Here is a 144,179-nt window from a genome sequence, read left to right on the forward strand (position 1 = left end):
GTTGATTTGTGTTGGGCTACAATTTGCTATTACACTTGCTAATTACTGTAGTTAACCTAACATTTAGTAAATTATCTAAAAAAGATATAGTAAACATAACAGTATCTACTAGCCTAGTAATTTTTAAGTATTAGTAGTATCTGTAACCTTCATTACTTACAAGTGATGCATTTCGAAAAAGGTTATCAATTCAACCACTGTTTGCTATTAGTAAATCAGTTATTAAGAAGTACATTTTCAAGATGGAGATTTAGGTCTGCTCCTCTTCATTCTCACAACACAGCATCTAAAAGACAATGTTACACAAAGTCCTCTGCAAATCCCAAGTCCATCCACAAGCAGTCTGTATGTCATTGATGTTCAAAAGGGACTACATCCAGCATATTTAGATGTTTATCTTGCTCTTTGAAAAAGTTGTCAAATGTGTCTGTTTTTGATTTTAGAAGAAGGGATGGATCAACTTTAAATTCTTGATGATGTGTTTGCATTTGTTACTTTCTCCATAAACAGTCTGCCAAAGATCTGCCATGATAAATGAGCCATCTGCAAACACACTGTACATGGACAATGATACTTTAGGTCCCTTACTCATCTGTTGGAGTGACGTTTCCTTGTCGAGTTTAGGCCCATACTCTTCATGAGTTTCACTTTTGCAGTTCCTAGATTTTTATATGAGGGCGAACCATTTCTAGGACCATGGTATTTGAGAGTTTTGTGGTATTTGTGGTATAATTAGTATTTTTTTCCTCATGCATTTTAGCTTCCGTCTGTTCTGAACTTGACTTGGAATCACCAGCTTGCCTAATCTTCCCATTGAAATGTCTGTCTCCATCTCGTATTCCATTTCATTTCTTGTTGGAGTTTCTGAAAACTTAATGTCCTCTTTGGAGATGGGGCTCACACGTCTACTAGATATTGCACTGACTATTTCAGTTGTCATATAGTTCTGGTTGTCATCCTTATTTTCTTTCATTTCAGTTGCCTTTAATATCAGAATACTCATCATGCTTTCATTCCAGTCAGTCACCATTGGTTTTGTTGTCTTCTCCCTCTCAAAATGTTCTGTGGCTCCTTCTAGAACTGGGGCATGAGATTCAACAGAAGCGGAGAGAGCTTCACTGACAGTTGTTGTCTTCTTCCTCAACCTCCTCAATAGTCTCTAATGATGTTTAACCTGTTTCTCCTATTTCACTGTCCTCTGACACAGGTATAGTTTGAGCCTGTTTGTTGGTTTTGGCAATAATTTGATATCCCTCTTTTTCTTCTTCATCATGTTTGTCTATCGCTGTAAATGTGGAATATCCAGTACATTGTTTCTCTCCACATCCATTTCTGGTTAGAAAATGACTTGTTGACTTGTCTGCGGGTGTTGTAAAACTTGCATTTTTGTCCTCTGTCTCTATTTACTCCTCAGTTTTTTGTGTGGATAGAGTTTCTGGAACGTTGATTTCCACATCAGTTTGTGGGCTCTCAGATTTACTAGACATCCCACTGATCATTCCAATAGTTGTCATGTCATTTGTATTTTCCTCATCCTGTTCTTTTATCATTTCAGTTGACTGCTATTGGTGTACTTGTTTCATCCCAGTCAGTGGCCAGTGGCATTTTCTGTACTCTCCATCTGAAAATGTCCAGTTGTTTCTCTAAGAATTTGGGCATCAGATTCAACAGAAACGGTTTGAGCTTCACTGTCTGTTGCTTTACCAAATACATGGTCTACATTGTCCTCTTCAAAAATGTCTAGGTCTGTATGGTCTTCTGTTTCTTCTACATCCTCAGTTGATCCTTCGAACATTGGCTCAACAGAAACAGTGTCATGCTCTATGAAGATTGTAACTCTACCTCTATGGTCCTCTTTCTCCTCTTCTCCTTCTTTATTAAGAGGCCAGCAAATATTATGGTTAAACTCAAATATACTAAATGATAAAAATATATATATATATTTTTGGAAAAATTGTTTAAAAAGGTATAGTCTTTGTAAATTCTATCATAAATAGGACTGGTGGAGTTACAGTATGTCACAGTTAACAAAAACAGCAGCTAACAAAAACATATGGAAATGTCTGCTCTACTCAAAATTATAACCAACTAATTGCAGCATTACAGCAAAAATTGAAGAAGCAAGAGGTCTGATGAGTACAAATGTAAGGAACTCTCAGCCCTGCATTAAAGACCAAAATTGACTATAGAAAATTGTAATAAATAAAAAGTATACCATTTTAACTTAAAGACCAAGAAATTGACAGCTGTCCCATATAGATTTCTCAGAATAAGAATAGACTGACGAGTTTCAAAAGGTCTTTGTTTCTGGCCATTTGAGCCTGTAATCGAACCCACAAATGCTGATGCTCCAGATACTCAACTACTCTAAAGAAGGCCAGTTTTATTGCTTCTTTAATCATAACAATAGTTTTAAGCTCTGCTAACATAATTGCAAATGATCAATTAGCCTTTTAAAATGATAAACTTGGATTAGCTAACACAACGTGCCATTGGAACACAGGAGGGATGGTTGCTGATAATGGGCCTCTGTACGCCTATGTAGATAGTCCATAAAAAATCTGCTGTTTCCAGTTACAATAGTCATTTACAACATTAACAATGTCTACACTGTATTTCTGATCAATTTCATGTTATTTTAATAGACAAAAAATGTGCTCTTCTTTCAAAAACAAGGACATTCCTAAGTGACCCCAATCTTTTGAACGGTAGTGTATATTTAAATATATATTTACAACAAAAATATATGGGGATTGGAAATGATGCAGACAATTAGAATTACATACACCCCCGCAAAAAAAAAAGTGGCCAAGATGTATCACCATCTTTAGAAAGTCCCTGTTCTGTCCAGCATAAAGAGTTGTGGGTTCTCCATAGGTTTTCTCCTCTTTCTCAGCGTTTTCTTCAACACACTTGTCGGACAGAGGTTCAGACCCCTCCAGTCCTTCTTTTTCTGTGTCGTCCTAAATTTCACTAAAAGCGGTAGTTTCATTTGTCATGTGAATTATTTTGTCTTGATCCTATGTGTTATCTCCAATTGCCTCTGATGTTGGTGGAAACTCTGTCAAACTAAAAGGATCAGTTGTCACAGGTTCCACATAATTTTCTAAGATTTGTGTTGCAGTCTCTTCCCATAAGTCCTAATGGTTCTGTCAAGTCCTCCAAAATCATCATCAGGTACTTCGCTTTCCACAGAAAACTTATGATTTTAATTTTGTTTTGTCATCCAATTGGATTCATTCCTCTCCTCCTCAATTGTTTGTGTTTCTGATTTTTCAGTTCTCCATACACGTTTATCCATTTTACAGGAGTATATCACTTATTTTCTCATGGTGTGCTTTCTGAAATATTTGGTAGGCTACGTCGTTTAATCTGATTTTATTCTCATAAATTGTGCAGATGTACAGTACCAGTCAAAAGTTTGGACACATCTACTCATTCAATTTTTTTACTTTTTTCTACATTGTAGAATAATAGTGAAGACAACAAAACTATGAAATAACACACGGAATCATGTAGTAACCAAAAAAGTGTTAAACAAATCACAATATATTTTATATGTGACCCGATTTAGGAAACTAGGCGTATGTTGCAAGCTGTTTGAACGTAAAAAAATATTTTTTTAACAAAATGCGTTTTTTTGGCAGAAATGCCTTCTCGAACATGTGAACTTTCATGTGCCTTAATATCAAACTTGTATGCCATCTGTAAATACGAATAAAATTGTTTAATTACTAGCCTAGTTGATTTAGCCACAGAAAAAGGGAGCAACCTTCCCGCTAGCCATGATTGGCTGAGATAATGAGTGGGCTGGACATGCCGAGAGATGAGTTTGGATTGGTCTACCATATAGCCCGCATCTGTCTATTGGAGCTGGTCAGTATGTTTAGGTAATCGTGTCGAACGCAGCTTTAACAAAAAAAAATGTATCGCGTAGTAAAGCTGCATAAACCTAATGGCAAGTTAAAGTGTACTGTTCGCTAGTTAATGTTAGCTGGCTGGCTCGCTAGCTAACGTTATGTGTATGCTCCCCACTTTTTGGAGGACCGAGTTTTGAAATCAGTGGAATTCAAGTACGATAGCTAAGGATATGGAGAAAACACCACCAGTCTGAATTACATTGTCGAACTAAGGCAACCGTGCATGGCATCAGACAGGAAACGCGTCCAACCATGATGCATACTGGCAAGATTTTCAGATATTACACATTTCTAATTTTGACAAAGTGGTTTAATTTCAAGTGTATTGTTAGCTAGCTAACGTTATGTGTATGATCTTATTCTTCATATCTCAGACACATTTGCTTGACTAGTTGTACCCATATATCTTGGTTGGTTAGCTACCTGCAGATTCATGCAGGGTAGTAACGTCATGAGTTGTGATTATGGTCCATTGTTTAGCTAGCTAGCTAGCTATATTTCTTAACAAAAGACTCACTCTAATTTTGACAAAGTATTTTCATTTCAAGTTAAAGTGTGCTGTTAGCTAATATTTCGTGACCACTCTACAATAAAGGCCTGATTGGTGGAGTGCTGCAGAGATGGTTGTCCTTCTGGAAGGTTCTCCCATCTCCATAGAGGAACTCTGTCAGAGTGACCATCGGATTCTTGGTCACCTCCCTGACCAAGGCCCTTCTCCCCCGATTGCTCAGTTTGGCTAGGCGGCCAGCTCTAGGAAGAGTATTGGTGGTTCCAAACTTCTTCCATTTAAGAATGATGGAGGCCACTGTGTTCTTGGGGACCTTCAATGCTTCAGAAATTATTTGTTACCCTTCCTCAGATCTGTGCCTCGAAACAATCCTGTCTCGGAGCTCTACGTACAATTCCTTTGACCTCATGGCTTGGTTTTTGCTCTGACATGTACTGTCAACTGTAGAACCTTATTTATATAGTCAGGGGGGTGCCTTTCCAAATGATGTCCAATCAATTACATTTACCACAGATGGACCCCAATCAAGTTGTAGAAACATATCAAGTATGATCAATGGAAACAGGATGCAGCTGAGCTCAATTTTCGAGTCTCATAACTAAGGGTCTGAATACTTATGTAAGTAAGGTATTTCTGTTTTTTCTTTTTTATAAATTGGCCAAAAAAAGAAAAGTACCTGTTTTTGCTTTGTCATTATGGAGTATTGTGTGTAGATTGATTAATTATTTATTTATTTAATCAATTTTAGAATTCGGCTGTAAGGTAACAAAATGTGGAAAAAGCGAAGGGAGCTGAATACTTTCCGAATGCACCATAGGTGTTTCTGCACATAGAAAGCTAAGTTAAGCTACCCAAACTTCCTTCACTGCTTCCTCCACATCTTTGCCTTGCACCCTAGACATGTCAAGAACTTAAACGGTTTGGCAGAATACTATATCAATACCCTATTCTGTACCTGTCTAGGTGCAAGCCAAAACGTATGTCAGTGTGTGGTGTATTAAGACATGTTGCCATGAGATAGAGAAAATTAAGACAACGCTTAAACTGCAATTTATATCGAGGTCAAGTGAGTTTTTTCCATTTTCGTTCTGTAGCTATAGGCGCGGTGCTGTACCGCTTTCCCCTCACCTGGGGGCAGAATAAGCTGCCCTGGATGCTGCGTCATGCTGGTGTCATGCTACTGGCTCTGGTCTGCTCCGTCCTGGGGCTCTGTGCTGTGTTTGACTTCCACAACTCCAAAGACATTCCCAACCTCTACTCCTTGGATTGTTATTTGCACTAAAGCACTCTTCACCATTCAGGTTTAGTATATGTGCCACTGCCAAAGCACAAATTAAAATGGCATTATCATAAAACAACTGTGAACTCATATTTGGCCATATTATGGCCTACTTGTGTTATGCCTTACTTGGCATGCATGGTGATTGTTAGAATTGTCATGCCATTTTCTATGGTTGTGAGAGGCTGAAATAATGTTTGTTTTGTTTTCAGTGGGTGGTGGCCCTTGTTGGTTTCCTCCTGCCCTGCTCACCCATGTCATTCCACAAGCTGCTGAAACGTGCCCATGTGTGGATGGGAGACAGCATACTGATACTCAGAATCGTGTCCTGCATCTCAGGGATCAACCAGAAACTCTTCTAGCATTGTAAGAGACATTGTTCACTATGTGAGCCCATATTCTTATAGCGTCTCAGATTCTAATTTTGACAGAAAGGGCCAGATTCTCAGAATCTCTCCACTGATCTAGGATCAGGTCCCCCTGTCCCATGCAATATTATAAATTGTGATGTAAAAGGCTAAACTGATCCTACTCTGAGACTATGAATATGAGCCTGATTAGGTTTATTTAATATTTTGTGTTAAGGACTTGGAGGAAACAATGTACTGTATACAAATATTTCCATAATGTACAGACAAAAAATTATATCTAGCTGTGTTGACAATATTACAAAAATATTCAAAGTGTAATTCTTCAGAATAACTTTATTTCTTCAGAAAATGAACTACAAATGGGAGATAGCCATATGCCAACCTGCCACCTGAGGCATTGGTCGCCAACTCGTTAGGAGTCTTGATTGTAGCCTTTGGATTGGTCATTCTGAAGATTCTCTCCAATCAGAAATGGAAGCGACCAGAGCCTACAAGTGAGGACATGAGCTACAGGGTGAGTGCAACAAACCTGATGTAATGTTGCCAAGTCGGATGTCCTGACCAATATATATGATGTGTAATAGACAAATAATATTTTTCCAACACTATGTGGATAAAGCTGTAATATCTGTATTGCTCTTTATATGTACAGTATTATATTGAAAGACATATGAACCAACCCTACTTCATCTCAAACAGATTCATTATTTGAATTACATTTTAGAAGCTATGTTATATTCCTATTCTATATACATACTGGGTGAACATTTATTCACTGATGTATTCAACTCCTTTATGTAATTTAAAAAAAATAATCAATGTTTCCACATGCAGTCACTACTTCAAGACAACAGCTAATAGAAAAAGAGAGGAGGCTTCAAACCTGCTCTCAGCTGCTAATCGTACTCCGCAAGCTATCCATCACTGTTATCTGCCCTTGCTGGATCCAAAATCCCCTTAATCAAATGATGAGATGCTGAATGTACTAGCCACTGCCAGGACAGTATTGTAAGCAATAATATATGTCCCAACCAGATTTGCATATTTACGAAAGAGTGGATTTGACATTGCTGCCTTGTTTTTACATGAATAAAACAAATGCATGAATATGATGTACCCAAAGCAATGACTGTTTCCGCATTTCTTTGTGACTGCCATTGCTGTTGGGCATGGCATTTAGGCTAGTCTCATCATTAAAGCTAGTCTGGGATTTGAGAATCTGTTCAGTCTGTTCAATTATTTATATTGACCATTCAATATGTGGCCATCCAAACGATCAATATGTTGTGTTCTTTTGTGGTAGAGAAAACTACAGCTGCTGTGGGCCTATTCAAGAAATACCCATTTAACATGATGGATATATCATTTGCACATGGTGGCAGCAGTTTATCAAGGATCAGTACAAAGAGTAGCTATCAGACGCTGTCGCGGACTAAATGGCATGCATGGGTGGGTACAGTAGGGCACAATGGACAAAATATGTGGGTCTTTGTTTTCTGTCAAGCATTCGAGTCATGATAATGGTGTGCTTTTTTGGTTCTGGGTGCCAATTTGTACCAATGTGTCACAAAATCATGGTTGTTGAGCTGCATTTTGCTGTCCTTCTGCGATGCTGTCGTGTCCCAGTGTCGCTCCAAATATCCAGGAATTAAGGCTATTCCACTTCCAGCGCTCACTGCTCAGGCCATCGGTGAGGTCATTTCAGCAGTGGGCGTAACTGGGCAGTCCACAAGGCATAACTTTGTCGGAAGCGGCATTGAAATTGCAAGGGGGAGTGAAAGTTTAGCCGGGGAAACCATCCGAAAGTCACGTAGCAATCCTAATCCTCGGGGAGTAAAAATATAAATTCGTGATTTGTGCATCATATCAGGCAGCCATATATAGTCTTCAACGGGATCAAGATAATTTTTTGAAAATCGTCTGTGGTGAGAGCTTCTTTTGGAAATAACTTAAAAATTGGGTTAATGCAACAGTTACTAAAGGATATTACTGGAAAAATGTGCTTGATAGGCTATTTGGTCTTTGTGCTTCTTATTAAATTAAAGCAACTTTGGCTACTTGTTCTTATATGCCACGTATAACCAAATGCACTCTGATTTCATGTTGATAATGAACTTTGGTTGTTAACGGTTTCTCTGTCTAGACTTTTGTATTTGTAAAATTGATTGTAGACGATAATGAGAATACATCGCAGTCTGTTTCACAATGTTCACAAATAAGGATGCCAGCATATTGTGGGAACGCTGATATTATTTATGCCAGGAATGGATAGTTGTGGGATTTGTGATATGAAAGGTGCACAGTATTCAACTACAGTTTAGTTGCAGTTACTTGGGGTGAGAGAAACAAAATGCCTCTGCTTTTGTGGACACTGATCTTACTGATTTCTCACATGATGCTTTGTGATTGCAGTCTCTATAGCCCATAGTAGTTGTGTAATTAGGTTGCAGAGAATGTTAGTTAAATGGCATACCTATGTATTATTGGTTCTGTGCTGTTCTGTGCTATAAATCAATGGCATGTGCCAGGAGTTCTCTGGCTTGATTCTAGTTTACTGTATTGTCCTTGAAGGAACAGTGAATAACTATTCAAGTTGATGATTTGGTTAACTTTGGTGCACTTTCTATGAGCTGCCTGTATGTAATGCATTTATAGAGTCTTCTCTCACCATCCCGTAGTGCACGATGAGACTCCTTTCAGTGCTTCTATAATTATCCAGTTAGTTCTACACATTATAATGGTCTGAGCAAGGTATTGGGAAGGCTCCAACTCTTTCTGACCTGACATATTGAACCTGGATGCCCTACGGCGACGAGTCAGTGGAAATTATGTGTCTAGCATTCTCGAGGGGAAACATGACAAGTAAAAACTAGTGACCATTTTTTTTGATGTCTCAGCATAGAATTAATGTTGTCTTTCTTGTGAAAGAAGCGTTCTAGGTGGATGCTGCTGTGTTTAGTTTATCTGCCTGCACATATTTGTTTCCACTGAAGACCAAATGGAGGCAGAGCTTCCTGGATACCTTGCTTTGTTTGGCGGAAGCTAAATTACTTCTGTTTGATCCAAGAGGTCACCATTTCATAGGGTGGGCCATCTTATACTTTTGAATCTTTACCTTACATTTGCGCTAGGAATGTTTTTTGTGATACTGTACAGCACTCCACTTTGAGCCCTTAAATCTTTGAGTGCTGAAGCAGGATGGAATTTAAATTTAAGATATGGTCATATATCTTAGATCCTAGATCACATTTGTCATAAAGTACTGTATATTCTGTGTGTATCTTATCCATGTGGTTTAATTAAAACATTAGGATGGTTATTAGGCTGTGAGGAGATGCAGACACTACGGGCTTGATTCCAGCTGTCGGGCTTGATTTTGTAACATCTATGTTTTTTAACTTGTGTAACCAACTGCCCACGTTACATTGAAGAAAATAGAAAGATGCTGGAAAATGGAAAGATCCAACCCCCACTGCCAGACATACATAGCCTTTAGTTTACATCACTTGAAAGCCACTATATTGTTGAATTGCTTAATGCCTTGTGTGAAATGTTGCTGTAGTCTTAAGGAGTTATGCTTTTTTAAAATCAGGAATCAAGGTAAGACGCAAGTACAGAGTGTGTGAAGTAACAATGTTTATTGCAACCACAGGGGCAGGCAAACGACAGGTCAAGGCAGGCAGTGGTCGAATAACAAGTAACAGTGAAGAGGTGACTCCGGGATGCTGGCTTTCTAGGCAGAGTTGCAAATAAAAAGCAATATCTCAGATTAGCCAATAAAAAGAAAAGATTAAGATGGGCAAAAGAACACAGACACTGGACAGAGGAACTCTGCCTAGAAGGCCAGCATCCCGGAGTCAGTCGCCTTTTCACTGTTGACGTTGAGACTGGTGTTTTGCGGGTACTATTTAATGAAGCTGCCAGTTTAGGACTTGTGAGGGGTCTGTTTCTCAATCTAGACACTCTAATGTACTTGTCCTCTTGCTCAGTTGTGCACCAGGGCCTCCCACTCCTCTTTATATTCTGGTTAGAGCCAGTTTGCGCTGTTCTGTGAAAGGAGTAGTACAGAGCGTTGTACGAGATCTTCAGTTTCTTGGCAATTTCTCGCATGGAATAGCCTTCATTTCTCAGAACAAGAATAGACTGACGAGTTTCAGAAGAAAGTCCTTTGTTTATAGATATACAGTATATTTGGAAAAATTGTTTAAAAAGGTATAGTCTTTGGAAATTCTATCATAAATAGGACTGGTGAAGTTACAGTATGTCACACATGCAGCTAACAAAAACATATGGAAATGTCTGCTCTACTCAAAATTATAACCAACTAATTGCAGCATTACAGCAAAAATTGAAGAGGCAAGAGGTCTAATGAGTACAAATGTAAGGAACTTGTCTGTCAGCCCTGCATTAAAGACCAAAATTGACTATAGAAAATTGTAATAAAAAAGTATACCATTTTAACTTAAGGACCAAGAAATTGACAGCTGTCCCATATAGATTTCTCAGAATAAGAATAGACTGACGAGTTTCAGAAGAAGGTCTTTGTTTCTGGCCATTTTGAGCCTGTAATCGAACCCACAAATGCTAATGCTCCAGATACTCAACTACTCTAAAGAAGGCCAGTTTTATTGCTTCTTTAATCAGAACAACAGTTTTCAGCTGTGCTAACATAATTGCAAAAGGTTTTTCTAATGATCAATTAGCCTTTTAAAATGATAAACTTGGATTAACTAACACAGCGTGCCATTGGAACACAGGAGGGATGGTTGCTGATAATGGGCCTCTGTACACCTATGTAGATGACAAATCTGCCGTTTCCAGCTACAATAGTAATTTACAACATTAACAATGTCTACACTGTATTTCTGATCAATTTGATGTTATTTTAATGGATAAAAAAAATTGCTTTTCTTTCAAAAACAATTACATTTCTAAGTGACCCCAAACTTTTGAACGGTAGTGTTTTTCTCTGTGACTTCATGCCACATGACATCCTGCCATGATTGACCAGAGCGGAGTGATAGTTTGTTGTTAAGCCCCCCCAAGCTTTGACTTCCAGGCCTCATTCATGTTGTTCTCTAGAGCCCGGGGAAGTTCATATTAGGAAAGTAGGTATGAGTGGAGCGCTCATTGCCAGCGGCTGCTGGTTGATTGGCTGTGAGTAGACATAGATTTTTTTTAAACAACCACCCCTTCCATATCCCACTTTAGAAGTGCAAATTATCAAGAGTAAGCTTATTTATGGTGCTAGAATACTATCCTGTATTTTTTTTAATGTATATTTCGGTTTTTATTTTTTATATAATTTGGTTAAAAATTCAAAAGGCACTTGCACATCTGAGCTATCTTTTTGCAGGTGCATGGTGCAACAGATTAATAAAATTAGAAAAAAGAAGAAACCCGCACACTGCTCTTGATAGTATCACTGCTCTTTAATAAGCTTGATATAATTTGGTTGAAATGACTCTACCCCATGAGGGAAACCAGTGAAAATGATTGGCTTTCGGTTTCAACTCTCCACCTCTGTTTGAATGTGCCTATTCACATTTTTGGGAGTACTTTCACAGGCTTTCATAATTCATACTGAAAGGTAGAGGCTGATAGATGCTACCCCAAGCCCAACTCTGTTTCACCCCACCTAGAAAAACTGTACCTCAATTGACCCTTCACCAAGCCCCACCACAGAATTTTGGGTAACCAATCACAGCGCAATGGATAGCAGCTTTCGTCAGTCCGACACCTCGTACATACTCATGTTTGAAATCATGAAAGCCAGTGGTGGGCAATAGCAAAAACAAATATTTATTTAAAAAATGTATTGGTTAAATGGCTCAATAATATAACAGTGCACCAGGGGTACTTGCTACTGTGATTCCTGAAATGCAGAGCCTGTATGGAGTATTTTCTAATCCAAAATTATATTTTTGTTACATTGTTTGCTAGCTCAGCTGGTTAGCTAGCTCTCAGTCTCATTGATTACCAAACGTTGATAACGCTTGCTAGATAGCCTCTTAAAGTACCACAAGAGCAGAAATTCAATTTTTTTTACTGAAAGACGATGCCCAGGGCTTACCTATGATGTTGCACAACGATGGAAGTCAATAAGTCAAGGTTTTAGTCAAAGTATGATATATTTGGGCTTGAAGTGGGAAATCTGAAGGGGGGACTTTTTTTCTCGAGTCAATGCCGTGTGTTTCCCCTATGATATGACATGCTAATACTTTTAGTCTACATTTATTTTCAGCCAAACAGCTTTTCTCCAAAACCTACACTTGGCCGCCTGTACTATGGAGCAAATTAAAATAGGGGTGCAAACCTATGCTTTTGTATCTCCACTTTTTTTTTTCTCCAGAAAGTACATAAACCATTGGAAAATTGGTAAATGTTCACTTATTTTTTAGCTAGTCTGTATTAAATATACGATATTTACAGTGCATTCGCAAAGTATTCAGACCCCTTGACTTTTTCCACATTTTGTTCAGTTACATCAATCTACACACAAAGTAATTTTTTTAATTTAAAAATAAATAAATAATGATTTACCTAAGTATTCAAATCCTTTCCTATGAGACTCGGAATTGAGCTCAGGTGCAACCTGTTTCCATTGATCATCCTTGAGATGTTTCTACAACTTAATTGGAGTCCACCTGTGGTAAATTCAATTGATTGGACATGATTTGGAAAGGCACCTGTCTATATAAGGTCTCACAGTTGGCAGTGCATGTCAGAGCAAAAACCATTTGAAGGAATTGTCCGTAGAGCGCCGAGAAAGGATTGTGTCTAGGCACAGATCGGGTGAAGGGTACCAAAACATTTCTGCAGCATTGAAGGTCCCCAAGAACACAGTGGCCTCCTTCATTCTTATATGGAAGAACTTTGTAACCACCTAGACTCTTCCTAGAGCTGGCCGCCCGGCCAAACTGAGCAATCGGGGGAGGAGGGCCTTGATCAGGGAGGTGTCCAAGAACCCGATGATCACTCTAACAGAGCTCCAGAGTTCCACTGTGGAGATGGGAGAACCTTCCAGAAGGACAACCATCTCTGCAGCACTCCACCAATCGGGCCTTTATGGTAGAGTGGCCAGACGGAAGCCACTCCTCAGTAAAAGGCACATGACAGCCTGCTTGGAGTTTGCAAAAAGGCACCTACGACCTACGACTCTCAGACCATGAGAAACAAGATTCTCTGGTCTGATGAAACCAAGACTGAACTCTTTGGCCTGAATTTCAAGCGTCACGTCTGGAGAAAACATGGCACCATCCCTACAGTGAAGCATGGTGGTGGCAGCATCATGCCGGGGAGATGTTTTTCAGCTGCAGGGACTGGGAGACTAGTCAGGATCGAGGGAAAGATGAACGGAGCAAAGTGCAGAGAGATCATTGATGAAAACCTGCTCCAGAGCACTCAGGACCTCAGACTGGGGCAAAGGTTCACCTTCTAACAGGACAATGACCCTAAGCACACAGCCAAGATAACGCAGGAGTGGCTTTGGGACAAGTCTCTGAATGTCCTAGAGTGGCCCAGCCAGAGCCCGGACTTGAACCCAATCAAACATCTCTGGAGAGACCTGAAAATAGCTGTGCAGCGCACTCCCCATCCATCCTGACAGAGAGGATCTGCAGAGAAGAATGGGAGAATCTCCACAAATACAGGTCTGCCATGCTTGTAGCGTCATGCCCAAGAAGAGTCGAGGCTGTAATCACTGCCAAAGGTGCTTCAACAAAGTAAAGGGTCTGAATACTTATGTAAATGTGATATTTTCGGGTTTTATTTTTAATACATTTGCCAAAATATATATTTTTTTATGGGTTATTGTGTGTAGATTGATGAGGGGAAAAAAACTATTTAATACATTTTAGAATAAGGCTGAAATGTAACAAAATGTTGAAATAGTCAAGGGGTCTCAATACTTTCCGAATGCACTGTTTAATCATATAAATCTATGTAACACATAGGTGTTCCTTTTGTTCAGGTTGGAAAGAGCAGTGTGGAGTGCAATAGAGATTGCATCATCTGTGGATCTGTTTGGGCGGTATGCAAATTGGAGTGGGTCTAGGGTTTCTGGGATAATGGTGTTGATGTGAGCCATGACCAGCCTTTCAAAGCACCTCATGGCTAGAGATGTGAGTGCTATGGGTCGGTAGTCATTTAGGCAGGTTACCTTAGTGTTCTTGGGCACAGGCACTATGGTGGTCTGCTTAAAAGATGTTGGCATTACAGACACGGACAGGGAGAGGTTGAAAATGTCAGTGAAGACACTTGCCGGTTGGTCAGCGCATGCTCGCAGTACACGTCCTGGTCATCCATCTGGCCCTGCGGCCTTGTGAATGTTTACCTGTTTAAAGGTCTTACTCACATCGGCTGCGGAGAGTGTGATCACACAGTCTTCTGGTACAGATGGTGCTCTCATGCATGTTTCAGTGTTATTTGCCTCGAAGCGAGCATAGAAGTTGTTTAGCTCGTCTGGTAGGCTCGTGTCACTGGGCAGCTCTCGGCTGTGCTTCCCTTTGTTGTCTGTAATGGTTTGCAAGCCCTGCCACATCTGACGAGCGTCAGAGCTGGTGCAGTACGATTCAATCTTAGTCCTGTTTGATGGTTCGTCGGAGGCCATTGCAGGATTTCTTATAAGCTTCCGGGTTAGAGTCCCACTCCTTGAAAGCGGCGCTCTGGCCTTTAGCTCAGTGCGGATGTTGCCTTTAATCCATGGCTTCTGGTTGGGGTATGTACGTACAGTCACTGTGGGGGGGACGTCATCGATGCACTTATTGATGAAGCCAATGACTGATGTGGTGTACTCCTCAATGCCATCGGAGGAATCCCAGAACATATTCCTGTCTGTGCTAGCAAAACAGTCCTGAAGTAGATGCTAAGCTACATCTGACCACTTTGTTATTGATCTAGTCACTGGTGCTTCCTGCTTTAATTTTTGCTTGTAAGCAGGAGTTAGGAGGATAGAATTATGGTCAGATTTGCCAAATGGAGGGCGAGGGAGAGCTTTGTTTGCGTCTCTTTGTGTGGAGTAAAGGTGGTCCAAACACATAGTGTGGAAATATATATAAAACACAGCACAATCAAGTTTTTTGATCGCAATGAGCCTTTAAGTACATGTAATGTGTTACTTGTAGGGTGTCACTACCCACCTCCACTTGTTAGCTCCAAAAGTGGTTAGTAGCTGTGACTGCTTGCTGACAGTGAATGCCGAGCTATTCAGTGGCTAAATACACTGCAAGAATAATTTACCTGGTTCCGGTGAAGCAATTGTAATGACAGTCCACCACAACATACCCGATTGTCTCCTGATTAGCAAGGGGTAGTCTGTGTTTAATTTCATTGTGTTTTTAAAACACAGTTTGAGATCATTGAGTGGATTTTGCCTGTGGTTTGAGTGGTGAATTGGACTTCCTGGGAAAATGTTGTCCGATGTTGCAACAGTAACCAAGAGGGGCTTAGCGAAGGGTCAATTGGCGTTACTGTAATTCTTAGAATGTAGGTGAAGCACTTGCTGCCCTTATTAATCTCCTTTGCTGCAATCCTGAATTCCAAACCCCCAGGCATTCTCCCTGTGAAAAACCATATGACAAGTAGCCAAAGGAATTTTAAATGGGTAATGTTATTTTCCTAATCTCTGCCTACTCTCCCATAGATAACCTATACTGTCTGACTTGACAGACACCACCATGCTGGCCGCCTGGTCGCTCCCCTGCTGCTTCACCATCCTGTTGGGCCTGTTAGAACTGTGCCGGGCCCAGTACGAACACCTAGGCTACCCACACGGCTATCCACAGGGCTACCCAGAGCCCGAGCAGGAGCAGTACAGTGCCCCGGAGCTGCCACCCGACACACCCAGGATACAGCTGCGTTTGGCAGGGGACAAGCGCAAGCACAACGAGGGGCGCGTGGAGGTTTTCTATGATGGCGAGTGGGGCACAGTCTGTGATGATGACTTCTCCATCCATTCTGCCCAGGTGGTGTGCAGGGAGTTGGGCTACCTGGAGGCTGTCTCCTGGTCTCCATCCTCTAAATATGGGAAAGGAGAGGGTAAGATGTCCGTTATTGCACTTCAAACCTTTATATGTGTAATGATAAGGGGAAGGGGAAATAATTGACTATTTTAAGGGATGTTTTTTTATTGGCCAGGTTTAACCAATTTTCCCAGTGAAACTTTTCAATAGGCCATTTGGATTTATGTTTATTCTGACATATTTCACTGACAGACCGGCTTTACCATGAATAAATGCTGGATGTTTTGGATTACCGGTAGTGCTCTTTGTCTACGTTCTGACTCAACTTTTACCAAAATGAATAAGGCACATCTGTAGCGTAGATATGTTAGGGATAAGGTAGTCAGTGTACGTACAATCTCAGCAGCATAATTGCTGTCAGTGTCCAGTCCACTTTTCCAAAGTCGCTTGGCTGTTTGACCAAGCTGGCGACAACTGGTCAGGTGAAAGAAAGATTTATCCCTACAGAGTTCTTTATGATGTATCCACAATGTGTTCAGAATCCTGATGTTTTTCAGGACGCATCTGGTTTGACAATGTCCAGTGCACTGGGAAAGAGAAGAGCCTGGCACTGTGCACCTCCAACGGGATCGGTGTGTCCGACTGCAAGCACACCGAGGACGTGGGCGTGGTGTGCAGCGACAAGAGGATCCCAGGATTTAAATTCATCAACACCATGGCCAATAATGTGCAGGTAAACGATCTACCTTCTATAAAGCCCGCCTTAGTTAGGTTTCCTAGACACAGATTAAAGCTAATCCTGGACAGAAAAAGGACTAGGCTTAATCTGTGTTCAGGAAACGGCCCCAAAGACACTTGATTTTGGTTGACGTTGTTGACTGAAATGTTTACACTGGGCCAGAACATTTGGTTCCTGACTGCTCGTCAGAGAAAGCCCTCACAGCTGGTTTTATTGAGCTGTTCTGTGCAGTGAGTGAAGACACTCCTTTTGACAGCATTTAAGTATTACGTGCTTTCAAAAGAAGTGAATAGTCAGGCCAAAACTAAATTGTGAACCCAATGATGACTTTACAGTCATGTGCACGAGCCCACGTGAAGTTTTTCAAAGAAAGTGAGGCTACTGGTAACTAACTAAATAAGTAGTCATAGGTGTTGCACTCACAACTGTCAGTGTAATCCTGCTGGGCTCTTAAAGGCTTCATTTGCGCACCTCATGGAAGTATGTCCTACAAGCCTACAGCTAATTGCAGAGTGTTATCTTGCTGTTCTGCTCACTCTGCAGGCCCTCGAGTTCACATACCAATCTTATGAGGGGAGTGCAGACCAGAGCTCTCTGAGTTTCAGCTCAAACCATAAGTTTCCATTTTTAAAATGTCTCTGAAATCAAGTGATGACGGACAGCACAGTAGAGTAACAGCTGGATGCCTCAGGGTGATTCTGTTTTTTTTTGTGCATTGAAAAATATGCACATCCAACATCCAAATATTCACATCAGGTGCAGGACAGAAGAACATATCAAAGATAAAAGAAATGTCCTCAACTCGGGTATGCTCCCATGGTGATTTAATCAGAAGCATTTTTTTTCTTTTGGGGGGGGGGGGGGGGGCAGGTAGGCTAGTGGTTAGAGCGTTGGGACAGTAACCGAAAGGTTGCTAGATCGAATCCCCGAGCTGACAAGGTAAACATCTGTTGTTCTGCCCCTGAACAAGGCAGTGATCCTAGGGCGTCATTGTAATTAAGAATTTGTTCTTAACTGACTTGCCTACTTAGAGGTTAAATAATCAAATAAAAAAACAGCAGCTGCATAGTCTTAGTCTAGCCTACTATGCGCCCTGTCCCTCTGGCCAGCGTAAACGAAGCGGTAACATAGTGTATTTATAGTCCATTTGTTTGTCTGAAAATGTGAATGTGGATCAAATTTGGTTTATTTTCAAACTTGGGTTGAATAGGCTACCTAGACTTTTTCAATCCGAAATGATTAACTGGAATTAGTCAATAAAACCCAATAGCTGACATAGACTGTGAGTTAATTTTGAATTAGGCCTACAGTTGCATAGGGCCGGACTACACGATGCAAACCTACATAAATCAAGCTCAGCCCTGTGAGTTTTATTGTCTAATCATGTTGCTTTCTCTGTTTGTGTAGTAATACAAATAAGTACAAGTTTGCTGCAGTTTGACAGGGTTTTCATCCTCCCCAAGGCCAGGAGATTTTCCAGGAGTTTTTTTTTTAACCATGTGACCTGATTAAAAAAACTGGTTCTATCATAGCCCATATTAAACCTTTTTACAACAGATGAATCACGTCATACCTTATAAGGTTTTACCTGGTGAGGTTACCAGATAAGGAAGAACTACGGGCCCCAGAAGTTTTTGTCCGCCACACCACTCTGGGACCTGTGATGCCACCTCTGATAGAGATGATGATGATCCAGAGAGCAGTGCTGTAGAGGTCTAGACGTATGAACTCAGCCCTTTGTGATCTCTCCAGCTGTGATATTTACTGAGAGAATATCAGAGTCAGCTTTTCCATTCACTAAGACGTGGGGCATGTGTGGCTAGCTCCACACAGAAGCTCTGACATACATAGTCTAATGTTAGCGATGAGGACAGACTAGTGTGGTTCTGTGGTGGGGGATGATGAGAGAGGTATGGGGACTCAAAGTAGGGGCTTTGGCTGAGAACATTTCCGCCCACATTTTAGAGTTTAGAGCAGTGTTCACCAACCTTTTCTGAGTCAAGATCACTTTCCGAGTCAAAATGCAAGCTGAGATCTACCGCTCAGATTTTTTTTTAAATGTGACTTAAAAAACTTACGCCTGTGCCACGTTAACCTATTAAAAACAGTTCTGTAGCAATGAGGTTTTTGCAGTAGGCTATAGGCCCAATACATTATCACTGCATATTGGCTATGGTATAATTGCCCTGCCAATGTTGTTCTTCTCAGACTATTTTGTTATTATATTTTTTTAAATGTAGGTATATGATCACACTGGTAATAGATCATTTGTTGTATTACTTGTGAGGCATAGTTGAGTGAGCATAATCATTTTTAAGGAGGGAGAGAGCAGCGATGAGGCTGCCTCTCACCCAACTCACCGTCCCTCCACTCTCCCTCCCTTCGCTGAGAAAAGTCTTCCAGCTGATGGCGAAACTCAAGTCGCACTGCATTATTCTGCCTCATGCACCAATGCATGTTGTGACCAGAGAAAGTTAAATACTCCTTGTGTTAAAAAAGACACAAGCTGCTAATAATAACATAAGCTTATCGAAACAATTTACTATACTCCAGGCTGCATCACATCCGGCCCGTGATTGGGAGTCCCATAGGGCGGCGCACAATTGGCCCAGCGTCGTCCGGGTTGGGCCGGGGTAAGCCGTCATTGTAAATAACAATTTGTTCTTAAATTTGCCTAGTTAAATAAAGGTTCAAATAAAATCACATTAATTGCAGCTGCAGTGCTGGTTAAAGCGCGAGTGGAAGTAGGGAGAACGCGAATGGCTTATACGTGTTTTAAAAAGTGTTGACAGTGATGAATAACAACATAGACATTAATTACTCTTAAAAACGGCAGCTCTTTGCTCTATTCATTGGGTCTGTCTCTAGTCATGGTTTTAAACATTTTGAAATCTCACAGTATCAACCTGACTGTGTGCTGGAGGAAACTGTGCCGACACGGTGATCTGAGCTATCTGATTGGCCAGCGGTAGGCCTATAGGTGCGCTTGATTTGCTCTCTGGGCCTGCCGGGTACGCAGAGTTCTACCTTCAGACACATCATATGGTTAAAAATGGGAACACTTCGCCTTCCCTGTGCTAGGGCTGCTGAATCAAGGGCACCTACTGCCAACAACGTGAAACAAATATAAAAAAAATTGAAAGGCTTTGTCGTTGGGGGTTTTACAGAAATGTTTGGTGATTGACTAGGAATGCCTTGGCGATCGACCGGTTGGTGACCACTGATTTAGAGACACTGTTGCCCTTTCATCGTGGGGCACATGCAATGACTTAACGACAATAGCTGGCAAGTCAACCACAAAGAAAAAGTTTCAAGGAGTTAGTTAAGAGACAGGTGAAACCTGAATCTTGCACGGAGTGCCTTTTCAAATGTTACGAATCACCAGTTCACTTTTTTATTATTAAATTATTTCTACCTTCGAAAATACCTCATCTTTTGTGACAACTGATGCGTCCTCTCCTTCAGTGTTGAACTAAGCTACAAGTCATTTTGCATGCAGAAGAACCCCAGGCAATATCAGTAGCCTAGTCAAACTATTGCACTGTGCCCGGCTTTGTGCATTGACCAACGTGAGGGAGGCATCCTGTTCCTGATCTGCCGGCACCTTCAGCATTCAAATGCTAAAATGGCTTGATATTAGGTAAGTGTCAACCTATGTAATTTGCTAGGTTATTGTTATCTATGCACTGTTGAAAATTGTGCTTTACTGGAATAAATGTAACCTACCTGGAGACACAACTATAATCTGGCTATACCTGCTGAAGGGGGCTTACAATAGATTGTATTTCAATTGTTCAATTGTTCAGGTTCACCATCAGCAATAGTTTTGATCATTTTGCTTTAAACAATCTACGTATGTGGTCGTTTTTAGATATACTGAGTAAAGTTGATCATTTCATACAAGGACAGAAATCTTTAAAACGGTCAAAACATGTCATGGCTAATTTAGAAACAATAGTGATACATTACTAGCTCAAACACTTAATCTGCAAAAATGACAGGTTAATTAGTGGGTGATGGTGATTTCACAACCAAAGTGGGGTGACAATATATGATAGTGGTAGTCGGGTGGTAGATGCCTAGTCTACCTTATGGCTCAGCTCAGGTGCCTACATAGTACATAGTACATATACCATAGACATACATAATTTACACACACACACAAATGCATCGCATCGAATCGAAGCGCATTGATTCGTTCTCTAAACAAACCGAATCGCACCAAATCGTTTCAAACTAAAATGTATCATTCTGGTATCGTATCGGAGCCTATGTATCTAGATACAGTTGAAGTCAGAAGTTTACATACACCTTAGCCAAATACATTTAAACTCAGTTTTTCGCAATTCCTGACATTTAATCCTCGTAAAAATTCCCTGTTTTAGGTAATTTAAGATCACTTTATTTTAAGAAGGTGAAATGTCAGAATAATAGTAGAGAAAATTATTTATTTCAGCTTGTATTTCTTTCATCACATTCCCAGTTGGTCAGAAGTTTACATACACTCAATTAGTATTTGGTAGCATTGCCTTTAAATTGTTTAACTTGGGTCAAACGTTTCGGGTAGCCTTCCACAAGCTTCCCACAATAAGTTGGGTGAATTTTGGCTCATTCCTCCTGACAGAGCTGGTGTAACTGAGTCAGGTTTGTAGGCCTCCTTGCTCGCACATGCTTTTTCAGTTCTGCCCATTTTCTATGGAAGTGAGGTCAGGGCTTTGTGATGGCCACTCCAATACCTTGACTTTGTTGTCCTTAAGCCATTTTTCCACAACTTTGGAAGTATGCTGGGGGTCATTGTCCATTTGGAAGACCCATTTGCGACCAATCTTTAACTTCCTGACTGATGTCTTGAGATTATGCTTCAATATATCCACATAATTTTCCTTCCTCGTGATACCATCTGTTTTGTGTGCACCAGTCCCTCCTGCAGCAGAGCACCCCCACAACATGATGCTGCCACCCCCGTGCTTCACTGTTGGGATGGTGTTCTTCGGCTAGCAAGCTTCCCCCTTTTTCCTCCAAACATAACAATGGTCATTATGGCCAAACAGTTCTATTTTTGTTTCATCAGACCAGAGGATATTTCTCCAAAAAGTACGATCTTTGTCCCCATGTGCAGTTGCAAACCGTAGTCTGGCTTTTTTATGGCGGTTTTGGAGCAGTGGCTTCTTCTTTGCTGAGCGGCCTTTCAGGTTATGTCGATATAGGATTTTACTGTATATAGATACTTTTGTACCTGTTTCCTCCAGCATCTTCACAAGGTCCTTTGCTGTTGTTCTGGGATTGATTTGCACTTTTCGCACCCAAGTACGTTAATCTCTAGGAAACAGAACGCGTCTCCTTCCTGAGCGGTATGACGGCTGCGTGGTCCCATGGTGTTTATAATAGCGTACTATTGTTTGTACAGATGAACGTGGTACCTTCAGGCGTTTGGAAATTGCTCCCAAGGATGAACTAGACTTGTGGAGGTCTAAAAAAAAAAAAAAAAAAAAATCTGAGGTCTTGGCTGATTTCTTTTTGATTTTCCCATGATGTCAAGCAAAGAGGCACTAAATTTGAAGGTAGGCCTTGAAATACACCCACAGGACCAATTGACTCAAATGATGTCCGCCCCATCAGACCCACAGATGATGCAATCTCTATTGCACTCCACATTTCCCTCTCCCACCTGGACAAGAGGAGCACCTAAGTAAGAATGCTGTTCATTGACCACAGCTCAGCGTTCAACACCAGAGTGCCCTCCAAGCTCATCACTAGGTTCAGGACCCTGGGACTGAACACCTCCCTCTGCAACTGAATCCTGGACTTCCTGATGGGCCGACCCCAGATGCTGAGAGTAGGCAACAACACACCTGCCACGCTGACCCTCAACACGGGGGCCCTTCGGGTGCGTGATTAGTCCCCTTTTGTACTCCCTGATCACCCACGACTACGTGGCCGCGCACGACTCCAACATCATTAAATTTGCTGATGACACGATGGTGGTAGGCCTGATGACTGAGACCTGGCAGTGAGGTGCCAGGACAACACCCTCTCCCTTAACAACTATGCAAGACAAAGAAGTGTGTGACGAAGCATGTGACAAATAACATTTAATTTGATCCAGTGCTCCTCTGAGAAGTTACTGTTTGCTTTCTGTTAAGACTTATTAAATAGGAATTCATTTTCTGTTTATTTTCTGTTTATCACACACCATTTTTTCCCCAGCTATAGTCATAGCTATATACTTTGGGGACAGTATATGAAGATTAGTGCCCAAAAACTCCTGTCCTACTCCATAATCCTTAGGAATGTATCCTCTCACTGCCCTTCAGCTTTTACTGTAGATGATTTAGAGGTGAGGTTTGTGTTTGTGGGGATGTCTGACCTGTGATCAAGCACATGCATTACCTTCTGCTCCAACCAGATTTAACATTGAACATTCCTCTGTGTTTATGAAAGGTCATTCTTGGCTATGTACATTTCCTAACTGGCTTACCATTGAGCTGCATTTATCAATGCAGACGTTATGTACATACCAATGTGTTCTGTTGCAGTAGCAATTTAGGTAACATTTGAGATGCATTCATGCCTGCACTCTGTATCCGACAAGGAACTAATAGGGTACTGTGGGCACCTAGAAGGAATACAGCCTGAAAGAAGTTTATTCTTGGTTGTTCAAATTTGTGGTCTCAATTGAACGTCAGCTATTGAAACGTCCCCCAGAGAGGTGGTTGATTGAGGTTTATTGAAGGAAGTAAGGTGTAATGGTGGTTCATAAAGGAGTATTTTTATTTTATTTTATTGATGTTAGATGATTTATGTGGTAACATGCCTTGAAACAACCTTGTTCTACTTTAATGTATTTACTTCCATTTGTTTTTGCTCCTTTGGTTTGGAGGAATCTCCTACCATGCTGTTACATGAGCTGGGGCTGGGAGGCTAGGTGGAGGCAGGGCTACTGTGGCAGACAGGTAAAATCTGTCCTAATGTTAATTGGGATTGAAATTATTTTATTTGTCTGTCTCTGTCTCACTCACTCACTCACCATTGTACAGCAAACCTTGTTGGGGGACACAATTCAGTCCCATTCAAAAACCTAACCTTGACCCTAAACCTAACCCTAGCTCCTAACCCATACTCTTACCTTAACCTCAACCGAAAACCTAACCTTAACCTAACCATAGCTCCTAACCATAAAACTAACCCTGAACCTAATTTGAATCCTAACACTAATTCTAACCTTAAACCTAAACCCCCTCGAAATAGCATTTGACCTTGTGGGGACTAACAAAATGTCCCCAGTTGGTACATTTTTGTTCATTTACTATTCTTGAGGGGACTTCTGGTCCTCTCTTTTTTTTGAGGGGACTTTTTCCCCTCAGGCTTAAGGTCAAACCAACCACTTTTTCCTCTGTAAACCTCTGGCCTTGTCATCATAGTAGGGTTCTGTAAAGTGCCATGTCAAGCCTAATAGGAATGGCCCAAGAACTTGACTACTGTGGGGTTGAAAAAGTCATTTGACCTTTGAATTTGAACAATTGAATGAACTTCTCACATAACTGATGGATTGCTCTCTGGCCATGTAACAACAATGAAAAGTCTACACCCCAGTGCACTGCATTCCCACAATACAATTCAACTGAATGGGATGTTTAGTTTATCCTCTGAAATACACAGTCTAAAATGTAGCCCTTAGTCTCTTACAACTCATAGCTGTGGAAATCAAGATTAGTTTTCACAGTCAATGTGTGAGTTTGTGCCAGTGTGACACAAACCACGAACTTCTGTGTCTAATTTATAAATGCCACACAGTACTAGTTAAGGACATCGTCTTCCAATTAAAGTCGTTCATCTCAGATTCGACTACAAGTAATAATTGCCTTATTTCTTTCTCCAAATAAGTCAAACTGTAGTTTTTCAGGATTTGTAATAGTTTTGTGGAACATCTGTTTCCACTTTGTCAACAAAGGCTCTTTTTAATGTTTTCTAAGGAGCATGAACAAGTGAAACGGAGACGTGAGGTAAATTGCCTGCACTGCCACATCATAAACACTGTTTCTGGAAAGGACAAATCATCTATTTGTGTTGTGGCTCACAGAATAATCAGCTCCCAACAGTGCTGGTCTAGTCAGCACAGCACATGTGATCTTGAAACAAATGCAGCAAGCCCAGGGAGGGGCAAACTTGATCCCAGGAAGTCACTTTAGCTCAATACTGTTGTGATGTTCTCCAGAAATGATTTGTTCTCTCACTTGGAATGTCTATGTAACCCAGTTTCACAAGGATATTTGGTGATTTCTGTAAGAAGTCAATGGAGTTCAGGGTCTCTATTGGAACCATGTGCTGTAGGCTCCATGGCCATTGTTTTTGCATTAGCACTGTGTTTTGGTGGAGGCTTGAGGTTACAGTCTGGCCTGAGAGGATGAGAAGTAGGTTAATTAAAGATTACACACTAAGTCACACCATTGTCTAATTGCTCCAAACGGACATTCATGTTATAAAGAGTATTGCGCCTCAGTACTGTGAGTGCAAGTGGCGCTTGAATCTGAATGATGCATTTGTTTTTAATCATGTTTCATTGGCATGTCTTGTTGGTGCATTTGAAAGGCATATTTCAGTTAATTTCTCAAGGGCAACAAACATCATTGTGGTTGTAACATGTTAGAACTAATTCCCCAAGTTCACTTTCTAGTGTATGATTCTGGGAATGGACTATTGTAGCCTACATAATAAACCTCACACATACTGCAATTGTCAGTGTTAGCCCTTTCTCACTGGGCACAGACGTCAATTCAATGCCTATTCCACGTTAGTTCATCGTAATTTCATTGAAGTGACGTAGAAACAACGTTGATTCAACCAGTGTGTGCAGAGCTGGTTGGCTGATTCTTCTGTCCTGTGGTCAATGCGTAAGATGGCTCTAAATCATTCTATGACACCAGTAAATGAGTTGAAACACTCAACTCATGGCAGTTACATTCTGTTCAACTCCAAGCCCGGAGGGTTAGGATGACGCAGTCAGTCTGGTCTCATTCCAAGGGACCTCATTTGAAACTTGTTTAGTTGAATGACATATTCTCTTCAACTACCAATGGTAGGCCTACAAATGCACTGCATTGATTTCACGGAGCAGTCAGGAGCAAAAGAGAATCACAGCTCAATGAGTTTCCTGAAAGAGGATATTTGATTGACAAACTTTTAAACATTCTTTTCTCATTTACATTGTAATTAATTGTCATTATGTTGCTACAGTGCCTTGCAAAAGTATTTATCCCCCTTGGCGTTTTTCCTATTTTGTAGCATTACAACCTGTACTTTAAATGGATTTTTATTTGGATTCCATGTTATGGACATACACAAAATAGTCCAAATTGGTGAAGTGAAATGAAAAAAATGTATTATTTTTTTTAAATTCTTTAAAATAAAAAATGAAAAACTGATGTGTGCAAATGTATTCACCCCTTTGCTATGAAGCCCCTAAATAAGATCTGGTGCAACCAATTACCTTCAGAAGTCACATAATTCGTTAAATAAAGTCCACCTGTGTGCAATCTGTGTCACATGATCTCAGTGTATATATATACACCTGTTCTGAAAGGCCCCAGAGTCTGCAACACCACTAAGCAAGGGGCACCACCAAGCAAGCGGCACCATGAAGACCAAGGAGCTCTCAAAACAGGTCAGGGACAAAGTTGTGGAGAAGTACAGATCAGGGTTGGGTTATAAAAAATTATCAGAAACTTTGAACATCCCACAGAGCACCATTATTAAAAAATTTAAAGAATATGGCACCAGAACAAACTTGCCAAGAGAGGGCCGCCCACCAAAACTCACAGACCAGGCAAGGAGAGCATTAGTCAGAGAGGCAACAAAGAGACCAAAGATAACACTGAAGGAGCTGCAAAGCTCCACAGCGGGGAGATTGGAGTATCTGTCCATAGGACCACTAAGCTGTACACTGCACAGAGCTGAAATTTACGGAAGAGAGGCCAGAAAAAAACAATTGCTTAAAGAAAAAAACAAGCAAATACATTTGGTGTTCACCAAAAGGCATGTGGGAGACTCCCCAACCTCAGCAGGCTGAAGAAATTTGGCTTGTCACCAAAAGCACTCACAAACTTCTACAGATGCACAATCAAGAGCATCCTGTCGGGCTGTATCACCGCCCGGTACAGCAACTGCTCCGCCCACAACCGTAAGGCTCTCCAGAGGGTAGTGAGGTCTGCACAACGCATCACTGGGGGCAAACTACCTGCCCTCCAGGACACCTACACCACCCAATGTCACAGGAAGGCCATAAAGATCATCAAGGACAACAACCACCCGAGCCACTGCCTGTTCACCCCGCTATCATCCAGAAGGCGAGGTCAGTACAGGTGCATCAAAGCAGGGACCGAGAGACTGAAAAAGCTTCTATCTCAAGGCCATCGGACTGTTAAACAGCCACCACTAACATTGAGTTGCTGCTGCCAACATACTGACTCAACTCCAGCCCACTTTAATGATGGAAATTGATCAAAAACTTATCACTAGCCACTTTAAACAATGCCACTTAATATAATGTATATGTATATACTGTACTCTATATCATCTACTGCATCTTGCCATCTTTATGTAATACATGTATCAATAGCCACTTTAAACTATGCCACTTTTATGTTTACATACCCTACATTACTCATCTCATATGTATATACTGTACTCGATACCATCTACTGCATCTTGCCTATGCCGTTCTGTACCATCACTCATTCATATATCTTTATGTACATATTCTTTATCCCTTTACACTTGTGTGTGTATAAGATAGTAGTTGTGGAATTGTTAGGTTAGATTAGTCGTTGGTTATTACTGCATTGTCGGAACTAGAAGCACAAGCATTTCGCTACACTCGCATTAACATCTGCTAACCATGTGTATGTGACAAATAAAATTTGATTTGATTTTAAACATATGGAAGAAGGTACTCTGGTCAGATGAGACAAAAATGTAGCTTTTTGGCCATCAAGGGAAACGCTATGTCTGGCGCAAACCCAACACCTCTCATCACCCCGAACAACATTGTGGTGGCAGCATCATGCTGTGGGGATGTTTTTCATCGGCAGGGCCTGGGAAACTGGTCAGAATTGAATGAATGATAGATGGCTACATGCAGGGAAATTTTTGAGGGAAACCTGTTTTCAGTCTTCCAGAGATTTGAGACTGGGATGTAGGTTCACCTTCCAGCAGGACAATGACCCTAAGCATACTGCTAAAGCAACACATTTAAACGTCTTTTAATGGCCTAGTCAAAGCCCAGACCTCAATCCAATTGAGAATCTGTGGTATGACTTAAAGATTGTTGTACACCAGCGGAACTTGAAGGAGCTGGAGCAGTTTTGCCTTGAAGAATGGGCAAAAATACCAGTGGCTAGATGTGCCAAGCTTATAGAGACATATCCCAAGAGACTTGCAGCTGAGATTGCTGCAAAAGGGGGCTCTACAAAGTATTGACTTTGGGGGGCGAATAGTTATGCACGCTCAAGTTTTCTGTTTTTTGTTCTTGTCTTATTTCTTGTTTGTTTCCCAATAAAAAATATTTAGCATCTTCAAAGTGGTAGGCATGTTGTGTAAATGATACAACCCCCCCCCCCCCCCCCCCCCAAAAAAAAATCAATTTTAATTCCAGGTTGTAAGGCAACAACATAGGACAAATGTGAAGGGTGGTGAAGACTTTCGCAAGCCACTGTATATAGACATCATAGATGAACTAATTGATTCCGGATGATAGCAACAATGAGACAGTCAGAGAGAGGGGCCACTAGCTTCCTCTCCTTTGCTCCTCTCTCTACCTCCTCACAAAGACGCATCCCACTAATGGCTTTTCCATCTGCTGCACCTTCCCCCCCCTGCTGCCAATTCCTGGAAACCCCTCCCCCAAAGTGCATAGAAACAAGCCACATATGTTAGAAGTATCTCACCGGCTGCTGTTTTTCTGCTGTGCTATTCTACAACAACACCGCTGCAATCAACAGGCATTTCTTTTCTAGACATTTGAATGAGGCACCGAGGAAAGTGCAGTCCTGAACTCTAAACAGGAAGTCAATCATTAAAGGGGCTGGGTGCCCAATAGCAAGCAGGGAAGGTGGAGGTTGGGTTGCCATGCGAGATTCAGTTAGTGGAACAAGTTCACTCCTTTCTTTAACAGCAAAACAAATTAAAGAGGAGGGTTATTCAGAATAATATTTTGATGACTGGCTTCTATGTAAGACTGTTAGGTTTAAGTACAGCTTGAGAGACTGCTTCATCCGTACAGGTAAATCCTGTATGTTAGAGTTATTAGCCAGTGATAGTGTTTGTCTTGGCCAGTATAAGTCTGTTGGGAGGAAATTGTATTTTTATTCTATCATGCCTGTCAGAGCAGTTGTATCTTCTATCTGTGTATTCATCTCTGTAATACGTTTTGGAGTCGGGTCATTTAATTCATGTTAAGTACTATACCTGTTCACTATTAATGTAAAGTTCTGGAGGAGGTGATAAGTCTGTTATCTGCGAGAATCCTGCTTGACGGTCGCTATGGGCCCTGGTTAAAAGCAACTGCACTACATGGGAAATAGCGGGTTATTTGGGAGGCAACCTTGGTTTTTATTGGGCAGACTTTCTTCAAAGTACAGTATACTACCAGATAATCTAAAACAGACAAGGTCGCTATCACCACAGTTTCCTCAATTATCATGTCGTCATGTCACAGGGTTGGAACCCCCAGATAGTTTTACATCCTCAGCATCCTGCATCTCTTCACTCCACTCACTGGTTAATCCTATCACTGCCGAGATCCAAGCAAAAATCGTCTTTTTCATTTATCTGACTTTCTTTTATATGCATGTCCAGCCCTTTATATTTAACCTCACAATGAAGTGTTTTACCATGTTCTTTTCAGGACAACCATGGCTACAAGTAGAATGTAAAACAAGTTGACATAAAGAGTTGCATTCATTCGTTTTATTGACAAATGTGAATGTAAAAAGAAGGTCCTCCAGAGCAAGAACCTGATAAAAAGGAATTTATATGAATGCTGTAAATACAGAAATAGTTTGCTCAGTGGGAAATGAATCTCCACATGGTCAGTGACAACTTTGTGACAGCAACTATGTGAGCTTATTACAGTATTATAGACACTGCAGTGGCGGTCGGGTGCTGTTTAAGATTAGGGAGGACATTTTTTTTTATCAGCATGGCCTTTTATATTAACATTGATAGGTTTAGATACTCAAATTTCCGCTATACCCATCATGAGGCTGCTACAACCTAGCCTACGAATGAAAGTTTGTGGACACCTTCTCGTCGAACATCTCATTCCAAAATCATGGGTTTTTAATATGGAGTTGGTCCCCCTTTGCTGCTGTAACACCTTCCACTCTTCTGGGAAGGCTTTCCACTAGATGTTGGAACATTTCTGCAGGGACTTGCTTCCATTCAGCCACGTGCATTAGTGAGGTCGGGCACTGATGTTAAGCGATTAGGCCTGGCTCGCAATAGGCATTCCAATTCATCCCAAAGGTGTTTGATGGGGTTGAGGTGAGGGCTCTGTGCAGGCCAGTCAAGTTCTTCTACACCAATTGCAACAAACTATTTCTGTATGGACCTCGCTTTGTGCACGGGGATATTGTCATGCTGAAACATACAAACAAAATCATCACTTTGCTCGTTGTATAATTCTCGCATCTAAGCGCTCTCCTCTCCTCTCCACCTTTTCCCACAATTTGTGGACTTCAGTGCACAAAACAACAGCTGTCTGTGACCAGGAGAAAAAACCTTTCAAAACTAAACCTTCATACCATAAACACTAAATGCTACACAAAGCCTACATTGTCACCGTATTAGCTAACGTCATAGTCAACATAGCTACTAACTAAACCCGCTACTATCATGCAGCACAGTGTACAGCAAGCTGTTTAGCAGTTACACCAGCAGGCCCCAGTGGCAATAAATGTATAAAACCGAAAGCTTACCTTGACTTAGAAGACTTAGCCAGCTAGCTAACATAAATAGCATTCCTCTCTGTTTGAGCTGGGTGTTTTAGTAGGATAAATTAGCTAGCTGCATTCGCTAGCTAAGTGAAAGTGAAAAAAATACAACAAAATATAGCTAGCTCTCTCTCTCTTTCTGCTGCTTCTACCTAAATTTGTAATAAATTAATTTGTTCAAAACTGTTCAACTATTGCCTTTCTCTCTCTTTGAGTCAACTATTCACCACATTTTATGCACTGCATTGCTAGCTAGATGTAGCTTATGCTTTCAGTACTAGATTCATTCTCTGATCCTTTGATTGGGTGGACAACATGTCAGTTCATGCAGCAAGAGCTCTGATAGGTTGGAGAACGTCCTCCGGAAGTCATCATAATTACTGTGTAAGTCTAGGGGGTGAGAACCATGAGCCTCCTAGGTTTTCTATTGAAGTCATCGTACCCAGAAGAGGATGGAAAATAACTGTCCTCCGGCTATACCATGGTGCTACCCCAGAGAGTGCTGTTGAGGCTACTGTAGACCTTCATTTCAAAACAGTGTGTTTTAATACGTTATTTGGTGACGTGAATATATTTAGTTTGATCTAAAAATGATAACTTTTTTAATGTTTCACTATTTTTATTTTTATGAAATTCACTGAGAAGGATGAACCTCCCCTTCCTCCTCTAAGGAGCCTCCACTGAGACACTAAGTGTCTACACCACCACTCTAGTCAGGAGGGCGCAACAGCGGCTGAAGAAATTTGGCATGTCACACCAGGTCCTCTCTAAATGCTACCGCTGCACCACGAGAGTGTTCTGACCGGTTGCATCATGGCCTGGTACGGGAATTGCTCCGTCCACGAACGCAAGGCCCTCCAGCGGCTGGTGAAGACGGCTCAGTAGATCACTGGGAAAGTGAACCCATCCATCCAGGACAGTTACTCAAAACGGTGCCCGAGAAAGGCATGCAGCATCATCAAGAACCCCATACACCCGAGCCATGAGCTGTTCGCACACGTACACGTACACATAAATACATTCGTGCTACACACATATCAAAACTGCCGCAACCAGACTCTTATGATTGCTAAATACTGCACAATTTAAAAATCCCCCCCCCCCATTCCCCTCTTCCACAAAAAACGTGTAAATATTGGACTATAAATTGTGCCTTCCGCTATTATACTTACTGTGCATTCTGAAAGTATTCAGACCACTTCCCTTTGTCCACATTTTGTTATGTTACAGACTTATTCCCAAAACATTTTTTTTTTTAATTCTCAGCAATCTTCACACAATACCCCATAATACAATTTTTAAATGTATACAGATTAAAAAACAGAAATACCTTGCTTACATAAGTATTCAAACCCATTCCTATGAGACTCGAAATTGAGCTCAGGTGCATCCTGTTTCCATTGATCATCCTTGAGATGTTTCTACAACTTGATTGCAGTCCACTAGTGGTTAATTAAATTGATTTGGAAAGGCACACACTTGTCTACTGTATATAAGGTCCCACAGTTGACAGTGCATGTCAGAGCAAAAACCAAGCCAATGAGGTCGGAGGAATTGTCCGTAGACTTCCGAGACAGGATTATGTCGAGGCACAGATCTGGGGAAGGGTACCAAACAATTTCTGCAGCATTGAAGGTACCTAAGAACACAGTGGCCTCCATCATTCTTAATTGGAAGAAGTTTGGAACCACCAAGACTTTTCCTAGAGCTGGCCGCCCAGCCAAACTGAGCAATCGGGCGAGAAGGGCCTTGTCCAGGGAGGTGACCAAGAACCTGATGGTCACTCTGACAGAGCTCCAGAGTTCCTCTGTGGAGATGGGAGGAACTTCCAGAAGGACAAACATCTCTGCAGCACTCCACCAATCAGGCGTTTGATGGTGGAGTGGCCAGACGGAAGCCAGTCCTCAGTAAAAGGCACATGACAGCCTGCTTGGAATTTGACAAAAGGCACCTAAACGACTCTCAGACCATGAGAAACAAGATTCTCTGGTCTGATGAAACCAAGATTGAACTCTTTGGCCTGAATGCCAAGCGTAACATCTAGAGGAAACCTGGCACCATCCCTACGGTGAAGCATGGTGGTGGCAGCATCATGCTGTTGGGATGTTTTTCAGTGGCAGGAACTGGGAGACTAGTCAGGATCGAGGGAAAGATTAACAGAGCCAAGTACAGAGAAATCCTTGATGAAAACTTGCTCCAGATCGCTCAGGACCTCAGGCTTGGGGCAAAGATTCACCTTGCAACAGGACAACGACCCTAAGCCCACAGCCAAGACAACGCAGGAGTAGCTTCGGGACAGGTATCCAGTGGCCCAGATCGAACATCTCTGGAGAGACCTGAAAATAGCTGTGCAGCAACGCTCCCCATCCAACCTGACAGAGCGAGAGGATCTGAGAGGATCTGCAGAGATGAATGGGAGAAACTCCCCAAATACAGTTGTGCCAAGCTTGTAGCGTCATACCCAAGAAGACTCAAGGCTGTAATCGCTGCCAAACGGGCTTCAACAAAGTACTGAGTAAAGGGTCTGAATACTTATGCAAATGTGATATTTCAGTTTTTTATTTTTAATACATTTGCAAACATTTCTAAAAACCTGTTTTTGAGTTGTCATTATGGGGTATTGTGTGTGTAGATTGATGAGGGAAAAAATATATGTAATCAATTTTAGAATAAGGCTGTAACGTAACAAAATGTGGAAAAAGTCAAGGGGTCAGAATACTTTCCGAATGCACTCTACGCTTAAATGTTTATTCGATTCTACTGAGCCATTTACTTTATGTTCCTATTATTATATTTTCTTATTTCTTATTGTTGTAGAATTGCTGAGAAAAAACCTGTAAGTAACCATTTAATTGGACGGTGTATACCATGTGTATCCTGTACATACAACTAATAAAACTTGAAACTCGAAACTCCTGGGATTTCCTATTATTTTCTATGTAGAAGAACCCCTTACCGTTTAGCAATTATTGTGAACCTTGTGAGCATCGTAGAGCAAAACATGTTACCTGTGTGTTCATGAGAGTCTTAGATTTTCATAGATAGTCAAATAGTTTGTAGCTCAAAACATTCTACAGAGGTTTTTGTAAAAAGTCCTGGCCCCGGGCCCCTTCAGGATCCACCCTTGTCTCACAAACACCTCTTTAGCTCAGCCCCCATTAATCACACAGACTAATGGTTGGTACCGTATCAATGGTTGCAGAAGAAATAGAAAAGAGACAAATCCAATGATACAACCCAGAAGTCTGAAGCTTAAACACACAATGTTTTAAAGGGGTTAGAAGTCCAAAACACGCCAGCACTATGGTGGGACTGTTGGAGTTAATGTGGTCATCTTTGGAAAAAAACAGTCGAGGAAAGAGTAGACAGATCTTTTTCAGTTTCTCTGTGGTTCGGTGGCATCTGAACATTTCTGTGGAATGATGACGTTTCAGGAAAACCTTTTCATGGAGATGTAACTGGCCCTATGGGCCCTGGTCAAAAGTAGTACACTACATTGGGAATAGGGTTCCATTTGAGACACAAGCCAGTGGCTTTAGGTCTGAGAGGACAGGACCTGGGTTTGATTTGTTTCTCAGCCAGACCTTTCTCAGCCTATCCGCTAAGAAAAGACAAATATCCATCAGACAGTACTTCTCTCCTCTCCTCTGTTGCCCATGGCCTACACTTTCACGTAGCGCAGGAATGTGGGTTGGGGTTTTGGAAGAGAGGCTGTGTATTCAAACTCCCAACAGGCATCACAGAGGAAGGTCTCCAAGTTACTTTTTGACACAGGCAGACATGTAGACAGATATACGCTGCCTTTAAAATGATACAGTATTGATCTGGTAATGCTTGCAGGAGAAGAGAGAAACACCTCAGGCAAGTCAGCATGTCACTCTCACCACAGATGGTTCAATAAGTGGAACAATATTCAAATCTTATTTCTTGTAATATTACAGTAAATGAAAGATCTTTGGTGGAGAGTTGCCATTGATTTTACAACCAATCATAATGCTTTGTGGGTGTTTTTCTCTATCTAGAACAAAAAGTTAATCTGCACACTGGTAAAATGCTACGAAAGTGTTTAATAGGCCAACATTTTGACCCCAGACTGGGTTTTAGTCACCTACCAGCATCTTTCCAGTGACACCCTTTAAAACGTGACTAGAAAGTGTTGTATGAGTTGCCATGGTCACTCCTTTGATATCCTTGTTCAAAAGCCAAGCAGTTGCAGTACAGCTGGGTCTGAGCTGTCATTAATTAGGTGATGGGATTGTAAAAATGTTTGGGTATTCTGTAGAGGCTTTATGAGGGAATGCAATTAGAGTGCCGGGGGGGGGGGGGGGGGGGGGTCGATGCCTTGCCTCCAGTATACGATTATGTAACAAGGGAAAACGGCCAAATGTACTCACATGTGGAGTGGTTATTTTGAAGATGATAAGGAAAAGACCATAGAGTAAGAGAGGACCATAGAGGACCACAGGGGAAGAGACCATAATTTATAATGAAATATATTTGTACAATACAGATGCCTCTTGGCCTATGAATGTGAAATTAACCCTACCACATATTAACATATATGATATGCTCAATACCTTGCTCATTCAATTACTGAAAGCCATAGCAGAGATATTGTATTAGCTGACACTCATATACTCAAATATGTACGTTTTTGTTCACAGAGTTTAAACATTCAGGTGGAGGACGTGCATATTCGGGCCATTCTGTCGTCATATCGCAAGCGCATCCCAGTGACGGAGGGCTACGTGGAGGTGAAGGACGGGGGGAAGTGGAAGCAGATCTGTGATGTGGAGTGGACCAAGCACAACAGCAGAGTCATCTGTGGCATGTTCGGTTTCCCCGGAGAGAGGAAGTACAACGCCAGAGTCTACAAGTGAGTAAGAGCCGGGACTTAACTGAATCCTCTTTGTCCCCTTTGGGACTTAAGGCCACAATGAGCTCCCTCTGTTTCTTCCTGTCCTTGGCTAAAGGGATGGGAGTGTAGAGATTAATACTATATTCGTCTCTATGGATGGGGCGTGGCAGCAGCAGCAGTGTCCATTATATTGGAGTGTTATGGAGCAGGACAACTGCACGTATAAGTAAGTACGCCTTGTCCGAGCCAGAATGGCCCATATCCTGTTTCTGTAGCGTGAGGCCGCTTGATGTACAAGTACATCCCTTGGACAGGACACTACTGTGCATACTGTATGTTTTTCTTGCAAAATGCTTATTATGTCAACTTGAGAGACCCTGTTTTGATCAAGCACAGGCCTATATTCATCTTCAGACATGTATGTATTAAGGCTGGGGCGGTCATTTACATTTACTTTCCCAGTTACTCTCCTAGGCCCAGTGCAACAAAGCAGTAACAGACCCATACCTCATGTTAGTCAAGATTAATTATTGGTACACGACACAGAAACCTTGACTCTTAAGCTCTCCACTCACTCCACTCCATTATTTAGCACGTGTACGTGCGCATGGGTGGAGTCGGATATTTTGGAGCAACGCGCACCTTTTTGTAACATGATACACTACTACATGACCAAAAGTATATGAACACCTGCTCGTTAACCATCTCATTCCAAAATCATGGGCATTAATATGGAGTTGGTCCCTCCTTTGCTGCTATAACAGCCTCTACTCTTCTGGAAAGGCTTTCCACTAGATTTTGGAACATTTCTGCGGGGACTTGCTTCCATTCAGCCACAAGAGCATTAGTGAGGTCAGACACTTATTTTGGGCGATGAGGCCTGGCTCGCAGTCTGCATTCCAATTCATCCCAAAGGTGTTCGATGGAGTTGAGGTCAGGGCTCTGTGCAGGCCAGTCAAGTTCTTCCACACCGATCTCGACAAACCATTTCTGTATGGACCTCACTTTGTGCACGGGAGCATTGTCATGCTGAAACAGGAAAGGACCTTCCCCAAACTATTGCCACGAAGTTGGAAGCATAGAATCATCTAGAATTCATTGTATGCTGTAGCGTTAAGATTTCCCTTCACTAGAACTAAGGGGCCTAGCCTGAACCATGAAAAACAGTCCCAGACCATTATTCCTCCACCAAACTTTACAGTTGGCACAATGCATTGGGGCAAGTAGCGTTCTCCTGGCATCCGCCAAACCCAGATTCGTCCGTCGGACTGCCAGATGGTGAAGCGTGATTCATCACTACAGAGAACACATTTCCATTGCTCTAGAGTCCAATGGCGGTGAGCGTTACACCACTCCAGCCGACGCTTGGCATTGTGCATGGTAATCTTAGGCTTGTGTTAGGCTTGTGTGAGGCTGCTCGGCCATGGAAACCCATTTCACGAATCTCCCGATGAACAGTTATTGTGCTGACATTGCTTCCCGAGGCAGTTTGTAACTCGGTAGTGAGTGTGAGATGATTTTTTATGATCCTGGACTTCCTGATGGGCCAACCCCAGGTGGTGAGGGTAAGCAACAACACCTCCACCACGCGCTGACCCTCAACACGCAGGCCCCCCAAGGGGTTGTGCTTAGTCCCTTTCTGTACTCCCTGTTCACACACTACTACATGGCCACGCACGACTCCAACACCATCATCAAGTTTGCTGACGACACGACGTTAGTAGGCCTGATCACTGACAGCAATGATACATCCTACAGGGAGGATGTCAGAGAATGGTGCCAGCATCTCCCTCAACTACAGAGGGTGGTGCGGACGGCCCAGTACATCACTAGGGCTAAGCTCCCTGCCATCCAGGACATTTATATCAGGCGGTGTATGAGGAAGACCCAGAAAATTTCCAAAGACCTCAGCCAACTCAGCAATGTACTGTTGTCTCCACTACCATCTGGAAAAAGGTACAGGAGCATCAGGTCTCGGACCAACAAGCTTAGAGACAGCTTCTATCTCCAAGAAATTAGACTGCTGAATAGCTAACCGATGGCTGCTCACCCCCAACCATCGTCTAGCTGCATTTACTCAATCTGCATTGACTTTATGCACACTCTCAGGTCTCTATCCACACACACTGTCACTCTCTTACACACACACGCATGCGCACACACATACACACGCACGCGCACACACATACACACACACACACACACACACATAGCGCACACACAAACACACACTCACACATACAGACACCACACACACTTACACACACCTTAGAGGATGTTGGTGTGAGGAGCTATAGGGGGATGGGCTCATTATAATGGCTGGAATGGAATAAATGGAATGGTATCAAACACATCAAACATATGGAAACCAGATGTTTGGCTCCATTCCATGAATTCCATTCCAGCCATTACATTGATCCCGTCCTCCTATAGCTCCTCCTATAGCTCCTCCTGTAGCGCCTCGATGCTGCTACTATTTATTATTACTTATCCGGCTGCCTAGTCACTTTTTACCCCTGCCTACATGTATGCGTATATTACCTCAACTTACACCATATCCCTGCACATTGGCCTTGTACAGTATATAGCTTACTTTTTTTTAAAAATATATATTTTGTTAATACCTTAAGACCAAAAATATGCTGATTAAGAGATTTCATATGTAAGGCTGCCACTCTCCGTTATGCTGCAACCCCGTAATTATAGTGCAGGTTGGGGGAACCGGGGCGGAAGGGCTGGGGGGGAGGGGGCTGGGGAAGGGGAAGGGGGGGCAGGGAAGGGGGAATGATTTATTGAGAGGTTCTTCTGGGTGGGAAGCGACCAATGAGTGGGTTTCCCTGTGGGTCAAGCTTTTTATTTTACACCCATGGGCTTATCAACACTAAAGATAACAATTACCTTTCAGATAAAAGAATGGTAACACTAGCTATTATCTTCAAAATGAAACTCTGCGTACAAATGAGACACACACACATCAAATGAATCTAACTTAGTGACAACCGATGTGACATATTCAAAACACTACTATCAGAGCCTATTTCAGTGTGAAGACAAAGATGTTGTTGTCATACTGTATATTGTGTGCATGTACTCAAACAAGAAAGGAACACCAATGCAAGTTTTATATTTCAACATGACTCAATACATGACAAACAGCAGACTGTAAGCACACATACAGTAAAAATGAAAACAAAAATAGGCCTATTTGTACTACTGTACTGTACAGTATGTTAGATCAATTGTACGGAATAGATAAAGAAACGGTGAAAATGTAGTAAAATCACAATCAAACCTCAAGAAACAAATACTCCATTGCGAAAACAAAATTAGTCATGTCTGTTGTTTTGGTCCCGCCACAGATTTTCATCAACATCACAGGCGATATTCTCCTTGGCCAGACAGCGGGGGAAATATCTTCTGGCATGACGCATCCACCCATAACAGGACTCTGCTGGAATGTCACCACAGCCCTCCTCCATTGCCTGGAGAAGGGCCATACGTTCATGGGGTTTGCGATCATACACCTTCCACGCCATGCTGAAAACAACTCCTCAATGGGTTTGAGAATTGGCAATATGGTGGGAGATAAAGAATTGTAAACCTGGGATAGTCATGGAAGCTGACCTGACCTGAGTAGCCCGATGGAAACCTATGTTGTCCCAAATTAGAACATACATTTGCTGCTCAGCATCACCTGGCACTCTCTGCTCTGGGTGAAAAAGATTGTCATGTACTGTAAGGTGTTCAGGAAATTAAGGAGATGGGCAGTGTTGAATGGTCCAAGGGTGGCATGGCGGTGGATGACCCCATTTGAGGTTCATAACTGCGCATATGGTGACATTTCCCCCGCGGTGGCCAGGTACAGTGCATTAGGAAACTATTCAGTTCCCTTTTTTCTCATTTTGTTACGTTACAGCCCTCATAAATCTACACACAATACCCCATAGTGACAAAGCGAAAACAGGTTTCAGAAATGCAAATGACAATAAACAGAAATACTAAATGTTTCTCCATGAGCTCAAAAGGGCATTAGGTATCATGAATAAAGGCAAATCACCTGGTTGTGACGGTATTCCTCCTGAGGTCTATTGAGGTCCACTGTTACTTGAAATGATTAATACAGCCGTTCACAAAGGTTCATTGGGAAGGGATGTAAATACAGCACTAATTTTTATTTTATTTAAAAAAGCTAAGGACGCCACCCAGTGCTCTCACTGTCGCCCTCTGTCTTTGATAAACACAGATATTAAACTATTTTCAAAAATTCTGTTGTCCCGTCTTGACACCTACTTACCCAAATTGGTAGATCTGGACCAAAGGGGGTTTGTTAAAAAACGATTATCCTCAGATAAACTCTGTCGTTTATTTCATATCTTACATGCTTCATCAGAAACCAAATCTCCTTGGGCAGTTCTATCTCTCGACGTAGAAAAAGTTTTGATAGACTAGAATGGCCATATCTTTGGTCATTTTTGGAACATATGGGAATTTCTATAGTTCAATGCTTCCCTTGTTACAAAAAGTATATGGCAAGGATAAAAGTAACAAACTTGCAGATAGGAAAAGATATAGAAGGACTATCCATACCAAACTTTAAATGGTATTTTCAGGCACTAGCATTTCATCCCATCCTAAATTGGTTTAGACATGATTCTTCAGTCCCCTGGCTGAGTATAGAAAGATATGGTGTCTCCTATTGCCCTGGAAGAGGTGGTGTTCACTGATATATCCCTTAAACAATGTAAACTATGCTTTTGTCCTACAATTGCGCACACAATTTACATGTTATGCAAATCAAAATGTCATGCCCATACTCCTTTCACAATAACCCCTTGCGATCTGGAGGGCGGCCTTTTGCATCCCCCCCAATGGTCCAAATGTGGAATCCGTACCCTTGCCGATGGTGGTGGGTGACTGACCAGCAACCCTAGTTGCTAGGTTGGTGGAAAGGGTTTGGAAACATGGCTTCAGGGGGTGGGGTTGGGGGAATGGGAAGGGAGGTTGGAGGTCCACTTCTTTTTTGTTTTCTATTTAGTGTGAATTTATTATCACTGTATTTCTTACCGTTTTTTTTCTAGTGGCAGATTGTGAGTACAGTACATGTTTTATAAACATATACTTATACTTACATATACTTATACTTATATATGTTTTATAAACATATACTGTCATTTGAAATGGATAATGTACCTGTAAGCCCCCCAACAAAAAATAACAAAACAAATAACAATTAAATAAGAGTTCCCTCATAGTGGAAATTATGAACCTATGTGGTTACTTTTACTCCCCGATATGCTACTGAAACTTTAGGCCGTTATTCACCAAACGTACAACTCACCAGAACATTAACCTTCTTACCCTCTCGCTGTGGATCTTTTTTTATTTTTTTTTGGTGCTCCACTTATCGGATACAGAACATATTTGCCTTAATCGGTGGTGTAAAGTACTTAAGTAAAAAATACTTTAAAGTACTACTTAAGTAGTTTTGTGAATATCTGTACTTTACTATTTATATTTTTGCCAACTTTACTTTTACTTCACTACATTCCTAAAGAAAAGAATGTACTTTTTACTCCATACATTTTCCCTGACACCCAAAAGTACTTGTTACATTTCGACAGGAAAGTGGTCCAATTCACACACTTATCAAGAGAACATCACAGGTCATCCCTACTAACTCTGACCTGGCGGATTGAGACGTAGTCCATGCAATAAAACATATATCTCTAGCTTAAACAGACGGATTTTGATGGGGATTTACAGAGCAATAATACAAAAACTTCCTGTATTCTGCTTCACATCACACAATCTCTTAGAATTTACAGTTTTTCTCAATACCACAAAAAATGTTTTAAACAATGTTGTCGATTTTCAATACTAAGTCTGCAAGACAGAAATATCTGGCCTTTTGCAAAACAGTAAATGCTTGTTCAAAATGATGTTGCCTTCTCAAAACACAAATACATTCATCAAAACTATATTATACAGTCAAAATTGCACAGAGTGTACATTCATCAAAATAACATGTCTGCCTTTAAAAAGATGAATGCAGCAATACTTATCTCTTGATTCCTAGCAGACAAAACAGTAAGTTAGTCTGTCTTTAAAAAATCCCAGTATATCAATGCATTTTCTTTGCAGTCACTATATCATGATGATCAAAATTGGAAAAACAACTATCCAAAGGTGCTGAATTATGGGCAAGTACTCTCCTTTTATGCATACTTCACCAAACAATTTCATACACATTAAATCAAATATTATTTCTGATTTTTCTGATTAAAAAAAAATAAGCACATTGTGTGCAGGTTTCATTTATCGGTGTCATCACAATAGTAATAAGGAAAGATGAATACAATGGAGGACGTGAGGAACGCAACTAATATGAGTGCATAGGCCTCAATCCACACCAAAGCAAAGCTCCATAATGGAGGGTCACAATGTCGAAGATGATGACTTAGAAGTAACCCAACTTCATTCTCTACATCTCTGCATGTCTGCAATATTGTAAAAAATCATCAACCATTGCCTAGATGACATTTGTATTTAAAGTAATTTTCTTGCCTTAGTACCTGACCTTAGAGCACCTAAGATATGCAAGTCAGGTACTAAAGCAAGATCATTTCTGAAATTCTGTAAATGTATTTGATCATAGGTGTTCTGCTATAGAAAATTGCTTGTACGCGATTGAGAAAAACTGTAAGTAACCTTCCCCCCCTTTGTATATATACTGTGTATACAGGATCAGTGCATTCCTAAAAGTAGTCGTAATGGGGTACTGACTGGGCTGGGGGAAGATCTAACTCTTATATACACGTGGAAACCTGCAGAAGAATAGCCAGCGGTTATTAATCACTCAAACCTTAGCCCTCGCCTCTAGATCTGAAGCAACCTTGAATATACTGTCTCAGTAGGGGTAGAGAAGGAGAGAAGTTTCCTCTGCTTAGGTAAACACAGTACAGCAGCTCCCTACTTTCCATCTCTCCCGGCCTGCACCTGGTTTAAACCCATGAAACATGGAGATTGTTTTTATAGTCTGGCGTTTGGTCTAGGCGGCGGCACACAGCCAATGTCTACAGTTATTTCATAATCCAAACTTTGCCTCTGCTCAAATGTCTCTGTATGCCCTCTAGTTTAATTTAGCATATTCCAAATAATTTGAAGGTCATGGGGTTGAGTACACATCTTCCAAATGCATGTCATCCGTGCTGTGGTATGTTTCATTTAAAAAAATGCATCTTTCAAAATAAATGATAGCGCGTGCAAACTTTCAAGGAGTTACTGTAATCTAAATACAGTATCAAAGCGAGTACTGTGTAATGACATACAGTACAATACAGTAGAATTGACTGTATTGTACTGTAAAAAAGAAAAATGCTTCCATAATCATAATACATTAATGAATGGATGAATTCATGAATTAAATTCATTGGGGGGAGATTTCACAGTATTTTACCTGATTTACATGAGGATTGGTGCAAGCGGTTTGGCTGCTAGGTAATGTGCTTAGGCATGACATAATATCAATTCATATTTGGTGTTTTAGATCATTTGAACTTCTATAAGCCGTAACAAAGGCTTTTTAAATTGGCAGCAACTGCAGGGCAAAAGAGACCAAAAGGACATGACAAAATACTTAAGCAATAAATATTTAAAACTTGCTGCCGTTCCAATCTGGCCCTTATATTTTATATATTGATGGGGCATTATAACCACATATGAGTTAAATTGGTACAGACTCACACTAACAGTTGCAACAAGGCATGCCTCAAAATATAATAATGGTATTGTTGTTTCTGGCTCATTATCATATTTCGAGGTGTGCCTTATAAGAGGCGTGCATTGACTAGTGGTCAAAAAGTTTTTAGCACTCCAAAAATACGGTATAGTACTGGATTCTGTAGGGTGGAAATACAGAACCAAAACATTTCTGCAGCATTGAAGGTCCCCAACAACACAGTGGCCTCCATCATTCTTCAATGGAAGAAGTTTGGAACCACCGAGACTCTTCTTAGAACTGTCCGCCCGGCCAAACTAAGCAATCGGGGGAGAAGGGCTTTCGTCAGGGAGGTGACCAAGAACCCGATGGTCACTCTGACAGAGCTCCAGAGTTCCTCTGTGGAGATAGGAGAACCTTCCAGAAAGACAACCATCTCTGCAGCACTCCACCAATCAGCCCTTTATGGTAGAGTGGCCAGACAGAAGCCACTCCTCAGTAAAAGGCACATGACAGCCCGCTTGGAGCCAAAAAGCACCTAAGGACTCTCAGATCTTGAGAAACAAGATTCTCTGGTCTGATGAAACCAAGATTGAACTCTTTGGCCTGAATGCCAAGCGTCAAGTCTTGAGGAAACCTGGCACTATCCCTACGGTGAAGCATGGTGGTGGCAGCATCATGCTGTGGGGATGTTTTTCAGTGGCAGGGACTGGGAGACTAGTCAGGATCGAGGGAAAGATTAACAGAGCAAAAAACAGAGAGATTCTTGATGAAAATCTGCTCCAGAGTGTTCAGAACTCTGAATGTCCATCAGTGGCCCAGCCAGAGCCCGGACTTGAACCCGATCGAACATCACTGAAGAGACCTGAAAATAGCTGTGCAGCGACGCTCCTCATCTAACCTGACAGAGCTTAAGAGGATCTACAAGAAGTCTCCAGGCAGGAATCGCAAAGGTGCGTCTGAATACTTATGTAGATGTGAAATTTCAGTTATTTTAATTTTATTTTTTGCAAAAAAATCTAAAAAACAGTTTTTGCCTTGTCATTGCAGGGTATTGCCTGTCACAGGAGATTGAGATTTAAAAAAAATCAATTTTGGAATACGGCTGTAACATAACAAAATGTGGAAAAAGTCAAGGGGTCTGAACACTTTCCAAATGCACTGTATATCTCTCTTTTATTTGTGGGAATACTTTGGAACAGATTTCCTAAATTAAAATCACTTGGAGCTGATTTGCTGGTGTTTTTGCAGTCTTTTATGTCCAGTAATTAAAACTAATATATTTTTGCTTAGAATAAAATCACTGCCATTTGGCGAACCCTGATTTACAGTATGCTGCAGTATAATGCTTTCTCAATATTTTATTGTTGATAATACCCCACATTACTGTATAAATTACAGTTTTCCATTGAAGCGTAGTAATAGATCACTGTTCCAAAACAAACATGTGATTGCTTTTTCGGTCCTTTTTTCCCAAAGTTCTATTTTTCCATCCTACACTCACAACTTCTGTATGTCGCCCGCAGTCTCAATGGCTTAGAACGCTGGTTTTGGATGGGTTCCAGACAGTGAGCGGCAATCTTCTTTATCCAGGTTCCAAATGGAAAACCAATGCTGTGTGCGTGCGTGTCTCCTCCTCTTTAATCTGCTTTCATGTACACCTCTCAGACATGTGATATAGACGCAGGATGAGCACACGCTGTTCTGCCCTAAACATTCATTAAACACTTTGGTTGGCTAACTATTAAAAAGTAAAGGAATGGATTAACATCCCTACAGGCCTGGAAGACCTCAATTAACCGCACGTGTTGCTCACATCCCAGACTAAACATGCACATCTGTATCCTAATACGTAACCCTTTGTTATCAGATATGCCTTGTTATTTAACCACTAGCTGACAACATACGGTTATGTTTGATGCTGTAGTGTATAGGTGTTAGGGAAAAAGGGATAGCAGCTTTGTGTATGAAATGTTATTATTTGACTATGTGTTCCCTGTGTTCTCAGGATGTTTGCCCGCAGGAGAAAGCCCTCTTACTGGGATTACTCTGTCAACTGCACTGGAAACGAGGCCCACGTGTCAAGCTGCAAGCTGGGCCATGACGTGGCAGCAAAGGCCAATAGCACCTGTGGTGGGGGCACGCCCGTGGTGGTCAGCTGTGTGCCAGGAAGAGCCTTCTCCCCAACCCCCATGACAGGCTTCAGGAAGGCCTTTAGACAAGAGGTAGGCACCACAGACATGTATTTTTATTCTATTGGTTGCAATAATTTTGTATAATAATTTAAATTGAAAAACTCTACGTTTTGAATGTGGCTTTGTTTTGTGTATCAGTTCTATAACCATGTGCCATGGAATCGAAAATCTCTTCCCAAATATTTAGCAACCTGTATGGCACCGCTGTCAATTTTTGGGTCCTTAAATGAAACTGGTATACTTATTTATTTATCACAATTTTCTTTCACCAATTTTGATCTTTAATGTAGGGCCGACAGACAAGTTCCTTATGTTCTTCCACTTGCTTCTTCCGTTTTTGCGGTAATGCTGCAATCAGTTGGTTGTAATTTTGGATATAGCAGACATTTACATATATGTTTGTTAGCTGCATGTGTGACAACTTCACCAGTATTATTTATAATATCATTAACAAATATTATGCAATTTCCCCCCCCCAAAAAAATAATGTTTTAAAAAAATAATCAAATTATATATTTGAGTTTAGTCATAATATTTGTTGTAATATTCGTCTTTCTGGTGAATAAAAATAACATTTCAAACCAGCTTTATATGACTTGTGTCACGTCCTGACCATAGAGAGCCCTTGGTTCTCTATGGTGTAGGAGGTCAGGGCGTGACTAGGGGGTGTGACTAGGGGGCTCAATATTTCCATGTTGGTGTTTTGTATGGTTCCCAATTAGAGGCAGCTGGTAATCGTTGCCTCTAATTGGGGATCATATTTAGGTAGCCATTTTTCCCACCTGTGTTTGTGGGATATTGTTTTGTGTTTCTGCATGTGCACCACTACTTTCACGTTTCGTTATTGGTTTATTGTTTTGTTTTGAAGTTCCACTGAAATATAGATGTGGAACTCTACACACGCTGCTGCGCCTTGGTCCCGTCCTTATTACGACGATCGTGACAACTTGTTTTAAAGATAGCGATAGTCTGGAGATGATTTCATTTTCAAATAACCGAAAGGGAAATGTTGTAATCTGAATAAATGGAAAAGGCAATTTTTGCCACCACGGACTTACTAAACCACTGCATTCTGTCTATAGAAATATAATCATAACACCGGATATAGCCAGACCTATTGACTTGACTGGGGATACCTGTTCTAGTGATTCTATTTCTATTATTCAGTCAGATTTCTGCTGTGCCACTGCTGGGCTATGGCAAATAAAACATACAGTAGATAGGGGAAATACTGTAGCTGTGGGGGTCGAACTATATTCTGTCAATATGAGTGGGTTAATTTATCGCTGATCTGATTAATCCTGTAAGAGATCGATGGACAATGTAGTTTTCTGAGACGCATTACTAAAAAACACTGACACTCAGAAACACTTTAGCTACTTGGCTTTGTTAAAGCCCATCTGCAGTTTTGTATGTTTACTGTCAAGTGATTCATCATCATGGACTTCATGGGAAGGAGATAATTCATGCTGGTCTATTGAAAACATCTTGTGGGAATCCCACGTCTATTTTGCACATCCAAGTGCTGTACAAATGTAGGATCTTAATTTGCACTAACTATTTTGACTCCACATACGCTGCTGCTACTGTTTATCATCTATCCTGTTGCCTAGTCACTTTACCCTTACCTACAGTATATGTACATACCTACCCCAATTACCTTCTATATTTTTCTCTCTGCATTGTTGGGAAGGGCCCGTAAGTAAGCATTTCACTGTTAGTCTACACCTGTTGTTTACGACGAGTGTGGATTTGAATTTGATCACCTTGTTGCAAGATAACTTTAATGCAATGCAATGCAAGAAATGTAAAACTTGTAGTGTATTGGAGGTTTAAAAAGGCTTCTGAAGTTTGTCATTTCCACTTTGAAATTTCAGACTTGATTTTCCTTTACGAAAAATGTATCAAAAATGTCCATTCATTATAATCCACATAAAAATTCACATTTCCTGTTGCTGCAGAAATATTTTCCTGCTGTAGCAAACTGGCTCAAATTAAGATCTTACATTAGAATGCATGCCTGCCTGCTCTGTCACTTTCCACATCTCAGTGTTTTGTAGCGAGCTGGGCATAACCAGGGACATCCCATAGTGTGTGTCTCAAATGGCACCCATTACCCTATATAGTGCACTAATTTTGACCAGAGCCTCATTGACCCTGGTAAAAGGTAGTGGACTATAAAGGAATAGGTGGCGATTTGGGACTCAGAATATTCCCATTATACATGTTTAGCTCTGCCTCAAGGCTGTACAGATCCAGAGTACATTTCACAACAGCTTTATCTAAAAGCAGAGCCAAATGACCTGGATTGCAGTTGAAATTACATTAAAAGTACATTGTGCAAGTGATCAATGCTGTTCGATATTCTGAACAAATTATTAAAACAATTGTGAAGATCTCCACAGACCTGCGACGACCAATGCACGCTGTCTTGAACATGCAGCTTTATATGATTACATGGGAAGAAATGTATAGTTACAGTAACCTCAAAATGTAGCCATGGAAGTGTTACTCATTTAAATGTTGAATGTTGCATTAGTTTGTAAGATAGCCTTAACTTTAGGCTATTTACTGTATTTCAAAAGTAATATTTAATATCAACATTTAAAGGAGATGTGCATTCGTAAAGTATTCAGACCTCTTGACTTTTTCCACATTTTGTTACGTTAGACGTATTTTTTTTTTTGTAGTTAAAAAAAAAAAAATTCCTCATCAATCAATTTCCTCAAACAGGTTTTTCGAAATTTTTGCAAACGTATTACAAATAAAAAACAGAAATACCTTATTTATATAAGTATTCAGACCCTTTGCTATGAGACTCGAAATTGAGCTCAGGTGCATCCTGTTTCCATTGATCATCCTTGAGATGTTTCTACAACCTGATTGGAGTCCACCTTTGGTAAATTCAATTGATTGAACATTATTTGGATAGACACACATCTGTCTATATAAGGTCCCACAGTTGACAGTGTATAAGTTCCCACAGTTGACAGTCAGAGCAAAAACCAAGCCATGAGGTCGAAGGAATTGTCCGTAGAGCTCCGAGACAGGGTTGTGCTGAGGAACAGATCTGTGGAGAGGTAAGAAACATTTCTAAAGCATTGAAGGTCCCCAAGAACACAGTGGCCCCCAGCATTCTTCAATGGAAGAAGTTTGGAACCACCAAGACTCTTCCTAGAGCTGGCCGCCCAGCCAAACTTAGCAAATGGGGGAGAAGGGCCTTGGTCAGGGAGGTGACCAAGAACCCGATGGTTACTCTGACAGAGCTCCAGAGTTCCTCTGTGGAGTTGGGAGAACCTTCCAGAAGGACAACCATCTCTGCAGCACTCCGCCAATCAGGCCTTTATGGTAGAGTGGCCAGACGGAAGCTACTCCTCAGTAAAAGGTACATGACAGCCCGCTTGGAGTTTGCCGAAAGGAACCTAAAGGATTCTCAGATCTTAAGAAACAAGATTGTCTGGTCTGATGAAACCAAGATTGAACTCTTTGGCCTGAATGCCCAGCGTCACGTCTGGAGGAAACCTAGCACCATCCCTACGGTGAAGCATGGTGGTGGCTGCATCATGCTGTGGGGATGTTTTTCAGTGGCAGGGAATGGGAGACTAGTCAGGATCAAGGAAAAGATGAACGGAGCAAAGAGAGATCCTTCATGAAAATCTGCTCCAGAGCGCTCAGGACCTCAGGCTGGGGCGAAGGTTCACCTTCCAACAGGACAACGACCTTAAGCACACAGCCAAGACAATACAGGAGTGGCTTCGGGACAAGTCTCTGAATGTCCTTGAGTGGCCCAGCCAGAGCCCGGACTTGAACCCGATATAACATCTCTGGAGAGACCTGAAAATAGCTGTGCAGTGGCACTCCCCATCCAACATGACAGAGCTTGAGAGGATCTGCAGAGAATAATGGGATAAACTCCCCAAATGCCAAGTACTGTCATACCCAAGAAGACTCGAGGCTGTATTTGCTGCCAAAGGTGCTTCAACAAAGTATTGCGTAAAGGGTCTGAATACTTATGTAAATGTGATATTTCAGTTTTTTTTATTATCAATTTGCTAAAATTCCTAAAAAACGTTTTTTCCTTTGTTATTCTGGGGTATTGTGTGAAGATTGATGAGGAAAAAAATATTATCTAATCAATTTTAGAATAAGGCTGTAGCGTAACAAAATGTGGAAAAAGTCAAGGGCTCTGAATACTTTCCGAATATGCTGTCTCTACTGCTTGGATAGTTCCATCTGAGCCTCTGGCTTAATCCAATTGTGTTTGAATAGGACTAAATCAAATCAAACTTTAAATGCACTTTTATTAATTTTTAGACAAACTGGAATTAAATCCAGACTAAGTCAGTGACACAGATGTAACTATCCAAGCAGAAGATACATCTCCTTCAAATTATGATATTTGGTTGTGTTGACAACCAAACACAATTCAAATCACTAAATATCATTATATTGTAAATCAACCTGTGCCCATATCCACAAAGCATCTCAGCGTAGAAAATTGGTCGTAAGTGCTGAGAATAGAGACATTTTACTGGTGTCTTGCAGCGATTCAGTGGTTCCTGAGTTGTTAAAATAATTTTGGAATAATTCTATACGATCAATCGATAAATAATCTAGATCTACATGCAACAGTATCTCTTGTGACTTTGACAATGATTTCACGAGGCCTATTTCACATGATATGCCTAAATACTTATAACAAATAGGCTTATAAATAAACATGTTTTTCTTTCGATTATTTAATTACCTACATTATGTTATTTCAAGCTATCCCTTTCAAGTGCAATATCAAATTGTTAAAAAATATGCCTAATGTCACGGATCCCTCCGGAACTTTCATCACGCACACCTGTCCCCTATTCCCACTGATTAGTATTTGTATATATGTGCCCTTTGGTTTCCATGGTCTTGTCGATTATTGTTACAATGGCCGTTGGTGCGTGTGAGTACCTGTGCTGTGTGTTTTGTGTTTTCGTGCCCTTGTGGATTGCACAGATGATTACGGGTCTCGTCCCGTGTGTATTTATTCGAGGTACACCTCGCTCTTTTGTTTGGGTTTCAACCCTGTGTTTTGTGTACGTGTTTGTTTGGTCTTCGTCCCCGTGCCTTTACACAGCACGCCGTAATTTGGGCTGAATAAAAAAAACTATTACGCATTCCTGCGCCTGTCTCCCGAATCATTGTTACCAACGTGACACCTAAATTGGGCATGCCTATACATTGGGCAATTGAAGGCTAGGGCCTATGTTAACTTTGATTGTGTTTGATGAAAGTGATAGACCTTTCAGATGTTATATGCAACGTTGTTTGCAACAATATTGCCAACTGACTTGAGGCTGACAAGCCAAAGTGATTTAGAGTTAACAACGATTTATATATATACACTTGGCACTCCCCCACCGTTGTAAAAAATGTTTTGGAAGCTATAGTAATGCATTTATTAATGTCTACATTCCTTTTTGCCACGTTTATTCTATTACAGACACCTTAATGCATACTTTTAAATTATATTATGTGAGCTAAAAATTTAAAAGTAAAATATTTTCCTTTAAAGTATAATTTTTGGAGATTACTAATGTTACTGTCCCCACTAGAACAAAACAGTACTTAAATACATGTCATTTTGAAATATTTAATTGAAATACTGTAGAATTCCATTCATTCCTATGGATGACTGCTACTACTTGGGAGTGCCAATATGTGACCGACCGGCTTGATTCAGTCTTATGCAGCAAAATTTGAAATAGTTTTTTTACTTTTGATAAAAGTACAGACTCAGAGCTAGAAAAAGTTATATCATACATTACAATGGGAAAGTAATTCTGCTTTGAAAGTTGATTAACTTGTAACCTTACTTTTGAGAAAATGGCCCTTGAATGTTTTGGTACACCTACACCTAGCTTTCCTTTGCCTACACCCATTCAGCATCATTCACACCCTCTTAAGCTTTAGCCCCACCCATCTCTTTAAGGATCCACATGTGAGGCCATGTACTAAACAACCAAAGGTTTCAAGACTAAAGGCTGGTTTGTACTACGGGCGTGTTCGTATATTCAATCTGGAGTGCCAGAGTGTGCTCAGAGTGTGCTCTGGGCGTTCAAAAACTCAGAGCGTTGTCAGATTGTACGTTCGTAAATTCAGAGCGCACACTGGACGCTCTGGCCGAGGAGTACAGTTGATCCGAGCGTTCTGACCTAACAACAGCAGTCAAGCACCCAAGTTAACTGGCTAACGTTGGCTAGCTACTTCCAGACACAAATAAGGGAACAGCTCACTTTGACCGTCTTACTCGCCCTAGCAGAGCTGGTTAGGCTGTTTTTATGTTATCCAGAGCATTGGTGACTGCAACTGTGCTGCTGGCAACAATTGAATTACGCTTTTTTGCCAACTTTTACTGATACCGGCCATATTCAACGGGTGTTGAGCGTTCGTAAATTTGTCAGTTATTCTGTGCTCTGGCACACTCAGACGAGTGCTCTGAAATCAGAGTAGATAGCCAGGGTGAATTTACCAACTACGTCTATCGACAGTTGTCGAAGTGACATCATGAACATTCTATTGAAATCGTTACTTGTATAGTGGAGTCTTTTGTTTAGCTAGCTAAACAATGAACCATAATCCTAACTCATAACTTTACTACCCTGCATGAATTGTTATTTATTTTACCTTTATTTAACTAGGAAAGTCAGTTAAGAACAAATTCTTATTTTCAATGACGGCCTAGGAACAGTGGGTTAACTGCCTTGTTCAGGGGCAGAACGACAGATTTTTACCTTGTCAGCTCGGGGATTCGATCTTGCAACCTTTCGGTTACTAGTCCAACGCCCTATCCACTAGGCTACCTGCCACCCCAGATAGCTAACCAAACAGGTTCAATGTTAGCTAGCTAGCTAACATTAGGCTATAACTAGCAATGCAAATGGCTCTGACATACAAATAATATTACTACACAGATCATACACGTAATGTTAGCTAGCGAGCCAGCCAGCTAACGTTAGATAGCTAGCTAACAGTACCCTTTAACTATAAATGATAACGACTTTCTGTCAATTAGAAATGTGTAATATCTGAAAATGAGGCTAGCTGGACTATCTGACCAATATACATGGATGGATGTTTCTCCCTCTCTGTCATGGATGCCATGGTTGCCTTAATTTGAAGATGTAATCCGGAGACTAGTGTTTTATACAGGTGTTCTCTTTTCGACTCCGTCTGCATATTTGCAATCAAACCCCAGAATTTTCTCCATCTCCTAAGCTATCATACTCTAATTCCACTGTGCATTCCACTGATTTCAAAACTCGGTCCTCCAGAAAGTGGAGAGCAACATCTTTGCAGTTTTACTACGTGATATCTTTCAAAAAGCCGCGTTAGAAAGGATTACCTACACATACTGACCAGCTCGTGTTATAGACAGAAGCGTAATACATGGCAGACCAATCCGAACTCATCTCTCGGCATGTCCAGCCCACCCATTATCTCAGCCAATCATGTATTTTTCTGTGGCTAAACCAACTTCGCTCGTAATTTAACAATTTTATTCGTATATACAGATGGCATACAAGTTTGTTATTAAGGCACATGAAAGTTCACATGTTCCAGAAGGCATTTCTGTAAAAAAAAAAAAAGCATTTTGATTTAAAAAAAAGTTTACGTTCAAATGGGTCTCCTGTGAAGTAGTGACGCGCGACATAAACCTAGTTTCCTGAAATGAGTCACATAAGCCTTTCAATGGCCAATATATAGCAATAGCAATCCAGGGTTTCTATACCTCATTGGTTGTTAAATGGTAGTGACGAGTGTGTTGATATAATGGTAACACTGTCAAAATTCAGCTTTTAACAACCAGAAAATGTTGTTAAAAAAAGGTTATGCAAGCCAACACATTAGGCGACAATTAAGAGAAGTGATTGTGTCAAGCGGTCACATTCACTGTGGTTGTCTGAAGCGTGCTATAGATTTCCCAGCTGGCAATGCCTCATTGCAATTGGTTATTCCCCATCATTTGCAACAATGTCAATGAGCGTCATCACTCTCTTTCCTTTGCTGTACCTCAAACTGTCATGATTACCAGGTGAAATAAACATTTATGAGTTGATTTTACTCCTGTCTCAGAGTTTGTCTGGGCAGTGTCTTAGCATCACCCTAAAACCTACTCTGAGAGTTTCTTTTTTTGTTTTTTTACCGGTTTTAATTAGTCTGTGACAAATATCAAAGATAAACAGCGCTGGGTTTGGTTAAAACTCTCTATGGGAGACCAAAGGGTAGCTGTAGATAGATACATTCTCCAGTAGGAGGTGCTGCCCAGTCTATTTTTCTGATAGTGGATATAACGTTGATGATCTGACGTTGTTTTAAAGGTACGAATTCAACTTATTTTATACAAGGTTTGTCTATGCTGAAATTTGGTTACCATGATGACATAATCCTATGGTTGAAATTTCACCCTCAAAACCACAGTTTACATTGATTACTTTTTCCAAATCAATCCAATGTATTTTCTACGTAGATTCCACGTCACAATACATCGACAAATTATGTTGAAACAACGTTGATTCAACCAGTTTGTTCCAAGTGGGAAAGCATTATTTTTACACTGTGAAGTATTAGGATCCTGAACTAGTTGAGGCAGAAGCCTTGAGCCAGAATAAGACTTCGCTGTGATGCCAGAGTTGTTTGGGCACACTGCTAATATGGCACACTGCTAATAAGCTAATTCTCTGCATTTGAGAATGCTATTCCTGTCCCTGCTTCGGTTCAAATTGTCAATCCCATTTTCAAAACCATATTTCCCTCTTTCCCTGCCACAGGTTCACATAAGAAATATTCAGGCATTACTCAAATACTTACTGCTTTCGAATATGTAAACATTCTATGATGGCTTTGGTATTTTATGTTTTTCAGATACCTATTTAAAATATGATATGTATACTGGGAATAAACATAGGTTATAGTTTCCTTTTTTGGTAGGGGAACACAAACCACAAATCGGTGTCAATCCCAAACTGCATGCAAACACTTATGCATTGCTGTCTGTAATTACAAATCAGAGTAAATAAGATACGGTTATGCTACTAATGTGGCCACTTCCAATTTGCCAAAACTGTAAATGGGAATAACATTTACCACTGTGTAAACTTGGAGCCACCCAGTCTGTAACCTCACAGCCCTCACTCAATCTTTCTTCTAGCTTCTCAGAAAGTCCGGGAAAGAGCCAATTCAAAACGGAGGTTTTGTAACTCTTTATAGATGGCAACCTCTAGACGGTTATTTATTTCTCTGTAAGGAATCATTCATTTATGGAAAGTTGAACTTTGTAATTCTGCTTTTTGGACCAGTAAGGTCTACTTACTGTACCTTCTATTGTCTTTCATATTTCAGTATGTGTTAATGTGACTTAACGCATATGCCTTGCTTTGGGTGTTCGACTAACTCAGCCTACTATGAGTCTGATCTCCCTCTTGTTCCTGCAGCAAACGTTGGTGCGTCTGCGAGGTGGGGCCATCGTAGGGGAAGGTCGTGTGGAGGTGCTAAAGAACGGCGAGTGGGGAACCATCTGTGATGATAATTGGAGTCTCCTGTCAGCCACGGTGGTGTGTCGAGAGCTGGGCTTCGGGAGTGCCAAGGAGGCCCTGTCTGGTGGTCGGCTTGGACAGGGTAGGGATTGGAACTCAGTCCTACTTACAATAACAGTGCCAATCACAACATTACATCCGGCCAAGTACATGATGGGCATTCCAACATATTGGTCAGCCTAGCAGTTGACTTGGCTGAAGATGAAGTTAACTATTATAATGTTTGATCTATGTAAAAGGCCTTGAATAGATTATTATTACATAGGTTATCAAAATCAGGTTAGAGGTCATGCAAGTTTTTCTGGTCATTTTTAGAGTAGTTGTCCAAGAGTATTGGGTTTGTTTCACCATTTTCGATCAACAGTCAATCAAACAACATTGGCCTTAACTGCGCAAAGTCTGAGTAGAAATCTGAGATGACCACTTGAATTCCTGGAATACAAAGAAACATTTACATGAACAGCTTCATTGTGTACTGTAGCTTTAGAACTACATGTGTTCACCAAATGTTGCAAAGGGAAAATGTCCAAAAGATCTAACAGTCTGTAATACTATCCCTTATTTGCTGACTTTTTGAGCCGTCACTAACCCTGCTGGAGGACCGGATCAGGCTGGGTTATAGAAATGGAATGGATCAGTTCAACTTTTAATTTGTTCTCTGCAGTTCGGAGCCCATATTCGTAAAGCTTCACAGAGTAGGAGTGCTGATCTAGGATAAGTTTGGCCTTTTGGATCATAATGACTAAGATAACATGAAAAAGGGGGACCTGTTCCTCGATCAGCATTCCTACTCTGATTCTTTGTGAATACAGGCTCATGGTCACAGTGAGCTGAACAATGCAAGGCCATACTTGCCATATTCCAGGACTGTAATTGAAAGGCTGTAGTGGAGAGAAAAACTATATTTAAAGAGTACATCATGTATCCACTCCCTTATTCAAGACCTCGTCTTTCCCTCCAGGGACATGGGCCCTGCCAAAACGAGGACATACTATTTATTGACCAGTTTTCTCTCACTCAGTGTTACCTGCGGGGATATTAGTTACCATGGATATTTTTTTTTCTGCAGAGGCAGACCAATAACTGAGGCATAAAGACATGGACCCTCCCCATATACAGTAGGTATCGCTGACTCAGTCAAAATTATGTATTCAGCAGATCTTACAGTAACTGTAATCGTGGACTACAGGAAAAGGCAGGCAGAACAGGCCCCCATTAACATCGACAGGGCTGTAGTGGAGCGGGTCGAGAGTTTCAAGCTCCTTGGTGTCCACATCACCAACGACCTATCATGGTCCAAACACACCAAGACAGTCGTGAAGAGGGCACAACAAAACCTTTTCCCCCTCAGCCCTCAGGGGACTGAAAAGATTTGGCATGGGTCCCCAGATCCTCAAAAAGTTCTACAGCTTCACCATTCGAGAGCATCCCGACCGGTTGCATCACTGCCTGGTATGGCAACTGCTCGGCATCTGACCGTAAGGCGCTACAGAGGGTAGTGCGTACGGCACAGTACATCACTGGGGCCAAGCTTCCTGCCATCCAGGACCTATATAATAGGCAGTCAGAGGAAAGCCCATAAAATTGTCAGAGACTCCAGTCACCCAAGTCATAGACTGTTTTCTCTGCTACCGCACGGCAAGCGGTACCGGAGCGCCAAGTCTGGGACCAAAAGGCTCCTTAACAGCTTCTACCCCAAGACTACTGAACAATTAATCAAATGCCCACTGGACTATTTACATTGACCCCCCCCCCCCCAAACTCACTGTTTATTATCTATGCATAGTCACTTCACCCCTACCTACATGTACAAATTACCAAATGAACTAACCTGTACCCCCCGCACACTGACTTGGTACCGGTACACCCTGTATATAGCCTCGTTATTGTTATTTTATTGTGTTACTTTCGTTTATTTGAACTGCACTGTTGGTTAAGGGTTTGTAAGCAAGCATTTCACGGTAAGGTCTACACTTGTTGTGTTCGGCGTATGTGACAAAGTTTGATTTGATTTAACTGTGTCTTTAAATCATTCACCTATTTTCAGTGAGGCTGAAGTGAAGGGCCATGCTCTACCAACTGAGCTACACGGGACACTATAACAGGGTTGAAAGGAATTGCACACTGCTGTTTTCCAAATAGGTACAGCTATTATTAATTTTATCTCTGAGCTAGTCCACACAGGCATGAGACTGAAAAAAGGAGTAGTAAATTACAGAATAATGGCACATTATGGAACATGGAAACAGCAGACGGCCTAAGTTTCAAATGGCACCCTATCCCTTACATAGTCCCTACCTTTGACCAAAAGTAGTACACTATATCATTGCTGTCTGATGAAAACCTCTTATCTTCAAAACAGGGACTTTTCAAAACATAATATTTTCCCATTAACAAACAAAAATTTCTGAAAGTTTCTTTTTATACATTTTTTTGGGGGTCCTAGAGTCCTGACATGCTCAGTGTTCATTGAAGGGAGTTACTGCTTTCAATAAATGTTTAAAAAAAAGTAAATTAAATAGGCAAACATTTTATTACAAGGTTTTCATCAGACAGTGACGATATGGGTGCCATTTGAAAAGCATCCAGAGAGAATAATGGACTGGTTGTTCCTTTTGGAAAAATATTTTCCCCACATGATTTACTACTGTCAAGGAGAAAGGAACACTATCTCTGTATCTAAGGCCTCCAGGAAAATAAGTTACAGAAATACGCATCTTAATAGCAGACCAGCTAGAACAGACATGAAAACATCCTCTTTAACCTTCAATAATGAAACTCATCTAATAAAGTGATGACAAGATCCTGCAATGCATTAAAATGTGTGGTCTCCCATGAGCTTGTTGACTGAAACACCAAGTCTTGGACTTTGACTTAGATTCACCACAGTTCCATTTACCTGTCAACGTGGAACCACACCGTTTTTGGCCACACTCAACTGTTATTTTAGCTTCCCTGAACGTCTGGGAAAGAGTCAACTCCAAGAGTCTCTGCCCATCTCTTACCAGTATTATTCTCCTTTGTGTGTTTCCCAGGTATGGGCCCAGTCCATATGAATGAGATTGAGTGCTCTGGCTTTGAGAAGTCCATCACAGAGTGCTTCTTCAACAAAGAGTCGCTGGGCTGCAGCCATGAGGAGGATGCAGCCGTGAGGTGTAACGTCCCAGCAATGGGCTTCCAGGAGAGGGTAGGTGTCTGTGTGTGCGTGTGTCTGTGTGTTAGTCAGGTAAAGAGCACAGGCTATCTTTAACGAAGACTTTACGTGCTGTTCTCATCACTATAGTCAATAAGATTGAACATTTACCTACAGTACATTTCTTTCTTTCATAAAATATAAACATTGTATAATGTAGTAATGGACAAAGTAGTATTCCTATTGCTGCTATCTGTGTGTTTGTAGCTAAATACCTCTCATGTGTCTCTCTGTGCAGCTGCGTCTGAGTGGGGGACGTAACCCAAACGAGGGGCGTGTGGAGGTGCTGGTGGAGAGGAACGGCTCCCAGGCATGGGGTACGGTATGCAGTGACGGCTGGGGCACCATCGAGGCTATGGTCGTGTGCAAACAGCTTGACCTCGGCTTCGCCAGCAATGCCTTCCAGGTGAGAAATGTTTTTTGAAATGTCTATTTATTTAACCTTTATTTATACAGGTAAATCAATTAAGAACAAATTCCTATTTTGACGACCTGTCCAAACATGCAGCAGTGCTCTCCGCAGCATTACAGCACTGTACAGTTACCCTACTGAAAAAAATGTCCTTGGCCCTTGTACCATGTAGGCTGTCCTTTTGACATCAATTCTGTTCCAAATGACAGCTTTCCCAAATTAGGGCCCTCATTCAGTCCTCTAAAACTGTGTGTGTATGTCTCTAGTTGCCAGGGGTGACAAATACCTCCTCTGGTGTTGTAGGACCGTCATCTCTTAACGGTTTGCACCTGAGAAGCATTACGCAGACCTTCCCATCAGACAGCACAGTATTTGTTGTGTCAAATGGTTTTTTACTAGACTGCTTGATAACAGTAATAGTGGGTTTGGAAAATCTCTGTAAACCTTGGAATGGAGGAAATGATGTTTGCTATAGAACAGAGATTTATGAGGAATGATTACTGTTACTCCTGAATTACAACATAACACAACGTATGAATACAATTCAACCGTATCTATTTTGTAGTCTGTAGTTGGTTTTAATATTTGTGATGGCTACACTTCAGGGATAAATGAAGAACTAAGCCAAGTAACAGTGACACTAATGCAAAGTTAGAGAGATAATGAACAGGTTGCCCCCTCTTGTGGTAAAAAATAAATATATATTTTTTTTAAATACAAAAATTAGGGGGTAGATCAGCTTTAATATTGCAGATAGATACCAACCGTCTTGTGGCTTTGCCCTTACAGTATGTGTTGCTATCCTCCTTGAATCCATAGGGAATGTGAATACTACCCGAAATTTTTTCGAACTAATTTACACTTACTGGTATCTACATACATGTACTGTTGAATTATCCAACTACTTAATTGAACATATAACTATAATAATATATTGACATAGCAAACACAACCTATGACAAAATTCCACAAATTCTCTGTCTGATCTAAACCATTCCCTGACTGCTATTATGCTGTGTTCCTGTCCTGTAGGAGACGTGGTACTGGCCAGGGGAGGTGAGTGCTGACCCTGTGGTGATGAGTGGAGTGCGATGTTCTGGCACTGAGATGTCCCTTTCCCAGTGCCTGCACCATGGAGCTCATCTCACCTGTCCTAAAGGAGGGGGACGCAATGCTGCCGGAGTCTCCTGCTCAGAGAGTAAGAGGGAACTCATACTGTCTTTTCCTCACAGACAGCCGTCTGCCTGGACTAGTTGTCTTGCATTGAAAGAGGATGATTGCTTGCATGCAAAAACATGCATTTGTCTGGCCTGGCCTATTATGGCTTAATGGCTATTATAAGCATCCTTCAGGCTCATCCTACCTTCAATCTCGTCTTTCAATCTTTTGAGTGCGGACCTGTAACATTGTAATTTCAGTAGTCAGCAGGATTACATGTTACAGTAAATTGTGAGGATAAAGTATGGTCTGATTTCGAACCAGTAACCGCCATAACTCCCTGCTCTCCCCTCAGCTGCCCCTGACCTGGTGCTGAACCCCCAGATAGTGGAGCAGACCACCTATATGGAGGACAGGCCCATGTTTATGCTGCAGTGTGCTTATGAGGAGAACTGCCTATCCACCACCTCCAGTGAGACCCCTGCCAACTCTTACCGCCGCCTGCTGCGCTTCTCCTCCCAGATCCACAACAACGGACAGTCGGACTTCCGTCCCAAGGCTGAACGCCACTCCTGGGTGTGGCATGACTGCCACAGGCAAGTAGCTCCGTGGATTTTTCTGTCTGTTTGTCTGTCTGTGAAACTGTATGATCATTTCCTTTTTTTTTGTTTAAATTGGTGATTTATTAACCTCACAGTTGTGTGGGTCAACAGGATTGGTTATTTTAACACTGTTTGGAAATTACTGTCAGAAGCAACAAAAAAACACATGTTTAGAGAAAGTTCCACTGAACATTTTCCATTTCCATAAGTTCTCTGCCCTGTAATTGACCATGGACTGAAACGTCTCAGATGTTTGTGGTCAAGGCATTGGATGAACTGTGCAATGTTGGCAGCTTCACACAGTCACCAGCTCTACACACATCAAACCCTTGGTGTATCCTCAGGTGGCCAAAACATGACAGTATGCAGTGGCGCTCCAATCAGCCTTCTGCCAACAGCCCTGTGGGATTATACATAGAATCGCTAAATATATACAATTTTTAAAATAAATGTTTATTTTCGGTTTCTTTGGCCTTGGTGCCATGTGTTTCAACAGTGTCTCGAGCTCTTGCATAAAAACCTATCTGCTTCAGAGAGAATATACTAGGCACCTCACTGTGATTGCACTGTGATTGAACTGTGATTGCAAACTAGAGGTTAGTTGAATAAACGTGTTTCTCTCTGTGTCCAGCCATTATCACAGCATGGAGGTGTTCACCCACTACGACCTGCTCAGCCTCAACGGCACCAAGGTGGCAGAGGGACACAAGGCCAGCTTCTGTCTGGAGGACACCGAATGTGAAGAGGGTAAAAGCCTGGAGAGACAGGGCGCATCCCAAATGGCACCCTATTCCCCAGTGCACTACTTTTGACCGAGGCCATGCAACTTACCTATTCATGCCATCCTCCGGGCAACCTTTTACCCTTTTTTACACTATTATGCCAACCTGAACCAAACTGTGGTCTGTCGTTCTTTTCAGCCTGGTTCCAGTAACTATGGCAGATGTGTAAATAGGCAAGTTCAGTAGGTTTGGCTACGCTTTGTTCACCTCAGTAGTGTGGAAAGCCCTCGTCTACCCAGTGTTCCTCACTCCAAGCAGAATATAATACAGCCTACACCCATCCAACTCTGAGCAATAGCCCAACTGTCACTCACAAAAGCATCCATCATGCAAAGGTATGTGCTTACCTGTTTGTCTTTGATTGATTATAACTTTGGCAGGTATTGAGAAAAGATATGAGTGTGCCAACTTTGGGGAACAAGGCATCACTGTGGGCTGCTGGGATACGTACAGACATGATATTGACTGCCAGTGGATCGACATCACAGACATTAAGCCCGGAGATTACATATTCCAGGTAAGTGACATGCTGTAAACTCCCAAACGGCAACCTATTCCCCATATAGTGCACTACTTTTGATAGGACTCTGGTCAAAAGTAGTGCACTATAGGGAATAGGGTGCAATTTTGGGCCGTAACCATAGTCATGCCACCACTATTATTCTATGTTATCGATTGAGGTTTTCATGTTGTATGCAAACTATGTATTTTGTTAGTTGTGGAGTTGGATTGGCTTCCTCGTCATCTCCATGTTGGACTAGTTGTCTCTGCCGGACACTTGTTAGATTGTCAATATGGCCACTCACAGCATTTGCCTCTGTCCCACAGGTTGTTATTAACCCTAACTATGAGGTGCCTGAGTCCGACTACACCAATAACTTCATGAAGTGCAGATGCAGATACGACGGCCACCGTATATGGATGTACAGCTGTCATAATGGTGAGGCAATGGTGCACCAACCATTGGTAGAGCGACTGTTTTACACCAGACATTCTGAGTTACTGCATTGTTCCACCACCCTCCTTGACTTAAAAGATAACTTCACTCATAAATGAAAGTTAGATGTTTTCAGAAGTAGACTAATGTCAAGATATATTGACATTAGTCTATATGCCATTCATTTTTGCCATTCATTTTTGGTGGAGGCATATGCAGTTGTTGGATCTACACAACTGATGTCGTGAGTGTTATGTATGTTACTGTATGTTGTAATAGCTTACGACAGCTTTACGTATGAATGGGTTGTCAGAATGAGTGGCACATGTCATAAAATGTCAGAGTGATGTATTCAGTCCTCTACTGTGGAACAACCTGACCCTGAACGGCGAAAAGTGCACCTTTACAGCTCCAGCCGTTGAGTTTGTGGGAGTCCGCCTGTCGGCCAAAGGCATTGGCCCACTCATGTCGAACATTGAAGTCGTCCACCGCATTCCGGAACCGACCTCAGCCTCTCAGGTGGCCTCATTCTTGGTCACGACAGCCTAGTACCTCCGGTTTCTGCCCCACTACTCTCAGACCACAGCGCCCCTTCGCCAGCTCCTCAAGAAGGACGAACCATGGGCCTGAACAGACACGGTCCACTCACTGAAGAGCCAGCTCACCACAGCCCCAGTCTTAGCTCACTTTGACCCCGTCTGCCCCACCATTGCCACCTGTGAAGCCTCAGCGGAGCACTAGGAGCTGTCCTCTCACAGCTGCAGAATGGCTTTGAGAGGCCCGTCGCCTTTGCTTCGAGGGCCCTGAGCCCCACTAAGTAACGGTACTCTGTGGTCGAACGAGAAGCACTGGCCTGTGTCTGGGCGTGCGAAAGGTGGTACCTCTACCTATACGTCCGGCTGTTCACGCTCCGAACTGACCACCAGTCTCTCACGACGCTACTGTGAGCCTCAGGAACTGGCCACAAGCCACTTCGGCTGCACAGATGGGCCGACCGCCTCAGACAGTATGACTATCAGCTGAAGTTCTCTCTGGGGAGGGATAACGTGGTTGCAGACCTCCTCTCACGCTCCATTGACGCTCCTACTCCGATTGTCTTGCCGGACGACAAAACAGAGCTCGTACAAATGCTCTACGCTCCCCTTCAGCCAGCCGTCTCAGGAACTGAGAACTGAACTGGAGGAACTGAAGCAAGCATCGGAACAGGACCCACACTGTCTACCCTGCACACCTACATACGCACTGGATGGCCAGCACGTGTGCCGGAAGATCTGGCGCCTTTCGCCAGGGTGACGCACAAACTTTCTTTCTGGGAAGACGTCTGTTTCTCTCGAGGGTTGTGCATTGTGGTCCCGAGTGGCCTGCATGCGCGTGTTCTATCCATAGCCCACAAAGGTCACTTGGGCATAGTGAAGGTGTCGAGACCTTGTGTGGTGGCCAGGCATCGACCACGACATTGAAGCCCTGTTCAGGGATTGTGCTGCATGCCTCCTCAGTGGGAAAACAGGAAAGTCCGCCCCACCCCACCCTGCAGCCTCTCGCATAGCCGCCCCGCCCCTGGACATCTGTTGCGAGATCCATGGGCACACAGTCCCTCACCATCAGCGCTTCCTGGTGGTGGCGTATGAACTCAGTGGCCAGAAGTGTTTCCTGTCGGAACTGTCGCAGCACAGGCCATCATGGACATCCTAGACAGCCTGTTCACAAGGTGGGGCCTACCCCTCACCCTCACCAAGGACAATGGGCTCCAACTAACCTCTGTCGAGTTCTCTTCCTATCTCAGCAACAAGGGAATCAAACACATCTGCACGGCCTACTACAACCCACAAGCTAAAGAAGGGGTGGAACGTTTCAACCAAACGCTGTAGAACGGCATCAGAGCGCACCTGGCCTAGGGGTGCACGTTCTGTACTGCCTTGACCCAAACAATCATGCGCTACAGAGCAAGCAAACACACAACTACACAGGTCTCCCCGGAATCTCTCATGCTAGGTCGTGGAGGGTGCCACTGGTGGCACAAGCATGTCAGAGGTAACCTTTGGAGAAGAAATGTCCGAACCCTCTGAGGAAGAAAGGCATTCTGAAGATGCCACAAGTTCCAGCAACAGTCACAGAACCCTTGACCTTGACTACCCATCGACTGTGGACAGTGACCCACCAATGGTGGTGGTAGTTGAACAGGTTAAACGTAATGATAACTCTGTTAGGACTGTCAGGTCAGGGGCTGGTCGAGTTAGGAAACGCCCAGTGAGACTCATTGAGACTATGCAGACACAGAGGGTTTTTCATACAGAATTCATTAGAGTACCTGTGTGGGTGTAGGATTAGAATCCAAGTCTATAGCCACATTTTCTTTTTTTTAACTTTTAACTTTCAAGAGACCCTATAGAGGTATAGGGTCTCCCGTGTGGCTCAGTTGGTAGAGCATGGCGCTTGCAACGCCAGGGTTGTGGGTTCATTCCCCACGGGGGGACCAGGATGAATATGTATGAACTTTCCAATTTGTAAGTCGCTCTGGATAAGAGCGTCTGCTAAATGACTTAAATGTAAATGTAAATGTAGGTAATGGGTCAGGGGTCATGTAGGCCAAGGTTTTTTTTTTCTGTCTGAGGTTCTTATTGTCACTGAGTGTACTGAACATGTAACAGGCATGTTTTCCTACGGGGTCTTTGAATTCCCCTAATTCTCTTTAGAGAATAGTCTTTGCACTGGAATATTTGGTGACATATGTATTGCAAGGTATTGCATACCTCATTTAGTTTCTTTGTAGTATGCAAGTGTAATTCAGCAGGGGAGAATGTAACAGGGTTGGTTATGTTTCCACTTGCCTCTAAAGAAATGTGTATTTGATGTTCAAGCATTCGTATTGGTTAGTTCAACTCTGATGACAATAAGGGGTGTTGTGATTGGCCCCGCTTGCAGATAGGGGGAGATCGCGAACGTCAGGTCTTCCCAGTATGAAAATGTGATGCGAGGGATAGGTCACGTTCTGAATACTGTTTTCTATTTTCTATTTTACAATGTGTACAAATTTGCTGTACGTTACTGATTTTATACATGTGTGGTTATATGGTACCTGTTAGGGATTGAGGGGCTTTCTGGGATGTGCTTTGGCATATGATTGCTGTAAATAATTGTGTTAGCTAGCATACACCGATGTCATGGTCACATAAGCCACGGCTAACACAGTTGTCTTCATGCTACAGATTTTGCCATCGACAGCCATCATCACTGTTAAGTCCTGCACAACTAACGTGCTGTTTCCCATTTAATCACAGGTATTTACACATGTTATATTTTGTATTGTATTTTTGTATTTTGTTCGCCCAGTATGAAAATGTGATGCGAGGGATTTTGCCATCGACAGCCATCATCACTGTTAAGTCCTGCACAACTAACGTGCTGTTTCCCATTTAATCACAGAAATAAATGATGCTCAACTGGGACCACTGGCCGAAGTGATTTATTATTTTAAAACACAACGCATGGAGAGTACACTATACATCTGTTACACTGGACAGAACAGGGCTCCGGGCAGCCGAGCGGAAATGGAGGAAAACTCGCCTCCCTGCGGACCTGGCATCCTTTCACTCCCTCCTCTCTACATTCTCCTCTTCTGTCTCTGCTGCTAAAGCCAATTTCTACCACTCTAAATTCCAAGCATCTGCCTCTAACCCTAGGAAGCTCTTTGCCACCTTCTCCTCCCTCCTGAATCCTCCTCCCCCTCCTCCCCCCTCCTCCCTCTCTGCTGATGACTTCGTCAACCATTTTGAAAAGAAGGTCGACGACATCCGATCCTCGTTTGCTAAGTCAAACGACACCGCTGGTTCTGCTCACACTGCCCTACCCTGTGCTTTGACCTCTTTCTCCCCTCTCTCTCCAGATGAAATCTCGCGTCTTGTGACGGCCGGCCGCCCAACAACCTGCCCGCTTGACCCTATCCCCTCCTCTCTTCTCCAGACCATTTCCGGAGACCTTCTCCCTTACCTCACCTCGCTCATCAACTCATCCTTGACCGCTGGCTACGTCCCATCCGTCTTCAAGAGAGCGAGAGTTGCACCCCTTCTGAAAAAACCTACACTCGATCCCTCCGATGTCAACAACTACAGACCAGTATCCCTTCTTTCTTTTCTCTCCAAAACTCTTGAACGTGCCGTCCTTGGCCAGCTCTCCTGCTATCTCTCTCAGAATGACCTTCTTGATCCAAATCAGTCAGGTTTCAAGACTAGTCATTCAACTGAGACTGCTCTTCTCTGTGTCACGGAGGCGCTCCGCACTGCTAAAGCTAACTCTCTCTCCTCTGCTCTCATCCTTCTAGACCTATCGGCTGCCTTTGATACTGTGAACCATCAGATCCTCCTCTCCACCCTCTCCGAGCTGGGCATCTCCGGCGCGGCCCACGCTTGGATTGCGTCCTACCTGACAGGTCGCTCCTACCAGGTGGCGTGGCGAGAATCTGTCTCCGCACCACGTGCTCTCACCACTGGTGTCCCCCAGGGCTCTGTTCTAGGCCCTCTCCTATTCTCGCTATACACCAAGTCACTTGGCTCTGTCATATCCTCACATGGTCTCTCCTATCATTGCTATGCAGACGACACACAATTAATCTTCTCCTTTCCCCCCTCTGATAACCAGGTGGTGAATCGCATCTCTGCATGTCTGGCAGACATATCAGTGTGGATGACGGATCACCACCTCAAGCTGAACCTCGGCAAGACGGAGCTGCTCTTCCTCCCGGGGAAGGACTGCCCGTTCCATGATCTCGCCATCACGGTTGACAACTCCATTGTGTCCTCCTCCCAGAGTGCTAAGAACCTTGGCGTGATCCTGGACAACACCCTGTCGTTCTCAACTAACATCAAGGCGGTGACCCGTTCCTGTAGGTTCATGCTCTACAACATTCGCAGAGTACGACCCTGCCTCACGCAGGAAGCGGCGCAGGTCCTAATCCAGGCACTTGTCATCTCCCGTCTGGATTACTGCAACTCGCTGTTGGCTGGGCTCCCTGCCTGTGCCATTAAACCCCTACAACTCATCCAGAACGCCGCAGCCCGTCTGGTGTTCAACTTTCCCAAGTTCTCTCACGTCACCCCGCTCCTCCGCTCTCTCCACTGGCTTCCAGTTGAAGCTCGCATCCGCTACAAGACCATGGTGCTTGCCTACGGAGCTGTGAGGGGAACGGCACCTCCGTACCTTCAGGCTCTGATCAGGCCCTACACCCAAACAAGGGCACTGCGTTCATCCACCTCTGGCCTGCTCGCCTCCCTACCTCTGAGGAAGTACAGTTCCCGCTCAGCCCAGTCAAAACTGTTCGCTGCTCTGGCACCCCAATGGTGGAACAAACTCCCTCACGACGCCAGGTCAGCGGAGTCAATCACCACCTTCCGGAGACACCTGAAACCCCACCTCTTTAAGGAATACCTAGGATAGGATAAAGTAATCCTTCTAACCCCCCCCCTTAAAAGAGTTAGATGCACTATTGTAAAGTGGTTGTTCCACTGGATATCATAAGGTGAATGCACCAATTTGTAAGTCGCTCTGGATAAGAGCGTCTGCTAAATGACTTAAATGTAAATGTAAATGTCGTGAGATGGAACTGCCACTGGACAGACTCAGAACACAGAGCGTAACAGCACCGGCGACTAGGCGCACCCAAGCAAAGCAGGCAGTGACCAGGTACCAAAGAACAATGAAACAGCGTTTCAACAAGGCAAACAGAGACGCCACCTGATGGACCTCCACTACCACCACCTGAGTCCCAGCCTCTGTGGGCTCCCGAAGGGCCAGAGCCACAAGTGGTGGCGGCTGAAGAACGGCCTATGCGGGCACGAACTCGCCCTGCTCATCTGGAGGGCTACTTAACCTCCATTCCCTCTTAGGCTCCGTTAGGTGTCTTCGCCAACCTCCAGGTTAATGGACTGAACTGTCTAGTTTGGAGAGTCGTTGTTTGCCTCTTCCGTTTAAGGGTTAATGTTTCTGTCTTACAGGTATCACTCTAGGTTCTATGGACATTTTTAGTTGGTACCAGTCCCTGGTTTTGGAAAGGGGGGGAATTATGTATGGTACGACGTCCTGTACGTCGTACTGTACGTTGTTATGGTTTACGACAGTGTGCTGCTTTACGTATGACTGCGTTGTCAGAATGAGTGGCACATGTCATACAACGTGCAATGTGAAACCATGCCGATGTGCGTTCTTTTACAGCTAAGCTAGATATAACAGTGGGACTTGCTTTCATCTTGACATTAGACGTCTGACGCACTTTGGTTTGAAAGTGTAATGCGTTAAAGTGTTGTGAAATGTTGAATTGTAACACTGTGTGAACATTTGTCTCCTTTCCTGTGTCCAGGTGGTTCGTTAAGCACTGAGACTGAGGAGGCCTTCCCTGGGCTACTGAACAACCAGGTTATACACAGATAAAAGGATGAAAGAGAAGAACAGAATCATCACCACCACAGAAAGACTGCCAAAAAGCCCCCAAACACTAGCTCTCTCCCTCCCTCCCAGTCAGCAGTCCAGGATAACTATTTTATCGTGTTGCCAATACGCCTACAGCTGTTATGAACCCTCCTAGTGGGGAGTGCCACAGTATATGGACAGCACTCATTGATTATGCCTAAAGAAGCAACCCACTGCCCACCTCTTTCAGACATCCCCTCTCCTTCTTAGGCAGATCATTTGATGTATCCTTCTGTCTTCCCTAAACCAGGTAGCCTCTCCCAGTCCCAGCTCTCTGGTTGAGGTCAATACGGGACTGAGAGTTTCTCTGTCACGCTTGGGTTAGAGACATGAAATGTACATCCCCACTGCTCCCCACTAGAGGTGATGATGAGACTCATATGGCACCCTATTCCCTATATAGTGCACTATGTTTGGGCCCTGAACAAAATTAGTGCATTATAAAGGGAATTCTGCTGCACTGTCTTTTTTTAATATGATAAAACGTGAATTCAAAGGTAATTGTCCAAGAGTTTGGATGTCTCCGACAAATAAATCTCTCTCTTGGACTATGAACAATACAGACTTTATTGATCATTAGCTAATACTAGTTTGTAATGGCTTTATGCAGTAGGTGCCTCATATAGGCTACTCTCTGAGTAGCTTAATGAAGATGCTTATTGAGGATGCAGTACAGTACAATACCATAATAGGATGCAATAACTAACTGCCAGTAAGTGCATTGCTGTTGGGAAATGTTTAACAAACAGTCTTATTCCAAGAGATGTCCTGTGCCTTTTTTTCTGACTTAGAATCTATTTCCTCTTCCTTGGGAAATTTAGACGACATCATTTTGGGGCGCAGGGTTGTTACCCTCACCGATCTTTTCATCTGTGGTACAGGGTACTCCCTCAGACGTCATCAATGTGCTCAACACGCTCTATTTGAAGTTATTCTGTGGTGTTCTCTCACTCTGACATCTGTAATTAACCCAAGTGCCTGAAGTTCCTTTTCCATTGTAAAAACTGTGACCAAATAGTAGACATTAGTCTGCTCCACACCACAACAGAGTGGTGGTGGTAGTACAGTAGTTAAAATGGAGGGATACAACTAATCCCCCTCAGTGCCTTATAGTGAGAAAATACCTGGGGTTTTTTTGTTTCCTTTTCGACATTCATGAACAATCTCATATTTTCCAGCAAACATAAGTAACTTATTGTTGTAAAAGTCAGGGATTTTAAATCGTTTTTTTTTTTACTTTGTTTTTTCTTTTACAATAATGTGTGTGCGAGTGTCTCATTATTTTATTGTACTTTTTATAATGGTGCTACCAAACTGTCCTCCTCTGTTTTATGAGGGTACAGTACAGTGACAGCTGAATCGCTAAAGTATGTTATGTATGCTAACTGTATACTTGATAATTTGCTTTCACTATATTAAAGGTAAGATTTATTGAGCAAACAAATCTAAGTTGTCGGTTGTATTTTCAGATCTATACATGTAAATTAGGCCTAATGCCACCTTCATCACACATGTCAGGGGGCGGCAGGCTAGAGAGACGAGCCAGCAACTGGAGGGTTGCCAGTTTGAATCCTGGGTCCAACGGGAAAAATTTGTCGGGAAGTGAGCTGGCAAGCGGAGGGTTGATGGTATCAAATCTTAGATGCCATTGCCTGCTGTTGTGCCCTTGAGCAAAGCACTTAACCCCCCAGAACATCTCGAAGTGTGGCCACCCCCCCCCCCCACCTCTCAAAAAAAATATATATATATTTATACGTATGTCTGTAGGAGGGGTTGGGTTAAAAGCGGAAGTACAATTTCAGTTGGACCTTGTGTGCAATTTTAAATCTTAATCACAGTTCTCGAATTTGCTGCCATCTTCTGGTTGTTTAAGGTAGTGATTTGGCTATGGACCATAAAGGAGTAGTGTTTCATGTAGGACAGTGTATGCTCTCCATCCTCGGGTCATCTATACACCCACTACAGTTTGTTCTTCATTGCTCTGCTGACTTTCCTATCATTCCTACAGTATGGCCAAGGGATGTCCTTTAACATCTACATTGCAATACTTCAACAGGAGTGAATTTTTTTTTTGTGTGGCATCAGTGACATTCTCACAACTAGTTTAACTTTTTCATGTATGTATCCATGCCATTTGTTAGGGAATTATGCATTGTGCTATACCTAAAGAGGTGAGAAATACAGTTACACTACATTTACGTTCGCAAGTGCCATGCTCTACCAACTGAACCACAAAGGACATGATGGTCCATAAGGCAAATGTCAGAATGAGTTTGAAGTTCTACAACAGTTTGACTTTCTGCAGCAAGCTAATCCGAATGCCAAGCTTTGTATACTTAAATTGGAGCTGTTCACTTTGGTAACTGGTGTTCAGTGAAAACTAGAGGGACTTCCTGTTGTCATTGGTTGGAGTAAATCCAGGCCTCATTGCTCTTTGTTTGGACTGTCTCCTGTGCTAATGTAAGCAGCCCTGTATTACTCAGCAGCAGGACTAATAAGGTTAATCTCCAGCACCCCCAGGAACAGGGCTGCTGTTAAGAAGACTGTGAAGCAGCTTTTCTGGTTAAGACAAATGCTCCTGGTCTAAAGCAGAGGCTGTGTACCAAATGGCACCCTATTCTATATATAGTGGACTACTGTTGACAAGAGCAGTATGGGCCCTGGTCAAAGTTGCCTAGTGCACTATAAAGGGAATAGGATGCCATTTGGGACACAGATATAGATGTAGCAGCTAGCCTCAGCGATGCATAGCCTGCTACCCTGGAAGATGGAATTCATCCAGCACCATCAATTACACACCTAACACCCCCTCTGACACTTTTAGTTTTTAGTCCTCCAGACTGATTAGATGTTAGAGGAGCAGGCAGGCGACATATCCAAGTGGTTGTTTAATCCCTTACCATCTACCAAGACCACCCATTCCCCTGATGTACTGTAGCTAGTCTCTCTATTAATCCACGTCTTCCCACCAGGGCGGATAATGGTAGCAAGAGCCATCTGAAGACCGGAAACCCCAAACCAGAAGGTCTCCACGAAGTAAATACACACACACACACACACATACACATACACACACACACACACACACACACACACACACACACACACACACACACACACACACACACACACACACACACACACACACACACACACACACACACACACACACACACACAGAGTCTGGCTTGTTTTGCAACCAGGGAGGGAAGACCACCTACCGTGCTGTGCCACCAGGAGGGGGAATGTCACAGGTAACTTGAGACGGAGTTCAGTGGGTAACGACGGACATTCGGTTGACTAGACACACTTGGGCCAGGGAAAATCTCCTTCTGCTCTATGAGGTAACAAAGAGCTGCATTCATGTGATAAAAGGTTAATTATGCGAGGCTTGGCTGAATAGATTCTGTGCGTGCTAAACTGAAGGGGATGGTTCAGCAGTCTCTTTCTCAGGCTCGGCCTGAGAGAGGACAGGGAACCAGAACAGGTGATTGGGTCTAATTTCTCTTACGGTCAAGAGTAACCTCAGAGTTCATGGGAAAGTCCTGTCTCTGTTGTAGCATCCTAAATGGCACCCTATTCCCTATGTAGTGCAGTACATTTGACCAGAGCATAGGCTTACATAGGAAATAGGGTGCCATTTGGGATGCAGCCTGTGTCCCTTTGTCCAATATTACTTGAAATCTCTTCACCTCCTTAGTTATACCCAGAATGACTTTTCTGGGAATATTTAGTTTAACGGTGAGAAATACTACTACTTTCTGGGAGATTTAGTCAGGCTAGTCCTCCTCTATAAATCTTGTGGACAAGAGAATATATTACCTGGAACTGAAAGCAGCTTTCTGGGAAGTCCTGTTTTTCAAGCCCGAGGTTGCAACTTTTCCCTCTATGAAAAACAGTCTGACTAGACATCAGTACACACACACACAGTCTGTGTGAAACCAGTGTTTGTGCATCCATACTACTATTGGATTGATGAAGAGGGCCAATCTCAGTCGAATGTACTGTCCCAAAACAAGGCATGAATATGTACATTTACAGATTATCATACAGTTCGTGTACAAATTGAAGTTGCAACATCCATTTTTGGACGTATTAATTAATATGTACCCATTGATTCTTGAAGAGTATAACTAATACATTTCTCATGAACTTAGTTCAACTGTCGTACCCCATCAGAACCCAAAATATAAGCTTGTTTTACTCCAAGTTTGTAAACAAAGTAAATGTAAACACCGCATATTCTCAAAACATGTTTAAAACTATACTTTTGATGTTATGGATTGTCAATCCTTTATTTATTCAACATTTAACTAGGCAAGTCAGTTAAGAACACATTCTTATTTACAATGACGGCCTAGGAACAGTGGGTTAACTGCCTTGTTCAGGGGCAGAACGACAGATTTTTACCTTGTCAGCTCGGGGATTCAATCTGGCAACCTTTCGGTTACTGGCCCAACGCTCTAACCACTAGGCTACCTGCCGCCCCATCCATAGCTGTCTAAGAATTTGAGCTTTTTACTGAAACAGTGGTGGGGAACACACTTTGTTATTGTTTCAACTGCGGAATTGCCCCTTTAAGCTAAAACATCCAAACGATTTTCTGCATCATCCAGAAGTATAGAAGAAGTATACGTTTGATTTATTATGATACAATTCACAAGTTAAGAAACAGTATGCATTTGAACTGAAAAAAAAAACCATATAAAAGGTATACCAATTTATCAAACTAAAGAGTTTAATGTTAAAAAGGCCAAATTAAATACATTTTCATTTTGCTCAACATTGCCATCTTCAGAATACATTGAAATAATATTTACAATATATGAGAATAAGTCCATCTGACTTTCATTATAACCTACCCTCAAAATGTTCCATAAAATCTATAGTTGGACATTTCTGTAGTGTTAGATTATCTGTAACATAACACTAACAGATTTCAGTCAGACAGAAGAAACTCAGCATTTAACATTCAAAACACATCATTATGAAATGGATGTAATTCCATGGAGCAATGTCATATTTAACCAATTACTTATAAACTAGATGACTGACAAGGAGCTGTTTTGAAGCCACCACACCTCCACCTTGACACCCCAACCATGGTAAAAAATATTTTGGAAGCTATAGAAAAGTCTAAATTAGTTTTAGCCACATTTATTCCATTACAGACTCCGTAATGCATACTTTAAAATTACATTATGTAAGCTAAACATCAAAAATAATTATGAAACATACAAATATATACAGTACCAGTGAAAAGTTTGGACACACCTACTCATTCAAGGGTTTTTCTTTATTTTTACTATTTTCTACATTGTAGAATAATAGTGAAGACATCAAAACTATGAAATAACACATATGGCATCATGTAGCAACCAAAAAAGTGTTAAACAAATCAAAATATATTTTAGATTTCAGATTCTTCAAAGTAGCCACGCTTTGCATTGATTTACAGCTTCGCACTCTTGGCATTCTCTCAACCAGCTTCACGAGGTAGTCACCTGGAATGCATTTCAATTAACAGGTGTGCCTTGTTAAAAGTTAATTTGTAGAATTTATTTTCTTTGAGCCGATCAGTTGTGTTGTGACATGGTAGGGGTTGTAAACAGAACATAGCCATATTTGGTAAAATAACAATTCCATATTATGGCAAGAACATCTCAAATAAGCAAAGAGAAACGACAGTGCATCATTACTTTAAGACATGAAGGTCAGTCAATTTGGAAAATGCCAAGATCTTTGACTATGTCTTTAAGAGCAGTTGTAAAAACCACCAAGCGCTATGATGGAACTGGCTCTCATGAGGACCTCCACAGGAAGGGAAGACCCAGAGTTAACTCTGCTGCAGAGGATGAGTTACTAGCCTCAGAAATTGCAGCCCAAATAAATGCTTCACTGAGTTCAAGTAACAGACATGTCAACATGAACTGTTCAGAGAAGACTCTGTGAATCAGGCCTTCATGGTCAAATTGCTGCAAAGAAACCACTACTAAAGGACAACAATAATAAGAAGAGACTTGCTTGGCCCAAGAAACATGAGCAATGGATATTGGACCGGTGAAAATCTATCCTTTGGTCTGATGAGTCCAAATTTGAGATTTTTGGTTCCAACTGCCTTCTTTGAGACGCAGAGTAGGTGAACGGATGATCTCCGTATGTGTGGATCCCACCGTGAAGAATGGGGGAGGAGGTGTGATGGTGCTTTTCTGGTGACACTGTCAGTGATTTATTTAGAATTCAAGGCACACTTAATCAGCATGGCTACCACAGCATTCTGCAGCGATACACCAACCCATCTGGTTTGCGCTTAGTGGGACTATTATTTGTTTTTCAACAGGACAATGACCCAACATGCCTCTAGGCTGTGTAAGGGCTATTTGACCAAGAAGGAGAGTGATGCATCAGATGACCTGACCTCCACAATCACCTGACCACAACCCAATTGAGATGGTTTGGGATGAGTTGAACCACAGAGTGAAGGAAAAGCAGCCAACAAGTGCTCAGCATATGTGGGAACTCCTTCAAGACTGTTGGAAAAGCATTCCAGGTGAAGCTGGTTGAGAGTGTGCAAAGCTCAAGGCAATGGGTGGCTACTTTGAAGAATCTCAAATATAAAATATATTTTGATTTGTTTAACACTTTTTTGGTTACTACATAATTCCATATGTGTTATTTCATGGTTTTGATGTCTTCACTATTATTCTACAATGTAGAAAATAGTAAAAATAAAGAAAAAACCTTGAGAGAGTAGGTGTGTCCAAACTTTTGACCGGTACTGTATATATAAAAACATCTGTCAAAGTATAATTTTTTTAAAGTTCTAATGCTACCGTCTCCACTACAATAAAAAAATACTTAAATACATGTAATTTTGTCTTTGATACATTTAATTGAAAACTGCTTCTTCTGAGGAGTGCCACTATGGCCGACCTTTGGCTTCAAAGCCTTTCATTGGCCAATACATATCAGCAATCCAGGGTTTATATTAATCATTGTATTTAACCCACGTACTGTCAATGTATATCTATATCATCACCAAAAGTTAACAATCTAATGTCCTTCATTCATACAATTGATCAATACAAAAACAAAGAAATCAAGAAGTTGGGGTTGTTTAGGAATCGTCTTCGATTTTTAACAAGCTTGCTGCCGAAAATAAAGCGAGCAAAAGTTAGGATAAGCTAAATAAGATGGCTGCTAAAATACACTTGACCTGAACTCACTGAGCTGACAGAGGCAATCTTCACAGAAACTACAGGCACTGGAGACAAGAGCACTTCTCGGCCTAACGCTTCACTTGAAGGCAATCAAATGTGCTTACATAGCTAGACATAGCCTACCCACACACATACAAGTCAATCAACGCACGGCAAAATGAACAGTAGTCACCAAACAAACACTATGCATGGCACATTTACGTTTTACAAAAGAACCATCTGAGCATTGACGCAACATGCAAGAAGAATGCAAGCATAATTTGGACCATTTGGTTTTGTAAAGCAAGCAATCTCTGTACAGGCAAAAGTAAACAGACTTAAGATACAGTAAGTAAATGGTTATAAATACAGAGATAGGAAATACATTTGAGAGAATTAAGAGTCTGGGGATGTATTACAGAAAACAACGTAACTGTCAAATCGTATCTTATTTCACTTTAGAGGGGCCTTTAGGATTTTAATGGGTAATACAGCCCCAGCATCATATACTGTACATGCGTTAGTTGAGTGGAGTATAGAACAGTGTGAGGGAGTCGAGTACAGGGGAGATTGTAGAGACGCAGTAGTCAGAAAGTAGATGTGGATCCTGGATGGGAGCCACGAGGGCTGGTATGATGTTCTGCAGGCTAAAGGTTCAGGTGGTCCTCAGTCTGGAGGTGTGGTGGTGGTCCCACCTACCCAGGACCAGGGGTCTCATTTATCAACCGTGCGTACATTTCTCACTAAACTCTGCCGTACGTGGGGATACTAGGATTTGCATTCACAACTAAATTATTGGGATTTATCAAACTACTGCTGCACACAACATATACGCATGTTTTTGTTACCTTTTATGGTAATAAAAACACCCTCATTTGATGTATGATTTGGAGATGTTGGAACGGGGCCATGATAAAAAAGAAAGTGCAATGGCAAATTTTATCACGTTTATGTAGAGCTGAGGGCAGAATACTTACCTTTTTTAAACAAAAAATGCGTGCCAAACACTGGTAGCACATTCTGAAAATTTGATTCCCTACACAATTCAACAGTAAATGCTACAGCACACTTCTGTGGAAAATACTAATTCTTGTTCAATATTTTGTTTATCAGTAGATGATTGTGTTTCTATCTCCTGCCTTGAAATAGGCTATGACGTTGCACTCCTATCGCACAGCGATACTGTATCCTACACACTGTCAAATTTAAATAGGCTACCGGTCTATTTACTTTTGAGCATGTTTGGCTATTCTCCTTTCTCCAGGAGAAACGGAAGTTAGGTTGAAAATACTGTATCCCTGAAAACCAGAAACATCCTCTTTCCGCCAACGCCGCTAAGAGTGGAAAAGGAGACATGTCCCGCTATATGATTATAATTTAGGCTTATATAATACAAGTAAAAGAAACGCATTAGGCTACATGCTGCTATGTGATCTCCTTACCAACGGCAAATGCATCTGTTCTATCATTAGGCCTTTATGTTTTTATTAGCCTACCATTATTATAATTCTTGTGCATCAAACACCTACATTTTTTCTCAAAATAACAATATTTGCTTGTGATACATGTTGATCTACCACTAGAAGTTGTGCGTACGGCTGGTCTGAGATTTGTGTGGAGATAAGCACACTTTCCCTTCACGTTCAAAATGGATAAATACCAACATTTGAGGGAAAACTGGCATATGCAAGTTTTAGATTTTTTTTTTGTGTGAACGCACCTTTGATAAATGAGGCCCCAGGTGATGCTGAGCAGAACCAGCCCCTCAAGAGCTCTTGTCCAGTCAGTCTGGGATCTGCCAAAAGTGAGGTCAGTGAGAAAAACGCCCTTAAAACAGCAGGAATATTTATTTTTTTAAGAAAAAACGGCAGCCAGTATGATGCAGATAAACTTTAGTGACGTTTTTAGTGAAGCCATAGTTAATTTTTTGAGATCTGCCAAAGAAATGTCACAGCTAGCTACTCATCTCTATGGCTCAACACCCACCATCATACATCACCGTGCTCAACAATGTGCACTACTTACTACCTGACTGTATTATCAACTTCTGTTATATCAAAGTTATTTGGTCATTTCAAAGTTGTTCTTCTGAGAAAACATATATCTTTATTTTAAATATCATAAACCCTTTCACATATTCACAATTGACAGCATTTATTCTCTTCAAAGACTAATGATTTGAAGGTCAAGATAGTCCAGGTGCCCGCTCTCTAAAGCAGTGCCAGTCAGTGTGCTGGCAGGTTGGCACCAGGAAGAACCAGGACAACACACAGGGCATTGGTCCTGCTCCTGAATAGGGAGCACTGTGGTGGAGGAGCATAGGGAGATAGACTTGGCACGGTCGTCTGTTAATGACTCATTTTGAAACCATTAACTGCTGAACGCCTGTTTTCCTACACTGCGGTCTGGTGCAATTACACCAGAGGACCATTCATCACACACTTCACCCCGAACAGTGAAATTCCACAACAGGTCCACTGAGGTCCGCCATCAGGGCCTTCTGCTTTGCTATGTAAGGAAGAGCATGCAGCAGAGTAAGCGGGACAATGCTATTGCAACACTTCACATTGGGCCTTTCCAGTGGGCCTGCTGCACGGACGGAAGGACAGATTGCCTAAAAGACCATGGCAACAGTCCAACGGACTTCTCTCAACAGCTACTTATAAAAGAGCAGTTTACATTCCTCACAAATACATGTATAGAGGTGCCTGGCAGGAATTTCTAATGAAAAGAATAATCCCTGTATGCACTTTGTTCCACCAGGCCGGAGCTGAACCAGCACCTGATGAACAACTAGGGCCATGTTCTTCAGCAGATCCATTAAGAATGGTTGCTCTCTCTACATGCAGAACATTATCAGAGACAGTTTGGGTTTGGCGTGACTGAAGTGTCTGTTAAAAAACACGAGGTTGAGACATCGTCATTAAGAGTTCACTTGTGACACTTGTTGTTGAAAATAGTCGCGATCTTAAATGGGGGAAATGATGTTCTTTGCCATATGCAATAACCTACACAAGGCGAACAGATGTGCTTGATTGAGGCGAATAGATTCATGACATATGTAGTACTCTTGAAATACATTGGGACAAAAACCCTGTGTTGTCTGCCAGTACATTTTAATGAACTCTCCGATGTTCGAAACCCATAACGGAGAGGCGTGATACTATAGAGAGCATGGTAGATGGGAACTGCACAGCATGAGAGTAAATACAAATTGCTGTGGGACAATGACTTGGTCTCAATGATTTTCGTAACAGCATGGGGTGAAACCAGGAAGAATATAAATTTCAGTCTTGGAAAGCAAGCAGCCATATTTCAATTCAATAACATGCCACATATCTATCCATCATTAGATTAAAGAAATTGCTCTCACGCACTCACTACTCAAATACTTATAGATTTCACCCTTTGAGCAGTTTTTTGACAGTATTCTTTCTCAGATTGCTCCAGAATAATTTGGTAAGTAATACAGAACGGCCATGAATACATGAGGCATATGCAATCTGTTGTACACATCCTGTGTGACATGACCGTGTCTTGAAACTCACCATAGTACTGTAGATTTTATCTGCCCAGGCTCCTGTCTTCAAAGATGGTTACTTCAACCTTGATCATGTTTAGTTAAAGGCAATGCAAAATTCCTCTAAAATATGACATCTACAGACGCATACTGCTATGAGTAAAGCACGTGGGCAGCAATAGTCAAAACATCAAATCAGACACTCAAATGCACACATTACTTGTTCGGGTGCATTGAGAAGACTTGGGGGGGGGCAGGTGTGACATTCCTGTCAATCTCCACTCTGCTATCACAGCCGCTCCCAGGCCAAAATCAACAGCTCTGCAGTGCTGGAGAAATAATCCAGGAGGTCGCCATAAAACCAAGGTCTGCTTTCCAAATGACACCCTATTCCCTATATAGTGCACTACTTTTGACCAGAGCCCCATACGGTGCCATTTGGGACGCAGACAATGAAATCATACAGGAGGTCCTCAGCTGCAAACAATTTCAGTCATATTTCACTGCCTGCTCCAGCCCTCAGTACAATTCATTTGGATGTTGAGTCAGTCACTCAGGCTGCACCCCACACACTTGGAGAACATAGACCATTTCTGCACCCTCTGATTTTGAGCAGATGAAATGGATTAAATATAACTTTTATCTGGTATTATTACAGGGTACCACTGTGAGCTGCCCAGACTCCTGGTTTCCATTTAGGGCAGGGGTTCTAGAGGGGAGCACACCACACAGAGCCCTGGGTATGTGTCCCAAATGGCACCCTAATCCCTATGGGGTTCTGGTCAAAAGTAGCGCACTGTAACGGGAATAGGGTGCCATTTGGGATACGCTTGTGGAAACACCACATACCAACTTGGTCACACATCAGCAGCAGGTCACTGTGAAACTTCATTGTTCTAGCTAGTACTACACAGCACACATCAACATGGAGCTAACCCAGCTCAGCCCTGACTTAAATATACATCAGCCTGCATGACGAAACCTAAGAAACGCATAAAGGAAATATCACTGAAAAAAAGCACAATACTTATTTTCTGATCTTCTAATTCTAAATATAGTACCTTGTTTATCCCGTGAACGTAGCACATATTGAGGCTGCATTCCAAAGGCACACTATTCCCAATATATAGTGCAAAACTTTACAAAGTAGTGCCCTTCAAAGGGTGCCATTTTGGATGCAAGTCTGAGTTACCTTTCTAGACACATTGCTTTAATGGCTATCACACTGCTTTGTGAAGAAGGATACAACTCGGAGGCCTCTCTCAATAGGGTCAGTGAGGAGCAGACCTCGTGGAGCATAGATCTTATCATTCTGCTCCTGGATGAATTTAGCAATCTTCTTCAAAACCTGAAAAGAGACAATAAGAAGAAAACACTTTTTCAGTTTTCCAACTTTCCTTGTCATACATAGTTTTGGTTGAATTCTTGCATGTTAGAAGATTACATTATTAGAATTTATTACATCAAATGTACTTTTAACCTAGAACATTTGCTTTCACCAAACAAGGGGTAGCCTACTGGTAGACTGTCATCTCTCAACATTTACTTATTATTATAAAAAAATGTATACATTTTTTTTTTTACATTTTACAAACATTAATTCATACAGTGCCTTTGGAAAGTATTCAGACCCCTTGACTTTTTCCACATTTTGTTACGTTACACCCTTATTCTAAAATGTATTAAATTGTCTTCTTCCCTCATCCCGAGTGGCGCAGCAGGCTAAGGCACTGCATCTCAGTGCTAGAGGCGTCACTACAGACCCTGGTTCAATCCTGGGCTGTATCACAACTGGCCGTGATTGGGAGTCCCATAGGGCGGCGCACAATTAGCCCAGCGTCGTCCGGGTTAGGGTTTGGTCGGGGTAGGCTGTCATTGTAAATAAGAATTTGTTCTTAACTGACTTGCCTAGTTAAATAAATAGGTTTCACGAAAAATAAATCTTCACACAATACCCCATAATGACAAAGCAAAAATAGGTTTGTAGAAATTTTTGCAAATTCCTGTTCTAAGTGGGCTGGAGGAGCCACCCCTGGTCTTTGCTAGGGCACCTGTAGCCAATTTTATGGGTGTGGTCAGTTGAGAAGTCATTTAAAACTTGACTTCCATCTTCATGAGCACTCATAAAATATAAACATTCAGAACTACAACTTTTCCATGGTACAGTATAAGACAAATATGAATGACACCAATTGGAAAGCTTTTATTGGGCCTTTTTGGGAAACAGGCTGTAATGTGTATTGGCCTATATAACCAGCTGTCTGACATACGGTGCATTTGGAAATTATTCAGACCCCTTGACTTTTTCCACATTTTGTTACGTTACAGCCTTATTCAAAAGAAAATCCTCAATCTACACACAATACCACATAATGACAAAGCAACATTTTTGCACATTTATAAAAAATAAAAAATAAAATATTTATTTACATAGGTATTTAGACCCTTTGCTATGAGAGTCGAAATTGAGCTAAGGTGCATCCTGTTTCCATTGATCATCCTTGAGATGTTTCTACAACTTGATTGGAGTCCACCTGTGGTAAATTCAATTGATTGGACATGATTTGGAAAGGTACACACCTGTCTATATAAGGTCCCACAGTTGACTGTGCATGTCAGAGCAAAAACCAAGCCATGAGGTCGAATGAATTGTCCGTAGAGCTCCGAGACAGGATTGTGTCGAGGCACAAAAGGGTACCAAAAAATGTCTGCAGCATTGAAGTTTGGAACCACCAAGACTCTACATAGAGCTGGCCGCCCATCCAAACTGAGCAATCGGGGGAGAAGGGCCTTGGTCAGGAAGGTGACCCAAGTACCTGATGGTCATTCTGACAGAGCTCCAGAGTTCCTCTGTGGAGATTGGAGAACCTTCCAGAAGGACAACCATCTATCTATAGCAATCCACCAATCAGCCCTTTATGGTAGCGGCCAGACGGAAGCAGCTCCTCAGTAAAAGGCACAACAGCCCGCTTGGAGTTTGCTAAAAGGCATCTAAAGGACTGTCAGACCATGAGAAACAAGATTCTCTGGTCTGTTGAAACCAAGATTGAAGTCTTTGGCCTGAATGCCAAGCGTCACATCTGGAGGAAACCTGGCACCATCCCTACGGTGAAGCATGGTGTTGGCAGCATCATGCTGTGGGGATTTTTTCATCCGCAGGGACTGGGAGACCAGTCAGGATCGAGGGAAAGATGAACAGAGAAAAGTACAGAGAGATCCTTGATAAAAACCTGCTCCAGAGCACTCAGGACCTCAGACTGGGGTGAAGGTTCACCTTCCAAAAGGACAACGACCCTAAGCACACAGCCAAGACAACACATGAGTGGCTTCGGGACAAGTCTCTGAATGTCCTTGAGTGGCCCAGCCAGTGCCCGGGCATGAAACCGATCGAACACTTCTGGAGATACCTGAAAGTAGCTGTGCAGTGACTCTCCCCATCCAACCAGACAGAGCTTGAGAGGATCTGCATAGAAGAATAGGAGAAACTCCCCAAATACAGTTGTGCCAAGCTTGTAGCGTCATACCCAAGAAGACTTGCTGTAATCGCTGTCAAACATGCTTCAACAAAGTACTGAGTAAAGGCTCTGAATATTTCTTTTAATATACATTTGCAGAAATTTCTAAAAACTTGTTTTTGCTTTGTCATTATGGGGTATTGTGTGTAGATTGATGAGGGGGGGGGGGAAACGATTTAATACATTTTAGAATAAGACTAACGTAACAAAATGTGGGAAAAGTCAAAGGGTCTGAATACTTTCCGAATGCACTGTACACATTACACTATTTCACCCAAAGGTTGCTTTACACTTGTTCACTTCCCTTCATGGATTTGAAAGACAAGGACTGGGATAAGGATACTCCCTCAAGCTAATCCATGCCTAAACCAATCTAATGATTTTACATTTGTGGGGAGTAGTGAAAGATGGCATGCTATTTTAGATTTAGTCTTAAAATACCCTTTAGTCTTAGTCACATTTGAATAATTTCATCCTTCATTAGTTTTAGTTGTCAGTCGACTAAAACTGTGGAAAAATGTTGTCTAGTTTTAGTCACAGCCATTTTAGTCACATTTTCTATTAAAGAAAATGAGTATTTAGGCTACCTCTAACTTCATTCACCTGCACATTCAGATAGTCCAACTAGGCCTAATATCCTAGCTGGCAACATTGATATTGTGACAGATTGTAACCAATGCCAGCCATAATTAACCATATTGGCTACATGTTAAACCTTTATTTTAACCAGGTAGGCTAGTTGAGAACAAGTTCTCATTTGCAACTGCGACCTGGCCAAGATAAAGCATAGCAATTCGACACATACAACAACACAGAGTTACACATGGAATAAACAAAACATACAGTCAATAATACAGTAGAAAAAAGAAAACAAAAAGTCTATATACAGTGAGTGCAAATGAGGTAAGATAAGGGATAAATAGGCCATGGTGGGGAAGTATTTACAATATAGCAATTTAACACTGGAATGGTATGATGTACAGAAGATGAATGTGCAAGTAGAGATACTGGGGTGCAAAGGAGCAAGATAAATAAATAAATACAGTATGGGGGTGAGGTAGATAGATGGGCTGTTTACAGATGGCCTATGTACAGGTGCAGTGATCTGTGAGCTGCACTGACAGCTGGTGCTCAAAGCTAGTGAGGGAGATATGAGTCTCCAGCTTCAGTGATTTTTGCAGTTCGTTCCAGTCATTGGCAGCAGAGAAGTGGAAGGAATGGCGACCAAAGGAGGAATTGGCTTTGGGGGTGACCAGTGAGATACACCTGCTGGAGCGTGTGCTACGAGTGGGTGCTGCTATGGTGACCAGTGAACTGAGATAAGGCGGGGCTTTACCTAGCAGAGAGTAGTAGACTAGTAGAACCTGTAGCAAGTGGGTTTGGCGACGAGTATGAAGCGAGGGCCAACCAACGAGAGCGTACAGGTCGCAGTGGTGGGTAGTGTATGGGGCTTTGGTGACAAAACGGATGGCACTGTGATAGACTGCATCCAATTTATTGAGTAGAGTGTTGGAGGCTATTTTATAGATGACATCGCCAAAGTCGAAGATCGGTAGGATGGTCAGTTTTACGAGGGTATGTTTGGCAGCATGAGTGAAGGATGCTTTGTTGCGAAATAGGAAGCCGATTCTAGATTTAATTTTGGATTGGAGATGCTTAATGTGAGTCTGGAAGGAGAGTTTACAGTCTAACCAGACACCTAGGTATTTGTAGTTGTCCACGTATTCTAAGTCAGAGCCGTCTAGAGTAGTGATGCTGGACGGGCAGGCAGGTGCGGGCAGGGATCGATTGAATAGCATGCATTTAGTTTTACTTGAATTTAAGAGCAGTTGGAGGCCACGGAAGGAGAGTTGTATCGTCTGGAGGTGTCCAAAGAGGGTCCAGAAGTATACAGAATGGTGTCGTCTGCGTAGAGGTGGATCAGAGAATCACCAGCAGCAAGAGCGACATCATTGATGTATACAGAGAAAAGAGTCGGCTAGAGAATTGAACCCTGTGGCACTCCCATAGAGACTGCCAGAGGTCCGGACAACAGGCCCGCCGATTTGACACACTGAACTCTATCAGAGAAGTAGTTGGTAAACCAGGCGAGGCAATCATTTGAGAAACCAAGGCTGTCGAGCCAATAAGAATGTGGTGATTGACGGAGTCGAAAGCCTTGGCCAGGTCGATGAATACGGCTGCACAGTAATGTCTCTTATCGATGGCGGTTATGATATCGTTTAGGACCTTGAGCGTGGCTGAGATGCACCCATGACCAGCTCTAAAACCAGATTGCATAGCGGAGAAGGTACGGTGGGATTCGAAATGGTCGGCGATCTGTTTGTTAACATGGCTTTCGAAGACCTTAGAAAGACAGGGTAGGATAGATATAGGTCTGTAGCAGTTTGGGTCTAGAGTGTCACCCCCTTTGAAGAGCGGGATGACCGCGGCAGCTTTCCAATCTTTGGGAATCTCAGACGATACGAAAGAGAGTTTGAACAGGCTAGTAATAGGGGTTGCAACAATTTCGGCAGATCATTTTAGAAAGAGAGGGTCCAGATGGTCTAGCCCGGCTGATTTGTAGGGGTCCAGATTTTGCAGCTCTTTCAGAACATCAAATATCTGGATTTGGGTGAAGGAGAAATGGTGGGAGCTTGGGCGGGTTGCTGTGGAGGGTGCCGGGCAATTGACCGGGGTAGGGTTAGCCAGCAGTGGGCAGCTGGGAGGAGGGGCTCTTATTCTCCATGGACATTACAGTGTCCCTGTACTACAGGATGCAAATTTCTGTTTGAAAAAGCTAGCCTTAGCTTTCCTAACTGCCTGTGTATATTGGTTCATAACTTCCCTGAAAAGTTGCATATCACGGGGGCTATTCGATGCTAATGCAGAACGCCACAGGATGTTTTTGTGCTGGTCAAGGGCAGACAGGTCTGGAGTGAACCAAGGACTATATCTATTCCTGGATCTAAATTTTTTGAATGGAGCATGCTTATTTAAGATGGTGAGCAAGGCACTTTTAAAGAATAACCAGGCATCCTCTACTGACGGGATGAGGTCAATGTCATTCCAGGATACCCCGGCCAGGTCGATTAGAAAGGCCTGCTCGCAGAAGTGTTTTAGGGAGCGTTTGACAGTGATGAGGGGTGGTCGTTTGATCGCAGACCCATTACGGATGCAGGCAATGATCGCTGAGATCTTTACTGAAAACAGGAGAGGTGTATTTGGAGGGCGAGTTGGTTAGGATGATATCTATGAGGGTGCCCGTGTTTACGGATTTGGGGTTGTACCTGGTAGGTTCATTGATAATTTGTGTGAAATTGAGGGCATCAAGCTTAGATTGTAGGATGGCCGGGGTGTTAAGCATGTCCCAGTTTAGGTCAACTAGTAGCATGAGCTCAGAAGATAGATGGGGGGCAATCAATTCACATATGGTGTCGAGGGCACAGCTGGAGGCAGAGGGTGGTCTATAGCAAGCGGCAACGGTGAGAGACTTGTTTCTGGAAAGGTGAATTTTTAGAAGTAGAAGCTCGAATTGTTTTGGTACAGACCTGGATAGTAAGACAGAACTCTGCAGGCTATCTTTGCAGTAGATTGCAACACCGCCCCCTTTGGCAGTTCTATCTTGGCGGATGTTATAGTTGTGTTATAGTTAGGGTGGGAGATTTCAGAGTTTTTGGTGGTTTTCCTAAGCCAGGATTCAGACACGGCTAAGACATCCGGGTTGGCAGAGTGTGCTAAAGCAGTGAGTAAAACAAACTTAGGGAGTAGGCTTCTAATGTTAACATGCATGAAACCAAGGCTTTTACGGTTACAGAAGTCAACGAATGAGAGCACCTGGGGAGTGGGAGTGGAGCTAGGCACTGAAGGACCTGGATTAACCTCTACATCACCAGAGGAACAGAGGGAAAGTAGGATAAGCGTAAGGCTAAAGGCTATACGAACTGGCTGTCTAGCACGTTCGGAACGGAGAGTAAAAGGAGCAGGTTTCTGGGCACGATAGCATAGATTCAAGGCATAGTGTACAGACAAAGGTATGGTAGGAAGAGAGTACATTGGAGGTAAACCTAGGCATTGAGTAATGAAGAGAGAGATAGTCTCTAGAGACGTTTGAACCAGGTGATGTCGTCGCATATGTAGGAGGTGGAACAACATGGTTGGTTAAGGCATATTGAGCAGGGCTAGAGGCTCTAAAGTGAAATAAGACAGTAATCACTAACCAGGACAGTAATGGACGAGGCATATTGATATTAAAGAGAGGCATGCGTAGCCAAGTGGGTCCAGTGAGTGGTTGGGCTGGCTCGGGACATGGCGATTCAGACAGTTAGCAGGCCGGGGCTAACAAGCTAGCACTTAGTAGGCCGGGGCTAATAAGCTAGCAATTAGCAGACCGGGGCTAGCAAGCTAACAGTTAGCAGACCGGGGCTTGCAAGTTAGCAGAAGGGCCTTTGGGGGACGTCGCGATGGAGGAAAGTCTGTTTTTGCCTCCTCGTGCGGTGACGTTGATAGACCAGTCGTGGATTAGTAGGGTTCCAAGTAACTCTAGATAGCTAGCAGGCCACGGTTAGCAGAATGGGCCTTCAGCGGACGTCGCGCCTGAGGGGTCGGTATTCCAGTCGTAGAGGATCGGCAGGGTTCCGTGCCCAGTACCGGCAGTAGAAGGGGTCCGGATATTGTAGCCCAGGAGTGAGCTTCGGTGGTAGCCCAGGAGCCCTAGCCGGGCTAGCTTCAGGTTAATTGGTGCTTGCGCCGGGATGGAAACGCTAGCCAGGAGTAGTCACCCGGGATTGCGGTTAGCTAGTTGAGCAGATCCAGATGAAAAGGTTCAGAGTTTGCGGTAGGAATCCGGGGTTATGGAGAGAAAAATAGGTCCGTTATGCTCTTGTTTGAGTCACGTTGTACGAACTGGCAAGAGCTTTCCGAGGTAAAGGTTAGCTGATGACCACTAGCAGTGGTTTACTGACTGGTAGTTGGTAGCTGGCTAGCTTCAGTTGAGGGATTCCAGATCCGAAGTAAATAGAAATACTTTAGAAAAAAAACAGATCCACGCCACATTGGGTGAGGTGGGTTGCAGGAGAGTATTTAGAAGTTGAGGTTTAGGAAAATATCTAAAAACGATATGCGAAGAAAAATATATAAAAAGATATATACAAGGGACACGACAGAACAAAGACAAAGACGTCTGACTGCTACGCCATCTTGTAAACAATTTACAGCTCAGATTTTCTCCCCATTATAATCGAGGGGGTAAATAACACTGGTTTCCTTGAACAGAAGAGAATTTGAGCTTCGCAAAAATGCCAGAAGTATTCCTGTACTCCTAATATTTAACAAATTAGTTTTTGCCATAGGAAAAAAGCAACTGCAACTCGCATTTGCGGACCACGGCGAAAAAGCGGCAATATAGATGAATGAATAACAGCGCACATGGGAAACAGAGCTTCTAATGTCATCGGATGGGGCCACAGTGTCTCCTGACCCCTCCTGTCTCAGCCTCCAGTATTTATGCTGCAGTAGTTTATGTGTTGGGGGGCTAGGGTCAGTCTGTTATATCTGGAGTATTTCTCCTGTCTTACCCGGTGTCCTGTGTGAATTTAAGTATGCTCTTTCTAATTCTCTCTTTCTTTCTCTCGGAGGACCTGAGCCCTAGGACCATGCCTCAGGACTACCTGGCATGATGACTCCTTGCTGTCCCCAGTCCACCTGGCCGTGCTGCTGCTCCAGTTTCAACTGTTCTGCCTGCGGCTATGGAACCCTGACCTGTTCACCGGACGTGCTACCTGTCCCAGACCTGCTGTTTTCAACTCTCTAGAGACAGCAGGAGCGGTAGAGATACTCTCAATGATCGGCTATGAAAAGCCAACTGACATTTACTCCTGAGGTGCTGACTTGTTGCACCCTCGACAACTACTGTGATTATTATTATTTGACCATGCTGGTCATTTATGAACATTTGAACATCTTGGCCATGTTCTGTTATAATCTCCACCCGGCACAGCCAGAAGAGGACTGGCCACCCCTCATAGCCTGGTTCCTCTCTAGGTTTCTTCCTAGGTTTTGGCCTTTCTAGGGTGTTTTTCCTACCCACCGTGCTTCTACACCTGCATTGCTTGCTGCTTGGGGTTTTAGGTTGGGTTTCTGTACAGCACTATGATATATCAGCTGATGTAAGAAGGGCTATATAAATAAATGTGATTTGATTTGATGTGATTAATACAAAAATAGCCTACATGAACGTAAGAGAGTAAACATTGTCTCTAGTTGAGGTATCCTGGCTTTGCATCAGTTCAAAAGATTGACAAGTGACGGAAGTGACCGCCTGGGATCTGTGTGGGAGAGCTGGGCAGATCAGCTCAATCAGACCGCACAACTGAAAGATGCAATCCTCTCATTGTCAGAATTGACATTAAATATACTCCATGCATGCATGCATGCTTATGGTTGGACAAAACAAACGAAAAGGAGCTTCATGTTAAATTAATGTCCATTAGTCTGACGTGGAATTCACGTCTCGTCACATTTCCGTTGACTAAAATGAAAAGTAATTTGCAATACTTTGTTTTTTTCCGGGGCATTTCGTCTCTTTATCATTATAGTTTTAATCAGGAAAAATAGGTGGTTGACAAGTATTTTTCGTCCTAAAATATTGTTGATGTAATTAAACACTGGCACAATTCAGGAGGAAGGAGAGATAATTGGGACATAACACGTATTTCTTATTGGGGTGCACGACAAGGTACTGGAGTGACGAACCGCCCTTGCTGCCTCCGCCTGGCCAGCTCCCCTCTTTCCCCTGTGATTTTCTGCCGCTGACCCTATTACGTGGGCTGAGTCACTGGCTTACTAGTGCTCTTTCATGCTGTCCCTAGGAGGGGTGCGTCACGTCGTACCAAGCTTTTTTCGTTACACTCGACTTGAGTGGGTTTAGTCACTGACGTGATCTTCCTGTCCGGTTTTGTTCTCCCTCAGGCACGTGCAGTGAAGGAGATCTTCGTGGGCTATACTCAGCCTTGTCTCAGGGTAGTAAGTTGGTGGTCTGTTGATATCCCTCTAGTGGTGTGGGGGCTGTACTTTGGTAAAGTTGGTGGGGTTATATCCTGCCTGGTTGGCCTTGTCCCGGGGGTATCGTTGGACAGGGCCACAGTGTCACCTCACCCCTCCTGTCTCAGCTTCCAGTATATATGCTGCAATAGTCTATGTGCTGGGGGGATAGGGTCAGTCTGTCCTATCTGGTGAAATTCTACTGTCTTACCTGTTGTCCTGTGTGAACTTAAGTATGCACTCTCTCTCTATGCTGATCCAGTTTCTGCTGTTTTGCCTGTGGCTATGGAACCCTGACCTGTTCACCAGATGTGCTAATGTGCTACCTTGTCGTGCTGCTGCTCCAGTTTCAACTGTTCTGCCTGTGGCTATGGAACCCTGACCTGTTAGCCGGACGTGCTACCTTGTCCAGGAACTGCTGTTTTCGACCCTCTCTCTCCCTTTCTCCCTCCTTCTCTCACCCTACTGCACTTGCTGTCTCGACCTCTGAATGCTCGGCTATGAAAAGCCTACTGACATTTACTCCTGAGGTGCTCACCTTTTGTACCCTCTACAACCACTGTGACTATTATTTGACCCTGCTGGTCATCTATGAACATTTGAACATCTTGAAGAACGATCTGGTTTTAATGGCCATGTACTCTGATAATCTCCACCCAACACAGCCAGAAGAAGACTGGCCACTCCTCAGAGCCTGGTTCCTCTCTAGGTTCCTGCTTTTCTAGGGAGTTTTTCCTAGCCAACGTGCTTCTACATCTGCATTGCTTGCTGTTTGGGGTTTTAGGCTGGGTTTCTGTATAAGCAGTTTGTGACATCAGCTGATGTAAAAAGGGCTTTATAAATACATTTGATTTTATATGACTCCCACGAGGAGCCTAAGTCAATGCATCACAGGAATAAACCAATTCCTATATGGTTGTGCAGTGGTTCGTCCTGTAAAAATTGCAGCGTAGTGCAGCAAAGCTTGCGTGGTGCCGCAGAATTTTATGGAACGTTATTTAAGTGCCAACCACTGGTACCATTAATGTCATTGCTAGTTTGACCACCAGAGGGCATCTTTGAGAAGCATTTGATAGCCTTCAATAGTGGCTGTACTAGAGAATTTAAAACCTTTTTTTGTAAGAACATATTAGATGGGACTGATTTTAAGAAATGTTGCTTCATTCATTTGAGTAATATTATGGTGTTTCTATTCTAAGAAAAAAAGAAAAAAAACTTGGGGTTTCCGTTAGGATGGAACGGAAAATATGGTGCTGTACAACGTGACGGTCGGGAGTAGGCCACAGTGCTGGGCTACTTAGCTAAAGAATCCCCGCGTCGTGAGGACACGCGGGAGACCCGGGGTTCAATTCCCCGACAAGGAGGAAGTAGGCTGTCCTTCTAAATAAGAATTTGTTCTTAACTGATTCCATATGTGTTATTTCATAGTTGTGATGTATTCACTATTATTCTATAATGTAGAAAAAAGTCAAAATAAAGAAAAACCCTGGAATGAGTAGGTGTGTCCAAACTTTTGACTGGTACTTGCTTAATTCATTTGATTAATATTATGGTGTTTATAGCCAAGGAAAACTAAAAACCCTCTTGGTTTCCGTTAGGATGGAACGGAAAATATGGCGCTGTACAACGTGACGGTCGGGAGTAGGCTATACAGTACTGGGCTATTTAGCTAAAGAATCCGTGTGTCGTGCGCGGGCACATGGGAGACCAGGGTTCAATACCACAATGGGGAGGAAGGAGTAGGCTGTCCTTGTAAATAACAATTTGTTCTTAACCCGACTTGCCTAGTTAAATAAAAGGTTACACTAAGAGCATAACATTTCTACACCATAATTTTTGTTTAACCAAATCCTATTGCTATTAACTTCAGTATGCTCTTTAAATAAATAACATCTACACCACTTTTAACAGCACATTACTCAACACTAGTGAGACTCATGTCGCCTATGGCAGACCTACACTATATCGAAAAATATGACGTCACTCTCCGCCAATAATTACATATAGAGGATTCTAAATTAAAACCAAAAGCCGCCTCATGGGTCTCCCGGTGGCGGCTGGCACGGGTATCTGTAGCAATGCATTGCGATGCGGTGGCTGCGCCACTGGGGAGGCCACATCCACAAAGTATCAAAATACAGAGAGGTGTTGGTGAAGGTATATTGTCCTGCTAATAGCCCATAATGGGCTATTATAATTATAATATTATAATAGCCCATTATGTCCAGGTCAGGATAACCAAAACATTTCTTTATTAAAGACTAAGAGAAAGAAAGTTGGTACTTAATGGAATGATGAGATAGATGTTCTTCCTCTCTGTTTTTGTTTTATTATTTCACTGCCATACTGTGTTAAACTGTGTTCGATCTTGTCTAGCCATCTTGTCTCAAGAGGACCACAATGGAAATAAGTCCCAGACTTTGTGTGTTATCCTCGATGATTTTATTCAGGTGCATGTATGGCTTTTTCAAGTTTTATGTGTGCTTGTTTTTTTTAAATGGTCGAATTAATAAACTAAACTATTTATTTTGATCCAAAGCCATGAATGAGTGAGTCACTCAGCTTTATGTAGGTGCCGGCCATCAACTTGATAATATATAACGATATTTTGGAGGTTATTTCGAAAGTGAGCGATTGTAATCTGAATAAAGGCCAAAATAATATTTGTAAAGGCCAAAATAATATTTGTAAAGGCCAAAACATTTATTTCTATATTTAGAGGGAGAGAAACGCTGGGCCAATTGTGCGCCGCCCTATGGGACACCCAATCACGGTCGTATGTGATACATAATAATAATGCTACTTAACTTAGAACGTCACTTAGAAATACATTTGACAATAGAATTCTCCCCCTACCCTCCATCTAGGCAAGTCTATTGTCCAGCTGCCTGCTAAAACAGTGGAACGTTTCCCTAGTCAGCGCCATTATTAATGCAATGCCCCTTAAAGTGTTGCTCCCAGTGTGGCGGGGTGGGGGTCCACCCACCGTCCCTCCTCTGTTCCCCATGGGCAGAGTCTGTCTTCTGTGCGCGGCTCTGCGGCCCATCCCGTGCCCCCTGCCCTCGTGCCTTGAACCTCGCACATTTTCAGTGGATACAGCAGGAGAACTGCAAGGCAATCCCATTGTGCGCCACTCGGGAGCCATGACCAATAAATATTGTCCTGCCAATAACAGGGTTAATAATATATCTGTGAGAATATCCAAGGGGCTTTTATATCATTCTAAATTAACAATCAAATTATTTTTAAAAAATTATGATATTTTGGAGATTATTTAGTTTTCAAATAATGTAAAATGAGCGAGAAAAAGGCCATTCTTGAACATGGGGTGAGACATTGCTACTAATTTGTAAATAAAGCCAGTTTGTTATTTAGAATCATTTATTTCTGTTTTTAGAGGGAGAGAAACCAAAAACCTACAGTCGTCTCATCGGTCTCCCAGTCGAGGCCGGCACGGGTATTGAACCAGCATCTGTAGCAAGACAGCTTGCACTGCCTTAGACCGTAGTGTAACAACAGTTTTAGTAAGTAATACTGAAGTCGTGCACAATTATCAGTTTCTATTTAGGTTTATGTCGCCCATTCATTGTCAGAGACACAGAAGGACCCAAAAGCATAATCAGTGCTCTAACTCCCCTTTGCGCTGGTCTGGAGCAATGAAGTGGTGACGCAGGGTACCGTACTAAACCACAAATTACCTCGAAGTACCGCAGCATAATCACAAAACTTTTAGTGGAGCAACCACTGTATGTGCCAACCGGTAGAGCTGGATCTGGAAAAAGGCTTTTGTGTAGTAACAGTATACTCACTCTAAATGTTAAAATCACATATTAGATGATGTATATATCTGCTTGTATGGGCGCTATTGTTAGAGCTGTACTGCTCTCTGCCACTAATCATATTAATATTAATACCTCACATCTCATTTCAACTTCCATGAAATGTGATCACTGTACTGGTTTGGGTTCCCCCCTACTAATTCAAAATGACTAACTTGCAACATGAAAGCTAAATCCATTGACCAAATATCTTGATGGATAACATGACAGTAATAGAGGCATTCAATGTGTGATCAAAACGCACTTATAATATCAAGCCATTTCTATGAGGGGGCATTTCGTTCTGACTCCAGAAAATGGCTGCTGATTAGCTTACAATATATTCAATCTATTCTAGAGTGTTGGTCCACAATCTAATTCAGAGAATTCCAAAGCATTACTTGGGTGTATTTTTGTACAACACATTGGCTTTACCTAGTCAGCACTAGCTTTGTAGTCAGCACACATTAAGTTGTGTAGAGTTTCAAAATTCCAGTATGTTTCCCCAAATTCCCAGGTTTTCCAGAAATCCTGCTTGGAGGATTCTGCATTTGCTGCTTATTCTCTTCTGATTCCGGGAATTTTCCAACCAGAATTCTGGGAAAACCTGGGAATTTTGAGAAAGTTAACAGAATTTTGCAACCCTAGTTGTGTGGATTAGTGAAGGTCTCTCACCTTCTCGTAGTGTGTCTCCATACAGAGGAAGATAGTGTAAGCTGTGAGGCAGGCCAGACAGCCCTCCAGATACGACGAGCCTCCCAGCTTCTCTGCCTCAGCATACAGGTTGTTCAGCGTCCTCACCGTCTCCTCAAACTGCTGCTTGTCAATCTGAAACACACGACCGATCAAGTTGTGTCTCAAATAGCACCCTATTTCCAATATAGTGCGCTACTTTTAACCAGGGCTCATAAGGCTCTGGTCAAAAGTTGTGTACTTTATAGAGGGAATAGGGGTGCCATTTGGAAAGCAACCCAAGTAAAATCAAAAACTGTTTCTGAGGATGATACACATGGTGAGATCTAAAGGAAGGCAATCAAGATAGAAAAATACATCACATAGTTACTATTTTAGATGATCAAATGGAGTGTTAGACATCTAACAAATGGAAAGTTAATTATACATTCTTTTCATCCTCGGTATAAATGATGAGTGGTTTGATTCGAATCGTGTTTTTAATCAGAGAATGCTGCATCTCTCTCCACTTTTGGCAAAATAATTAGGATGCCTTGGCCGTGTGCTCACCACATGTTTTCACTTTATACCGCAGCAGGAGACACCAAAACCTCTAGTGAGGAATCTGACTGTCTCTCCTTATCTACTGGCAGAGACTAGCTAGTAAAAAAAAAAAACTTTCCCAGTGTTTCCATCAATCTGGTGATGATAGGTCTAGTGTTGCTGATATGAGAGATGCAATGTGGCTCCGACAGAGTTGAAGCCATTACACTCCCTAATTCCGGACAGAGTGGAACTAAGGGCTGGCTAACACTAACATTCACTCATCACGTCAGGTCAGGCCTGCTCCACTGAGGGGAGGCCAAGGGCTGTTGGACCACTGGAAGTAGTGAAGGGTGTTTTGACTGAGTGTTGGCGCGAGTCTCCACTCTGGTCTCCTGAGCAGGCCTAATGGAGAGTGAGTTGCATCCCAAATGGCACCTTATATAGAGTACTACTTTTGACCAGGGCCCATAGAGCTATAGTCAAAAGTAGTGCACTTTATAGGGAATAGGGTACCATTTGGGACACAGCCTGAGAGAGCGGACTGCAGACCAGACCAGATGAGAGGAGCAGCCAGGCCTTCTGTGCCTCTGAACAGCCTCCAAGTTATGCTCCCATGTGCCCAAGGAATGTAACAACAAGCTCCAACAGATCAGTGGTCTTAGGCATATTTGGTGCCCGCCGTGAGGAGTCTTTGTTATCCCTCTAATTTCCCCATCTGAAGGCTGGGATTCAAACCACATTTCTCCTTCGTCTGAGCATTTTTCCATTACGTTAGATGCTGTGATTTTAAAAGTGTGGATGTGCACTTTAGGAAGCATGTGCTACGGTAGTAGTATTAGACGATAGATTAATCGTGCCATGTCACCCACCATCTCAGATTGTTCTGAAATGGTTTCTGTAGTTAAAATAATATTGCAGGAATGTTTCTGAATAAGCTAATTGGCCATTTCAATTTATAGTATTCATATAATATTCAATAAATAGTATAGTCTCAACATTCGATTTGGAACAAACCTCTTAACAATGATTAAGATTCGAGGAATCCAAAAAAATCATAAAAAGCCATGGGCCACCAAAAACCCACACCTAGAACACCCCAATAGCCAGTATACAGTATAATTTCTCTACGCTTATGCTTGACAAGTAGTATGAAGCTGTGGCTTGGAGTATTGTTTATTGAGACTATATAATATATTGTCAGTAAATTTGTTGATGTCGACCCGTTTAAAGAAATTAGCAATTGAAGTAGCCATTGAAATTTGCCATTGCATTTTTCCTCAAAGATTAGTGTGAAAGTACCAGGCTTTGCCCACAAGATATCACTGTTCCTGCTACTGCCACACCCTTTTATCCATTTTGTTGGTCTCTTGTGTTTATCAAATGGATCACAACATTTTCTTTGCAAATGTGGGTTGAAAATCAATAGCTTTTGCTCATGATGAAAATATATTATGTGGTCAACCTCACAAGTCAAGTCAGTCTTCCATGAAAACAATTTAGTTTGTCCTTCTCTTAGCAACCTAATGCTTTAATCAAGGTCTCCTTGAATAGTTAATAAAGTGGCAGCTCTCTGGGAGGGCTTTCCATATGGTGCAATTCTCATATAAAGCCAAACATCTCCTGGAGAAATGGGCAGTTACTAAATGTTGTGACTACTCTAATACAAAAATACAATTAGAAATTAGTCTTATGTTTTTTTTTATATATATGTTGTGTGATAAGTGACATTTAACATTAAACCCAACCCAATTCCATTACAACACTATACAGTGTGTGTTTGGGACTTTTCCCATTGAAGACCCATCGAACTGGGTCTAATGAAGACCCATTAGAACTGCTGTAGTCTAATGGTTTGCTTGCTCACCAGGAATGGTCTAACTGAGGCAAGCGCAACTTTGATAGAGGGGGCCACAAAAAAATGGAACTAATTAGCTAATTTCAACATAGGGTAGAGAATTTTTTGTTGTTGCAGTTTAATATGATATGAGTGAGATTGATTTTGTTAGTCAATGGGACACCCGCCCAATCGGTTCATTGGACCATGATTACTAGAAGTTTAGATAACTGGCCGCTAGACTAATTTACCAATCTAAAAAAAAAAAATGTTGACATGGGTTGATTGAGTGACTGTCAGTGACTGACATAACAAGAGAAAAACTGTTGGATGCACAACCAAATTTCTAAATTGCACCTAACGCTCAACAATTGGTCCACGGTCCGCCAGTTGCCCATCCCATGTCTTAATAATCCCAAACTTTTTCAAAGGGGAATAAACCACACATACAGGGGCCATTTCCTGGACACAGATTTAGCCTAAGAGAAGAATAAACTGAATTAGTTTCATTGTGGACTGGCTTGAATAGTGAGGATAACCACACAATTTATTTCCATCATGAACATAAACTATTGGTTTTCTACCCAAAGTTGCAGAGAAAATTGTGATTTAATTTAATAAAAGAGAGCAGAAAAATATACTGAACAAAAGTATAAACACAACATGCAACAATTTCTAAAGACTTTCCTGAGATACAGTTCATATAAGGAAATCAGTCAATTGAAATAAATCCATTAGGCCCTAATGTTATGGACTTCACACGACTGGGGATACAGATATGCATCTGCTGGTCACAGATACCTATTGGTGGGAACTGGAACATGCTATCATACACGTTGATCCAGAGCATCCCAAACATGCTCAATGGGTGACATGTCTGGTGAGTATGTAGGCCATGGAAGAACTGGGACATTTTCTGCTTCCAGGAATTGTGTACGACATGGGGCCGGCGGCGGATGAATTGCACAATAACGGGCTTCAGGATCACATCACCGTATCTCTGTGCATTCAAATTGCCATCGATAAAATGCAATTGTGTTTGTTGTCCGTAGCTTATGCCTGCCCATAACATAACCCCGCCATGGGGCACTCTGTTGACATCAGCAAACCGCTCTTCCACACAACACAAAAAACTCTGTCTGCCATCTGCACGGTACAGTTGAAACCGAGATTAATCCGTAAAGAGCTAACTTCCTCAGCGTGCCAGCGGCCATTGAAGGTGAGCATTTGCCAACTGAAGTCGGTTATGGCGCCGAACTGCAGTCAGGTAAAGACCCTGGTGAGGATGAGGAGCACGCAGATGAGCTTCGCTGAGATGGCTTCTGACAGTTGTGCAGAAGTTCTTCGGTTGTGCAAACCCACAGTTTCATTAGCTGTCCTGGTGTTTGGTCTCAGAAGATCCCGCAGTTGAAGAAGCTGGATGTGGAGGTCCTGGGCTGGCGTGGTTACAGTTGGTCTGCGGTTGTGAGGCCAGTTGGATGTACTGCCAAATTCTCTAAAACAACACTGTGGTGGCTTATGGTAGAGAAATTAACATTAAATTCTCTGGCAACAGCTCTGGTGAACATTCCTGCAGTCAGCATGCCAATTGCACACTCCCTCAAAACTTGAGACATCTGGGGCATGCTGATGGTTTTTTTTGTACCCAGCACAAGGTGCATGCTGTTTAATCAGCTTCTTGATATGCCACACCTGTCAGGTGGATGGATTATCTTGGCAAAGGAGAAATGCTCACTAACATCGAGGTAAACAAACTTGTGCACAAAATTAGATAAATAAGCTTTTTGTGCATATGGAAAATTTCTGGGATCTTTTATTTCAGCTCATGAAACATGGGACCAATGCTTACCATGATGCATTTATATTTTTGATCAGTGCAGATAAAACGGTGTGGCAATAGCAGGAACAGCGGCATCTAGAGGGGGAAAAACCGGGTACTTTCACACTTATTTATGGGGGGAAATGAAAGCTACTTCAAATTCACTGAGAATACATGACATATTATGAATCAACAATCCAAGCCGCAGCTTCAAACATAATGTAATGATATTGTATACATATATATATTTTTAAATGTAACCTTTGTTTAACTAGGCAAGTCAGTTAAGAAGAAATTCTTATTTACAATGACGGCCTACACCAGCCAAAGCCCTATGGGACTCCCAATCACAGCCGGTTGTGATACAGCCTGGATTCAAACCAGGGTGTCTGTAGTGACGCCTATAGCACTGAGATGCAGTGGCTTAGACCACTGCGCCACTCGGGAGCTCATCATTTAATATTATGTGAATCCTATAAGTTAAAATTACCAATTTGGGTGTAATCAGAGATCAAATTATATTTCAACAAAATAACTACAGAAACGATTTCAGAAGATTCTGAGATGGTGGGTGTCAAAATCCTCTTTCTTGTGCTTTTTGTGGTGGAATGACCCAGATACCATCTTAAACAACTTATTTGGCCTACTTTGCGTCGAGCGATCTACTGTAGATCTGTGAATGTGAAGAAGGGAAAAAAAGGGAAAGGTCAACATGTGCAAATTGGATGTGGAGAAAATTTGACAGCATTATCAATTTATTTCACTGTCCCTGGCAGGTCTGGCTAGCTATCTGCCAAATACAATATACAATTTTCCAGACATTTTCTTCTACCCAAACTTAAGATAGAAAAGAACATGTAATAATGTATAATAACAACAACTAAATAACCTTAAATAGAGGTGAAAATCATCAACACAATGTGCTGCCCCATGATCTATTCCAGCTAAAGAGCAACATGAATCCAAAGTTGAATAAAATTAAGTATTTTATTAAATTGATGAATGAGGTATTTTGTCACTCTGGAGATTTGAAAAAGAAAGAAAATAAAATCTTGACATGGTGAAATAAATATGACTGTATAAAAAAAGAACAAGCTCACTTAAAACGTTTGGCAGTACATTGCCTATGATATACTATGCTAGCAAGGGGATGGGAGAAATGTTGGAAAGGTTTTTTATGATGAGGCACTGTAGCTGTGGATGGACTCCCTGAGGAGTAGCACGCTGTATTTCTTCAGCAGTGGTATGTGTAGTGCATCCTACAGGAAAACAAGTGTGCCAAAGAGAGACCACCCAATCAAGAGGGAAGTGCCATTAAACCCAAAAGCTGCGTTGTAAAGCTACTCTTTTCATGTGACACATGAATGTCAACCCCCCCCCCCACCACCACATTTAGCTAGCAGCACATTTTTTATGTGGGCATGGAACAGGAGGAGTCAGTTTTCCTCATGGACCTGCTTCATTCCATTCCCTGGATCATTACGAAATACTGTTTTTTAAACCAGTCTCTGCTCTCAAGCATAACAGGATAAAGGGTAAATTCTAGATCAGTGAAAAGTGTATTGGAGTCGTCAGCTGCACTTGATGTTTTCTGCTCCTAGCCTTCTGCTAACCCCACACGGCTTTAACTAACAGGACATGAGAGATTCAGAAAGCATTCAGACCCCTTGACTTTTTCCACATTTTGTGACGTTACAGCATTATTCTAAAATGGGTTACATCATTTTCCCCCCTCATCAATCTACACACAACACCCCATTACGACAAAGCGAAAACAGGTTTTTAAACATTTTAACAAATGTATTAAAAATAAGAAAGCCTTCAGACCCTTTGCAATGAGATTCGAAATTGAGCTCAGGTGCATCCCGTTTCCATTGATCATCCTTGAGATGTTTCTACAACTTGATTGGAGTCCAATTGTGATAAATTCAATTAATTGGACATAATTTGGAAAGGCACACACCTGTCTATATAAAGGTCCCACAGTTGACAGTGCATGTCAGAGCAAAAACCAAGTCATGAGGTCGAAGGAATTTTGTCGAGGCCCCAACAAAATTCTGCAGCATTGAAGATCTAAGAATACAGTGGCCTCCATCATTCTAAAATGGAAGAAGTTTGGAACCACCGAGACTCTCCTAGAGCTGCCCGCCCGGCCAAACTGAGCAATCGGGAGAGAAGGGTCGTTGTCAGGGAGGTGACCAAGAACCCAATGGTCACTCTGATAGAGCTCCAGAGTTCCTCTGTGGAGATGGGAGAACCTTTCAGAAGGACAACCATCTCTGCAGCACTCCACAAATAGGCCTTTATGGTAGAGTGACCAGACGGAAGCCACTCCTCAGTAAGGCACATGATAGCCCGATTGGAGCTTGCCAAAAAGCACCTAAAGGAATCTCAGACCTTGAGAAACAAGATTCTCTGGTCAGATGAAACCAAGATTGAACTCCTTGGCGTGAATGCCAAGTGTCACTTCTGGAGGAAACCTGGCACCATGCCTACAGTGAAGCATGGTGGTGGCAGCATCATGCTGTGGGGATGTTTTTCAGCGGCAGGGATTGGGAAACTAGTCAGAATTGAGGGAACGATGAACAGAGCAAAGTACAGCGAGATCCTTGATGAAAACCTGCTCCAGAGCGCTCAGGACCTCAGACTGGGGGGGAAGGTTCACCTTCCAACAGGACAACGACCCTAAGCACACAGCCAAGACAACGCAGGAGTCGCTTTGGGACAAGTCCTTGAGAGGCCGAGCCAAAGACCTGACATGAACCGGATCGAACATCTCTGGAGAGACCTGAAATATCTTTACAGTGACGCTCCCCATCCAACCTGACAGAGCTCGAGAGGATCTGCAGAGATGAATGGGAGAAACTCCCCAAATACAGGTGTGCTAAGCTTATAGCGTCATACCAGAGAAGACTCGAGGCTGTAATTGCTGCTGACAATACTTATGTAAATGTGATAGCAGTTTTTTATTTTTAATACATTTGCTTTGTCATTATAGGGTATTGTGTGTAGATTGATGAGAAGGAAAAAAACGATTTAATACATTTTAGAATGAGGCTGTAATGTAACAAAATGTGGAAAAAGTCAAGAGGTCTGAATACCTTACAAATGCACTGTATATCTGCAGGAGCTGGACACGGGAAAGAAACATGTTATATGTCCAGGGCTCTACGCTGACCTTTTTTACAAGGTGCACGTGTGCGTCTAAGTTGAAAAATGTAGGCGCACACAAAGACATTTAGGAGCACAATGAGGTATTGAAGATAGAATCCTTACTTTTTCTAGGCGCACTGGTGCTCCTAAATAGCAAGATCAGCACAGCAAATTAGATCAGCACAGCAAATTATTTAGGTGCATATGCGAGTAAAATTGTCACACTGTAGAGCCCTGATGTCTGTCTGATCCATCAAATAGATCTTGCAAGAAGGCTTTGCAGATCAGGGGGTGTGCTGATCTAGGATCAGGTCCTGCCTATCCATGCAATCGTATTCATTGTTATCTAAAAAAGGACAAACTGATCCTAAATCTGCACTCCTACTCTGAGACACTATGCATATATGCTCAGATCACAGTGTTATCAGAGTGCTTTAGCGTACCCTGGTCTCCAGTTCAGAAGGGAACTTGGTCTGGAACTGGCAGACAGTGCCGTTGGTGTAGTCTCTCTGGATGAACACTTTGGCAGCGATAGCCGCCTGCTGCCTCATATCCTGCAAGCTGTGAGTCTGGAAGGAAGGAGAGGGAAAATGGGCTTTAGGCTAGTTGAAGAGCTCAGTGAGGATTTAACAAAAAATTTATTCATGTTTAGGTCTAGGACACAGCCAGACAATTTGAATTTCTACGACAAAAAAAATATTTTGCCTATTAGCCAAATCTATTCAACATCTGTTGGCATGAAGTAGCTGGAACAAACTACCATATCAACAAGCATAATTAATTTGTTTAACTGACAGCCCTATTCTGTCACTTTTACCCCTACCTACATGTACATACCTCAATTACCTTGTACCCCTGCATATTGACTTGGTACCAGTACTCCTTGTATATAGCCTCATTACTGTTATTTTATTGTGTTACTATTTACTTTTCCCCTCCCCCTTACTTTTTAACTCATGTGACAAACACAATTTGATTGATTTGTAAATCAAATAAAATGGCTGCCATTTTTTGCAGACTGAAAAACAGATTGCAGTTTCTTGTTGCAAAGATTACAATGCAGTAGGGAGTGGACTCTATGGCTGCCCTGCAGCTTGTTTTATATTAAACAGGAACACTGATAGATAATGAATGCTGACAAATGGAGGACTGTTGAAAACAAAATGTGTAACCTATTAATCACAAATTAGACTAGGCAATGCTTAAAGGACGGCTAACGTTAATCATTCATAACTTTAACATGTTTTATAATGGAAACCACAACCAGACTGGGAGACCATCAACCTAAGTGACCCCCAGCGGAGTGGGAGGGATGGCCTGTTTTCAGATTGCTTTCCAAATGCATTCCAACTGGCACCCTATTCCCTTTATAGTGCCTGCTTTTGACCAGAGCCCAATGGACCATGATAAAAAGTAGTGCACTACATAGGGAATGGGGTGCCATTTGGGACAAAGACTCTGAATAATGACTAGCCTACAGTGTGCTGTGCTAAAATGATATACTTTGTGAGGTCCTTCATAAACCACACTGTAGCTACAGTAGTGTCTCAGACTACTGTAGCATAAAGGCATTTCTATGTATAAAAGAAAAAAAAGAGAAAAAAAAGGCTTGAGCAGTAACATGTGAAGTTCATAGGAACACATCAGATTGTGTCAAATGAAAGCTAAACGTCTATATTTTTTTAGATATAGATATAGAGGCATATAAATATTTCTCAAGCATTTTCCATCCTAAATATTAGAAATGGCAACTGCTTTGATTTCTGTTCAAACAGATGAAAAATGGGGCTTAAAAAAAATGGCTAGCAGAAAAAGGGCTTAAGGAGGTATTAGCAATACATCAAAACACAATAGTGTGTTGAAGTAAAGACCATGCCAACATTTTTATTTTGCAGAAAAAAATTGCCTTCTGTAAGTTGAAGAAATATTGCCTAGTCTTGTCATTATGTTACCAAAAACCCACATATCTTGAAGATATTTTCTAATCTCTCCCTCATGACAAGGGAGGATAATGAAAGTTCACAGAAGTACTATGTAAGCCTACCAATTAGTAATAGGGTTTTTACTGATAATAAATCATAAACCAGATTGTTAAGTGGTTGAAACACGTCATTCTCTTACCAAATCGCTAACAGAATGACCCCCCCAAAAATATGTAACAGAATGACTGCAACTGAATCGGCAACAACGGGAATTCATAGTAGTGACAATCCACCGTTGGGTCACCTGCTACTGTCCTCCCTTCCACTTGTATACTGTCATGTTCAGCTCATAACTGTTTGCTTTCTCTTTCAATCAAGATGTGGTTAAAGCAAGAGTATAAAAACAGTCTGAACAACCCCTCCCTCTCTCTCTCCCAGTCTCTCAAGTTAATGTCACCTCTCCCGGCACCTACCCATAAGCCCCCGCTCTTTCCATTTACTGTAACAGCCCTCTCACCCACTGAGCACCGACTGAAGCCGGATGTCCACGGACATTGAAAAGTTGTTGAAATTTGGCCAATCCAAATCTGAACCAACCATAAACGTCTGTTTCACACCTTTGGACAGCACAGTTCAGTAAAGAAAAGTTGAGTAGAGGTCAGTACAATACAATAGTACTAGTGTTGACACAATATCAGAATTTTGACTTCGATACCGATACCATATTTAGTATCACGACACTCAATACCAAAATGTTGTATCGTGAAAAAATAAATTCACAGAATGGCACTTGATCCAGACGGATCTTTTGAGTTCAATATAATTACGTTAGACATTTTTATTTATGAATGTATGCATTAATGAATCAATTGTACAAATCATACAATCAATTTGACTTAGATTTTTTATCAACCTAACTACATATCATAATGGTAATAATTTATTTGAAAGGTAAATTTCTAGTCTATTGATAAACTGGGTAAATCAAAACGTAGCCTAGGTCTATTCACAATACAGGTGAACGCATATTTAATAGGAGTGTGTGCATGCAAAAACGCCATTCATTTCCCCATAGGCTTTGACAAACGAACCATAGCACAGTTATTGCCAACAAAAAGACGTCATTACTATTTCTCTCTGTTTGACGATTGAGCAAAGAGGATCTTGACTGGGAGAGACATGAGGTGGGAAGAAGTGAATGAATAAAGTTTATGGGTGACGATCAGCTTTGAAATCAGCAATATTTTGAAATCAGCAATATTTTGTGTTAACAAAGTACTAGGGTATTGAATTGATGTTAGCTTCAGCTGTAAGCTAGCAAGGACAGTTAGCCTACAAAGCTGGAAGCTACCGGTATCTTCTTGCATTGTAAAGTGGTTTAGCCTGTAATGAACATTGTTTTGTGAACAGTTGCAACATTTCTATATGCTGTTTTGCATTATTCAAGTGTGATGTAGCCCAGACTCCCAGTGAGTGAAGTGGTTCCTCAGGACAGGCTAGAGCTAGCAATAGGTAAGCGGAGCAAGCACGGTGGTCTCACGCTACAAGGGGACATCGGCTGCGCTGATAGACAGACTTGATCCTATTTCAATCAGTAGATGACGTGAGACACATTTGACAGAAGTACCAAACTGTTTTTTAGGTTCTAATATCAAAAAAGTACAGTATTTTCGGCATACCGTGCAACACTATCCTGTACAGAGTAGAATAAAGTATAATTTATTGTATTGTACTCTACTGCATTTTACGGGACTGAACTATACTCTGCTGTGCTGTACTGTACTGTGATGTCCAAACTTGTGAAATATTGACGTCTATTATTGGTACAGATTTGGTCCAGTCCCATCAAATTTGGTCTTGTTTGGAGCAGCGCTCATTAGAATAATAGCCATTGTGTGGAATAACAACCAAACATGCAAAGGAGGATATTACATTATTCTACCTATTCAGGATACACCACCATGAAGAGAATGACATTCATAATTATGCATTTCTCTATAGTACAGATCAGGGACCCATGATGTTACCATCATTCTGTTACCAGGTGTTGATCCACTTCATTTACTGTAATTCCATTAAACAAAATAGATGTTTCAAACTCAAGGTGTCATATCATAGCTGACACCCCATTCTTTCTGCAGACATCTTTCAATCTTAATTCTGAATATTAATTAAGTAATTCATTTGAAGTATTAATAAATTAACTGTAATTGGAATATGTGATCACAAAAAACTGAGGGTGATATTTACAGTCATTCCGTTATCAAACTTGATATCTGCATTGTTCTTAGAATGTGTTTTTGTGAAATTGTCAGTGGAACTTGTTAAAACTAGTCCTTGTGCATATAGTTGTATGGTTTAACTTTGTAATCAATGGTTTTGTTTGGCATACTTTTAAAGTAAAAAACCTGAGTCTGAGCGACATTTTGTTAACGTGGAATTGCCCTACACTCAACTACAACTTTGTTTTGTTACTGATGAAATGTCCTCAAAATGACATAAACTTCATATGATGTGTGAGCGCCCTGCAGTTAAATGCTGCTAGGACAAAGTTACATAATAAATGTTAAGGAGCATGAATGTAAATATTTTATGCTTTGCATCTACAATCTCTCAGAGATGATTACTGCTGGCAGGCAGCACTGCCGCAAAAAAAAAATGTTGGCTCACTCTCTCCCAATTCGCCAGTGGATACAGTTACTATTAGAAGTTCTAACAGAATTAACGACAACGATAATGAATGGAGTTAGTCAAGGAACAATTGAGGCCTGGACAAATATACTAACTCTGTAAAGAATAACCTCAGCTAAAGCCCAACACATACGAACAATAGTACGCAAGTATAAACGCCATGGGACCACGCAGTCGCCATACCGCTCAGGAAGGAGATGCGTTCTGTCTCCTAGAGATGAACGTACTTTGGTGCGAAAAGTGCAAATCAATCCCAGAAAAACAACAAAGGACCTTGTGAAGATGCTGGAGGAAACAGGTACAAAAGTATCTATAGCCACAGTAAAACGAGTCCTATATCGACATAACCTGAAAGGCCACTCAGCAAGGAAGAAGCCACTGCTCCAAAACTCCATAAAAAAGATAGACTACGGTTTGCAACAGCACATGGGGACAAAGATCGTACTTTTTGGAGAAATGTCCTCTGGTCTGATGAAACAAAAATAAAACTGTTTGGCCATAATAACCATTGTTATGTTTGGAGGAAAAAGGGGGAGGCTTGCAAGCTGAAGAACACCATCCCAACCGTTAAAGCACGAGGTGGCAGCATCATGTTGTGGGGGTGCTCTGCTGTAGGAGGGACTGGTGCACTTCACCTAATAGATGGCATCGTGAGGGCGGAAAATTATGTGGATATATTGAAGCAACATCTCAAGAAATCAGTCAGGAAGTTAAAGCTTGGACGCAAATGGGTCTTCCAACATTTACATTTACATTTAAGTAATTTAGCAGACGCTCTTATCCAGAGCGACTTACAAATTGGTGCATTCACCTTATGATATCCAGTGGAACAACCACTTTACAATAGTGCATCTAACTCTTTTAAGGGGGGGGGGGGTTAGAAGGATTACTTTATCCTATCCTAGGTATTCCTTAAAGAGGTGGGGACAAATGGACAATGACCACAAGAATACTTCCAAAGTTGTGGCAAAATGGCTTAAGGACAACAAAGTCAAGGTATTGGAGTGGCCATCACAAAGCCCTGACCCCAATCCCATAGAAAATCTGTGAGCCGAACTGAAAAAGCATGTGCGAGCAAGCAGACCTACAAACCTGACTCAGTTACACCAACTCTGTCAGAAGGAATGGGCCAAAATTCACCCAACTTATTGTGGGAAGCTTGTGGAAGGCTACCCCAAATGTTTGATCCAAGTTAAACAATTTAAAGGCAATGCTACCAAATACTAATTGAGTGTATGTAAACTTCTGACCCACTGGGAATGTGATGAAAGAAATAAAACCTGAAATAAATCATTCTCTCTACTATTATTCTGACATTTCACATTCTTAAAATAAAGTGGTGATCCTAACTGACCTAAGACAGTGAATTTTTATGACGATTAAATGTCAGGAATTGTGAAAAACTGAGTTTAAATGTATTTTGGCTAAGGTGTATGTAAACTTCCGACTGTATATACACATACACACAAAAAATAAATATATATATATATATTCACAGACTGCTGGTCAAAGGTTTTAGAACACCTACTCATTCAAGGGTTTTTCTTTATTTTTACAATTTTCTACATTGTAGAATAATAGTGAAGACATCAAAACTATGAAATAATATATATGTAGTAACCAAAAAAAAGTGGTAAACAATTCAAAATATATTTTATATTTGAGATTATTCCAATAGCCACCCTTTGCCTTGACAGCTTTGTACACTCTTGGCATTCTCTCAACCAGCTTCATGAGGTAGTCACCTGGAATGCATTTCAATTAACAGTTGTGCCTTAGGGCTATCTTCTGTATACCACCCCTATCTTGTCGTCACAACACAACTGATTGGCTCAAATGCATTGGCTCAAAGTAAAGAAATTCCACAAATTAACAAGCCAAAGGGTGGCTACTTTGAAGAATCTCAAAAGTAAAATATATTTTGATTAACACTTTTTTGGTTACTACATGATTCCATATGTGTTATTTCATAGTTTTGATGTCTTCACTATTATTCTACAATGTAGAAAATAGTAAAAACAAAGAAAACCCCTGTAATGTGTAGGTGTGTCCAAACGTTTGACTGGTACTGTATGCATGCATGTATGTATGTACAGTGGCAAGAAAAAGTATGTGAACCCTTTGGAATTACCTGGATTTCTGCATAAATTGGTCATAAAATTTTATCTGATCTTGGTCACAACAATAGACAAACACAGTCTGCTTAAACTAATAACACACAAACAATTATACGCTTTCATGTCTTTATTGAACACACCGTGTAAACAGTCACAGTGCAGGGTGGGAAAAGTATGTGAACCCTTGGATTTAATAACTGGTTGACTGAATTTTGGACCATTCCTCTTTACAAAACCGTTTCAGTTCAGCAATATTTTTGGGATGTCTGGTGTATTTTCTTCTGTTGAAGCCATTCTGTTGTTGATTTACTTCTGTGTTTTGGGTCGTTGTCCTGTTGCATCACCAAACTTCTGTTGATCTTCAATTGGAGGACAGATAGCCTAACATTCTCCTGCAAAATGTCTTGATAAACTTGGGAATTAATTTTTCCGACAATGATAGCAAGCTGTCCAGGCCCTGAGGCAGCAAAGCAGCTCCAAACCATGACGCTCCCTCCACCATACTTTACAGTTGGAATGAGGTTTTGATGTTGGTGTGCTATGCCTTTTTCTCCACACATAGTGTTGTGTGTTCCTTACAAACAACTCAACTGTAGTTTAATCTGTCCACCGGATATTTTGCCAGTAGCGCTGTGGAACATCCAGGTGCACTTTTGCAAACTTCAGACGTGCAGCAATAATTTTTTGGGGACAGCAGTGGCTTCTTCCGTGGTGTCCTCCCATGAACACCATTCTTGTTTAGTGTTTTACGTATCGTAGACTCGTCAACAGAGATGTTAGCATGTTCCAGAGATTTCTGTAAATCTTTAGCTGACACTCTAGGATTCTTAACCTCATTGAGCATTCTGCGCTGTGCTCTTGCAGTACTCTTTGCAGGACGGCCAGTCCTAGGGAGAGTAGCAACAGTGCTGAACTTTCTCCATTTATAGACAATTTGTCTTACCGTGGACTGATGAACATCAAGGCTTTTAGAGATACTTTTGTAAACTTTTCCAGCTTTAAGCAAGTCAACAATTCTTAATCTTAGGTCTTCTGACATCTCTTTTGTTCGAGGCATGGTTCACATCAGGCAATGCTTCTAGTGAATAGCAAACTCACATTTTGTGAGTGTTTTTTATAGGGCAAAGCAGCTCTAACCAACATCTCCAATCTCGTCTCATTGATTCGACTCCAGGTTAGCTGACCCCTGACTCCAATTAGCTTTTGGAAAAGTCATGACCATACTTTTTCCAACCTTTACTGTGAATGTTTAAATTATGTATTCAATATAGACTAGAAAAATACAACAATTTGTGTGTTATTAGTTTAAGCACACTATGTTTGTCTATTGTTGTGACTTAGATGACGATCAGATCAAATTTGATGACAAATTTATGCAGAAATCCAGGTAATTCCAAAGGATTCACATACATGCATATATACAGTGGAATGAAAATGTATGTATTTCCGTCCATTTGCATATTTTTTACTTTCTTTGCATTCAGGCCCACGGAGAAGGGGTGGTATGGGTTGGGTTTTCTGTAGTCACTGGGGGGGGGGGGGAACATTGGATGTTTAGGCGGATGGGGGACTTAGGGGACTCTAAGCGGAGGGGTTGGGCAGATATATATGGGGGGGTAGGGAGTGACAAGACAACCAACCTGTTTTGCTAGGCGGGGTGGGAAGGGGTGAAAAACATGGTTTCTGGGGGGAGTTGGGGGTGTAGGCCCTTTTTGTTTATTTTTCTTTACACACCAAGTTTATTATCACTAAATCCTGTGTGATCAATATGATCATTTCTCTGTATTTATGTTTGACTTTTGTTTTTCTTTTGAGTGGTAGCCCACAGGAGCATGTTATATAAACTGAATATATGAATTGGTATGAATATTGTACCTGTCACACTCCAACAAAAAATGACAAAACACATTTTTAAAACTTGGTCACCATGTTTAAGATTTACTGCTATTAGATGCATAATCCATTACGCCAAGCTGTTTTAACAGTGGTCTCTGGCTGCTTCCCAGACAACACTAAAAGATATCATCAACTCTAATCTGACATGTTTATCTAGCTAGGTTATCATGATTTATCTAAGCAATGATGTTCTAATTGGTGGGAGAGTAGTAGGAGCTACAGCTATTTCAGGGTTCTTTTTTTCTGAAGGAAAAATCTATTCACATAACATGCCAGAGAAGAGTAAAATAATGTATGCACTCACTACTGTAAGTCGCTCTGGATAAGATCGTCTGCTAAATGACTAAAATGTTAATGTAAAAAGTTAGACCTATTGGCTAATAGTCCCATGATGTGCTTCTCTCTGTGTGTGTGTGTGTGTGTGTGTGTGTGTGTGTGTGTGTGTGTGTGTGTGTGTGTGTGTGTGTGTGTGTGTGTGTGTGTGTGTGTGTGTGTGTGTGTGTGACACACAAGGTAGGTTAAAACTAACATTTTAAATGGCCAGCACCAATAGCTTAGATTTTTTTTTCTTCAACATTGCATTCAGAAAACAGGAATGAGCACCAGAAGCTGCTAGCCAAAAGCTACCACTACCGCATAATTTTATATAAGTCTCACCCTCATGAAATGCTTAACTAATTAGCTAGCATAGCTAACTGAATAGTGTTATTGTGAAGTACACATAGACAGATAAGGGACATGTAATAACTCCTTCTTAGAGTTTTGATAGCTAAGCTAAAGTAAGTGAACACAATCAAATACACAATTACATTTCTATTCTCATATGCTGACTTGTCTACCCTACAACCATCTACACAAGGTGGGCCAATGAGTCACTGCCATTGCATTGTAATAAGTGAATAGTGCTAGTTAGTTATATTACATTAGAGTTATAATATTAGCCATTAGTGATAATAGTTGAGGGGGGAAACCTATTCAACTTCCAGATAAAAAAGATGTGTTATTGTTGGATCTGATTTAAAAGTGGAACTGACAATGTTTCAGCAACATGAAATCTTAATTAAATTTGTTCATATATACCCCCATGGAAGAATATTCATTATTTGGTGTTTTTGTTACATTATCTGACAAGCGAGTACTTAGATATGGTCATTTTCACATTTTCATAAATTTCATAGAATGTTTCGGAATAACGTATAGTTAGGCATTTGTGAAAATTCTATAGCAATACAGAGTGGGAAAGCGGCAGTGCATTTGGAAAATTAATAGACACTGCAGAAAATAAAACCTAATAAAAAAACATCTGTCTTGTCCAGGATTGAAGTCTATGCAGACCGGTGCGCCATAGCCAATCAGAGCTACAGTAGGTTTATATGCAAATTTGCCACACGGGCCTGCCATCATTCACTTTGAACTGGACAATGTGTTTACAGGCAGTAGCAATAGTGTGACTTTAAATAACTAGAACTCATTCGTCAAAAGCCACAAAATACACCTGAATGGGCTCCTGCAAATATGTATATACCACGAGAGTCCTCTTAGATTTGGGAACTTCGCAGTCCTATTGATCAAACAACCGTGAACAAGTAGGCTCTCTACCCCTCAGTTGCCTACGCACATCAAAAATCGAACAAGGGAACATTAGATAAACCCTTTCAAACTTTTTCAGCTAGTTGGCCGTCAAAATCGCAATGATAACCGATGGGGAATAGTAGCCTGCTCGTCCTTCTGCAGCTTGCCTGCCAATGCATGCTTGTCCCAACCCACGTTTTCACAACTGAATAGGAACTTGCCTGCCTGTCTGCCCATTTGATCGATGACAAATACATTTGATTTACAACTAAGAGATATGCTAACTGTGGATAACAGTTGTTCAAGATCAGGATAGCTAGCTAGCAAAGCAATTCAATTCACATTTCTTGCTAGCTAACCAAACGACACCTGCATCTCTAGCTGTGGCCACCAAAAAACGACGAGGGGAAAGAGTCAGTCACTCACCCACTCCTCCAATGACATGACATCCTCCCAGCTGATAGCTAGCTAACGTGTTTTTAACTTGCTAAATAAATAGCTAGCTACATAAGTAGACACGCTAGCCCAGGGGTGTCAAACTCAATCAGCAAACTGGCCATATATAGCCTACTTCTTGTTCTTTTAAACATGCAACCTAAACTGGCCATTGTTTTATTAGAACAAATATGGCCATTTATAATGTTCAATTATGTACATAGGATGCTGTATATAGCATTTTAACATATTAAAACAAAATAGGTAAATATTTGTTATATTTGTGCCTTCGCTTGCTGCTATGCTTGCAATGTGCATAATATGCTGCGACCCTAATCAAAAAGGATTTAATAACTTCAAATTTAAAAAAAAAAACCTAGCTCTAGGTTGTTGTAACACTTAAACTTAAAACATGTTCACCCGTGCGGTTGAATGCATCTTTGCTGTATTGTGCACTCAAAATGTAGTGTAGTTAAATAGCCAGCCTAGGCTACTGCTCAAATGTTGCTGTAATAGGTCTACACGTTTCTCCTTTACATGGTGTTTTGTAGCAGGTTTTGTGTCTTGGTTATTCATTGTCAAGCTTTAAAAACCAAAGCTAGACTGCAACATTTTAGTAGCCTAGCCAGGACTCTGGCATGTCTATACACTTTCCCTCTGCTGCACGCTGTAAGCAGGACACAGGAAAGCAGCACAATTGAAGTTGAATTCATCGATGCGAGTGCATCTGGCTGTAATTTCATAAAGTAGATGACTCAACTCTTGACTCATTTATACTCGCTTAAGGGTCCTATTCAGCCGGCCGGCCGGCCTTGTGTTTGACACAAGTGCTAGACCTTTAGCCACGTTATGACTGACTTGTGATCATTGCTCTTGCTAGTTTGATTGTATTGACATTCCTAGCCTTAGTGACAGTTTTTGTTCAAAATATTGAGTCAAATTTCAATTGAAACAGTGCATCCCGAATGGGTGAAGGCAGCAAACAATGTAACAGGCCAGCTGTGATTTAAAACCTGATAGCAATCTTTTTGGGACTACCAAGAAATGAATTGGTGAATTATGTGAATCATCCATTGAATTGCATCCATCTATTCTGCTATTCTGCCAACAATGCCTTACTGTACGTCATGGAATTTTGTCAAATATAACCTATTTTTGAAACATCTTATACAATTGGTTTTGAAGCATAAACTGGGAATTTGATATTTTACTGATATTATCGATTGTCTGTTTATTTCATATCTGCAAAGTAGTTAAAACGCTGTCAGTTCCACTTTAAAGAAGCACTAGCAATGTCATTATCTAGCTAACGTTATCTCAGAAGCAAAACGACGTTTCTCAATCTGCTTCACAAATTCGTTAGAAAACTAACACCAAAAACGAGTTGGCTAATACACTTTAATACAATTACAATGCAAAGTTTAATCATATCAAAGACAAACAACCCACCATTCTTTAGCTGTATAATGTTAGCTATTATCATTTCGATAGGCTTGCTAGCTAACGTTAACTACTAACTTAGCCGAGTTAGGTAACAAGCTAGCTAACGTTAACGTTAGTAGTTAACAGTTAGTCAGGGGTAAAGACGATATCCATTTGAATTAGCAAATGTGTAAGTATTACACTATTCAGATGACGAAAGTATATTGTTACAGACTGCTGGGGGGTATTTATGATTAAAACTGATCACAAAATCCCTTACCTCAGCCATGTTGACAGCTCTCTGTTTACCTTCCGCTAGCTCTAAACTGAGTACAGCTACTAATGTGTCCGGATACAAATTGTCCAATTCACGAGGTTCCGTAGCAGCAAATTGCAATGCATTGTGTGGGAATAACGAACAATAATGTATAATTTGCTATCACACTTATAGAGTTTATGAATCTTAGATTTACAGTGCCCATTATTGGATAAATGAAACAGATGTTGAGTTAATTTTCTACTTTTCCAACTAGCTCTGGTCCATGGCATCGCGAACTACGCCCTGCACCAGAGCTACTCTCCAACCAACGATGTATAACTGTTATAGGCCTAAGCCCTGATCATGATGCTATTTCTTGGCCATTGAGAGGCTTTGAAGCCATCGGTCGCCCATATTGGCACTGCCCAGTAGACGTCTGTAAAACAATGAATGTTGAATAACGAATGTAGACAGTAATAAATGCATGTATGTAGATACCAAAATATGTTTTACGGTTATGGGAGTTCCAAGTTGAAGGCATGGTGGCTTCAACATAGTGCCGCAAAAGCGTCATCTAGTGTATGTAGTGTTTAAATAATTGCCTCCAACCTAGGGTGCTTCAGTTTGACAGAACTGTGTGCAACGTTTAATTAAAAGGAAACTGAACTGTACTGTACTAAACGATCAGTGAAAGAACGGTGTGAAAATTAAACAACCATTGTTCAGAATTTCCTCTTTACTTCAGTTTGCTCTTCAATGTATGCACCTTGGTTGGAGAGATGTCCCCGCTACTCCGATGGTTGACTCAATCCCGACATTTCTTAACGCTACAAAAGAACAGAAGCATGGTAAACCAATTGAATTGGATTAACCTGTATAAAAGTGAAAACCGCTGTGCTATTTGTCTGTGTAACCAAATAATGATGTCTCTCAACTCTAATCTAATAGACACAATCTAATTCGAGAGATTAGGGGCATGGGGGTTTTAGTCTAAAATTGAGGACTCATTCTAGTCATTAGCAAGTTAATTTTTTATCTGATAGGCATGAGGAATTTTCATGGTGGATTAGTGTACTGCAGACCAAAACAGCTTTTTGTGCCAATACAACCATGTGAATGTGTGAAAAATACCACCTTAACATTACCTACCCCCACCATTACACATTTTATTGCGCCCTTTACCAGGCTCTGAGTTTCTTTCTAGGCGTATCTTTAAAAAAAATCTACGTTCACTATCCATCACTAAAATTAACACAAAAGCCCATGTCCAGGTAAATAGTAATTCTAGAAGTGACTTTTACTGAGCAATCCAGCTGCAGTTAACCCATATAATTCCCAAATCCCTGTCCTGCAATGGTTAGCCTGTGTGTGAAAAGGATGAATAGTGTTTCCATTAGACCCCCACTTCAGCATGAGCGGACTGAGTAGCAGTAAAACCCTGGTAGTGGGCTATTAACCAGCATGTGTTGTAAATGAAGGGCACAAATGGTGCTCATTAGTGGGCTCTCCTCCTCTCTCAGACTCTGGCCATCACAGAGGGTAGAGAGCTAGGGCTTTAAAGGCCTGCTGCCTGCCCCATTGCCAGACAAACAAACCCTGCAGAGGAGCAATAGAGGGATTTTTACATTTATACAGATCCACTCTAATTACCCCTGGACTGAAAGCCACTCTATTCTGTCCCAAATTGCACCCTTTCCCTTTATAGTGCACTACTTTTGACCAGAGCCCGATGGGCTAAATCCCAGCCCTTGTGATGCATGGGAGAGATGGCTGTGAAAACACATTCCTCCCTGGCGAGTCACACAGATCAGCCAAGTGAACACCATATTATCCTGGGCTGTGAAAAGCTCTGAACTTGGCCAAAACTTTTACTTACTGTAGCCTAGTACTAATACCCTTTACCACTGTGTATCATCAGCCACATTAAGGGATATGATTTAGTCAGCCATATTCAAGAGTTCTGGACTATTCTTGGGATCCTAGTGATCCCAAGTGATTATTCTGATATTATATTAATTTCTAATACTTATAGCCACTGGTTTAGCAATAATTAAGGTAGTAATGTGTTAAAATATTATTATTATATGTACCTAGTAAGATGTTTGAAGGAAAGTTAATTATAGGACATTTGTTCCTGATTTGTTTCATTGCATGGGAAAGCAAATGATACAAAAGTAATAACTCCTTGTTTTGTCTGTGTTCTGCCTGAGCTATAGGTTATGCCTCTTTGATCAGCTGAGTGTACGTAACTGGAAATGAGATGCAGTTCCTTTCAGGAGCCAAGGATGGCAGTAACCGCCATGTAAATATGTCACGGTTCATCAGGGAGAAATGCCCTCAAGCTGGTCAGTAATTGCAACGGTTAGGTTACACAATTATAGTTTACCCATAATATACTATATTGCATGTCAACTGTTCCAAGGGTTCCCTAAATCTAGTGATGTAGGACATATATGAATTACATTAATTTACAACTGAAGGGGCCTATGTATGATAGCATGAGGCTATAACAAAGGGTTGTGTATATTCCTCATTTTGGAGTAGGTCTATGTGTCAGATATTGTAAACATATATCATGTCTGAACTCAGATGACATCCCTCAAGAAAGACAGATATAAGGAAATCTGGCGTGGGGTGGAACAAGCTGGAGAAGGCATCCCAGAACAGAGTGAGATGGAGAGTAGTCATCGATGGCCGATGCCCCCAAAGGAGCAAAGGGCCTAAGTACTGTAAGAAAGTGATGTTAGGGAAACAGAGATCATCACTTCAGCATACAGTAGAACAAGAAAAAGCAGATCCCCTTGAAAGCCTTCACCACCCACCCACAGACCTATTCCATCATTACATGCTCAAATGAACAAAAAACTCAAAACAGTATAGATTAATGTAATCCATGAAGAAACAAGACTGATGCTGAATGGAGTATATATGGAGGTTGTCTTGAGGGCCCCAGTTATCCATCCACTTAGTCAATTGGGTATCCCAAATGGAACCCTATTCCCTATATAGATAGGCTCTGGTCCAAAGTAGTGCCCTAAATAGGAAATAGGGTGCCATTTAGGAGCGCATAATTCAGTCTGTGCACACTGTCAGTCATTTTGTGTGCACTCTACCAGCATGATTCTCCAGGAGACAAGCGTGAAATGGGCCCACTTGGACTGCTTGGAGTTATTATCATTTCGTAAGGCAGAGGCCACCCTTTGGCTTTGGCTTGCAATCCTGCAACCCATGAGGAGGGATGCAAGCTGGTTCCTTTTAAACTCAGATTTACAGCCATGAGACTAATAAGTGAAGACACACAACTGGAACAGTTTTCCATTTTTTTCCTATAGTCAATTTAAAACCTGTAATATACGCTGCTAATCTGAGATCCTTGTGCTTAGCTAATGGCCCTTAATGTCCTCTCTGCCACCAACAGCTTCCTGTGCACTCCCTGTGGAAGCCAAGATGGAATAGCATAGTGTGTTTTGTGCCAAATTGGAGCACGTGGCAATAGTGTTTCTTTGTTTGCTTTAGTGTTCTTATTTAATTTGTTTGTTTGAGGCAAAGTGGAAAACCATTATAAAGCAAGGGGCTTTTATAATGAGAAGAGTTCCTACTGGTATTCGTGTTGGAAGACTCCATGAAATTCAACAGCATCCATAAGCCTTGTGGAATTTATGAATGAATTCTTTGTATTTTTGAGACCTTTGAACTCCGAATCATTATTTCCCACTCACGTAATCACAGACGCCGGAGGTTTATTGAAAGTGAAGCGTGCCACCCCAGGAATCCCCTGGCCTACCCCAAATTACCGACATAATGACGTGGTGTAATTATTATCTCGACTCCTCATGATTTACTACATCATATGTGGTCGGCAGTTTTCATTCAACACCCTATGAAAATGTAAACAATCACACTCTTCAACCTGCCTCGCAGGCATTTAAGGGGAAACATTATATGGCTCTAAATGTTTATTAGCTGTTTAATATCCTGTTTAGAGTGTCTTTTATCAGTTTGGTGCATTTCAGTCCCTTGGTTAAGTCACATTTTCTCGTAAGTACTAATTCCTTCCCCCATCCCGCTCTCTCCCCTCCTTTTTAGACACACTCAGATATTGCTGTGTCTAAACTGTGCCTCTAACGGCAGACCTTTTGCAAAGACAAAGATGACAAATCCCACTGGGCACAAACTGGTTGAATCGACATTATTTCAATGTTATTTGTCAACGTATTATGACGTGGAATCTACTTGGAAAATACATTGGATTTGAAAAAAAGTCATCAACTGAGGGTATAATTTCAACCACAGGATTATGTCATCGTGGTAACCCAATTTCTACATAGACAAAACTTATATGAAATATGTTCTATTTGTACCTTTAAAACAAAGTCAAATATTCAAGGTTATATCCACTTTCAAAAAAAAAAAAGATTAGACTGGCCAGCACCTGGAGAATTGATCTATCTACAGCTAACCTTTGGTCTCCCATTAAAGGTTTTAACCAAGCCCGACTTAGCTATGATATTTGTCACTGAGTATTACCAATGTGCTATCATGAGAGTGATTGTTAAGAGATCTCCACTTAAAAACTAAATAGATGTACTGTTGCTATCGAAGTCATTTCAAAGGGTAGGTTTAGCAGCACAAATTAAATGTGACCATACTTTCCTCAAATATCATTAATGATGCTACACTACATTACCAAAAGGATGTTGACACCTACTCGTCCAACATCTCATTCCAAAATCATGGGCATTAATATGGAGTTGGTCCCCCCTTTGCTGACATAACAGGCTCCACTCTTCTGGGAAGGCTTTCCATTAGATGTTGGAACATTGCTATGGGGATTTGCTTCCATTCAGCCACAAGAGCATTAGTGAGGTCGGGCACTGATGTTGGGCGATTAGGCCTGGTTCGCAGTCGGCGTTCCAATTCATCCCAAAGGTGTTCAATGGGGTTGAAGTCAGGCCTCTGTGCAGGCCAGTCAAGTTCTTCCACACCGATCTCGACAAATCCTTTCTGTATAGACCTCGCTTTGTGTTCAGCATTGTCATGCTGAAACAGAAAAAGGCTTTCCCCAAACTGTTGCCACAAAGTTGGAAGCACAGAATCGTCTACAATGTCATTGTATGCTGTAGCGTTAAGATTTCCCTTTACTGGAACTAAGGGGCCTAGCCCAAATCATGAAAAGCAGCCCCAGACCATTATTCCTCCTCCACCAAACTTTATAGTTGGCACTATGCGTTGGGGCAGGTAGCGTTCTCCTGGCATCCGCCAAACCCAGATTTGTCCATCGGATTGCCAGATGGTGAAGCAGGATTCATCGCTCCAGAGAACACGTGTCCACTGCTCCAGAGTCCAATGGCGGCGAGCTTTACACCACCCCAGCCGACGCCTGGCATTGCGCATGGTGATCTTAGGCTTGTGTGCGGCTGCTCTGCCATGGAAATCCATTTTATGAAGCTCCTGACGAACAATTATTGTGCTGACGTTGCTTCCAGAGGCAGTTTGGAACTCGGTAGTGAGTGTTGCAACCAAGGACATGTGATTTTTACGCGCTACAAGCTTCAGCACTCAGTGATCCCATTCTGTGAGCTTGTAATGGCCTACCACTTCTCAGCTGCGCCGTTGTTGCTCCTAGACATTTAAACTTCACAATAACAGGACGTACAGTTGACTAAGGTGAAATAAAAAATAAATAAATAAGGCAGATCTAGCAGAACAGAGATTTGACAAACTGATTTTTTGGAAAGGTCGTATGACGATGCCACGTTGAAAGTCACTGAGCTCTTCTTAAGGCCATTCAAATGCCAATGTTTGTCTATGGAGATTCCATGCGTGTGTGCTCGAATTAATACACCTGTCAGCAACAGGTGTGGCTGAAATAGCTGAATCAACTAATTTGAAGGGCTGTCCACATACTTTTGCAACAGCTATTGTTTCAATTCAAACCATAATTCAACTAAAAATAGACAATACAATAGGCCTAGGGTTTCAAGCACTGGTTGATTTAAAATGTAATGATATGCAGTGATATTGAATTGTGTTTGGTTGCCAACGCAACAAAATTTGACATTTGAAGAAGATGTATTTTCTGCTTGGATAGTTCCATCTGTGCCAGTGACTTAGTCTGGCTTTTATCTCTAGTTTGTCTACAAATTAATAAATTATATGTTGGTCTCCAACTGAACCAAAAATCTAATTTAAAGAATAGGACTAAATCAAATCAAACTTAATTTAAAGTGCATTTCAAGTTTGATTTGATTTAGTCCTATTCTTTAACTTACATTTTTGTTCTAGATGGAGATGTGAAATGTTGATACTTGATCCACAAGTTAACAAATTAGATGTTTGATTCATGTCTCCAACTCAGCCCAAAAATTATGAGATTTTTGCCTGTGGCTCAGATGGATCTATCCAAGCAGTAGATGCATCTCCTTTAAATGTTGATATTTGGTTGTGTTGTCAACCAAACACTATTCAAAATTACTTTTGTAACACAGTAAATAGCCTAAAATGAAGGATATCTTACAAAATAATGTAGCATCAACCTTAAAACTAGTAACACCTCCATGGCTACATTTTGAGGTTACTGTAACTATACATTTCTTCTTATGTAATCATATAAAGCTGCATGTTCAAGATAGCATGCATAGGTAATTGCGGGTCAGTATTAATCTGTGCAGAATCTCGAACGGCATTGATCCCTTGCACCATGTACTTTTAATAATGTAATCTCAACTGTAATCCAGGTCACTTGGTTCTGCTATTAAATGAAGCACAGTGATTACACATTCATCTCTTGCATAAATAAACAAAATATCTGACCTTGTATTCCCGTTTTAACTTTGCTGCGCTTTTAAATGGTTGAAAGTGCAGTGATACACATTACATTTGGATGACAATTAAACAAAAAAATCTGACGTTATTTTTCCATTGGAATTTGGTTGTGCTTTAAGATGGTTGAAAGCATAGTGATAACACATTGGAAATTCAACTAACTTTTGCTTTCTTTTTGAGTGGGTGATTATAGGTTGTAATCTTATTGATCAACATCTCAACCAAATACTACCCAGTTATCCACATTGAAATGACGTGGTGTGCCTAGTGGGTTGCATCAATACAAAATATCTCTACCCTAGTTTTGGTCTGTGTCACGCCCTGACCTTAGGGTTCCTTTTTATGTCTCTATTTTGGTTGGTCAGGGCGTGAGTTGGGGTGGGCATTCTATGTTTTTGTTCTATGTTTTCTATTTCTATGTGTTTGGCCGGGTGTGGTTCTCAATCAAAGGCAGCTGTCTATCGTTGTCTCTGATTGAGAACCATACTTAGGTAGCCTTTTTCCACCTGTGTTTTGTGGGTAGTTGTTTTCTGTTTTGTGTCTGCCCCAGACAGAACTGGTTTGCTTTCGTTCTCCTGTTTGTTGGTTTTTGTTCGATTTGTTTTTTTTAGATTAAATCATGAACACTTTAAACGCTGCACCTTGGTCCACTCTTCCTTCAGCCCACGAGAACCGTTACAGTCTGGCATAATTGATTGATTTAATAGGCTAGATCCTCATGAACAGTCAGGCATTATACTGTTTTATCTTACGAACCCTAAAACAATTGACGACATTGTTTTAGGGTTCACAAAATAAAATAATTAGCTATGTTTTTTTTAACAATACCCTAAGACCAATATTGATTATTGGAGTATTTTTGGTACAAATATTGAAATGTAGATATAGCCCTAGCCTGCATTGTCGCAAATGCTTACCATTAATTCTTGAAGTTAATGTGTGTTACCCTCATAGTGGGCATGTTTTGACTGGGATTGTGGAATCAGATTACTTCTAATTTTGCTCAGCAATCTGAGAGGCGTTAAACATCCCGTTAAATCGAGACAGTTTTATGGCACCATTTGTGAGTGCCTATGACCTACAGTGCCTATCAAAGGCATTCACCCCCTTGGATTTCTTCACATTAACTTCCGGCGCCGAAAAGAGATGGCCGCCTCGCTTCGCGTTCCTTGGAAAATATGCAGTATTTTGTTTTTTTATGTGTTATTTCTTACATCGGTACCCCAGGTAATCTTAGGTTTCATTACATACAGTCGGGAGGAACTACTGAATATACGATTAACGTCAACTCATCATCGTTCCTACCAGGAATATGACTTTCCCGAAACGGATCCAGTGTTTTGCCTTCCACCCAATACAATGGATCTGATCCCAGCCGGCGACCCTGTGCGACGCCGAAAAAGGGGCAAACGAGGCGGTCTCGTGGTCAGGCTTCGGAGACGGGCACATCGCGCTCCACTCCCTAGCATACTACTCGCCAATGTCCAGTCTCTTGACAATAAGGTTGATGAAATCCGAGCACGGGTAGCATTCCAGAGAGACATCAGGGATTGCAACGTGCTCTGCTTCACGGAAACATGGCTAACTCAAGGGACGCTAACGGAGTCGGTGCAGCCAGCTGGTTTCTTCATGCATCGCGCCGACAGAAACAAACATCTTTCCGGTAAGAAGAGGGGCGGGGGGGTATGCCTTATGATTAACGAGAAGTGGTGTGATCATCATAACAACACACAGGAACTCAAGTCATTCTGTTCACCTGATCTAGAACTCCTCACAATCAAATGTCGACCGCATTATCTACCAAGGGAATTCTCTTCAATCATAATCACAGCCGTATATATTCCCCCCCAAGCAGACACATCGATGGCCCTGAACGAACTTTATCTGACTCTTTGTAAACTGGAAACCACACACCCTGAGGCTGCATTCATCGTAGCTGGGGATTTTAACAAGGCTAATCTAAAAACAAAACTCCCTAAATTCTATCAGCATATCGATTGTGCTACCAGGGCTGGGAAAACCCTAGATCATTGTTATACTAATTTCCGCGACGCATATAAGGCCCTCCCCCGCCCCCCTTTCGGAAAAGCTGACCACGACTCCATTTTGTTGATTCCAGCCTACAAACAGAAACTCAAACAACAAGCTCCCGCGCTCAGGTCTGTTCAACGCTGGTCCGACCAATCTGAATCCACGCTTCAAGACTGCTTCGATCACGCGGATTGGAATATGTTCCGCATCGCGTCCAACAACAATATTGACGAATATGCTGATTCGGTGAGCGAGTTCATTAGGAAGTGCATTGACGATGTCGTACCCACAGCAACGATTAAAACATTCCCAAACCAGAAACCGTGGATTGACGGCAGCATTCGCGTGAAACTGAAAGCGCGAACCACTGCTTTTAACCAGGGCAAGGTGACCGGAAGCATGACCGAATACAAACAGTGTAGCTATTCTCTCTGCAAGGCAATCAAACAGGCTAAGTCCCAGTACAGAGACAAAATCGAGTCGCAATTCAACAGCTCAGACACAAGAGGTATGTGGCAGGGTCTACAGTCAATCACGGATTACAAAAAGAAAACCAGCCCCGTCGCGGACCAGGATGTCTTGCTCCCAGACAGGCTAAACAACTTTTTTGCCCGCTTTGAGGACAATACAGTGCCACTGACACGGCCCCCTACCAAAACCTGCGGGCTCTCCTTCACTGCAGCCGAGGTGAGTAAAACATTTAAACGTGTTAACCCTCGCAAGGCTGCAGGCCCAGACGGCATTCCCAGCCGCGTCCTCAGAGCATGCGCAGACCAGCTGGCTGGTGTGTTTACGGACATATTCAATCAATCCTTATCCCAGTCTGCTGTTCCCACATGCTTCAAGAGGGCCACCATTGTTCCTGTTCCCAAGAAAGCTAAGGTAACTGAGCTAAACGACTACCGCCCCGTAGCACTCACTTCCGTCATCATGAAGTGCTTTGAGAGACTAGTCAAGGACCATATCACCTCCACCCTACCGGACACCCTAGACCCACTCCAATTTGCTTACCGACCCAATAGGTCCACAGACGACGCAATCGCAACCACACTGCACACTGCCCTAACCCATCTGGACAAGAGGAATACCCATGTGAGAATGCTGTTCATCGATTACAGCTCAGCATTTAACACCATAGTACCCTCCAAACTCGTCATCAAGCTCGAGACCCTGGGTCTCGACCCCGCCCTGTGCAACTGGGTCCTGGACTTCCTGACGGGCCGCCCCCAGGTGGTGAGGGTAGGTAACAACATCTCCACCCCGCTGATCCTCAACACTGGGGCCCCACAAGGGTGCGTTCTGAGCCCTCTCCTGTACTCCCTGTTCACCCACGACTGCGTGGCCATGCACGCCTCCAACTCAATCATCAAGTTTGTGGATGACACTACAGTGGTAGGCTTGATTACCAACAACGACGAGACGGCCTACAGGGAGGAGGTGAGGGCCCTCGGAGTGTGGTGTCAGGAAAATAACCTCACACTCAACGTCAACAAAACAAAGGAGATGATTGTGGACTTCAGGAAACAGCAGAGGGAGCACCCCCCTATCCACATCGACGGGTCAGTAGTGGAGAAGGTGGAAAGTTTTAAGTTCCTCGGTGTACACATCACGGACAAACTGAATTGGTCCACCCACACAGACAGCGTTGTGAAGAAGGCGCAGCAGCGCCTCTTCAACCTCAGGAGGCTGAAGAAATTCGGCTTGTCACATAAAGCACTCACAAACTTCTACAGATGCACAATCGAGAGCATCCTGTCGGGCTGTATCACCGCCTGGTACGGCAACTGCTCCGCCCACAACCGTAAGGCTCTCCAGAGGGTAGTGAGGTCTGCAGAACGCATCACCAGGGGCAAACTACCTGCCCTCCAGGACACCTACACCACCCGATGTCACAGGAAGGCCATAAAGATCATCAAGGACAACAACCACCCAAGCCACTGCCTGTTCACCCCGCTATCATCCAGAAGGCGAGGTCAGTACAGGTGCATCAAAGCAGGGACCGAGAGACTGAAAAACAGCTTCTATCTCAAGGTCATCAGACTGTTAAACAGCCACCACTAACATTTAGCGGCCGCTGCCAACATACTGACTCAACTCCAGCCACTTTAAAAATGGGAATTGATGGAAATTATGTAAAAATGTACCACTAGCCACTTTAAACAATGCCACTTAATATAATGTTTACATACCCTACATTACCCATCTCATATGTATATACTGTACTCTATATCATCTACTGCATCTTGCCATCTTTATGTAATACATGTACCACTAGCCACTTTAAACTATGCCACTTTATGTTTACATACCCTACAGTACTCATCTCATATGTATATACCGTACTCTATACCATCTACTGCATCTGCCATGCCGTTCTGTACCACCACTCATTCATATATCTTTATGTACATATTCTTTATCCCTTTACACTTGTGTGTGTGTGTAAGGTAGTAGTTGTGGAATTGTTAGGTTAGATTACTTGTTGGTTATTACTGCATTGTCGGAACTAGAAGCACAAGCATTTCGCTACACTCGCATTAACATCTGCTAACCATGTGTATGTGACTAATAAAATTTGATTTGATTTGATTTGATTTTGTTGTGTTACAAAGTGGGATAAAAATGTATGTAATTGTAATTTTTTTGTAAAGTTCTACATAAAATACTCTGTCAAAGTGGAAGAGATGTTCTGAAATGTTTCAAAGATTAATGAAAAATAAAACCCTAATAGCTTGGTAAGTATTCACCTCACATGCTAGACACACCTTTGGCAGCAATTACAGCTGTGAGTCTTCTTGGGTCAAGGTGTTGGGGATCATGGCTAGACACCAATTTTCTAATCTTGCCATAGATTTTAAAGCAGATTTAAGTCAAAACTGTAGCTTGGCCACTCAAAAACATTCACCGTCTTCTTGATAAGCAACTTCATTGTAGATTTGGCCTTGTGTTGTAAGTTATTGTCCTGCTGAAAGGTGAATTCCTCTCCCAGTGTCTGGTGTAAAGCAGACTGAAGCAAGTTTTCCTCTAGGATTTTGCCTGTGCTTAGCTCCATCCTGTTTCTTTTTATCCTGAAAAACTCCCCACTCTTTGCCGATGTCAAGCATACCCATACCATGATGCCGCCACTACTATGCTTGAAATGGCTGGGATATGGCTGTGACAATGCTGGGGGAAAAGGCTCAAAAAACTATACAGACAATGACTTCATCAAACAACACTGTTTCACAGTGACAGGTTTTCAGTGACATGGCAGAAGATGTTTTGAAACAATTACTGCTTCGCATACAAGCCAGTGAATTATATGCGTTACAGCTGGATGAGTCAACAGACGTGCTACAGCTCCTGGTATATGTCTGTTACGTTTATTGGGGGTCAATTAAGGAAGACATCCTCTTCTGCAAACCACTGGAAACCAGGACAACGTGAGAGGATATTTTAAAAGTACTGGACAGCGTTGTGACATCAAATGGACTTTGGTGGTCAAGATGTGTTGGTATCTGTACTGATGGCGCAAAAGCCATGACAGGGAGACATAGTGGAGTGGTAACGCGCGTGCAAGCTGTTGCTCCAGACGCCACTTGGGTACACTGCAGCATCCACCGGGAGGCTATTGCTGCCAAGGGAATGCCTGACAGCTTGAAAGATGTTTTGGACACTACAGTGAAAATGGTTAACTTTGTTAAAGCAAGGCCCCTGAACTCTTGTGTATTTTCTACATTATGCAATGATGTGGCCAGCGACCATGTAACGCTTTTACAACAAACAGATGTGCGCTGGTTATCAAGGGGCAAAGTAATAACATATTTTTTTTAATTGAGAAGTTAATTGAGAGCTTAAAGTTTTCTTTACTGACCATAATTTTCACTTGTCTGACCGCTTGCATGATGACGAGTTTCTCACACGACTGGCCTATCTGGGTGATGTTTTTTCTCACCTGAATGATCTGAATCTAGGATTACAGGGACTCTCCGCAACTATTTTCAATGTGCGGTACAAAATTGAGGCTATGATTAAGAAGTTGGAGCCCTTTTCTGTCTGCATTATCAAGAACAGCACACTTTCCATCGTTGTATGATTTTTTGAGTGCAAATGAACTCAAGCTTATGGACAATGTCAAATGTGATATAGCAAAGCACCTGAGTGAGCTGGGTGTGCAATTACGCAGGTACTTTCCCGAAACGGACGACACAAACAACTGGATTCGTTATCCCTTTCATAACATGCCACCAGTTCACTTACCGATATCTGAACAAGCGAGCCTCATCGAAATTGCAACAAGCGGTTCTGTGAAAATGTTATTTAATCAGAAGCCACTGCCAGATTTCTGGATAGGGCTGCGCTCAGAATTTCTTGCCTTGGCAAATCGCACTGTTAAGACACTGATGCCCTTTGCAACCACGTACCTATGTGAGAGTGGATTCTCGGCCCTCACTAGCATGAAAACTAAATACAGGGACAGACGGTGTGTGGAAAATGACTTAAGACTGAGACTCTCTCCAATACAACCCAACATTGTAGAGTTATGGGCATCCTTTCAAGCACACCATTCTCATTAACCTGTGGTGAGTTATTCACTATTTTTGATGAACCAATAAGGTTTTATAAGTAAGATGGCTAAATAAAGAGCAAAATTATTGATTATTATTATATTATTATTTGTGCCCTTGTCCTATAAGAGCTCTTTGCCACTTCCCACTTCCCATGAGCCGGGTTGTGACACTCATTCTTATGTTTAATAAATGCATTGAATAGTGTGTGTGTGGCAGGCTTACAATGATGGCAAAAAACAACATTTGAGAGTGCACTGACCCTGGTGCTAGAGGTGGTATGCAGCTGGAGGTTGAATATTTGAAGGGGTACGGGATTATAAAAAGTTTGGGAACCACTGCTTTACAGTATACTCCTGGTTTATGTAATCCTAGCGTATGATTGTACACATGTAGCAATGACCTTAATTTCTTTCTTTCTTGCCAACCAGAAGCATGAGATTGAGGACATGGTTTTAAATTAAATTGAACTAATACTTATATATTGCACAAGTTGTGTAATTGTTAAATTGCTTTGTTTTTTTAACTTAGCTCCTAGCTACATCGTTTTCAATTAAACTATCCACTTACTCTTTCTCAGTGCAATTTAGATTGATCAAAGCAAACCATGGTATTCACTCCATTTTGTCTCAACAATTGTCATAAATTTGTGGTTCATAAGAAACATGATAGACAATAATGAAAATGAATGGCTTGTGCAAACCAAAAGGGGTGGAATAATGATTGTGTTTACCCCTCCAAAACCACTTGAGATTACATGGTCTAAAATTGAAATATCTACTCTTTCCTCCTCTGGCTTTCATTACCATACAGCGCTGTTGGAACCATTGGAATGTTGTGTTCTCTGTGGTTAGAAGTATTCCATTCCATCTGATTTCCCGCAATGATTACCAAACAATAAAAGAGGCCCAAGGAGCCGATGGTCAAAGGCTCACATAATGACTATTGTTACAGTGTGACCACTCTTCGGGCAGAGTAATCATCCGTGGCCTCAGCAGCAGTGCCCTGAGATATTTATAACAATTACCATACATGGGCCATGTTACCTTCACATGTCAACATTTCCTCTGCTTTGTTCACCCTCCCTGAGGTTTGCCATTGTTCTCTGAACCTTCTAAAGGGTGAGGGGAGCATCACCTTGAGACAATCAAGTCTAAATGAACATGCTGACAACAGATCATGGTTTCTCAAATGGTACCCTATTCCATATATAGTCCTCTATTTATTATGTGGACACCCCTTCAAACTGCTGACAGGTTTATAAAATCGAGCACACAGCCATGCAATCTCCATTGACAAACATTGGCAGTAGAATGGACTTACTGAAGAGCTCAGTGACTTTCAACGTGGCACCGCCATATGATTCCACCTTTCCAACAAGTCAGTTCGTAATATTTCTCCCATGCTAGAGCTTCTGTTATTGTGAAGTGGAAACATCTAGGAGTAACAATGGCTCAGCTGCGAAGCGGTAGGCCACACAAGCTCACAGAACGGGACCGCCGAGTGCTAATAGAGCATAAAGTGTAAAAATTGTCTGTCCTCGGTTGCAACACTCACTACAGAGTTCTAAACTGACTCCGGAAGCAATGTCAGCACTGTACGTCGGTAGCTTCATGAAATGGGTTTCCATGGCCTAGCAGCCGCACACAAGCCTAAGTTCACCATGCGCAATGCCAAGCGTCGGCTTAAGTTGTGTAAAGCCTGCCGTCATTGGAGTCTGGAGCAGTGGAAACGCGTTCTCTGGAGTTATGAATTGTGCTTTACCGTTTGGGGAAGGCCCTTTCCTGTTTCAGCATGACAATGCCCCCATGCACAAATCGAAGTCCATACAGAAATGGTTTATTGAGATCGGTGTGGAAGAACTTGACTGGCCTGCATATAGCCCTGACTTCAACCCCATCGAACACCTTTGGGATAAATTGGAATGCCGACTGCGAGCCAGGCCTAATCGCCTTTCTTACATTAGCCCTTCTTACATCAGCTGATATCTCAAAGTGCTGTACAGAAACCCAGCCTAAAACCCCAAACAGCAAGCAATGCAGGTGTAGAAGCACGGTGGCTAGGAAAAACTCCCTAGAAAGGCCAAAACCTAGGAAGAAACCTTGAGCGGAACCAGGCTATGAGGGGTGGCCAGTCCTCTTCTGGCTGTGCCGGAAACATCAGTGCCCAACCTCACGAATGCTCTTCAAATCAAATCAAATCAAATTTTATTGGTCACATACACATGGTTAGCAGATGTTAATGTGAGTGTAGCAAAATGCTTGTACTTCTAGTTCCGACAGTGCAGTAATTTAACAAATTCACAACGACTGCCTTATACACACAAATGTAAAGGGATGAATAAGAATATGTACATATAAATATATGGATGAGCGATGGCCGTGCGGCATAGGCAAGATGCAGTAGATGGTATAAAATACAGTATATACATATGAGATTAGTAATGTAGGATATGCAGACATTATTAAAGTGGCGTTATTTAAAGTGACTAGTGATACCTTTATTAAATCATTTTATTAAATGTATTAAAGCGGCCAGAGATTTGAGTCTGTATGCTGGCAGCAGCCACTCTATGTTAGTGATGGCTGTTTAACAGTCTGATGGCCTTGAAATAGAAGCTGTTTTTCAGTCTCTCCGTCCCAGCTTTGATGCACCTGTACTGACCTCGCCTTCTGGATGATAGCGGGGTGAACAGGCAGCGGCTCGGGTGGTTGTTGTTCTTGATGATCTTTATGGCCTTCCTGTGACATCGGGTGCTGTAGGTGTCCTTGTGGCTGAATTGAAGCAAGTCCCAACAGAAATATTCCAACATCTAGTGGAAAGTCTTCCCAGAAGAGTGGAGGCCCATGATTTTGAAATGAGATGTTCGGCGAGCAGGTGTCCACATACTTTTGGTCATGTAGAGTACGTGGACAACATCTGCAGAGACACTGGTTTCAGTACAAAGGATCTACCAGCTATCATGAACAACAGAGAGCTGTGGCATGCCATCTTCCGGCCATAAGCAAGTAAGCAACATCCTGCCAAATCACTATAATAGTCGGTGTGGGAGCTTGGCTGTCAGAGGCTGAGGCTGTACATTGACTGATCTGTATAAGAATACGGCAACTTGGTGAAGTAGGTCAAAATAGTGAACCTCGGTGGAGGCTCATTCACCGTGAGACATTCATCGAAAAGGGAACCCAAAATGAATCACCATGTGCGCTCTGTTGGTTGAACTGTATTGGATAGACTACACAACGGGAGCTGCTAAATGGCAGGATTGTTTGCAGGGCTAAGATCCGTAAGACGCAAGAGAACCTCATGAATCCTTTATCAAAGACTTGGACTTGGATTGAGACTGTCCATAAGCCGTATTATAGATGAACAGTACCAAACCTGTGATCAAGCATTTGGAGCTAGAAAGGCTTGGCATATTAAAACTGACTGGCATTTTTGTGTTCCTTAGTTCAACTCAAAAAAATGTCTGGGAGATAAGGAGATGGGAGTGTTTAACCTTAGTTTATTATTATGTTAGTTAGTCCTGCAGTTTTTTCAGGTCAAACTTTAAGGTGTATATTTTGTTATAGGCCTTCTATGCAACCCCTGTTCTGACTCATAATTTAACAGTGAGTTGGGAGAGGAGAAAGACATTGTTGTTCACAAAATGAATAGCGACCAACCTTGCATAATATAAGGAGCAGAAAACAGCTTACAAATGCTTGCCGCCCCATGAGTTGGGGGCAAATAAGTAGAAAAGCCTAATTGATTTGTGTATGGTCATGGAAATCCCATGTACAATGACCCTGAGATCCGCCTGTCTTAGGCTGTCTCCCAAACAAACCAAGGGAAAAAGCCTGAATATGGAGAGTTAGAGTGAAGGCATGGGTAGCAGAGGAGGGGGCATATGTGAAACCAGCCCAAACAAAGACTCCCTGTTTCTGGGACCAGACAACCCCCACTTCTCCAAGCAAGATAAATAAATACATACAAATGGGGGGGAAAAAACACATACGCCCACTGAAAAGGTCTATAAGAGAGTGAGTGACAGACAATTGAAAAGACAAATTGTTACATTGTCTTTGAGTGGGGGTGGCAGGAGGGTTGATGCGCAAAGGTAATTACGAGGAGACGTGAACCAGAGGGCCAAAGGTCAGACAATGTGTCTGACCCCAAGTTTTAGGCCATCCACAGGAAAGAAAGAGAGGGGCTGAATTGGACCAATGTGTCTCTTACCTCTTCACTACTATGGTTTAGCCTATACTGGTCGCTTGGTGACACAAAATGTCTTGGTCTTTTTTTTCTAGGGTTGTCTTTCTCACATTCAATACTCCCTTTGCGTTCAATAACCCACCTTTAAAAAAGCACAGACTTTTCCCTGGTATAGGTGAAAAATGCTGACGACGCATTTGTCCTGCAGTCACTCACCTATGTTTGATTTAATTGCTTTTCCAGCCCTCTGTGCCATAGCTCTCAGCAGCTGGGTCTAAGGGACAGTGTTGCTTGAGGGACCTGCTTGAGGGAGAGGTACTTTTATTTTGACAGTCAGGCGAGGAGACAAGGTTGACCTGACCCATACTCAGTTGGCTGGCTTTCCCATGGTGCTCAAGGGCTGTGAATGACTACCCTGGTCCTGTCCATAGCTAAGCCAGTCAGTCACTGCTGCTTGTAGGGTGGAAGCCTCTTGTGTTTGAGATACACTGCAGAGTGACATGGAACCAGCGCTGTTCTTTTAATCATCCCGCTATAACTCACAAGTTGAGCAGTTTGACTGTGTATGACCATTTTATGTGAGACCTTACACAGACATAGCACTTGTTTGATTACACAGTTACAGGTACAATATGTATCAGTGAACTCATCTCTGACCTACAAAATTGACACGCAAAAATAAAATATTTGAGTGTTACATACTTATAACACTGTGACATGTTTTCTATCAAGTATAGGGTCGGGAGAGAAAAAGGGAAGGGGTGGGGGAGGTAGAAACATCCAGTGGTGAGGAGGGGATGCAGCATGCTTTCCTTGTTAACTGTAATGTGTTCCTGATTGCTATGTAAAGAAAAAGTTGTAAGAATGCCATTTTTGTGGTGCAAGGACAAGAATGAGACATTCGCATCACTTCCCCTTTGCTATTACTTACTGGCGTGTGCAAAATGTCAGGTAAAAAACTGCTCCTGATTGCTGTCTTCATTGGGCTCATATGTGATGTTGCTGTAGGACTGTACCATCATTATTTGCTTTATGTCACCAATTACTGATCACAATCTGCAGTTCTGATTGAGACATGTGTTTTATGTCCCAAATGGCACCCTATTCCCTACATTTCTGAGCAGGGCCAAAACATGTAGGGAAGAGGGTGCCATTTAGGACGTAACCTTGAAGACATTGCTTGGTATAGTTCTGTAAATCTAATATGTTCTATATAAATCGACAGTACTATATAACCCATATACTGTGTACAGTTTTGGGCAAATAGCATTGATTATTTGGAATTACAACAGTACTAACTCTACAACCTACCAGCAGTGCAATCAGTACAGCCATCAATAAAAGTCAGAAAACATTTGCAGTAGGGTTGCAAAACTAACGGTAATTTACCAAAGTTACTAAAATGTTCAGTAATTTAGGTAATTAACAGGTAATATATGGCAATCTATGGTAACTTTAGTCATTTATATTTGAATAACCAAAGAATGCATTTAAATATAGTATTATTATTTTTTAGATCTGTGTCCATATTGTCCATGAACTTCTAGTGGATAGATCATATGATTCAAGAGAAAATAGCCTAATTAATGAAAAAAGCATCTACTCCACAGTGGCATTATTTTCATTTAACTGAATCACTTCCAACTATTGGCTTTTTTCCCAACTGCCACCAGTATTTCACCAAAACAAAAGACATAATTATTGACATAGTAAAATAAATAAAAGAGTAAGAATATTTCATGCTGAAACCCTTATATTAAACACCAATGGTATTCACTAAGTTGATGGTTTATATTTAAGATAATGTTTTATTTTATCATCTTATTTGATTATTTTACATTTGATAAGGCCACACAGAGGGCCAGAGATAATTACAGACACCTGTGATAATCTGAAGTACCCAATAAAGCCATTAGAAGACATGTGATAAAATTCCCCAAAAGCTTGAAAATTAACAATGTTAGTAGGCTGAAGAAAGGGCTCGTTGACCAACCTGCGGGATTTATTTTCTGTTTTACTGTTCTCAAGCTGGCAAGGCCACTCACACTGTGGCCAGTTTCCTCATCTTCTGTGTAGGAAAACTAGTATAGCCTCCATACAATCACTCTGTGGGACGAGACCAGAGCCCAAATAACCTGGAGCTGGGGGGTGAAGGGAAGGTAGCTGGGGTTGAATGGCGGGCTGGGTTTGTTTATAATTTGCAGGGCTGTAGTAGTATTAGCCTCATGGTGATGGACAGGGCATAATCGATTGCATGAAAAATGGCACTTAATTTGTTTGAGGGGGAGAGTTGTGTTAACCTTTACTTTGTTGCAAAAGCCCCATTAATGTGAATGTTTATGCATGTTAATGTTAACCAGAGCGCCCTACGAGCACTGCTTTGTGTCAAACAGACTGAGCACATGTGAGAGAGTGGGGAGCCCAGAGGCCAAAGCTGTGGTCTAATGTCTTTGCAGAATGAGCCACGGCACATCTCTCTGACTCTGTCCATACTCACTCACATCATGATTATGCCCAGTGCATTTTACAACTGTTTAAGTGCTTTTTACTCTCACATGGGCCTTTGACAGTGAGTGAGGATTCCCTGAGTTCTGATAAAACTATCTCAAACTCTTAAAACCTGTATATTTTTTATACTGCAGAAAATGTCATAATCTGTGTAATTATAATAGTGAGCTGAGGCTGAATGCAACAACTTATTTACACTGAAATCAGTAGTAAAGACAGGTTAAAGACACAGACAGCCATCTCTAAAAAAATAAAAAAATAAAAAAAAATTATTGGCTGATTTCTGATCAAAGGAGTGTAGCAAGATTCATATTTCTAAAACAACTATAAACAAGGTGAAGACAGATATCAGATGGAAAAAATGCATCCAAATATGGTGATGAAGAGCGTGTTGCTATGGTGGTGGTGTAAAGTCAAAGTAATTACATACAGATGGATGTAATTATAGTCACCCCCCAAACCACTACCACACACACACACACACACACACACACACACACACACACACACACACACACACACACACACACACACACACACACACACACACACACACACACACACACACACACACACACACACAAACACACGCACACACTTCTCTCTCTTCACTATGATATCTTCTGAATTGTTTTGACTTTGAGTCCATTTAGAGAGGACTTTGTTGTTGTGTGTGAATGATAATACCCAGAACAGCATAAAGTAGTCAGATAAACTATCTAATATGTTATTTCTAAGTCATCTATCTAGAACCTAAAAGGGTTCTTTGGCTGTCCCCATAGGAGAACCCTTTTTAAAAATAAATTTGGTTCCAGGTAGAACCCATTTGAGTTCCATGTAGAACCCTTTACACAGAGAGTTCTACATGGAACCCCAAAAGGGTTCACCTATGGGGACAGCCGAAGAACCCTTTTGGAACCTTTTTTCTAAGAGTGTACATCTATACGATATTGCTTAAACATGCATTTGAAAATAAACCCCCACTGTTTAACATATGTGCAACAGAAGAGAGACATTTGTTTAAAACGTTTCAAGAAGGGACCTAAAACGTCCATTGAAAAGGGTAGAAGAAGCATCCAGTAAGTGTTTGAAAAGATGAGCTGGTCCATTTCTGTTTTCTCACTTGAGCGGTATTGACGGACAGGCGATGCTAACAGATTATACGTGTGTTAAAGCAGGATTTTCTGTGCTTTTCTTGGCCCGGCTCTAAGAAAGAAAAGCAAAGACTTGTTTGTTTTGCTGTTTTTTTCCTCGACACAAATCAATCAGTCATTTCTAGCTGGGGGATAGAAAACACACTGTGTGAGGGTATGTGGAGAGGGTTAGATAACCAGTGTCTGGTTTTGGCAACCCCAGATAGCCTGCTGTGCATTGTGCTCAATTTATATATTCTCTGTATTATATACAATTCCTGGAATCAGGGTGTTGCCACAAATAGCTTGAATTTGTGTGCCTAATTAAATGTGGTTCCTTTAAATGTTTTTGTGCATATCAAAAGCACATCTCAAATCAATTATGAGAGCAGTTCACTTCAGAAGAGGTCATAAGCTGACTTGGCAGTGAAGTCAGTTGGACTATTTAGTGAGAGTAAAATCCTAGGTTCCAGAAGGATTTTGTTACTTGATACATCCACTTCGTGGTTTCTGTTTAAGATATCAAATCAGTTTATCAGTGTGATTACATTTGTTCCAATACATCGTGACAAATATGAGTCATTCCTTTCACATTTACAACATACACATGCAAACTACCTTGACTCGTTATTTCCACATAAATAAGGAAGTAATATCATAGGGCCTTATTGGTGAGTCAGTCTATACCAGCAGGCAATAAACTGTCCCTTTTAAATCCCTGACACTGTACCTGAGTGTCTGAGTGTGGCCAGGCTCTCTGAGTACCTCTCTGCACAATGTGAGCCAGATAACCGGCCTACCCTGCTGAGCAGTAATCCTGGAGCCCGACCACGAGGTATGAGTTATGTGAGAGGTATTTTGGCCCCAATCTTCAGTAGCATCGGTAACCTTGAGTAACTGCGTCCTCCTTTTTCTCTCTTCCTCTTCATCTGAAATCCAACATTTCACAAATGACCTGCCTTAGCCATGGGGAGGGCAGCGTATCCAGACAAGCCATCACATGCCACGCTGCCATGCTGCCTGCTGCACTATGGCTTACTGTCTTGCGAAATTTTCTCGAGGTGCAAGAGCAACATTTGCTTTGATTTGGAGATCACTACACTTTTAGTAGCATCAGAATGGAAATACACAGACATTTTATGGGGTTTTCAGTGTTCTTCTATTACTGCAAAAACATATATCTTTTTTAAATGACAACAGTTTCTCTACAATGCATATTTTGATAGGCTTCTGATAACTGTATCAGTTCCTTTACTTTTATCAAGCAAAATGATATATTTATCTTTCTCCCTCATCCATTGAAGCTTTAGAGGGGGGTGGGAAATCTGCATTTTACCCCCTAATTGACCTTTCACAATGGGCCAACTTCCTATTGACAACATGTGTCAATCATGTTTGCCGTAAGAATAAATTGTTTTGTGCTCTTAGCGAGAAGATGCGCATAATTTGATAAGGATCTTCATCATTACTCCTACAATAGCCTTACTTTAAAACTAATGGACCATCAGCATAGAACTCCAGCTGTTGAACTTTGTTTATTCTAATGTCATGCAAAGAATCTTATTGAGGGGTTGTTCCCCCCCCACTTGTGATAAGTCAATCACCCACGATGCAGCTATTATGCAGTGACATTACCTTAACTATCTTAGACTCTTCTCAATGCCCATAGTCAGAACCCACAAAGGCTGTCAACTGTGACAAAGGCACCGCTTGACTCTCTAGAGTAGAACATGACTAGCAGGCTACACTCCCCCAGCGTTAAGTGCTACCTGACAAAAAGCAGCTATGGTTGTTATTTCTGAAAAACAAATATTTATTAAAGATAGGCTTTTTTCTTTCCCCCTTGAACATAGCAGAGGTTTTTCAACCTGATCATTTTTCATGTATATACACTTACTAAGATGTTATGGCCTAGAGGAGATCCAGTGTTTAGCTAGCAGTCACTGATGACAGATGTTCAGCAACACACATGTCAGCTCTGCTCTACCAAATGCCCTTTCATGGGGATACATGTACATGTATGTGAGATTATGTATTTAAACACTGTTGAATTGAGATGGATTGTTTTTAAAGACCCATGGAAGACTCTTTTTCTTGGGCCCTGAAAGTCCAAATATTTAGTCTCTCTATTGTTAAAACATGTGCAAACCCAATCAAAGTGCTCCTCGTTTTGAAGTTCATGGAACATGAACACGAGTCAGTCCATATCTATCGATCGAGCATAGCAATGTGTTGATGACAATGACTTCCACTGGAGGAAGGCCTATAATCTCATTTGAATGTATTTTATTATTTTATTTCCTGTTAAAACCAGCATATTTACATTGTAAATGATTTTGGTGTTCTGTAAGACTTGCTTTCTCATACACCTTGCATGCCACTTCACAGATGTATTGTCTAATTCTATAATCAAAAGGAATTAGAAAGCCAACCTTTTCACACATGATCAATTCATGTAAACTACAATAAAGTTACATAACATCAAACCTGCCTGTACTTCAATTTGATGTAAGTCTGTTTAGACTCAACATGGCATCATTAGAAAATGTCCAAACTCATTTAACGTCACATAAGCTTATATTGGTGTGTAGTAATTCTTGCATGTTTAGTCTTGGCTGTACTCTGAGGTGGTTTTAGGTTGCTGCTACCTGGCTCCGTGTATGTGGAACATACCAGTCTCAGAATGTTTTCAGCTTCTGTCGATACAGTCAGGCACATCACTCCTGACAGACGGGGGGACGTCCCAAATGGCACCCTATTCCCTACATAGTGCACTTCTTTTGAACACAGCCCTATGGGCACTAGTCATAGGTAATGGACTATATATAGGGAATAGGGGGCCATTGTGGATTGCAGCCAGGGAGTTCAGTTCTCTCATTCTTCTGAGTGAAGCCATGTCTGGAGTGGAGAGAAGGGGGAAAAAAATACTCCCATCCACCCCAGTCTTAAATACCTGGAGTTTGTTTTAGCAACCCCTACTATGTGCAAACTGTAGTTAGGTGCCTTCACCTTATAAATCTGTCTATGGTAGCAGCACTGCTAGACAGACATAGTGTCAGCATAATCCTTATTAAGACATCACAGTTTATTGGAAATTAATAATATCTAAAATACTTTGGTAAACCTTCTCATCATATAAGATCATATGGCAAGGGCATTGACCGTATTATCAATGAAAAACTTCAAACCTGACCTAAAAGTAACTAAATGTGGCTGTAATTGTAGTTAAATTCCAATTACAAACCATTCAGCCTTACTGGGTGACACAGTAGGCTACATGGAGTAGATTAGCTAAACAATAGGTTGTTCACATTGCAAAAAAAACGAAACAATTTTCCAGGAATAATTTTTTAAAGGACTGCTTACATAGTATGAGTGTAAAACAACATATATTATATCAAGTTCTCAAAATGTATATTTAGCTAAATGGTATAGCATACAACATCACTCCTCTTATTCTATAATGCAACATATTATGTGGCAATGAAGACCATGGCCTCTGTGATTTACAATCTAGTTGCATTTATTTTAGGCTATTATTCTTTTTTAAAGCTCCCAGTATTCCTGCACAAAGGAAAGATCTAGGCTAAGTCTTGTTTACCGGGACCAGCGGGACCAGGGTGTCATTGTTATGTGTGAAATACTACTTTGTTTTCTAATCATGAGTGTTTAATTGGCTTTTGTCATTAACAACACAATGGCATGCAAATTAATGCACATTTGAAATTGGTAGATTTCACAGGTCTTGTCTTAGTCATATCAAACCTGGAAAGCTGTAAAAAAAATAAAGAAAGAAAGTGGACTAACATGCGGGATAAACAAATTTACTATAACAAGATCTAATTAGATCTAAGTAAACTGAATTAATATTTAATTGAACAATTGTCCCTTCTTCACCTCATATGAATTTACATTTAGAATGTGTGACATTATATAGGTTAAAATCAATATTCAACACTATTGGTCTGAATTAATTTTGTTTTCAGATATGCTATATTTCACCTAGTTAAAACTTTTACTTAACTTTTGAACGTTTTTCGATTTATTTAATATATTTATTGAGCTGCGCATACTGTATTTCCGCATATTGACGCTGTAATTAAATAGTGTTTGTTGTCAAATATAAATTATCTACAATTCTTCAAATAACTGTCCAAAATGATCCACAAATGTACTGTGCATGATAGCTGTCAAGTGATTACGAGCTGCCGTTTGACCAAGCACTAAATTATTTCAACCATTTAATTATTTTTTTGTTTGGTGTGAAGGCAACTTGTTTGTTTTGACAAAGGAAAATAAAGGATAATGAAGGGGGTAGGGAACGTTAAGCCGTGTTTTACGCAGTGAGTAATTGAGTACATTGATTGACGTGTGAGTGCCAAAAGGCTCAGACGCTTTCCGATTGGCCGACGCGCACTTCACAATCTCCTCTTGTTTCCAAGCTGCGCTACTCTAGACAGTTATCTTTGCAGGCGCTTGTGTGAGTCAGTAGCAGCAGAAGGGAACAGAACAGCGGGGCTGCAACAAGAGGAGGCAGGAGTGGAGTTACACTGAAACCTGAAACTTTCTACTCAGAGAGCATTTATCAACTGGACTCTTTGAGCTTTTCTCCATTTTATTTTTCTCTTGAAGCAGGTCTGTTCTATTCTACAGTGAAAGCTCCATTGTGAGCTGCATTTTACTTTTATTCTGCAGACTCTCCTCTGTTGTGAACAATGAGGTCCATTGAACCATTGTGCCGTTGGAGAATCATCCCTCTGGCTTTGACCATGGCACTGGTGTCTGTGAGCAAAGCCTCTGAGTATGAATACCTGAGCTGGAAATCGGACATGTACAATGGTGGCCGCAGCTATGGCAAGCCTCCTCAGTGTGTGGATATCCCAGAGGACCTGCGGCTGTGTCACAATGTGGGCTACAACCAGATGCTGCTGCCTAACCTACTGGAGCATGAGACTATGGCTGAGGTGAAGCAGCAGGCGGGCAGCTGGGTGCCCCTGGTGCATAAGAGCTGCCACCCGGGTACCCAGGTGTTCCTCTGCTCCCTGTTTGCCCCAGTGTGCCTGGAGCGTCCCATATACCCCTGCCGCTGGCTGTGTGAGGCTGTACGGGACGGCTGCACCCCTATTATGGAGTCGTTCGGCTTCCCCTGGCCTGAGATGCTCACCTGCGACAAGTTTCCTCAGGACGACGTCTGCATTGCCATGACTGCACCCAACGCCACTGAAGCCACAAAACCCACAGGTAAGGCTATACCTACCTACCTACCTACCTACCTACCTACCTACCTACCTACCTACCTACCTACCTACCTACCTACCTACCAACCAGCAGGCAGCATGCCTGCCATAATATCTAGATATAGAATGACATATAGAATCCCATGTCACCAAGCTCCAGTCATGTTTCCATGTGCTAGTCTGGTACCAGATCTGAAACTGAGCCATTGCTTGGCACAATATGTAAAAAGCTGAGGTGTTGGCTAGGAGTTTGCAATCTGTATTGTTGAATGTACATTATGTTCTTCACTTGGAAGCAGTTTTTATTACAATTTATAAAAAATGTGATGCATTTTGTGGATGAAGCATGATAATCTGTAATAATCATTATCAAATATCTGTATTATTTTTTTTACCATGTATTGCGGAATAGGGCAGGCTCAACAGTATCCTATGGAGCACGCTCAACATAGTATGCTATAGGGCAGGCTCAACATAGTATCCTATAGGGCAGGCTCAACATAGTATGCTATAGGGCAGGCTCAACAGTATCCTATAGGGCAGGCTCAACATAGTGTCCTATAGGGCAGGCTCAACATAGTGTCCTATAGGGCAGGCTCAACATAGTGTCCTATAGGGCAGGCTCAACATAGTGTCCTATAGGGCAGGCTCAACATAGTGTCCTATGGGGCAGCTCAATAGAGCTGCAGTACTTGACTGAGATAACAAACAGTCACTACTTTGACATAGTGTGAGAATCGACACCCATGCAGTTCTTCATGCGGCAGAATGTTGTTTCAGGGGTTTGTTGATGTCAAACCTGATGCAAATGAACCATTCCCAACCTTTTGGGGTAATTTTTCCCATGACCGCTTAGATTACGTCTAGATTAGATTATCCCCCAAAAATGTAAGAGTGAGATAGCAAAACCTTTATTTAGTTATTTCAGAGTGCTAACAAGACCACGCTGTCTTTACCAAGAGAAAACCTCTCTTTGTGGCAAATGTTAAGTTGCTTGCTATTGACAAAGAGAAGTGATGTTGTAATTAATATTGTAGCCTAATACTCCTTTAACAGATGGTAGCAATTTATTTCAAGGTGAAATTTATGAACTGGGAGGCAGTCCAGCCACAGAACTAATACATCCATTAATGACCATTTTATATTGACGTCTTAACTACTGGCCTCTTCCTTTGAACCCCCCCAAAAAGTCAACTCACCAGACAGAAACAACATGTATAGTTTAATTTGAATAGCAGATACAAACGTATACGAATTATGAAAGAGTGAATACCAGAGGGACAATGATGAGGAGAGGGGAAAAAAACAGACTATCAATTCTGCTAATGTAATAAACTGTGTTTCAAGGCTACAGTGAACTCCCACAGACATCAGGTCCTTGATGCCTGTCTGCCTATCTGCCTGCAGGGATACTTGGCTCGAGACTGCCACAATCTCACTGGGATTGCGTCCCAACCCTATTTCCTAGTGCACTAATTTTCACCAGGACCCATAGGGCTCTGGTTAAAAGTAGTGCACTATATAGGAAATATGGCACCATTTGGGATACAACCACAGTCTCTGGACTGAGTTATGTTCAGAAGGACTAGAACTACCTACAGATGTAGGATCTTAATTTGATCACTATGTTGTTGCTGAGAATGTTTCTGTACAGAACATGCTAGTGTATTCAAGGTTTAAAAAGGTTTCTAAAGTTTGTAATTTCCACTTTAAAATGTTAGACTTGATTTGCCCTAACGAAAAATGTATCAACCCCTACAAAAAATGTCCAGTCATTATAATCCACATAATAATTTACATTACCTGTTGCTTCAGGATAATTTTTATGCTGTAGCAAACTGGCTCAAATTAAGATCCTACATCTGTAACAGCTTGGGGCTAACAATAAGTCAGACATGGTTGTACACAAAAAAACATATTGAAACATGAGACCAACACTTTACATGTTGTGTTTATATTTTTGTTCAGTGTAAATGCTGCAGCCTTTCACAATCAAAGGACAAGTTTTGTCTAAAATTATTGTTTCTGTCATGGGTTGTAATATTTTATTGCCATGTCAGTGTCCCTGGCAGGAACTAGTATAATCTCTCTTGGAGCGAGTTGGAAAGGCTGCTCTGCTCTTTTCTAGAGGTGTCCCAGAAGGGGAAGTACAGCCACCTCATGCAGATTTCTCATAAATTAAAAAGGACTTTCCATCATCAACCTCCTTACATTTTGATCTGCGTTGTATATGCAGGCTGCAAAACAATGTTAGCTTAGTGCTAAAACATTTACTATATTCTGAACATGAATAGCTCGGTCTTACAGCGAACTGATATGGTGACTGGTGACTTTCCAGTCCAGCACCCGATGAAGAGGTCTTTATCGCTCCGTGATGCTGCAGTTACACAGCACTTACTGTATATCTGAGGTAGTCCCTCTGTAACTGGGACGTGTTGGGCCGAGGGGGGCCAACATGGTGGTGTGTGTGGGCAGGAGCCCAGCAGCCTGAGAAAAGGCTCCTCTTGGAGCTCGGGAGCTCGGGGACCACACAGAGATCCACAGGGTGTGCCCCAAATGGCACCCTATTCCCTATGTAGTGTACTACTTTTGACTAGAACCCACAGGGCTCTAGTCAAAAGTAGTGCACTACATAGGGAATAGAGTGCCATTTGGAACACAGGCAGTCTCCAGAGGTCACCTGTTGTCATATGTGTCAGCACTTGCGATAAATAAATCAGAAAGTGTTTGCCCAGTCAGAAGCCCAGCAGGCCACAGAGTCGGTCTTGTTTTAACCCCACTCTACTCATTACAGGGCCGTTAATGTCTGTGTTGTTCTGCATCTTCTTCACTGTTGACTGACAGGAACCTAAAACCCTAAAAAAGATGTGCTTTTTAGTGATGTACGAATCACTGTTCAGTTTCATATGAAATGGGGGGGAGAAAGAAATGCATTTGAATGAATAAAACATCAAATCAAAATTAGGTTAGAAGGTCATGTATTTTGATGTAAGTTATTTAAAGAGCCTCTCCACTGCTGACTGCTAAACAAGTATGAAGCTAGTGACAATAGATTTAGAGTAGAAAAAAATGTGAAGTTGAAAATATAGCCTCTTTGACTCTGTAAAAAGTGCTTATTTTCACAAGTGCTTTCCACCTGGGTGTAACTTTTGTAAGTGTTTGTCAAACACACGTAATGGCCAACTGGCAATCACAAAAGAACAGGATAAGTGTGTGTAAATATGTATTTATATTTTACAGATGGTAAACCTCACAGTACTCCAAATGTTGTTTTGGGGTTTAAAGCCAAGCTTTGCTAAGCTGTTTAAGAAAGAACAGAACAGCTATTTAATTATTGAATAAATATAATTTTCATTAAATATTCATGAATGTCACTTGACAAAAACCCTATATAGCAAAAACAAAAAAAGCATTTCTGTCCATTGTTGGCCACTACGCAGTTAGAACCGTTCCTTATTTTTAAGCAGTTAGAACCATTCCTTATTTTTAATCATAATGTCAAAACATTCTAATATGTTCATATGGAACTTGGCTCCTGTAGCTAAAAATACATGTATATGAAAGCCTGAGTGGAAGAGTTTCCAGTTTCAGTCAGTCATCTCTCTGTCTTCACAGTCAGTAATGTACCTTCTATAAAAGTCT

At 41.7% G+C, this 144,179-nt stretch overlaps 3 protein-coding genes and 1 long non-coding RNA gene across 8 annotated transcripts in view; 3 read left to right on the forward strand and 1 right to left on the reverse strand.

The window, feature by feature from the left end:
* Positions 1 to 3,926: 3,926 nt before the first annotated feature.
* LOC139576521 (lysyl oxidase homolog 2B-like) lies at positions 3,927 to 70,099 on the forward strand. 4 transcript variants are annotated; one of them, XM_071402719.1, is made up of 17 exons: positions 3,927 to 5,046; positions 5,177 to 5,729; positions 5,920 to 6,073; positions 6,424 to 6,592; positions 15,722 to 16,116; positions 16,598 to 16,773; positions 35,432 to 35,643; positions 45,351 to 45,567; positions 55,011 to 55,194; positions 58,148 to 58,299; positions 58,544 to 58,711; positions 59,750 to 59,915; positions 60,231 to 60,471; positions 61,109 to 61,224; positions 61,640 to 61,776; positions 62,088 to 62,199; positions 68,546 to 70,099. In XM_071402719.1, exons 5-17 carry the CDS (start codon positions 15,756 to 15,758, stop codon positions 68,614 to 68,616), a joined length of 2,313 nt encoding a protein of 770 aa, XP_071258820.1. In that variant the 5' UTR covers positions 3,927 to 5,046; positions 5,177 to 5,729; positions 5,920 to 6,073; positions 6,424 to 6,592; positions 15,722 to 15,755; the 3' UTR covers positions 68,617 to 70,099. The 4 variants fall into 4 exon arrangements, with proteins under 4 accessions (XP_071258820.1, XP_071258821.1, XP_071258822.1 ...); XM_071402720.1 differs by having other exon boundaries at positions 3,927 to 6,073; XM_071402721.1 differs by lacking the exons at positions 3,927 to 5,046; positions 5,177 to 5,729; positions 5,920 to 6,073; positions 6,424 to 6,592 and adding an exon at positions 7,841 to 8,003 and having other exon boundaries at positions 15,748 to 16,116.
* LOC139576522 (uncharacterized) lies at positions 62,235 to 65,642 on the forward strand. Its single transcript, XR_011675133.1, has 2 exons — positions 62,235 to 64,587; positions 64,759 to 65,642. It is a non-coding gene; the product is annotated as an uncharacterized lncRNA (long non-coding RNA).
* A 6,321-nt stretch (positions 70,100 to 76,420) lies between the features above and the next one.
* Positions 76,421 to 114,220, reverse strand: LOC139576523 (golgin subfamily A member 7-like). Of its 2 annotated transcripts, XR_011675134.1 has the most exons (7): positions 114,087 to 114,179; positions 102,195 to 102,320; positions 94,403 to 94,555; positions 80,621 to 80,722; positions 79,403 to 79,460; positions 77,575 to 77,649; positions 76,421 to 76,549 (listed from the first exon to the last, which is right to left on the reverse strand). XR_011675134.1 is itself a non-coding variant. In XM_071402722.1 (6 exons), exons 1-5 carry the CDS (start codon positions 114,093 to 114,095, stop codon positions 79,419 to 79,421), a joined length of 432 nt encoding a protein of 143 aa, XP_071258823.1. In that variant the 5' UTR covers positions 114,096 to 114,220; the 3' UTR covers positions 76,629 to 77,649; positions 79,403 to 79,418. The 2 variants fall into 2 exon arrangements, 1 of the variants encoding a protein (XP_071258823.1); XM_071402722.1 differs by lacking the exon at positions 76,421 to 76,549 and having other exon boundaries at positions 76,629 to 77,649; positions 114,087 to 114,220.
* Positions 114,221 to 139,758: 25,538 nt separating this feature from the next.
* Positions 139,759 to 144,179, forward strand: part of LOC139576524 (secreted frizzled-related protein 1-like) — a 19,103-nt gene continuing 14,682 nt past the window's right edge. The window contains exon 1 of the mRNA XM_071402723.1: positions 139,759 to 140,541. Coding sequence (XP_071258824.1) covers positions 140,016 to 140,541 — 526 coding nt within the window. The 5' untranslated portion in view covers positions 139,759 to 140,015. The remainder of the gene's footprint in view (positions 140,542 to 144,179) is intronic.

This window comes from Salvelinus alpinus, chromosome 5, assembly GCF_045679555.1.
Source record: "Salvelinus alpinus chromosome 5, SLU_Salpinus.1, whole genome shotgun sequence".
Classification (NCBI taxonomy): domain Eukaryota; kingdom Metazoa; phylum Chordata; class Actinopteri; order Salmoniformes; family Salmonidae; genus Salvelinus; species Salvelinus alpinus.

Bases quoted from the DNA above. Each gene is read 5' to 3' on its own strand.
- LOC139576521 (XM_071402720.1), top strand. From the start codon at position 15,756: ATGCTGGCCGCCTGGTCGCTCCCCTGCTGCTTCACCATCCTGTTGGGC. The intron at 16,117-16,597 runs GTAAGATGTCCG...GATGTTTTTCAG, and splicing joins TAAATATGGGAAAGGAGAGG to GACGCATCTGGTTTGACAAT. The intron at 60,472-61,108 runs GCAAGTAGCTCC...CTCTGTGTCCAG, and splicing joins GTGTGGCATGACTGCCACAG to CCATTATCACAGCATGGAGG.
- LOC139576523 (XM_071402722.1), bottom strand. The intron at 80,723-94,402 runs GTGAGAGACCTT...GTCTCTTTTCAG, and splicing joins TGGAGACACACTACGAGAAG to GTTTTGAAGAAGATTGCTAA. The intron at 79,461-80,620 runs GTATCCTTCTTC...AACATGATCAAG, and splicing joins TTGAGAGAGGCCTCCGAGTT to GTTGAAGTAACCATCTTTGA.